This window comes from Miscanthus floridulus, chromosome 11 (genome assembly GCF_019320115.1).
Source record: "Miscanthus floridulus cultivar M001 chromosome 11, ASM1932011v1, whole genome shotgun sequence".
Lineage (NCBI taxonomy): Eukaryota > Viridiplantae > Streptophyta > Magnoliopsida > Poales > Poaceae > Miscanthus > Miscanthus floridulus.
The window spans coordinates 77,468,112-77,596,868 of NC_089590.1; the positions used below are offsets into that span (position 1 = coordinate 77,468,112).

Consider the following 128,757-nt stretch of genomic DNA (forward strand, 5'->3'; position numbering starts at 1 on the left):
TCCGGTCAAAGTCAATGTTAAGTCAACAGGTGACTCAACGATCAACGTTTTAGGGTCACTGACGTGTGGGGCCAGTGCTACTGACGTCAGCAGCTGATGTCATCATGACGTCAGCATGACGTCACCTTAGCTGTGTTGATACTGGCAGGTGGGACCCACGTGATGTCATCATGACGTTAGCATGACATCATTTGCTGACAGGTGGGTCCGGAGTCTCTATGCCGCTAACATGTGGGGCCAGGTCAACCATCAATGTTGACCGATCAACGGTCAACACGGGCCGGGTCCGAACTGGGCTGGTTCGGCCTGGATATGGGCTGGATTTGGGCTAGGCCGGCCCGAACACGTGGCAAGCTGTGGCACTGCCATGTCATAGCCATGGGCCTCCACTGGGCTTTGTCTACTGTTTGGCCCGCACTACGTGGCTCATGGTGGACTCAGGTTCACGGTCCATGGACCGTTGGTAGGTCTACGGTGGACCGAGTCCACCCTCTTTCCCTTTTGGCTTGGCTCACGTGCACCGAGTGCAGGCGCGTGCGGCCGGTGAGGGGAGGCCTCTGCTTCCATCCCTGGCATGCTCCCACCGGTGGTGGGCTCACCGGCATGATCCTATGGTGGCGCTGGCATCCAATTAATGTGGGGAAAAGTTTCCCCAGGCCATGGCAAACACGATGGTGAGGTCTAGGTGGCGGCCGGGGCTTTCTAGGGTGTTGGCCACGGTGGTCGGCGGCTCAAGCATGATGGTGCATGGGGATGGCGCGGTGGTAGCGGCAAAAGCCGGTCATGTGGTGCGCGTGAGCGTCACGGTGCTCCAGCGGGCTCGTTGAGTAGGTCGAGGGGACTTCTAGAGCCTTCGATGGCCTTGGCCATGGTGGCGGCTTGATTCGGCCATGGCGGCGGTCCAGTGGTGAACGACGCAGGCTAGGTGGCATAGCAGCGGTCCTCTTTTCTCATGTATGAGCGCGTGGTATGCTTGTTCCTTGGCCAGTGTGTGCGTGCGTGTGTACCTAGAGGCCGGAGACGGCCTTGGCCTACGCGCTCCTGATGTGGAGCGCCATGGTCGATACAGCGAGGTCTGGCGGCGAGCAGGGGAAAGACCGGGGCTCACCGTTGGTGTCAAAGACAAAAGGATGGTGGTGCGGTGGCGGGTCGCGGCCGTGTAGCTCTAGAAGCAGTGCAGTGCAGTGCAGCATCGCCCGCTCTAGCTCCAGCTCTAGCGAGCTTCTCCCCCCCATGGCGGCTCCCTTCTCCTTCCTGCTTCTTCCTCCTTGCTTCTTCCTCCTCCCTCCCCTGGCTCGGGTGTGCAGTGGATGGCCACAAAGTGGCGGCGGGGCGATGGGAAAGCTCTAGGGCTCCCGAGGCCGGGGCTTTTATAGCCGAGCTCCAAAGCTCCCATGGCGGACGGCGATCGAGCGGTGGAGGCGCGTGCATCGCATCCAATAGCCTGCTTGTGGTTGCATAGGTGCGGCACAAGGGGGAACAAGGCCATGCTCCGGGCGTGACCCCCTGGCCTGCTCCTACCAATGCTGTCGGCCTCCGGTTGCGTGGGCGGTTGAGGCATGGGGGGAAGACGACACTGTGGCAGGGGTGCGGCTGACACGTGGGGTCAAGTGGCAGCGGCAGCAAGGGAAAGCGGGGAGGCACGCGGGCATGGACGACGCGCTGGGCTGCTTGCTAGGCTGGCTACGCGAGTTGGGCTAGCCTGCTGCTGCGCGCGCAAGCTGGGCTGGCTGGCTGCTGCACGCTGGCGGGCCGAGCAGGCTGAGCCAGCTGCGGGCCTCCTCCTTTCTTTTCCTTTTTCTATTTTATTTTTCTTTTTCTTTGTTTAAATTCAAATTGATTTGGAATTTTGAATTCAAAATTGGTGTACCTTATTCATTGGAGTTTTTAGATATGAGGCCCACAACATTCTCTTTCATATGTTAGGAATTTTATTTAGCTATTTTGTATAACAAAAATAGGTGTAGTTTTGTTATACAAAAAATAGAATTAGTTTTCTCTTAATAATTACTTTATGGTTTATTACTTTAAAGAAGTTGTTAAGCATTACATAAAACAAATGAGAATCCAAATCACCTTGTGAGTTAACAATGTATGCTATGTTTCATTTGTCAGTATTTAAATAAACATGATTAATAAATGGCATGCCATGCTCATGAAATTGTTTAGTTGGATTACAACTAATGCAACACCTAGGGTTGGCTCCTACAGATATCACTCAACATTGCATGGGGTAACAACAAAAATTTTGTAGTTGTGATTTTTGGTGTGTGGATTTTTGGGTTGTTACACCATCAAGGCTGATTTTTTTACAATTTGGCCCTTTTTGAAAGTTTCTCACAAATAGACCTCTGGCGGAAAGAATTCAGGAAATGGACCCTTAGCTCGGTGCCACTATTGCTGGCGCTGAACTCTGGGGCATGGTCTATGACCTGCCAGGGAGCTCGGCGCTAGAGTGACTGGCGCCGAGCTCCCTGCATTTAACCCTAGCCCAACTTTCCTGCCCAAGCGTTCTTCCTCTTCTTTCTCCTCTCTCTTGGGTTTTTCTCTCCCCACTTCACCTTACCTCACGAATCGTCATATTGGACCTTGAAAATCTTGATTTGATCCATAGATCTTCGAGAGCAAGGTATCCTCACTCCCCTCCTTGTTTTTTCACATCGATTCGGTATATATTAGTCAGATTTTGAACCTAAGAATCGTCATCACTTAGGGTTTCATTATATCCCTCAATATATGTATTATACAACCATAGGTTGATTCCAAGGCATGGAAAAAGCTAGCAAACCTAGGCGCATGTAGTTATGTTATGGGTTCATTGTTGTGGATCAAATGGAAAACCCTAGGTTTAGGGTTTAATGTTAACTGCTTCCGGTTCTTAGAACGAAATTGGTTGTATTGTAGTTATGGTTCTCATTGATATTTATTTGTCATGCTTTGATTTATATTTGTTAAATTACATCCGTTTTGTTAGATGCAAGAAATGTTTTAGGAGGAGTTTTGGCGAAAACGGGTCGTCCTCGAGAATTATACCCTGACGCGTCTAGCAAAGATGCCCCCATCCCTCCTGACTTCCCTATCCCTAACTGTGACTGTGGTTTCCTGGCCCATGTTTTTCAATCGAAACATAGCGGCGCGTTGCTTCTACACATGCAGTCGGTTTAATGTAAGAAATTATTTACACTATCCTCTTTCTTTATTTGTGTAAGTATGCTACTAATAGTTTGTTGGAATCTCATTGTGTAGGACCATGAGAGGTGCTTTTTCTTTCAGTGGATCGATGGTGCAGACAAGTTTGATCCTAGGTACCTCTTTTTTGACGATTGGTTTAGAGGGAGACATCCACATGAGCTCTTCAAGCGGTGGGTTCCACCCCCCTAACCCTCCGCCAATGATGGCTAAGGAGAAGCACCTAGCTGTAGTTACACAACTCGAGGAACCTCCTTTATGCGATTGCGGAGATCGAGCTGTGATAAACCCTGAGAATACGTTGGAGTTTGTGTGTCCAAACAAGCATGAAGTAAGTGCAAAGTGTATGTGTTGAAATCTTGAGCTATATGTGTTCATGTACTAATGTGTCATTATTTAGGTGTTTTCAATGGCGAAGTGTTGTTTCAAGGAGTGGTTGTATGGTCCTAAGAACCAATGGCCGGAAGAACCACGGAGGATTAAGGAAAAGAAGAAAGAAAGGGTAATCTACAAAGCACCTCCTGTCATGTGCGAATGTGCTGTAAAATCCAACTATGGCCTAGTCCCTTCAGAGCTTAGAATAGGCCATTATTGTGGCCATATGATTGAGTATGATGAGGTTCGTTATTTGTCTGGTTAACATGAAATTGTATTTTGTTTGTTTTGCTAAGACATATATGATATAATATTTGTTTTGAACAGAGCACTAGGAAATGCAGTTGGGAATGTTATGATGGTCAAGCTAAGTTCTTGGATGAACTAAAGAAGAGGCAACTAATTGCATGGAAGAGGAGATATGGACCTGACTACGTCAACCTATTCGTTAAACATCACAAAGAAAAGATGCGTGGGTTTACTAGACAGCGCGGTATTTGTAACCTGATCGATGTTGGGCTTACCTAATGGGGATTGGAGAGGCGGATGATGTTAGAGGAGGAGAGGGCAAGGAATGAGGCAAGGGAGGAGACAAGAGTATAGATGCAGGTCTTGAATGAGCATGTTGCTACATTATGTGCCAGTGAGTGCTTGAAAACCTTTTATTATGTTGCCTGGTTTTAAATGTAATATAATCACGTTGCTAACTGTTTGCATTTTATACGTGAAGGGATTGGTTGCAGTGGGGAACATGCCGCAGAGGTGGCTCATGCAAGGTATGAGGAGAAGAAGTTAGATGACCATAGATCACGAGCTGGTCACACCGTTCAATCACCAATTATGTTGTTTAATGAGGGGGGCGAGGATGAGGACGACACTGCCAGACTGAGTGAGCTCATTGCTCTAGTAGAGGCAGGCATGCAGGCATAGGAGGCTGAGGATGACACTGGCAGACTTAGCAAGCTCATTGCTCTAGCAGAGGCGGGCATGCAGGCTCAGGAGGCTAAGGACGACACTGCTAGACTGAGCGAGCTCATTGCTCTAGCAGAGGCGGGCTTATAGGTGGTGGAGGATGACGACGTGTTCTTCACTCAGGCCACAGCAGCCGTAGATGAAGCAAAGGCCACTTACTACAGGCGATAGGCAGGTCAGAGCAATGTAGGTGAGCCTAGCCACAGCAACAGGGTTGTAGTAGAGGACTAGTACTCGGATGATGAGTTGCTTACTCAGTACGTTTCAGACTGAGGATTTGGAAGTGCATTTGCCCCTATGTCTACTGTCGGCACATAGTTGTAGTATTAATATGTTGTGTAATGTGGCATAGTATTGAACTTTTCATTATGTGGTTGTAGTATTAATATGTTGTGTAATATTCCACATAATGATACAGACGTATTGAAATGTGAACACGTGCTGCAAAAAAAACCTAACGACATACGACATTATATAAATCAACACACAAAATAAATCAAATGGCATGTGACTACATGTATCGAACCTGGGTACAGAGTTTCCTTCAACTAAACCTAACATGCCTTAGGTAATTAAACCATGCCTTAGGTAATGAAACCTAACATGCCTTAGGTAATTAAACCTGGGTACATATGAAAAAGATAAAGTCATCCTAGTAGTGTGGCCACATAGCAAATTGTGTTGTACCTTCTCCATAGTAGCCTCCCGTTGTTGTTGTTGGTGGTGGCGGTGGTGACAGGGAAGGGCCCTTATTCTTGTGGTTAGGGCAGGTGCAATATGGATCATTTTAGAGTGCCTCCTGTGAATCGGTACCATTGTTGTTGTTGTCCTGTCCGTCGTCCTTGTAACCGCTGCTAACTTCTCTTTCTAGATCGAAGATACGGTCCTGTAGGTAGTAGATGTACTCCTCATGTAGATAAATAGGTCGAGGATCCACCCACCTACTGAACCCACAGTTTTCTTCGGCCAAGGAAGACTACAATAAGTATGTCGTGTAAGTTATATACAAGACAAACATATTGAAGGAACAAATAGTAATAGCAATTACCCATGTTTGCGGGCATTTGAAGAAACGATGACCTCCATCTATTCCCTCGGTGAACATCTGCACTAGGCAGTCCTCACCATGCATGCATTTTGGCCACTCTTCTTTCCTTTCATCATATCCTCTCAGTGGTGCCTCTTTGGTGAAATCACTTTTGCTCTCAACTGGGAACCTCTCATAAAGAGCTTCCTTAGAGAAATCAGGACCAAGAGGACCCTCCCACCCCTAGGTAGTTCCCTTCCCCTTTCCTCTCCCTCTAGACAACCCTCCAGACATTGGTAGTGCAATGAAAGAAAATGTTGAGGAGTGTTCTTCTTCCTTGTTGTGTGTGTGAATGAGAGGGAGTGAGTGGTCATTTATAGGTTGAGAGGAGGAATGGAGGCCTCTCAATGTGCCATGTCAGCGATCCGTGTGCCTCTTCACCTTAGCCCTTGGATCAAACAGTCATAAGATGGATAGTGGAGATAGAGTGGAGTTGTGTTTCCTTGCATGCCAGTACTATATCAGTGATGTGATAATTCGATGTTGTCCTTGTATCTGAAAAGTCTATGTTTATTGTCTGAAAAGCATAGATTTGTTCACTGTTGCTTGGTAACCCTAGATTCATCTACAAAGCATATGTATGGTACGTTTGCATTATACATGTTCTAATAAATTTATAGTTAATCTGTGTACTACATTTATGCCTTTGTAGAAGTGTAGTATGATTAATGTTTTACGGGAAAAATTCGCAAGAGTTTGCCTTATTTTAGGAGCATCCACAGTTACAAATAGAGACATCAATATATATTCCAAACATTTAATCATCCAAGGAGCATAATGCAACCACAATGAACATCACAACCAATATAATATGTCCTGCAAAGTACAAATAGTCCAGAATGTCCATACAGTCCCAAATAGTTATTGAAAAGTACATACAAAATCCATAATAGTTCATACTAACAGCTACCACATCCTTCACTGCCTCCTTCTCTTGCCCTTACCCTTGTGACCTAGAGCGCTGGTGCCTAGAGTGTAAGGGTCACGCGGACGGCGTCGTCTAGTGCCTAGAGGCGGTGTAGAATGAGTCGAGGGAGCGTCATGGAGCTGAGAGGGGCCAAGCTCATCGTGCCTCTTGTCCACATCATCATCATCATCGTCCTCCTTGTCCTTGTCCCCATCCCCTGTAGCTGCTTGGCTAGAGGAACCCAAGCCTCCTCTAACTACGGAAGGAATGTACACGTCTTGCATCATGTCTGTCTTGCAACCACAACGACCAGCCGCACGGCGTAGACAACGTGATAGCCTCTGTTGTACAAGACTATGTTAACTAAAAGAATCTAACGTATTAATGATATGTTTGAAAGAATATTTTTAATCTTACTTCCAGGAAGCCAAGTATGTAGTCGTCATTGACTCTCGGCCAAACACGCTCAATCTCTTCAACTGAGCATTTGAGTGTATTGCCCTACAACAAAGTTCTTAGTAATAATACTTTTGAATAGATAGCAATAGGTTTTGTTTTGTTTTATACAAGAATCTAACATATTATAAGGGTGATATGGCTCAAAGGTGTCACTAACTACAATAGATAACTCCTAATATTGGTCCAAGAATGCCTAATGTATTGTTATGCGACTTAACGTACATAAATAAGGCAATTGGCTTACCACTCTGTCCAAGATTGTTCCTGCCTCCACCTGCCTTCCTGCACAAGTCAACTGGTCGTACGTCGTGTCTTCATCGTCGGAGGACTCGATGTCGGCGTAGTCAGCTTCGGTCCATTGTACCCTCAGCCTGCAACGTGTCGCACGCTGGTACCAAGCTTGGTACCACCTAAACTCATAGTTCATGTGTGGCTCATTGTTGTCGTCCATGTTATCGTGCATCTCCTCCCATTCCTGAATGAAGGACTGGTGGTGCCTCTCCCAGTCAAAAATCTTCTTATTCCTCTGACGATCCAACCTGCACGTATGTCATCGTTACTTGAATCCATGTACGTGTCACCATATTAATAGAAATGGACCATCATCATGAGACATTTAAAATATCAAAACACTTACTTGTGTAAGTCAACGCCAGTCGAGAACAGAGCCGTAGGCCAAAGCTGTCTCACTCCAAATTGGTGTGCAACCCTATCTGGCAGGTGGTACTCGATAGCATAGAAGCAGATTAGAGGGCACCTCATCCTATAGAAGTCGTCATCGGCCCCACAAACATTTCTCAGCCAAAAAGGAAGTTTGTCCTCTCCACCATACGGCTCCCACTCCACCTGCAACATGTCCAAATAAGATGTTAGATGGTATACTAATCCTTTTGAAAGTAGCATAGAAACTAAAATTTACTTACACTAGACATCATCAGCGTGTCTAGCTCATTCGTGAAGTCAATGTACGCCCGGTCTATCCTCATGTGCGGAACCCTAACCTGGTCCCAAAGGTATGCCCATGTCAGCTAGTGACTTGGAGGCTGACCTTGGAACCACTCATGACAATCCAGAACCTCTGGACGGCCAACTGGAAGACGAGCCCACATCCATAGCTATAACAAGTACACGCATCCACCAAGTGATAGGTTGGACGAAGACCGACGACAACCCTCGTATAGCTGCCGGTATAGAAAACACAAGACTGCAGAGCCCCAGCTGTACTGACCTGCCTGGTCCCAGTCACTAAGGTAGTGGATCCACATCTAGGACGCACTGTCACCCATAGCGTCGGGAAAGAGAACGCAGGCAAAAAGGTGTAGGATCCACGCCCGGTAGTAGTACCCAACCATCTCCTCATCTGCCTCCTCGGGGCACTATGCAAACTCTTCACATAGCTAGGAGATGGGAACTCCAGAAGTGCGAGCCCCTTGCTCGCCAAGCTCACGCCTAAGGAAGGCCTCCACTCGTGTTCTCCAGCCCTCTGACCTACACTGCCCGGTGACTGGGTTGCCGTGAATCCTTAGGCCTAGCATCTTCTGATAGTCCTAGAGCGAGACTGTAATCTCCCCAAAAGGTAGGTGGAAGCAGTGAGTCTCTGGCCGCCACCTATATTTAAGACAAAGCAAGATTACTTGTCAAAAAGTCAATCGCATGAACAAATGACCATGAATGGAGGCAATGATTCACTTTAATACCTGTCTACCAATGCAGTTATGGCCGCTGAGTTGAACTTGGGCAACCCATGATGAACCTGAAAAGAGATGACATCCAGGCCAGCTCTTTGCAGGAAAGGAGTGTACCTATCGTCGTACCACATGTCCAAGAACCCACTATGGGTTCTAGGACGAAGGTGCGGAAGGTCCTGCATCGAATAAAATATAGTCTCCTGTTACTTCACAAACACATGTACGCTCACCAAATTTTGAACAAAACTTATAGATTATTACCTGCCCCAGCGCTATGAGACGTCCTCGGTGGGTCGCCTCGTACATCGGGTTGAGCAGGTGGAATTGCTCCATCCTACAAAAAAGTGAATGAATTACAATTCCAATATACAATGAAACATAGACTTAGAAATTTATAAGTAATGGACACAAATACAAGCATAAATTGAGACATGCATAACTAAATATATGAATACGACAAATATAAAATAATAATATAAACCAATAGTCCTACCTCACTAATCTGCCAACGGCAACTTTGTGAGTTGTGGCCAAGTCTACCGCACTTGCCGCACTCGTACTGCTCGGGATCAGTAACAAATGGAGTTCCTCTCCCATTCCTAGTTCTTCCAAGTATCTGATCCATAACCATCATGTGCCTCGTCCTCTACCTTGATCCACGCTTGTTCCAACAATAAGCTGGATCCGCAATGTACTTCGGCCCATCATATGGAGGCCACTCTCCAGGGTCCCGGAAAGGCATGAAGCGGGGGCTCCATGTGTTCACAAGTGTATCGACACTGAACTCATGAGGTATCCTCCTCTCGATATTATAGTTGCGATGCCTAGCTGCTACCACCAAATGAGAACATACAAAGTGGTACTGCCTTAGTTTACCACAAGTGCACTTGAAATCTTGGAGGACAACCACATGTATCCTCTACTCTCGGACCTCACCATCAGATGTTGTACCGCTCCTATGCTCGACCTGATAAGTCCCTGTGGCATGGTCAAAGCATGCAACCTCATGTGTGCCAGCCCTTTCTCTTGCCTTCTGTAGGTGTGCTTTTGGTTTCAAAGCCCATATCTCTCCATCACTCCGCAACTGCAATGCATAGGTGTGTCTATCGTTGAACCAGGCAACAAGCTTATAGAAGGTGAATTGAACGATTGCATTCACAGGCATACCACGTATCCCCAATAGCAACTTATTGAATGACTCTGCCATGTTGCTACACTGAAACTCGTACCTCCAACCACCGGCGTCGTGAGCTCTCGTCCATTTCTCCAAATCCCTCATCAAACCTGTGAGCCATTGTATACCTTCTGCATTTGATGTGGTTCTGACCTGCTCCAACTTTTCCTTAAAGTACTTATCCTCAAGCTATCTAGCAGCCTCCTGGAATAGATCAAAGTTACCCTTGACACCATCCTTCTAGAGTAGATTCTCGGCAAGGTGCCGAGTACACCAACGATGGTGCAATGGTGCATACCCCTCTATCTACTCTCGCACAGCATTAAGTATGCCCTGATGCCTATCAGATATCACGCCAACCTCCCTGCCAGGCCCAACCACGTGTATCTGGACTAGCCTCAAGAACCATCCCCACATGTATCCATAGCGATCGCTTTCAACGGTGCCTCCATGATATATGGTCACTAGGTTGTCCATCTAATTCAAACACGTAACGAAACAAATGTCCTTTAGTCCAAATTAGATGATTAATCAAGATAATAACTACGTATATATTTACAGTGTACTCACTAAATAGCTAGATCATATGTGGTTAACTAAAAATGTAACTACATATCTAAGTAGCTATCTAACTATATCTATGTACCTATGTGTCTATGTTTCTATCTATCTACATATATATCTCACAAGATCACTAACTAAATCAACTACCTGAGTCATCACATTAACTAGTAAATAACAAATGCCAACTAAGTAGGTACATTGCATATTCATAATTTTTACCTTTTCGGGCCGGCGGACAATGGGCGTGGGTCAGGCCGAAGATCCGGGCTGGCGGTGCCACGACCGACGACAGCGGTGGTGCGCAGCGGGCGTGGGATGCCCAGAGCTACACGTGGCGAGTCTAGCTCAACGGGCATGGGAGACACGCTGGTGGGGGACGGTGGGAAGGCGAGGTGAGGCTGGCGATGGATGGCGGCAAGGCGGGCACGCCAGCGGTGGACGACGGCAAGGCGGGGCGAGGCCGGCGGTGGACGGCGGCAAGGCGGGCCGAGGCCGACGCTGGAGGGCAAGGCAAGGGTGGCGAAGGCGGCGTGGCACGGCAGCCTACCAGGGGCAACAGCACGGCGCGTGGGGCGGCGCTGCGCTATAGCACATCGAGGCGTGGCGTGGTGAGGGGCACGGCATGGCAATAGCAGGTGAGGGGCACAGCAACAGCAGGCGAGGCAACAGTAGGTGAGGGGCATGGCACAGCAACAGTGGGCGTGGGCACGAGCGCGGCGGCACGGGCACGACGGCACGGGCGAGGGCACGGTGGCACGACAAGGGCACAGGCGTGGGCAGGGCGGTGGCGCGGGCAATGGCGATGGCAGTGCTCGGCTAGGGTGAGAGAGGGAGAAGAAGAGAGGAAAGGCACGCCCGTTAGATATTTCCAAGCTCGGCGCCAAGATCTAAGGCGCCGAGCTCGGCGCCAGTCACTCTGGCATCGAGCTCCCTAGCAGGTCATAGACCATGCCCTGGAGCTTGGCGCTAGAGTGACTGGCGCCAAGCTCGGTGCCAGCATCAGTGGCGCCGAGCTAAGGGTTCATTTCCTGAATTCTTTCCGCCAGGGGTCTATTTGTGAGAAACTTTCAAAAAAGGGCCAAATTGTAAAAAATTCGGCCATCAAGGTCGTGCCGCACGAGCTTTTGGAGCTCCACCTCGATGATCTCCACCTTCTTCTTCTCCCAATGGGAAGGGCCCCATGACCAACTTTCCCACCTCTCCAGCCTTTCGCTGATGAACACCGAGAACGGCGCCTCCACTGGGTTCCTGATATAGAACCACTCATCGTGCCACCCTGAAAGCTCTAGTTTGGTTTTGGTGAATTGATGAAACTCTAAGTGCTAACCTAGTTTATCAAGTGTTCATGAGATAGGTAGCACACTCCAAGTTGTGAAGCAAACAAAGATCATAGTGTGATGAAGATGATGCCATGGTGATGCTCAAGTGCTTGGACTTGGAAAGAAGAAAGAGAAAAACAAAAAGCTCAAGGCAAAGGTATAAACCATAGGAGCTATTTTGTTTTGGTGATCAAGACACTTAGAGAGTGTGATCACGTTTAGGTTTGATAGTCGTACTATTAAGAGGGGTGAAACTCGTATCGGAATGCGGTTATCAATGTGCCACTAGATGCTCTAACTCATTGCATATGCATTTAGGATCTAGTGGAATGCTAACACTCTTGAAAATATTTGTGAAAATATGCTAACACGTGTGCACAAGGTGATACACTTGGTGGTTGGCACATTTGAGCAAGGGTAAAGAAGTTAGAGGTGAAATGGAGTTGGTCACAAAGATGCTGGCGTCGGTCAACTAACCGGATGCTGGATCGCTCAGCGAACAGACGCTGAAGGGCTGCGTCCGGTCGTGTTGTCGGTTAGCACAGTAAGAAGTCACAGTGTGACCGGACGCTGGTAGGGTCCGGTCGGCGAAAGTCGGTTTTGGAACCTTACTGTAAACGACCGGACGCTGGGTGTTCAGCGTTAGGTCAACTTAGGTGCAGCGTCCAGTCAAGGCAGATGACCGTTGAAGTTGGAACACGTGGCTAATTGCGAGCAACCGGACGCTAGGTGTTCAGCGTCCGGTCAACTGACCGGAGCGTCCGGTCAGCCCGCGTTATGCCCAATGAAGGGGTATAATGGCTCTATTTTATGGGGGCTTCTATTTAAGCCCCATGGCCGGCTATGGCTCACAACTTTGGCCATTTTCATTGACATAGCAACCTTGTGAGCTTAGCCAAAGCCCTCCCACTCATCTCCATCATTGATTCATCATCATAGTGAGATTGGGAGTGATCCAAGTGCATTGCTTGAGTGATTGCATCTAGAGGCACTTGGTGTTCGTGTTTCGCTATGGATTTCGCTTGTTACTCTTGGTGGTTGCCGCCACCTAGATGGCTTGGAGCGGCGAGGATCATTGAGCGGAGGGTGGTGATTGTCTCCGGCTTTGATCATGGTGATTGTGAGGGGTTCTTGACCTTTCCCTGATGGAGAGCCAAAAGGTACTCTAGTGAATTGCTCGTGGCTTGTGTGATCCTCATCTTGTATTGGTTGTGCAGCACCCTATTGAGGGTTTGGCGTGTGATGCCAATTAGTGCGTGAACCTCCAAGTGAGTGAATCGCCACAACGAGGAGTAGCTTGCCAGCAAGCAAGTGAACCTCGGTAAAAATCATTGTGTTCATCATTGATTCCGAGGTGATTGGTCTTCATTGTTATTCATCTTTGTGATTGATTGGTTCCTTCCACAACACGGCGGTATAACCTTATTGATCACTCTCTTTACATTACCGCAAACTAGTTGTTAAGCTCTTTAGTGTAGCCTAGTTGTGAGAGCTTATTTGCTTGGTTGGTGTGGCTCTTTAGTTAGCTTTTGAGAGCACACTAACATAGGGTAGTGTCATAGCTATTGTGTGAATATACATTATCTAAACTAGAAGTGTGATAGGCGACTTGCATTTTGAGTAGGCTAGCGCAACACTTGCTTCGCCTCATAATTGTCTAACCGCTTTGTTAAGTGTTGTTGTAGAAATCTTATTAGGCTATTCACCCCTCCTCTAGCCTTTAGGACCTTTCAAGTAGTATCAGAGCTGAGGTCACCGTGATTTAAGGCTTAACAATCTTCGGTGTAAAAATGGCTCAAATCAACAATACCAAGAAGCCACCACAATTTGATGGCTAAAATTATCCTTATTGGAAGTCAAAGATGACCATACACATCAAGTCAATCAATAGAAAGGTGTGGAAGGTAGTGGAAACCAAAATTGAGATTGGTGATCCAGAGAATCCCACCACCGCCGAAGAAGTGCTCCTTCAAAACAATGATATTGCTCTAAGTGTTATTCATGATACAATTGATGAGAGAACATTTGAGCAAATAAAAAAATATTAAGATGGCTCATGAGGCATGGAAGAAATTGGAAGAATCATTTGAAGGCACTCAAGCCGTGAAGGGTGCAAAGGCATACATTCTCAAAGAGAAGTTTGCAAGCTTCAAGATGAAGGAGGATGAGAGTGTGCCAGAGATGTTCCATAGGCTTCAAGTGCTTGTCAATGATCTCAAAGCACTTAGAGAAGAGGTGAAGGACAAGGACTTATCCCACAAGTTCTTGAGATGCTTGCCTTCAAGATTTGGTACATTGGTCACCATTCTAGTGCGAAGTGGTTTGGACACCATGACACCAAACCAAGTTTTGGGAGATATAATGACCGATGATACATATAGAGATGATGATGAGAAGGAAGAAAAGAAAGAGAAGAAAGATGAGAAGAAGAATGAGAAGAGAAGAGTGTGGCATTCAAGGCCACATCATCCAAGGGTAAAGCTAAACAAGAAACATCAAGTGAAGATGATGATTCATGGGATGATGATGATGATGAGAAGATGGCTCTCTTTGTCAAAAGATTTGGCAAGTTCATGGTGAAGAAGGGCTACCGTGCAAGAAGAAAGAAATCTTCATCCAAGAACAAAGAAGAGTCAAGAAGGTGCTTCAAGTGTGGAAGCAAAGATCATCTTGTCGCCCAATGTCCATACAATAGCGACAATGATGATGACAACAAGAAGAACAAGAAGAAGGACAAGAAGGAAAAGAAAGAGAAGAAGGACAAGATGGCCTTCAAGAAGGGTGGTTCATATGTGGTCACTTGGGATAGTGATGCTTCCTCAAGTGATGATGATGATAGTGATGATGACAAGACCATCAAGAAAAAGGTTCTTGCAAGTATTGCAATCAATGAGAAGCCTTCTCTCTTTGACACCCCATCATGCTTCATGGCTAAGGCCACTAAGGTACAATCTTATGATGATGAAAGTGATGAAGAACATGATGATGATAATGAACATGAAAATAAAAATGATAGTGATAGTGATAATGATGAACCTACTAAGGATGAATTATTTGACATGCTAAAAGATGCTAGAGAACACTTTAACATTAAGAGAAGGGAATGTAAAAGCTTGCATAAGGAACTAAAAGCCCTTAAGCAAGTCTTTGATGAGCTCAATGTATCTCATGAGAGGCTAGAGGAAGCCCATGAGAAGCTTGGCAAGGCTCACAAAAAGCTTAAAAAGGCTCATTCCACTTTGTTAAAGAACAAGATAAAAAGAAGCATGTTGAAACTTGTGATGTAGGTGTAACTTGTGATTTAATTGATACATCACTATCTATACCTATCATTGTTGCTCCAACTAATCCTTCTTGTAGTACATCTACTTCCACCTTATCTAGTAGTGATGGTCTCACTTGTGATGCCTCACTAATGGTTGAGAATGAGAACCTCAAGAAGGAGGTCACAAAGCTCACTCACACCTTAGCTAAGGCTTATGGTGGTGAGGACCGCTTGCTTATGTGCTTGGGTAGCCAAAGAGCTTCTCTCTATAAAGAGGGATTGGGCTATACCCCCAAGAAAGGCAAGGCGGCCTTTGCTCCTCACAAGACTAGGTTTGTGAAGAATAATGGTCGGTTTTGCATTAGTTGCAAGCAAGTAGGTCACAAAGAGCATGAATGCACCAACAAAAGCAAAAATGCTAATGTATCCTCCATTAAGCTAAATTCTTCCTATATGCTTACTAAGGTACAAATGGTGTGAAGTCTAAGTTCATTGGTAAACCATGGATGGGCTCAAAGAAGAAAGCCATTTGGGTACCAAAGAGCTTAGTGACTAACCTTCAAGGACCCAAGCAAGTTTGGGTACCTAAAAAGAATTGATCTTCTTTTGTAGGTCGATTACAAAGCCAGAGGAAGGCATTGTATTCTTGATAGTGGGTGCACTCAACACATGACCGGTGATGTAAGAATGTTCAACTCAATCAACACAAATGGCAATGATGGTTATGATTGTATCACATTTGGTGACAATGGCAAAGGCAAGGTCAAAGGACTTGGTAAGATTACAATATCCAATGACATGAGCATATCCAATGTGTTGCTAGTAGAAAGCTTGAACTTCAACTTGCTATCCATGGCTCAATTGTGTGATCTTGGATTCAAATGCATATTTGGGGTAGATGATGTAGAGATCATAAGTGTAGATGGCTCTAACTTGATCTTCAAAGGCTTTAGGTACGAGAATCTATACTTGGTAGATTTCAATGCTAGTAAAGCTAGATTATCTACATACTTGTTCACTAAGTCTAGCATGGGTTGGTTATGGCATAGAAGGCTTGGCCATGTTGGAATGAAACAATTGAATAGGTTGGTTAAGCATGACTTAGTTAAAGGCTTGAAAGATGTGTTTGAAAAGGATAAGCTTTGTAGCTCTTGTCAAGCCAGCAAGCAAGTTGAAAACACCCATCCTAAGAAAAGCATGATGAGCATAAGTAAAGCATTTGAGTTATTGCACATGGATTTGTTTGGGCCAACACAATATACTAGCATTGGTGGTAACAAATATGGCTTTGTGATAGTGGATGACTACACTAGATACACATGGGTATTCTTTCTAGTGGACAAAAGTGATGTATTTGCAACATTCAAATCATTTGTCAAAGGCATTCACAATGAGTTTGAAACAACTATCAAGAGAGTTAGAAGTGACAATGGTAGTGAGTTTAAGAACACTAGAATTGATGAGTTATGTGATGAATTTGGAATTAGACATCAATTCTCGGCCAAGTACACTCCACAATCAAATGGCCTTATTGAGAGAAATAATAGAACACTCATTGATATGGCAAGGTCTATGCTTAGTGAGTACAATATGAGTCAATCCTTTTGGGCCAAAGCTATCAACATGGCTTGCTATTGTAGCAACCGACTCTATTGTCACAAATTGAAAGAGAAGACACCATACGAGCTCTTGAATGATAGAAAGCCCAACATTGCATATTTTTAGGTTTTTGGTTGCAAATGCTATATCTAGAAGAAAGGCACTAGATTGGGCAAGTTTGACAAGAAATATGATGAATGATTCCTACTTGGTTATTCCACTACAAGCAAAGCATATAGAGTTTGGAATTTAGTTAGTGGTACTCTTGAGGAAGTTCATGATGTTGAATTTGATGAAACCAAGGGTTCACAAGTAGAGAATGAGAACTTAGAAGATGTTAGAGGCATTCAACTTTCAAATGCCATGAAGAACATAGATATTGGTGAATTAAAGCCTAGGCAAGTAAATGATGATGAAGATGATCAAGGGCAAATGATCTCAAACTCAAATGTGCAAGATGATACAAATCAAACTAGCACAAGTGACTCTCATGATAATGAACAAGATCAAGTGGCTAGTACATCATCTCTACCCAATGATCAAGCAAGTGCAAGCAATCAAGCTCCAATCCTCCAACCAACCAATGTTGCAAGAGATCATCCGTTGGACACTATAATTAGAGATATTTCAAGAGGTGTGCAAACAAGATCAAGATTGGCTTCATTTTGTGAATACTTCTCATTTGTGTCATCCATTGAATAAAAGAAGATAGATGAAGCATTGAAGAATGTTGATTGGGTAAATGCTATGCATGAAGAGTTGAATAACTTCACAAGAAATCAAGTATGGGAATTGGTAGAAAGACCAAAGGGACACAATGTGATTGGAACCAAATGGGTCTTTAGAAACAAGCAAGATCAAGATGGGATAGTTGTAAGGAACAAAGCAAGATTGGTAGCACAAGGCTATACACAAGTTGAAGGTCTTGACTTTGGAGAAACATATGCCCTGGTTGCTAGATTGGAAGCAATTAGAATCTTGCTAGCCTATGCTTGTGCCCATAACATCAAGCTCTATCAAATGGATGTTAAGAGTGAATTTCTCAATAGTTACATCAATGAAGTATATATTGAGCAACCTCCTGGTTTTGAAGATGATGAGAAGCCCAACCATGTGTACAAGTTAAAGAAAGCTTTGTATGGCTTGAAGCAAGCACCTAGAGCATGGTATGAGAGATTGAGGGACTTCCTACTCTCTAAAGGGTTCATAATGGGCAAGGTTGACACCACTCTTTTCATCAAGAAAATTGGAAAAGACTTGTTTGTGTTACAAATCTATGTTGATGATATCATATTTGGGTCAACCAATCAAGACTTTTGTGATGAGTTTGGAAATATGATGGCTAATGAGTTTGAGATGTCTATGATTGGAGAGTTGAGTTACTTCCTTGGTCTTCAAATCAAGCAATTGAAGAATGGTACATTTGTGAGCCAAGGCAAGTACATCAAGGACATGATCAAGAAGTTTTGAATGAGTGATAGTAAAGCAATTAGCACACCAATGGGAACCAATGGCAACTTGAATAGTGATGCAAGTGGAAATATGGTGGATCAAAAGTTGTATCGGTCTATGATTGGAAGCCTACTCTATGTGACCGCATCAAGACCAGATGTCATGTTTAGTGTATGCATGTGTGCAAGATTTCAAGCCTCACCAAAAGAAAGTCATTTGAAGGCTACAAAGAGAATATTGAGGTACTTGAAGCATACACCAAATATTGGTTTGTGGTATCCCAAAGGAGCAAAGTTTGAGCTAGTTGATTACTCCAACTCGGATTATGCGGGATGCAAGATTGAAAGAAAGAGCACCTTGGGCACATGTCAATTGTTGGGAAGATCACTTCTTTCATGGTCATCAAAGAAGCAAAATAGTGTTGCATTATCAACCACCGAAGCCGAATACATATCCACCGATAGTTGTTGTGCGCAAATTCTTTAGATGAAGGCCACCTTGAATGACTTTGGAATCAAGTTCAAGAAAGTGCCATTGCTATGTGATAATGAGAGTGCAATCAAGCTAACCAACAATCCAGTGCAATATGCAAGAACAAAGCACATTGATGTCCGCCATCATTTTATAAGAGATCACCAACAAAAGGAGGACATTTACATTGAGAGTATAGGCACCGAAGATCAACTTGCCGATATCTTCACCAAGCCATTGGATGAGAAAAGGTTTTGCAAGCTAAGGAATAAGTTAAACATATTGGATTTCTCAAATATGTGTTGATGCACCCCCCCTTATTTGTATGACATGCCTCTCCTTCGAGCTATTCAAGGTAAAAGTTATTTGGCATGACATACATCCTTGCTAAGGACATGTTTAGTGCATCTAGTCATATTTTCCATCTTATTAGGACCTTCAAATGGTATCACTATTGCTTCGATGCTTGACTTGATCTAGTGGTAGCATATGACATGTTTGTGGGCTTGTAAACCTAGTGTTTAATCTAGAAAATGAGCTCAAAGTGTTTAACTCAACATGGTACAAGATAACCCTTATTTGGAAGTGTGAAGAAGCTTGTCCTTGGATCAAACCGAGTTAAATATCTTTGGCAAATATTCTAGTTTGAACCAAATTTGGGAAAATGATCCTCACCCCATTGATTAACATTGATAATCTCTACCTATCTTTATTTTTATACCTTTGTGGTCATTGATGACAAAAGGGGAGAAGATAGTATACAAAGATAGAAATGGGGGAGAGAAACAAAGATATTAGTACTTGGGGTATATGGGGAGATATTAGTTACAAAGATAATGAAAGGGAGATTTCAAAAATATTGAAAGAAGGGAAAATTTCACATAAGTATGACAAAGGAGCATAAATTAAAATCTTGAGCACACAAGTAGGGGGAGCAAGCTCATGAACTTGTATGATGCATTTGAATGTGCACTTCATATGTTTGCTTGTATGGCACAAGTTCTAATTTAAGTATCCATGCTTATGTGAGGTATGCTAGTTGTAAGATTGAATGATGAAATGAAAATCTAGCATGTATAAGTTAACTAGTGATTTCATTTCCAAATATTTACAAAGTTTTTACAAGTGGTATCTAGCTATCAAGTGTTCAAATGGTATCTAGCTAACCATGATGCTAAGGATGGTATAATGATGCACTCCGATTGGTATCACGCTTCAAATATCCATCTTTTATACCTTAGCATCATTTGGTAGACATTGACTCCTATATTTCCTATCTAATCATATGTGTAAGCTACAATCCAAACTCTTAGCACATATGTAGGGGGAGCAATTGCTACTATATGGGGTTCATGAAACTTGTCCATATCCTTTACACATGGTAAATATGCTTGGGCAAGCAACATGGATTCAATTGAATTTTAATTCATATCTTTGTATAAGGGTTGTCATCAATTACCAAAAAGGGGGAGATTGAAAGCTCTAGTTTGGTTTTGGTGAATTGATGAAACCCTAATTGCTAACCTAGTTTATCAAGTGTTCATGAGATAGGTAGCACACTCCAAGTTGCGAAGCAAACAAAGATCATAGCATGATGAAGATGATGCCATGGTGATGATCAAGTGCTTGGACTTGGAAAGAAGAAATAGAAAAACAAAAAGCTCAAGGCAAAGGTATAAACCATAGGAGCTATTTTGTTTTGGTGATCAAGACACTTAGAGAGTGTGATCACATTTAGGTTTCATAGCTGTACTATTAAGAGGGGTGAAACTCGTATCGGAATACGGTTATCAAAGTGCCACTAGATGCTCTAACTCATTGCATATGCATTTAGGATCTAGTGGAATGCTAACACCCTTGAAAATATTTGTGAAAATATGCTAACACATGTGCACAAGGTGATACACTTGGTGGTTGGCACATTTCAGCAAGGGTGAAGAAGTTAGAGGTGAAATGGAGTTGGTCGCAAAGATGCTGGCATCGGTCAACTGACCGGACGCTAGGTTGCTCAGCGACCGGACGCTGAAGGGCTACGTTCAGTCATGTTGTCGGTCAGCACAGTAAGGAGTCACAGTGTGACCGGATGCTGGTAGGGTCCGGTCGAGCATGACCGGACGCGTCCGGTCGGCAAAAGTCGGTTTTGGAACCTTACTGTAAACGACCAGACGCTGGGTGTTCAGTGTCTGGTCAACTCAGGCGCAGTGTCCGGTCAAGATAGATGACCGTTGAAGTCAGGACACGTGGCTGATTGCGAGCGACCGGCCGTTGGGTGTTCAGCGTCCGGTCAACTGATCGGAGCGTCCGGTCAGCCCGCGTTATGCCCAGTGAAGGGGTATAACGGCTCTATTTTGTGGGGGCTTCTATTTAAGCCCCATGGCCGGCTATGGCTCACAACTTTGGCCATTTTCATTGACATAGCAACCTTGTGAGCTTAGCCAAAGCCCTCCCATTCATCTCCATCATTGATTCATTATCATAGTGAGATTGGGAGTGATCCAAGTGCATTGCTTGAGTGATTGCATCTAGAGGCACTTGGTGTTTGTGTTTTGCTGCGAATTTCGCTTGTTACTCTTAGTGATTGCCACCACCTAGATGGCTTAGAGCAACGAGGATCGTTGAGCGGAGGGTGGTAATTGTCTCCGGCTCCGATCGTGGTGATTGTGAGGGGTTCTTGACCTTTCCCCGGCGGAGAGCCAAAAGGTACTCTAGTGAATTGCTCGTGGCTTGTGTGATCCTTATCTTGTGTTGGTTGTGCGGCACCCTATTGAGGGTTTGGCGTGTGATGCTAATTAGCGCGTGAACCTCCAAGTGAGTGAATCGCCACAACAAGGAGTAGCTTGCCGGCAAGCAAGCGAACCTCGGTAAAAATCATTGTGTTCATCATTGATTCCGAGGTGATTGGTCTTCATTGTTATTCATCTTTATGATTGATTGGTTCCTTCCACAACAGGGCGGTATAACCTTATTGATCACTCTCTTTACATTACCGCAAACTAGTTGTCAAGCTCTTTAGTGTAGCCTAGTTGTGAGAGCTTGTTTGCTTGGTTGGTGTGGCTCTTTAGTTAGCTTTTGAGAGCACACTAACATAGGGTAGTGTCATAGCTATTGTGTGAATATACATTATCTAAACTAGAAGTGTGATAGGCGACTTGCATTTTGAGTAGGCTTGCGCAATACTTGCTTCGCCTCATAATTGTCTAACCGCTTTGTTAAGTGTTGTTGTAGAAATCTTATTAGGCTATTCACCCCCTCTAGCCTTTAGGACCTTTCACACCCCCCGGTTGGAGTAACAGGGGATGTACATGGGATACGAGCCCCCCAGGCTCGGTTTCTTCTGTAGGGCAAAGCCCCCCACCAGCGTGGCTTTGGGTAGATTCCCCACTGACAAAGTTCACCCAAAGAACAGCCGCTGGAAGAAGTCTGTGTGCGGCTCCTTCTCGAGGAAGGCCTCGCAGACGATGACAAAGCCGGCGATATGCAGCACCCTAGTTGGATTGAGGTGCTACAGCTCTAGACCCCACTCATTGAGGAGCCCGTGCAGGAACCAGTGTGTGGGGTATCCTAACCCACGCTCATGGAAAGCGAGGAAGGAAACCACCTCGTCACGCCAAGGTTGTGGGAAATCCTCCCTCCTGGGAGCCCTCTAGTGCGCCACCTCATTCGGCGGCAGAAACCCCTTCACGGCGAAGGCCTCTAGCACCAACTCCCTCACAGTGGATGACCTCCATCCCGACATTTCACTCTGGGTTCATGAATGGATTTGTGAGTTTTCTCCTCTCCCTCGCTCTCTTCCTTTTCTCTCCTAGGAACCGCCGTAGCACTCAGACGCTCTTGGCGAGAAGGAAGAAAGAGAAGAGACGGCAGATGAGGAATAGGCAAAGGAACAAGGCAAAAGCCCTCTCCCTTCTCCTACTTAAAGAAAAGGGTGCAGCAGTTGGGGAAGTCCCAGCGATCGGGGAAAGGCGAAATGACGGGGGTGAAAAACCCTCTCCCTTCCCCATTTAATGTAGATGGGATACGATGGGACGCGTCCTGACTGATGAGATGCACCCTGCCCGACAGAACGACACCTGATCAGATGGGACATGGCTTGGGTATGGCCCACCACTATCACACGACCAGGCATGAAAAACAGAGCGCCACCACGCGCATGTGGCTCTCCGCCTTCCCAGGAGGGACTTGAAAAAACCTAAACAATGGGATCTCCGCTAGGAGAGACCATCGGGCTTCCTAAGTCGATCGAATGGCTCAGGAAAACACCAAGAGACAGGTAAGGAGCAAAGGGATGCCCCATGTAGGCCATGCTGACTCCGTCATGAACAATGAGCATGGATCTTGGTCGGACATTTCTGATTGGAGCTCTTCAAACCCCGTCACTCGAGTCATCAAGGTAACATTACTGACCCCCACTATTTCTTTATATAATCATTCATACATTCATTCCATACGCCCGTGCCCCCCAGACGATTCGGGCCCGAATCGCCCGAGGGCTCAGGAACTAAGGCATCGCACATGAGGCAAAATGCATCACAACGCTCCGTGTTGTGTCATGAAGCGACAGTTGCCTCATTCAACATGAGCAACGATCGACCAGGGTTTGAAGGCTAGCCCATAAAGGGCTTGAGGCTACCTCACGTCAAACAAAGCCAGGGGAGAAAACACAGGTGAGCCCCATATGGCCCTCGCCTAGTCTACCCGAAAGCAGATAGGGTCATCTCAACCTTCTTGTTCGACCTAAACCTCTCGCCAAACCCATAGAATCTCCATCGAGGGGAGGCCAGCAGGCCACCCGAGTCGGTCTTCAGAATGACCTAGGCATCTATCGGGTTGCAGGTAAAGGAGCAGTGGAATGTCACAAGAGGGCTATGCTGACCCCATCATGAACGACGGGCCCGGATTCCACTCGATCATACCCGTTAGCGAGCTCAACGAGCACGTCACTCGAGCCTGAGCTATCGAGGCAAGCGATAAAGCTCAGCCCCTCTAGTTGTGACAAACTAAGGATAGGGTAACACACAAAACTCAAACCAACCCCTACCAAGCCCAACGGGGCTTGGGGGCTCAAGATCCCTAAACTAAACTACCTTGGCTACGCGGGCTGCACCAAGGCCAGGATCCACGAGCTCTGTCTAGCCTGATCCCTAAAACTAAAAGCCTCGGCTGCACGGGCTACACCGAGGCTAGGATCCGCGAGCTCCGTCTCGCCTGATCCATAAACTAACTGCCTCAGCTGCACGGACTACACCGAGGCCAGGATCCGCGAGCTTTGTCTCGCCCGATCCCTAAACTAACTGCCTCAGCTGCGCGAGCTGCACCGAGGCCAGGATCCATGAGCTCCACCTCGCCCGATCCCTAAAACTAAACTACCTCGGCTGCGCAGGTTGCACCGAGGCCAGGATCTGCGAGCACCTACTCACCCGATCCCTAAAACTAACTACCTCGGCTACGCAGGGATCCCTAAAAAACTACCTCGGCTGCGCATGGCACCTTGGTTGACAACGCTGTCTCAACTAAAATGCACGCACACATACCCGCTAACAAAATGCCCCAGACGATCCTGCCCGAATCGCTCGAGGGCTTGGGGGCTTCACCCACGGGTGTGCTCGCGATCACCCACTGACAAAACGAAAACTTCCCCTGCTGGCAACACGAAACCCCCCAGACAATTCTGCTCGAATCGCCTAGGGGCTCGAGGGCTATACCCACGGGTGCGCTCACGCGCATCCACTGTTGAGACAAAAATCCCCCAGACAATTCTACCCAAATCGCCCAGGGGCTCGAGGGCTCCAGTCGGGTTCATAAACCCAGGGTCCCTCATGGACCGGCTTTCCAACAAAAGCTCGGCCCAACAGACAACATTGCAAGCAACACGCAACTCATGGGCCAGCCCAAATACCTAGACGACAGGCCAGAAGGATGATCCAATCTCTGACCGGAAGGCCTGGCCGAGGAGGAACGGCGCCCACTTCTGACTCCAACCCACCTCTCCGACTAAAGCACTCTCTTCGGTCTCCAGCTCACCTTCGGACGGTCTCTCCGACCAGAAGGCCTGGCCAAAACACCACTTCCAACTCTGGCCCACTTCTCCAACCGGGAATGCGCCAGACCCCTACCAATGGCTCCTCTCCGACTGGCGCAATCAGAGCCAACTAGGACCAATCGACCAGGGACGTCAGCTCAGTAAGGACCAGGAAATAGATGGAGAAAGTAAGGCAGTGCACTCAAGTCAATCGCAATACCAAGGACCGTATCCGATACACCTATAGGATAGTACCCTACGACTTCCCTGACATGACAGAACGCAAGCAGTGTTGTAGGCGCTGGCATTTTCCCTACAGTGTTGTGGGCTCCATCAACTCCCATACCAAACAAATACAGTAAGGCTCCCCCCATGTGCCTCTGAGGCATCGATAGTGTTATGGGCACCGGCATTTACCATGCCAGGTGAACATGGTAAAACCCCCTACATGCCTCTCGACATCAACAGTACAGCAGGTACCGACATCTGCCATACCTGAAGAAGACGACGCAACCTCCCACGTGCATCTGGCATTCAACAGTATTGTGGGCGCCTACCATCATCTTGTACCCACCGACGTGGGTAGCAAGACTTAGCAGTGAACATACTCCCTCCCTCTCACTTGTAAGGCCATCCCCTTTGAAAGCATTTAGGCCCAGCGTCCGCTGATTACGGTGTGACCGGACGCTGGCGCAGAGTCCAGTCAGTTCATTTGATCAAGGTGAATTCATCTAGTGTGACCAAATGCTGAGAGGTGAGTGACCGGACTTTGGGTCCCAGCGTCCAGTTGACTCCAGTAAGGTTCCAGAGAGGGAAAATCATGATCGAACACGTCCGGTCAGTGCTAACCGGAGGCTGTCCAGCATCCGGTCACAACTTAAACACTAGGTTTCATGGTGAACTGACCAAAGCATCCAGTCAACATGACTAGAGCGTCCGGTCACCCCACAGAGGCACATAACGGTTCGTTTTTCAACTGGGTGTATAAATACTTCCTCCATTCATGTGAGGGGTACTTTTGCTCATTCCAACAACTGAGAAACACCCTTGAGAGTGCCAAGAAGAGCAAGGTCCTAGTGAGGGGATTGAGATTTGAGAATCCCAAAGAGAGCCCTCATTAGTGAAAGCAAGAGTAGCGAAGTTTGCATCCTCCCTTCTTATTAGGCTTGTCATAGTCAAGTGAGAGTTCGTGCTTGTTACTCTTGGTGATCGCCATCACCTAGACGGCTTGGTGGTGATTGGGAGCTTGGTAATCATCCGGTGGAGCTTGTGGATGACCCAACTCAAGTTGTGAGCGGTTGTGGGTGATTCACCGCGATGGAGTGTCGAAGAATCAACCCGATGAGAGCACTTGATCCTTGCATGGATCAAGGGGGAGCTACACCCTTGCACGAGTGCTCCAATGAGGACTAGTGGGGAGTGGCAACTCTCCGATACCTTAGCAAAACATCGCCGCGTTCCTCCTTCTCTCTTTACTTTGAGCAATTCAATTCTTGTCTTTACATTCATAGAATTGTCATGCTAGAGTAGGATTGGAACTTAGGTTGTATGACTTTTTATGCGGTAGAACATTAGAAACAATTTCTAGACACAATGGGTGAGGTGGGCTAACCGTAGGGTTTAATTATTGCAAAGAAATTTAGAATTAGCCTAATTCACCCCTCCCCCCTCTTGGGCATCTTGATCCTTTCACGCACCTCCTGGCAGTATGCTGCCATGAGGGGGCTTTTGCAAGAGGACTCCTTCATGACTTGGTCAACGACCAACTCCAAGTCACAGCGGACATATAGCCGTGTAGCGCCGAGCTCGATGGCAATGTGCAGTCTGTTGATGAGGGCCTCGTATTTCATGGCATTGTTGAAAGGTCCTTGTGTGGTTTTGGTAATTGAGTGACAACTTAGGTGGACTAATTGTGTTTATGTGAGATACACAGGTGATTGGTCCACAGGTACATGTGTGTGAGCAACATATGCCATGAAGGTGAAAATGGATTGGAGATGTTGCAAAGCTCACACATGTGATGATGAAGGAGCTTATTGCACATGAGACATGACATTGAGTCATGTGATCAAGGTGGAGAAGATCAAGACAAGACTTGGCTTGATGGACCGGTTGCAAGCGTGAAGGGCAAGTCAAAGGCTTTAGAGTGATGGACCGCGTGGCGGTGAAGCTTGAGCAAGACTTAGCGCCGATGGATGATGGCAACGGTGAAGAGCAAGTAAGGTCAAGATCGATGAACCAATGTGATCACGTGATGATATGAAGTGAATCATATCATTGTTGATCATGTTGGTGCATGTGTTGCATCAACATTGAAGGAGATGGAATGGAATGCACAAGGCAAAGGTATAACCTAGGGCATTTCATTTCACCGGTCATATGTAGTGTAGAGAAGTTTATGACCGGGTTTAGGATAGATGGTCGTACTATCAAGAGGAGCAAACTTGTTTGCATATCGGTCATCTAGTGCCACTTGAGTGATCTAACTTTGCATCGTCGCTAGGATTGAGTGGCGTGGCAAGTTGAGTGGCTAACCCTTTGGGAAATGATTGTGAAAAGCTAACACACATACACATGGTGGTGTACACTTGGTGGTGTTGGCACATTTACAAAGGAGATAAAGTTAGAGTTGATGTGGATCAACTTGGCGAAGAAAAGGAGTGAATCGCGCTGGTCAGAGAGTGACCGGACGCGTCCGGTATGGTGACCAGACACGTCCAGTTTTAACAGGCAAACTCAACGACCGGACGCGTCCGGTCGCCACATCGGATGCGTCCGGTGTGAATCTGCATGGTCGATGTTCTGAAAACGGTCGACCGGACGCTAGAAGCGTCCGATTAGGGGTGATCAGACGCATCCGGTCGGACCTGGGTGCTTACTGTACTCGACCAGACGCTGTGTCCTCTGCGTCTGGTCATTTCTGCTTCTGCGTCTGGTGTGAGCGTCTGGTCGGTAGTAAGAGAGGGCAGCAATGGCTAGTTTGGTTAGAACTGGACACGTGGCGGTCTGGGAGTGACCAGACTCGTCCGGTATGGTGACCGGACACGTCCGGTATTCACAACTGCTATGTCCAGTGCTGCGTCCGGTGCAGCATCCGGTCGGCCTAAAAAACGCCCAGTGAAGGGGTAACGACTAGTTTAGCCCTTAGGGCTATAAATAGAAGTGGCCCTCAGCCATGGCTCGAGTTGAGCACCTAAGGGGACTTAGTGTCCATGCTTGTAAGTGCTTGAGAGCCCTCCATCACACATATACTTGATAGTGGTCATTCGATTGTGTGAGTGAGCGATTCTAGTGCGATTGCATCATGAGGTTGCATCGAGTGGCACTAGGTGATCGAGTTGCAAGCCGATGGTGCTTGTTACTCTTGGAGGTTGCCACCTCCTAGATGGCTTGATGGTGGTCTCCGTCGAAGCCCGCAAGAAGCTTGTGCGACGCTCCAGAGAAGTGCTTGTGAGGGGCACTTGTGCTCGCCCCGCGGGAGTCACGAAGAGCAACTTTAGTAAAGCATGTCATTGAGCTACCCTCACTCCAGGGGTAGGTTCTTGCGGCGGCCGACGTGCGGGCTTAGCGGGTGATGCTAATTAGCCGCCGAACCACCAAGTGAGCGGTCGACACAACGGGGACTAGCGTGTTGGCAAACACGTGAACCTCGGGAGAAAAATCATCGTGTCAACCTTGTTCTTCCCGTTGGTTTGCATCGCCATTACACAAGCTTGCAATTACTTTTATATATATTAAGCTTGTGTAGTTGCTCTTGTAATTAGATAGCTTGTGTAGCTTGCTAATTACCTTCTTGCTTGTGTAGCATAGAAGTAGCTCCCTTGCATGGCTAATTTGGTTTTAGTAACCTTGTTAGTCACATTGCTTAGTTTGTGTAGCTAAGTTTTTGCGCTCTCTAATTAGGCATTGGTTGTCTTGTTATTGAGCATTGCTAGTGAGCTTGGTTAGCTTTGTGCTTTTGCTTACTAGCATGTGTAGGAGCTCCCTTGTTGCTTAAAGTACTAGTGGCATAGGTTCGTGTGACCTTGCTCCTAGAATTGTTTAGGAGAGCTCTAGCTAGCCCGACACCTTAGTTGCATAATTAGTATCTTTGCAAGGTGCTAGTGAACATATATAGAGGGGTGTAGTCTTGGCTAGACCGATTATTTTAATTCCGCATTTATATCGGTTAGCCGACGCGATTAATTTTAGAAAAGACTATTCACCCCCCTCTAGTCCGTCATCTCGACCCTTCAGTTGTTTGAGACCAAAAAATGGAGGCAGATCACGTAGCGGAGCCTGCTCCCATCTGAGGAGATCAGAACCACTCTAGCCCCCGACCCGGGCGCCATTACGGACCCATTGAAGTACATCATCCAGTAATCGTGGGTGACATCTGGGGTCGAGAGCTGGACCTCCGTCCATTCGACGACAAAGTTCATGAGAGCCTGAGACCTAATAGCGGTGCGGGGGATATACCTAATGTCGTGGCCCATTAGTTAGAGTGCCCACTTGGAGATCCATCCCACGGCGTCGCAGTTGCGGACGATGTCTCCCAGCAGGAATGAAGTGACGACCATGACTTCGTGCTCAGTGAAGTAGTGTAGGAGCTTCCGGGTCGCCATCAATATGGCGTATAGAAGTTTCTGCACCTAGGGGTACCGAACCTTGGCGTTGGTGAGTACCTCACCGACGAAGTATACGGGTCGCTGGATATTCAGGTGGTGTCCCGACTCCTCCCTTTCGACGACAAGGGCTGGGAGCTGGGACCCGATCCGCACCGTCTTGGTTGGGTCAGTGGGGTCAATTCCCACCGCCTTAGTTTCCTTGAGTGGGTGGAATGCAGTCGAGGAGGTTGGCTTGTTGCAGTCTGGGACTGCTGGAGTCGATGATTCTCCGAGCTGAGAGAGCTCGGCCGAGTTGATGACAGCAGTGGCGAGCTCGTAATGCTCGTGGTCGCACGTGTAGGCTCGCGGTCGCACGTGTAGGCGTCCTAGGGTCGAGCAGAGGGAAGGAGAAGGACAAACGTGTGTTTCCTGCTGCACGCCCTCCCTTTATAGTCTTTAGATGATTGGGACAAGTTAGGCTTGAGGTGGGCTGCCCACATAGCCTGGCCTAAATTTACTTGGCCTCCTCTAAAGCTATTTTTCCCTTTAATTTTGTTTCTTCTATTAGGTATTACAATTTTTGTTTTGGGGCATTACAAGCTGGTGCACCATTTGATGTCATAAATCTTTGTAATTCTCTTTATAATTTTGGTCAAACTTGAGATGCTTTGGCTCTAAAAAAAAGTTAAAATTTCTTATAATTTAGAACAGAGGAAGTACCATTTTTTTACTTAAAAGATGAAACCATCTTGAAAACCAGTTTTAACCTCTGCAGGTAGGTTATTTAAAAGGTTGAAAATTGAGTAAGATATCTGATTTTAAAGTTGGAGAAGAAAAGTCAGACCATGGCAATTTTTTTAGAGCTACCACGGCACTACTTTAGAAAAGTAACACGGGTCTGTTTGCATTGGCATATATGCTTTGGGGTCACTATTGTCTCCTACATGGCCTCCTACATGGCCCTTACCTGCAGCCCATGTGTATGCATAATAGGCCTTTCCATCTGGGCTTTGATTGATTATGGTTTACTAACAGGCCTTTCCATCCATTCATCAACAGAAATACAGAATCCTCATTCGGCCCAGAACTGGAGAATGGAATCAGCAACAGTAGCTAACGCAGCGTCAGCAGAGTACATACATGAGTAAACCAGAAACAGAAACAAACGTCTCACTGTTTGTACATACAAAGCTTTTTTTTCTTTTTGAGAAGAGAAGTATAGCAAGTTTTTATGAGGGTCTAACCACGCTTGCCACGCGGTTGTACATACAGAGCTTTATTAGGCCTCGTTTGGATGCACATGTATAGAAGTGAATTAAAATGTCTATTCCACTCCAACACATATGTGTATTGAATTGGATACACAAGAGGCAGAAACGAGAACCAAACCATGCGATCGTAGTACGACTAGCTAGGAACCAAAACCATATGTACTATACGTATGATATATATGCCATGCATGCGAGTCGATACGTGGAAATGAGCTTAGTTTCTACCGCCGCCGAAGAAGTAGCCACGCAGCGCCATGGCGATAGCCTCGCCGAGAGTAGCCGCTGCAGGGAAGCGGTCGGCGACGAGAGCCAGCAGGACGAGCCATATGCCGAGGAGGGAGAGCAGGAACGCGAGGAGCGCGTACGCCGGCTCGTCGCCCGTACGAGTACGAGTACGACTACCACCACCAGAGGGGTTGGGGGCGCCGTAGTAGATGACGATGGACCCGGCTGTGGAGACGAGGAAGACGGCGGCGTTGGTGATCAGCTGGGCCCGGACACGGAGGCGGCGTCGGTTGGCGAGGTCGATGGCGTGTCGTCGTCCGAGCATGGCGGCGGCCATGCGAAGGTCGACTCCGGCCGGGTTCGCCATTCCGGCCGCTCGGGATCGGAGAACCGGAGAGCTGTGCCGCTAGCTTACCTTGCCGCTCAGATGATATGATTTCCCCTACTACTAGTATATATATAGCGTGTACCCAGTACTAGTCACGGGGACGGGGCAGGCAGTGGCGGACTCAGGATTCGTCCTGCCGGCCAAAACCCAAAACCAAAAACGACACCGTAGCATGCAAACTCCCATCCTCCACTACTACCATGTCCTCGGTAATAACTCGTAACTTCCGAGAACATGAAAATGTTATTCATAAGAAAAGGCCAAAAGAGCCAAGCAAAATATTAAACTTATTTAAAGTTGAGACTTGTTACTGTGCTTGAGGTTCCCCGCTAAACAAAAATTGCCAGCTGTTGATTATGAAAAATAATAATTAATTATCATTAAGGGTGATTTAGTACTTTAGTATCTAAGTGCCGCTGTTCTTTCTCCCTGTATCGTGGCCCCCACCTGCACCTGGTGGCTGCCACCGCCTCCCTGGGTGGCTGGGTCACCACTGCCCACGTGGGCTTGTAGTACGGGTGCGGGCGCGCGTCGCCATCGCCGGCTTCCTGGTCCTCAACGTCATATGGAGCATGACGAGCGTGTGAGGCGGCTGAAGGTAGCCTCATCCATGGTGAAGCGGATTCACGACGACGTCGCAGATTCAATTCCACCCTCACCGGCATCACCACGCCAGCCGTATATCGTCCGCGCGTGCCTCGCAGTGCCACCCGCCGTGCTGCGCTGCCGACCGTCCGCCCGCCACTGCCGCTCCCGCGCCAACGCTCGCTGCATATGCAGCCTCCGGAGAAATTCAACAGAGCTCGGGATCTCGCCAACCTCGACACGCTTTTCTTACAGGTGAACGGGCTCGCCGGCGCACGACCGTGGCATGACACCACGTCCTTCTGCGCTAGCCATCGCTCCTCGCCGGGCGCCTCCACACGCCTCACCACCACCAAGAGCGGCTCCGAGCTTCGGCATCAGGCACACCCACCTATCCTCCTGCCCATACTCCACGCCTCCTGCTTCGCCGCCTCCCAGGGCAAAGTGTAGCCGCCATTTGGCCCGCTACGTTGGCTCCGTGGCTCGTGCTCTTGTTGCATGCGGTAGAACCGCAGAAGATGGACGGGTGAGCACCGGTAGGGGTGGATTAGGCATCATAGGTGACGTTGGTTCGCCGGCCGCCATGACAGAAAAGCCTCGCACCCATGAAATTACTATTGTATCCAACGAATTTAACTTAACGCTGGTTCCTGGCCCACTAATTTTAGGTACCGGTCCACGACTTAAGTTCTTTTGAATTGGTTTCTCCTAATTTTAAACCATTAAATCTATCTGAATGGACGACTCTTATTATCTCCAAGCACCTTAAAAATTCTCTTTAAAGTTATGTATTTGTATCTTGCATGCAACATACCAGAAGTATTGCTACTAGGTAGTGTAGGTAACCTGTTCTTTCGGGTCTATAATTCTTGAGAAGGACGTAAGAATGTAAATGCAAAAATTACAGTTTGCAAAGGGTTGAAATTCAGAACTTGGAATAAAAATTAGCAGAGAAAATTTTGCATCCGGTCACCCCGTAGATGCACATAACGGTTCGTTTTGAATGAGGAGTTATAAATACTTCCTCTATTCACTCAAGGGATCACTTTTGCTCATTCCAACAGCTGAGAAACACCCTTGAGAGTGTCAAGAAGAGCAAGGTCCTAGTGAGGTGATTGAGATTTGAGAATCCAAGAGTGAGATCTCATTAGTGAAAGCAAGAGTAGCAAAGTGTGCATCCACCCTTCTCATTAGGCTTGTCGTGGTCAAGTGAGAGTTCGTGCTTGTTACTCTTGGTGATCGCCATCACCTAGACGGCTTGGTGGTGATTGGGAGCTTGGTGATCATCCGACGGAGCTTGTGTATGACCCAACTCAAGTTGTGAGCGGTTGTGGGTGATTCACCGCGATGAAGTGTCAAAGAATCAACCCGTAGAGAGCACTTGATCCTTGCGCGGATCAAGGGGGAGCTACACCCTTGCGCGGGTGCTCCAACGAGGACTAGTGGGGAGTGGCAACTCTCCGATACCTTGGCAAAATATCGCTGTGTTCCTCCTTCTCTCTTTACTTTGAGCAATTCAATTCTTGTCTTTACATTCATAGAATTGCCATGCTAGAGTAGGATTGGAACATAGGTTGCTAAACTTTTATGCGGTAGATCAATAGAAACACTTTCTAGGCACAAGGGGTTAATTGGGCTAACCGTAGGACTTAATTATTGCAAAGAAATTTAGAATTAGCCCAATTCACCCCTCACTGTAGAATGTCAGGTGCACGTGGGAGGTTACGTTGTCTTCTTCAGGAAGGGTTGATGTCGGTACCTGCAAAATACTGCTTGCCCAGAGGCATGTGAGAAGTCTCACCACGTTTACCGGGTATGGTGAATCCCGGCGCCTACAACACTATTGGTGCCCAGAGGCATGTGAGGGGCTTTTTGCCATACGGGAGCTCAATGGCGCCTACAATACTGTAGGGATAAATGTCGGCGCCTACAATACTGTATGTGTCAAGGCGGTTGTGGAGCACTATTCCCACAGGTGTTCAGGGTATGGTCCCTGTACCGTGGTTTGACTCGTGTGCTGCTTTCTTCGTTTGTCCCTGGACCCTTCCGAGCGGGCGTCTCCGGTCGGATGGCCCCAGTCAGCTTTGGTTGCGCCAGTCAAAGAAGAGCGGCGAGCAGGGTTCTTACGTACCCTGGTCGGAGAGACACGGGGTCGGAGTCGGAAGTAGGGCTCGAGGCAGGCCTTCCGATCGGAGAGGCCGTTCGGAGGCGGCTGGAGCCCGAAGCGAGTGCTCCGATCGGATAGGTGGGCCAAAGAAGTTGACGAGCAGGTGTTGCTCTTCTTGGGCTAGACCTTCCGGTCGGCTGCTGGGCCGTCCCTTTGCCCTGTTGTTTTTAGACTCTTGGGTCGAGCCTTGGCGTGGAAGACGGTCCCCGAGGGACCCCGGATTTATGAACCCGACAGGAGCCCCCGAGCCCCTAGGCGATTTGGGCAGAATCGTCCGGGGGATTTTTTGTCTTGCCGGCGGGTGCGCGCGAGCGCACCTGCGGGTGTAGCCCCCGAGCCCCCGGGCGGTTCGGGCTGAACCGGCTGGGGGGGTTTTTCTGTGTTGCCAGCGGTGGAGGTTTTTGTTCGGCGGGTGCGCGCGAGCGCACCCACGGGTGTAGCCCCCGAGCCCCCGGGTGGTTCGGGCAGAACCGTTTGGGGGTGTATGTTTTAGCAGGCGTGTATGCGTGTTTTTAGTCTGAGACGGATTTTTGTTCTAACCAAGGCGTCGTTGTGCAGCCGAGGCGTTTTAGGCGTGGGGATTGGATTGAGACAGAACCTACTGATCTCGGCGTCGGTGCGCGTCAGGGATCGGGCAAGGAAGTTTAGTTTGAGATAAACCCTGGCGTCGGTGCACGCCGTGGTTGGAGATAGCTTAGTTCGGATGCGACAGAGCTCACTGATCTTTGGCGTCGATGCGTGCCGTGGGATCGGGTGAGGTGGAGTCGTGAGTAGACCCAGGCGTCGGTGCGCGCCATGGATCGAGAGAGTTAGTTTAGTTAGTTTTAGTTAGTGAAGCCGTTACACGAGTTCGGAGTCGCGGTGCCAAGAGCCGTAGCCGGAAGTCGCCGATCCTATCGACGTGAGTTCGGGGTCACGGTCCCAAGAGCCGTAGCCGGATGTCGCAGATCCTGTCAACACGAGTTCAGGGTTGTGGTCCCAAGAGCCATAGCCGGATGTCGCCGATCCTATCGACGCGAGTTCGGGGTCGTGGTCCCAAGATTTCTTTGGAGCGCAGTCGGAAGTGAAGCCGTTACGAAGACTTTGTTAGTTTAGTTAAAGATCGGACGAGATGGTGCTCACGGGTCCTGGTGTTGGTGCACGCCGTGGGACCGGGCGAGTCGTAGTCGTGGATCTGCTGAGTTCGAGGTCGCCGTCCTTGGCGTTTGTCTTGAGCCCCCGAGCCCTGTCAGGCCTTCGTAGGGGTCGATGTGAGTTATGTGCGTTACACTATCCGGTTCCTCACAACCAGAGGGGCTGAGTTTCGTCGCCTGTCCCGATCGCTTAGGCTCGAAGACTAGCTTGGTGAGTTCGCTAACGGGTGTGATCGAGTAGAATCTGGGTCCGTCGTTCATGACAGGGTCGGCATAGCCCTCTTGTGACATTCCACTACTCCTTTACCTGCAACCCGGCAGATGCCTAGGTCGTTCCGGAGACCGACCCGGGTGGCCTTACGGCCTCCCCTCGATGGAGATTCTGTAGGCCTGGCGAGAGGTTCAGGATCGAACAAGAAGCATGTGTTCATCTACGATTTTCTCCCCTGGCTCTGTTGGTTACTCATGTCGAATGAGGCAACCGCCGCTTCGTGACGCAACACGGAGCGTTCTGATGCATTTCGCTGCACGTGCGATGCTTAGTTCTCGAGCCCCCGGGTGGTTCAAGACCTGAATCATCTGGGAGGCACGAGCGTATGGAATGAAATGCGCGTATGGATGTATGAATGATTTATATTGAAATAGAGGGGTTTTGATAGTGTTTACCTTGACGACTGGAGTGACGGGGCTCGGAGAGCTTCAGTCGGAAACGTCCGACCAAGACCTACGCTCGTCAATCGTGGATGAGCCCTTGTGTGAACAGTTTTTGTTTTAATGAATACATGCTTACCTTGATGACCCAAGTGACGGGGTTCATAGAGTTTCAGTCGAAAATGTCCGATCGGGACCCATGCTCGTTGTTCGTGACGGAGTCGGCCTGGCCTACATGGGGCGCCCCTTCGCTTCCTACCTGTGTCTCAGGTTGGTCGGTTAATAAAGTTTGATGATATTTCTTTCAGCCACGGTGGCCATTCCTTGGTAGCTGCCTTGACTACATGAGAAGGTCAGGAGCTTCATGTTCTTCTACTGAGCATCTATGGGTGCGATGCCCTTGAGGTACCCATTGCGCTTGCCAAAGCCGAGGGAGCGGAACCGAGCGGATGCCTGGCGGTCGCAGTAGTATTTACAGTAGTAGAAAATGTAAAAGTTAAGCTTGTGGGTGAGTCCCCATGTGAATAGTTTTTTTGTATCAATGAATACATCAGTACTGCCCTTGTGACAGAACCACGATATCCATTCTCTATTTTTATCCTAGCATAATCTTCGTTCTTATCCTTTCTCTCTCGTACCTACCCGTTTATCCCGTAGGGTGTGACCTTGGGAGTCCGGTGCATGGCCCGCGGGGCTCAGCTGCTCGTACCCATAGGGAAAGGTGGGGTGCGTTCGGTTGGGAGTAAGAACAAAGTTACGTAGGGTAATCAAAGACATGGAGTGTGTTTCCGTTCGGGGACAAAGTGGTTTATTATGTGATAGTAAAAAGAAAAGGGGAGGACGCTTCTCAGCCTACAGATAGCACGGAGCCTAGGTCGACGGTGAATGTCGCCTCGGCCTCGATTGAGCCGAAAGTCGTGCCATCGGGGGGTGAGCAGCCTGTGCTCTCGTCAGTCGCACCGACAGCAGATGCCGCTGGGTCGGTCTCGTAGCTTGTAAGATATAAGCATTTTAGTGAACGTAAAAAGTTTAAGTTCATGGGGGAGCCCCCGTGTAAACATTCATGGGTGTTTTATTGAACAATTGGTTATAATGGTATTTTGTTTTCTGTGATGGAGTTACTCCGTTCGGGGAAGCTTGTTCCCTTTCGTTCCTTAGCTTTCCCTTAGCATAATTTTGTTTTTTATTTCTTTCTTTCTCGTACCTGCCCATTTGTTCCGTAGGCTACGACCTTGTGAGCCCAGGGCATGGCCCGCGAGCCTCAGTTGTTCATAACCGTAGGAAAGAGCGGGGTACGATCAGTCGGAATGTTTTAAAGCAAAGCTACGTAAGATAAATTAAAGGAACGAACCACCCCTTTTGTTCGGGTAGGAAGGAGTTTCTTCATATGAAAGTAAAAGAGTACTCAAAGTAAAAACAAAACAGAGGGGTAGTAGAGCCCCCTAGTGGAGTCCCCGAGCGCCCCGAGCTGAAAAGTGTGCGGGTCGGGATGCTTTTATAGGAGCGTTTGCTAAGTAAACAAAGGTAAGACTAAAACTTAGGAAACGAAAAAGCAACATAGCTGTTCCAAGGTGCTCGGAGGGAGCATCATCGTTGTTGTGCTTCAGTCAGTAGGCATCTAGTCGGATCACTTCATTCTTCAGTCGTCTGGATCCTTGCCTGCAGCGCCCCCTTCTTCGACTGCTGTCTCTTCTCCTTTTCCTTGGCCTGCCAGCCTACCTCAGCAGGCGCTTGAGGAGCTGGCAGTCCTTATAGAGATGTTTGACGGGATAGTCGTGGTTGGTGCATGGGCTCTCCATGAGCTTGTGAAAGTGGCTCGGAGGGTCTTGCTGGGGCTAAGTGCCCGCGTGATCCGCCGTGTCGACCGGCGCAGAGTTGGCGGGTCGGCGGTGATCCCTTCTGTTCTTTTTTCCCCTCTGAGTGGAGGGGCCCTCGTCTTGATCCTAGCGCTTGGCCTTACCTTTGTCGTGGCCTCCGTTGAAGCGCGGTGGGAACGGCGCTTGCTGGAGGTGTTGGGCAAAGGTTGGTGGTCCCAGGCTGTCAGGGCTGGGACTCCGGTTGACGCTGCGCGTGTCTCGGTTCAGCCCAAGCCGTGCGTAGACAGGCGGTCGGTATGGAGCGGTCGTCAAGTCGAGGTGAGGTGCCGTTGCGGCTTCCTGTGCCACACTCGGTGGTTGTGGCGGTGATAGGGTGTAGTGCCCCATCTACTGCGTCCCTGTTCCCCGGACAGGGAGCGAGGTTGCGAGTCGGCATCGCGATACGGAGCACTTTGCTTGTTGAACATCGATGGTCTCTACTAGTGCCCGAAGGTTCCGGTGGATCACCTGCTCGCGGGGGTCGTTCGGCTCGGACAGGCTGCGCAGGAGCATTGTCGCGGCGGCAATGTTCTGGTTGGCCCGAGCCAACTGTGGGGGATCGGTTCCCCTATACGGGGTGTTGCGCTAGATCTGACGGGAGCGACCCTGGGCATCGTTCGCCGGTCTATGCACACGAGGCGTAGTGTGGTGCGTCGAGCGCGCTGGCGCAGTTGGTGGCTGATGCGGGCACTGTCGTCGTAGATCCTCCCCGTGCTCGCGCATGAGCTCAGGGGTCTCCGCATGAGGGCCTGGAGGGGCGTGAGTCTGTGAGGACTCCGTTACCCCTGGCGGTTGTTCCGGAGCGTCCGCCATAGTGCACTCCCAGGATGGACGGTGGCTAGGTGCCACGTTGCCGATGCTGGAGCCATCACTCCTGACGTCGTCATCCATGATGTCAAGGAGATAGGTGGGAGCATAGCTCGCCATTCTCACGAACTTAGACGTGAGAGGAGGCGGCGCCGACATCTTTTGGAGCCCCCGGGCGTACACGTCCATAGAGGGCACGAGGCCGCGGGGGAACTGGCCGTATGGCGGCTGCGACGGGGACAACGGTAACCCACCGGGTATTTGGCGGAAGATAGAACGTAGTAAGTAAATAACAGCATGTATATTACTCATAGCGGGGTTTGAGCAGAGAGTTTGCTCGGAATGAAGCGCAGATGCCACGCCATCAAAGTTGTGCGTCCCGGAGTCGATGGAGGTCGTCCCTCCGACGGGTGCCGGGTCGCGAGTCTCCCCGCGGAGGTGGAGTACACCGAGCCGGTCGGCGACGAAGTCCAGGCTTCTAAAGAGGAAGGCATGGGATCGCTCAAAGACTGGGGGAGCCCGCATCCCAATGGGCGAGAGTGCGGGAAACTCCAGCGAGCCGAAGCGAATCGTATCGCCCGAGCCCGCCATGGTGGGGGTGGCAGAAAAATGGGCCATCCGATTACCAAAAAAGTGTTGAACGTACAGCGTCTTCCCCATGGATGGCGCCAACTGTCGGTGCAGAATGTGACCAACTAGTAAATATTTATAGTTTTGCTGTACGTTGTGATCGGAGGTGGCCTAGCACTCAATGACACATGATTTATACTGGTCCAGGCAACGTGCCCTACGTCCAGTCGGGGTCGGTCAGCGACTTTATTCCTGAGCCCAGGTGCTCGAAGTCTGTAGTGGAGTTACAAACGAGAAGGAGAAAGATAGGGTGTACAAGAGGCCCGGTCGGCTCCGACCGAAAGGTCCAAGAGCGACTGGAACTAAGCTATGAGCTAAGTGTTCAAGCGTGTGCTTGAGGTCCGAACCTGGCGGTTCTGTGGCTGTGAGCTTATTGGACTGATGAATCTAAGGAACTGAGCTTGAATGAATTGGTCTTCCTCCGTTGGAGGGAGCGCATCCCCTTTTATAGATGAAGGGGATGGCTTTACAGGTGAGAGGGAGAGGGTACGGATGCTTTTGAGCCTTGTTGCCCACGCCGAAGAGGATGGGATAATAGTAGGTGCCCACAACATTGTTGATGTCACTGTAGAATGTCAGGTGCACGTAGGAGGTTACGTTGTCTTCTTCAGGAAGGGTTGATGTCGGTACCTGCAAAATACTGCTTGCCCAGAGGCATGTGAGAAGTCTCACCACGTTTACCGGGTATGGTGAATCCCGGCGCCTACAACACTATTGGTGCCTAGAGGCATGTGAGGGGCTTTTTGCCATACGAGAGCTCAATGGCGCCTACAATACTGTAGGGATAAATGTCGGCGCCTACAATACTGTATGTGTCAGGGCGGTTATGGAGCACTGTTCCCATAGGTGTTTAGGGTATGGTTCCTATACCGTGGTTTTACTTGTGTGCTGCTTTCTCCGTTTGTCCCTGGACCCTTCCGTGCGGGCGTCCCCGGTCGGATGGCCCCAGTCGACTTCGGTTGCGCCAGTCGGAGAAGAGCGGCGAGCAGGGTTCTTACGTACCCCAGTCGGAGAGACACGGGGTCAGAGTTGGAAGTAGGGCTCGGGGTAGGCCGTCCGATCGGAGAGGCCGTTCGGAGGCGGCTGGAGCCCGGAGCGAGTGCTCCGGTCGGATAGGTGGGCCGAAGAAGTTGACGAGCTGGTGATGCTCTTCTTGGGCCAGACCTTCCGATCGGCTGCTGGGCCATCCCTTTGCCCTGTTGTTTTTTAGACTCTTGGGTCGAGCCTTGGCGTGGAAGCCGGTCCCCGAGGGACCCCGGGTTTATAAACCCGACACCGACCGACTCAAACTGGACGTAGGGCACGTTGCCTGAACCAGTATAAACCCTGTGTCATTGAGTGCTAGGCCACCTCCGATCACAACGTATGGCAAAACTACAAATATTTACGTGGTGGCCACTTTCTGCTCCGATAGGTAGTGTTGCTAGAGATGCTCTAGTTAACCAAATTCGGAGAGGATAGCCCAGAGTGTGGACGGGACACCCGCACCTGCTCTGCCCCATACGCTCGGATTCGTGTGCCGCCTGTGCCGACATAGTTTTGCTCACACATGCGGGACTGCCCCACACGGCCCGGATGACTCGCCCCCACCCCGGTTCAATCCCCGCACGGACGCATCGGACTCCTCTATTGAGGAATCGCACGACCCTCTTCCACACCGGCGCCGCGCCGCCTGCACCTCCCCCCCATACTGCCGGTGGCGGCCCACGCCTCCTCCCTGCGTCGGTGGCCGCAGCCTGGCCCTACCACCCTCGTCGATAGCAACGCCGGCGATCTGCGCTTGCAACATGAAACACTTTCTACAACATACGATTGAAATAGTTGAAACATTTAGAACATACGCTTCCAACATATGTGTATAGCCACTGCAATATATGCAACATCCAGATAAAACACTTGTAACATACGTCCGAAACAGATAAAACATTTTGAATAGACGCTTGCAATATACCCCTAAAAGACTTGCAACCTATGCAACATCCCGATCTACTTTTGCAATATCCATATAAAACACCTGCAACATACCTCAGAAACATCTGAAATGCTTAAAACATACATTTGCAACATACGCTTTTAGCGCAACGTCTCCTTGCTGAGGTCGCGCGTCGCGATTGCCACGGCTTTCCTGGTGGGGAACTGCGGTAGTGGAAGCACCTCTACAACACCTTGCCACGGTGGGGGGGGGGGGGGGGGGCAGGTCACGGCGCACAGCGGCAAGGGACGGGTGCAACGAGGTGGATTGGGCTCGGTAGGGGACGCTGCATGGTGCGGGATGGGGGGCGCGGCGGCAGCGGCGAGCCGGAGTGGGGCGGGCGCCCACGTCTATGCATTATTGAACCAAATTTCTTTTTTTTTATCGGGTACAACTTGGACGCATACAACACACACTTCACATTCACACCATACGTACACACACAAGGAAAAGATTGGAGCCCTCAAATTCGCAGGAAACATGCAGTACCACCGAACGCGCACGCGTGCATGTACCCTACTTTTTTGAAAAATTTTCAGAAAAAAGATGTGACACCATGGTATGAACTTTGGTGGGTAGTGTCCCACTAGACAACCCTACCACTAAACCAAAAGGTCATTTCGCATCCATGTAACCAAAATTCTGGATGAACTCGTTTCTCTTAATGGTTTTCTCCGAACAAGGGCAAACTCCTAAGCTGCTCTTGGCTGTTAGGATCAATTTTGAACTAGAAGTCCAAAGCTTGAGGGAACAAACTAAGAATCGATCAAAAGTCTGAGCACCATATGGCTGTTCACCCTTTGGTTTTTCCTACCTGACAAAAAATCCAAAGCTTGAGGGAAGAAACTAAGAATCGGTCAAAAGTCTGAGGACCACATGGCTGTTCACCCTCCCTACCTGACAAAAAGGACCAGTTCGGCGCACAGAGTTTAAATAAAACATAGAAACAACACAATGCAGTCATTATCATTGGTCCGAGATGTGTGTGTATATATAATTATATACCCCAGCATATTTTGTCTGGGAAGTACAAGTACATGACAAGCAACAGGTATCAGTGCATTGGAATCTTCGGTCACGAACACTCCGCCCTGATGAGAACCTTGTCGAGTCTCGACGCCCACAAGAATCATCTCTATAGTACATATAGCCCTAATAAAACCAATCTCCTAATTGTCTCACCCACACTGTCTGTCACACTGACACTTATTATTAATATTGCTATTACAGTTGCAGTGATAGTAGTATATCATTCGTATCATCGAAGCATGCATGAGCTTTGACAACCATGTAAATAAAATGTTGCTAGCTCATGGCCGCGACGCAGCCGACGCCACCAGCTGCTGCACGTTGACCGGGTGGACGAAGGTCCCGTTGCCGCCGAATATTATCTTCGCAGCGATCTGCGACACGGCTTCAGTCGGATGGTAATTGTCCCAGAAGAGGTGGTTGCTGCGACTCGGGCACAGGGGAGCCGAGAAGTTGCACCCGGACGCGCCAAACTGCCCTTCGCCGCAGCACGCCGTGTCGAGCACCGTGAAGTCTGTGCAGAAAAAAAAGACAAAGCATTGACACATATGAGAATTATATCTCAATCGGAACCTTTTAGGCCTTGTTTGGTTGTATGGGATTGATTCCCAGCCGAACCGTTTCTTCATTAATTTCTATAACTCCGGGACCGTTCCTCATGCAGAACGGTCCGTTCCGGGGTAACCGAACAGAGGCTTAAGATTCTATAAGAAATTTTTGTAACTGAACAGAGCCTTAAAAATTTTTGTGGGAGGAGCTGAGCTTGATGTTCATTACTGAAGCTAGGCGTGGAGGGCTTTTCCAATACCGACTCGACCATCTTGATCGAGTCGACCAAGGAGTAGTTCATGCCGGGCAGCTCCCCACTGATGTCCTCCAGCATGGTGGCGAACATGGGGTAAAGCTGGCTGGAGAGGTTGTTCGGCGCGGCGAGGCACCCGTACTTGTCGGTGGCCTTGGGGTCCTGGAGATTATGAGCTATGAATCTCTGCGACGGGCAGCAACCCACCAGCGACGTGCTCACCACGCTGAACTTCCTTGCCCCAACGCCATACAAGTCCTGCAGCATCTCACTCGGTCTCAGAGAAGAACCTGACATGTACGTCAGTATAGTAAAAGACAGAATGGATGGAGTATTTCGGCGATACCCTCAGATAGGCTGCGTAGGAGGCAACGAGGCTTTGCAATAGTTCCGTGTCGTTGGTTTGGGGGCCTATATCGATGTACTCGAACAGGTCGTTGCTGCCGGTGGTGATGAAGAAGAGAGATTTGGATAAGAGATCGGCTGACCTGTTATCACCACTTGCCCACAGTCGAGCAAGATTCGTAAAGTTCCCGACCTGATCAGCCATGGACAGAACTTGCTTACACTGCACAGAAACAAATTAAAACCCTGGTCAGCGAAATGCGTGTATGGATAAAAGAGAAGTGCTCATCAAAACAGCACATGCGTGTTCGTGCGTAGATGTACCACTACTGGTCCATTGCCGGTTTTAGGAAGGAGCCCCGACCCTCCTGACGCGAAGTTGATGCCCGTGCTCATCCACTGGCTCGCGTTCGACAGCGACAGGAAAGGCGGCGGGCTCTCGGCAAAGCCAAGCTCCTGTGCTGTTCAATTGATCGGTAACAAGTTCGTCAGACACAATCCTATATATCCTGCTTTTGCTGAGAATTACTCGCGTACATACCTAGCTTGTCCGCCAGGTTGTAGCCATTGCTGAACCTGCCGGTGGGTGCATGGTCGAGGTAGTCCACGCCGTAGTGCGGGTAGTAGGCTTTGCAGTCGACGTCGCACTTCTCAATGAAGTTGTTGTTGCCGACGTCCACTATGGAGTCCCCGAACACGAACATCGCCGGCACGAGCGGCTCCGCAGCACCGGCACCACCCTGCAGCGCGAGCTCGAGCAACAACAAGCACACGGCAGCGAGCCTGCAGGATGCCCCACCGTGGATGGCCATTGGTTGGAGGCCCTCGTACGCCGTTCCTTGCTCTTGACGGAGCTCCCTCACAATTAGTGTGAGTATATGTGACGCAGCTGCAGGTCTTCCCAAGGTGTCAATGTACGAGTACATATAGACATGCATGTGGATGAAAATAAGAAGAAAAAACAGGATCACCTAGTGGGGGATGACCCAATGCTGAACATGTATTTTCATATGGCTCTATGGCCGTATCTTCCAACACCTCGCGCCGGAAAAGCCGAAGGATAAACTCTTATTTTGTTCCGTAATGAATAAACAGTTAAACTGTAAGCTTTGTATTTCTCGACCACACGACGGTACCGACATTACAGAAAATGCACATAGGTTCAATTTTGCAACCACGGCTTACCACTGGTGCAGAGGCCACTACAAGTACTTATGTAACCACATATGCAGCTAGACTGAAACGTCTTGTACTCTTGTGTGTGTGCCAGGCTGCCAGCTTATAGAAGAGTACTACAGCTTTTGGATTACTGCCTGTGGGTCCATTGTACATTCTTTTTTTTTTAAATCATGTTTGGATTTTCAGTCCGTCTAGGGTTGCAGGCTGGTGGCTCTTGGCCCACAACAAGTGAACAAGTTTAGCTACGAGTAGAAACGACGTTCCAACAAAGCTGGCGTTGTTAAAAACAAATACGGTAAGAGCTTTGCCCCAAAATTTATTAGACGAACAAAAGAGAAAACAAAGACAAGACGATAATTACAAAACCACCTGTTGACTCAGCTACGAGGAAAGCAACTTAAAAAAAAACTGAAACGAAGACAAAAGACTGAAACCGATAAAAAGCAGAAATGCTAAACGTCTAACTGGGTGGCCAAGAAATAAAACTGGAAAAAAATGCTCACACTGACAGTAAGGAACACAAGAGGTGGTTCAAGATGAGACGATGGCTTGTTGTGTTGCCGTATTGAACCGTTGAATATCATCATTAATCAGTTGTGCGACTTGTATGGGTTGTAGCTCTTGTTGTTGGAAAGTTCTTTAACTTCGCTCCTTCTGGATATTCCACCAAACATAGATTAGAATTCCGTCAAAAGAGACGTTATGTGCCTTATCGAATTTCACTCTGCATTTTTTTCAGTATTTGTAAATAGAGCCGTTTTTGGGGTTGTTTTGCGGTTGTAATAAGTTGAAGCAATTTTCGACTATGGACCACACCTCTTTGGTAAAGATATAGTCTTCGCACAGATGCATGAGTGTTTCCGGATTAAACTTGCAAAGTTTGCAAATCGGGTCGCTTGACCAGTTTCGCTTGCTTAGGTTGTTTGATGTAAGAACCAACATTTCTATTCACCCAAAGAACCAACATTTCTATTCACCTCTAGCCTTCCAAATTGGGAAGATTTTGAAGCATAAAACAAATATATAGAACAGGAAGTCCTGGTGAGTACACATGTTAATTTCAAGAGTTAGAAAGATTATTAATATCATCAACAACATAGGCACAGTCTCGTGCAAGAGCACAAATTGGGCTTTGCTATGCAAAGACTTCTCGAAATTAAGGTTGCTATCATTTTTTTTAGTGAAACAAGAGGGGTTGCCCCCAACTAGATTTTTTATTAAACAACGAACTAAAAGTTTACCCTGTTGGCATGTCAATAAGGTTGCTATCATCAAGAAGCCGAACGATCATATGCTGTGGAATTGAACTTTTTATTGCCGGCATGTTGGTATGTCAATATATATGTGGATGGCGATTCATGTGGGCGTGACACTTCACACTTGACGATATGGACAAGCATATATACCTGGGACGCATGTCCCACAGGAACACCGTGCACCAATTCGTAAATGTATGTTTCAGCCTTGAACATATAACAGTGGCACTATGCCAAAATTGCAAAAAGGAGATACCGCTATTAGTGATGCCGAAATTAAGAGACATCCATAATGACACGCGTCTTCTCTCCACGCGTCTTTGATAAGTTGTCACCCATGGCCAATGGACTAGCAGAGGTAGGATTACGTGTCTGTGATTTAACAAGACATTACAAACATGTGCTTTGTAACTTGTGTCTCTGATGACTGGACAATAATCGGAGACGTGCTTTAACGCGTGTGTGGTATAAAAAGACCTCACAGACTCCGCGCTGTGATATTAGAATGACATCATAGACTCGTTCTAGATATCTCGCTTCAGTGATTCACTACCGGATTCGATATACACTCGGCAAAGTCTTTGCCGAATGTTACACTCGGCAAAGAGCGCTCGGTAAACAGTTTATCGGCAAAGACCTCTTTGCCGAGTGCACTTTATCGGGCACTCGACAAAGCCTTTGTCGAGTGCTAATCTGACACTCGACAAAGAAAAGTCGCCGTGACGGCGAGCGCCACTGTGACGGCGGCTTTGCCGAGTGTTAAGGTCAAGCACTCGGCAAAGGTCGCCGCTTTGCCGAGCGCCGTTGACTCAGACACTCAGCAAACGTGGCCACTGTGCCGAGTGCCACCGGCAAGACACTCAGCAAAGGTAGCCTATTTGCCGAGTGTCTTGACAGGACACTCGGCAAAGGTAGCCTATTTGCCGAGTGCCTGGACCGTGGCACTCGACAAAGCTATGATGTTTGCCGAGTGCAATGGCCTTTGCACTCGGCAAAGCATGTTCCCAAGTAGTGACTTTGCCGAGTGTCATGGCCATTGCACTCGACAAAGTGACTGAAAACAACCTTTTTATTTGTTTTTTACATCTCATCCAAACAAACAGAAGATATATATAACAAACATCACCAACATCACATATATATCATCAACAACACATATATATCACCAACACCACATATATATCACAAACGTCACATATATATCACAAACGTCACATGTCTCACAATATATCACAAATAAGTTCACAAGTAATCCAAGTGCTCCATCATCTACAACCACAATTGCAAATAGAAGTACCATTAACAACCACAAGAATCTTAACCAGATGGCCAATGAAACTGATTTGGTGAAGGATTCGCTGAAGCATGATGATCGTTCGATGCCGCCGATTGATTATGCACAAAGGAGAAGAGATTGCATGTGTGAGACAAGATAAATATATACCATACATGAATAAAACTTTCATACTCCACTAGATTTGACCGTAAGCATGAACATACAAACTAAAACTACAATACTCACAGGAGTAGAATAGTGAGGAGGTGGAGGTGGAGGTGGAGCGAATAGCGAAGGTGGCAGAACTACACCCGTAGCGACGCCAAGACTTTGCATGTACTGAAGAATCTCTGCCATCCTCCACTGCTCGGCCTCCACCCTCTCCATCTTTGCCTATATCTGCTCCCGTATCCTCCTCTCTTGTTCCAGCTGGACCTACAATATATTCACCCCAATGTTACAATAATGCAAAAAGGAAAGCTATAAAAAAACCAATGAATGACGAATAAACCAGGAATAACCTCGAGTGCCTCCACCCGATGGTGTGAAGTGTCCTGTCGAGGTCGTATGGCCGGGCTTGTGCTCATGCTGCTTGCTTGAATTTGGGAGAGACTGTGAGTAGCGACCGAGTTGATTGTGCCGTCGCCAATCTAGTACCGCCCATGCTTCTTGCCGCCTCCTACCCTCATGACGACTTCTACATGAAGGTCCTCGGTGCTCGGATCGTACTCTGGCCCATGGACCTCCCTTGCCATCGATGTGTACTCACTGAGGCGGTTGTGGACGGTCGTATTGTTGTACGCCTCGGGCCCGTCCTCCGGGTTGTAGTCGACGTTGGACGTCACCTTGCCTTTGTGGGCCATAGCAAATGCCTTGAAGATGGAGCAAGCTTGGCCACCATGTGACGCCGACTGCGAGAAAAATGGCAAGATGATTAGAAATCATGCAGAATTGAGCGTTAGAATAAATAAATGAATTCGTGTACCCTTGTTTCTGCGTATCCGCTGAGGCTACGGCTGCCTTGATGGTGTGCTACACCTGGCATCATCAAACGCCGCTCCTGACATAAGTTGTGCGTCTCGTACCACTCGCGTGAGCACCACTTGTCCACCATCTGTACCCAGCACTGGGGATGCGCGGCGCACCAATAAGGAATCATCTATAAGCCATTAAGTACATGACATATCAGAAGATGAAATTAAGCCTACTTAATCTCAAAAGGAATCAGTATTAATATTTTGTATTTACCTACAGGTACTGGTCCCGGGTCAACGTCATGGTTCTTGCGTCCCTTTTGGTGACCTTCGTTCCAAGGATGGTCCCGTGGTAAGTTACGATGGCCTGGATGCGCGCCTCGTAATGCATGTCCACGATGAGTTTTTTGTAGCATTTGGTAGCCACCGCATCCGCCCTGGCCTCATGTCCATCTTGGCATCTAAAGAAATCCTGCATACAAACACGATGTATCCATTCATTATTTCAAGAATGTCCAATGAATGCGATGTATTGAGCAATGTAGTGCGAGGAAGACTTACCCGCAACTCTTGCTTCACCCACTCCGCCTTATTGTTGAATACCCTACAGACCCGATCTGCAGCATCGAGGGCGGCGGCGTAGTGGTCAAACGAGTAGGCTGGCCCCGTCATTTCGGCATACTCAACCAGGCCAGGGAAGTGCTCCTTGCACAGAAGACCGAGGATGCCATTGACTTGGCATGTGTGAGCACCCCCACTTGCCACAATCGTCCAGTTCCTGCCCAAGTGATTAAGAAAAATTATTAGTTTCTATTTTGATTTTCAACATATCATATAAAGTAGTGATAACATATAAAGTTACTTACTTTTCCCCCTTGGGTCAAATCAGCGGGTGTCTCTCATGAGGTATCAGTCGCTGAGGGAGGCTCGCGGGACCTTGCAAGTAGACGCTCGATGAACTAGAGGAAGCGGAACCCCCTGCTATCACCTCCTCCTCGTCGTCCTCCTGTGCGTCCTCCTGTGCCTCCTCGGCGTCCTCCTAGGGCACCTGCTCCTCCTCCTCCTCCTGATGCGACGGGGCGACAGGCGACGGCTCCCTCCTATGGCTCCTCCTCCTCCTACTCTCCTCCGGTGCAGCGGTCCTTGTCCTTTGGTACAAGGACGCTAGCTTCCTCATCCCACCGCCCACCATCTTTGTTCAATCACCTGCAATTAAAAAGAGTAAAGCAATAAGCACAGATAAACAAGAAGTACTTAGAAAGAGATGCAAAATAAACAAAACATAATTACAAAATAACATTGTATTACATGTATTAGAAATAATCTTCATGATCGGGATTAGCTGGATCATAAGTCTCATCATCACTATCAATCATGTCAAAATAATCAACACTATCCGAATGAGCAATGTTGCCATTGTCATTGTCTAAATGTAATCGCTCAAGCATTTGTAAGTCCTTCATATTTTGCACCTCATCACCAGCGTCCTCTTCAATAACTATTTCATTGTCTACTTCCATTCCGATCGCTTCGGTTAAGTCTATCTCAAACCTCCCTTCTAGTCCCTTTTCTTGAAAGAACTCTCTGTCATATGTGTTTGGGTCTAAGGTGTAATCTTCATCGTTTGGGATAGGCACTTTACCGTGTGGCGATACCCTATGCACAATATCCCAACCCTTAAGATGCCTTTTGGTTTGACACACATATGGAAGATAATAAACTTGCGTGGCTTGTTGGGCCATAATATAGACATCATCTCCTGGTAAAACAGAATCCTGTCGAATTTCGACTAGCCCAAGATTAGAATATGTCCGTCTCGTTACTTTAGGATCAAACCAATGGCATTTGAATATGACGGGATTAAAAGGTTTGGAACCATGAAACTTAAGCTCGTATATTTCTTCAATTCTTCCATAATATTCGACCTCATCAACGCCGGGCGTAAAAACTCCAGAATTTGTGGTTCTTCGATTGGGCCGACTCTGCTCGTAGCTTGTTGTGCGAAAGCGATATCCATTCACGTCATAACCAAAAAATGACCTGACACTATAGGCAAAACCATCGGCAACATGTCTCAACTCGGCATACATAGACGCATCCCTTTAGCCTTGCAAGCTCAAGCAGGATACATCGTTATATTATTCGCACGTATGAGTAACTTGGAATGTCAAACTAAGTACGAGCTAAATTGGACGGTACCTTCCGTTTGAACCAAGAAATGAAATTGGGCATTCCATTTCCCGCACCCTATCGAAGAAGGGTATCTAGCTGCTGCGGGGTAGGATCCCTTGATTGACGCCAGAATTCATGAAGAAATTTCCTGTACCAACGAAAAACAAGGGGGTTGGATGCAGAATAGTGACAACGTATTTAACAAGTTCGTTGAGAACTTACTGCATGTACGGTGCCACTTCATCAAGGTTGGTCAACACGTATAGCATGATATGGTGCCACTCTTCATGATTCAAGGTCTTGGGGGGTCGATGCACTTGCGCTTCCGAGTTGCCCTCGGAAAAGGCTGAGGTTCGATTCATTTTCGCCAGCATTGTAACGAGGGGTGGATTATGCATGCTAGGGTGGCGGTGGAGTCAGGCTAGCGGGGCCATGGTGGGTCGGTGCAGTGGCAAGGCGACGCGGTGCAGGCAGACCCACAGCGTCGAGGAAGGCGATCGGGGTCGCCGAGGTACTCCGGCTTCGCTCCGATGGGCTCTTCTCTACAAAAAAGAAACATAAAACTGTCAATACAAAATTTCGGCAGCACCTCCTATGCACGGTGAGGTTTCCAAAACCTACAAGAAAACCAATGTCATGATGGCCGACATGCACATATATATGAACGACACGATGGCCGACATGCACAAGATTATATCCAACCATATATATATAACAATGTCACAACCACTCCTACGACTCCTACGACTACGACCGCTGCTACTCTACCACTACTACTACCGCAACTACTAGTAATACTACCACGACGATGACTGTAGAGCATACCTAGTGGGCGTCGTTGGACGGTGGTGGTGAAGGGGCCTGGGCACCGGTGGATAAGGCGACGGCTAGGGAAGCGCTGGGGACATGGCAACGGTGGCCAAAACGCCTCCTCCTCCTCCTCCTTCCTCCTTCCTCCTTCCTTCTTCCTCCTCCTCTTCCTCCTTCCTCCTCTCCTCCGCTCCTCCTCCTCTCTTTCTCCTCCTCCTCCAGCGGCGCAGCGCTTGGGGCGGGGCGGGCGCGGGAGGGGGCGGCGCTGGCGTGGGCGGTGGCGGCGCGGTGCGGGCGGGGGTGGCGCTGGCGCTGGCGCGGTCAGCGTGCGTGTGTGCATGCGTGTGGTGTGTGTGGGCCAGCTGGGCCGCCGAGGTTAAATCCCCCCCCCTTTGCCGAGTGCCCCCGATCTGGCACTCGGCAAAGTATTTTTTTTAATTCTCTGCTGAGTGCACCTGGCCTGGCACTCGGCAAAGAGGGGTTTTTTAAAAAAAATTCTTTGCCGAGTGCCCACGATCTAGCACTCGGTAAAGTAATTTTTTATTATTTTTTTAATTCTTTGCCGAGTGCCAACCGACCTGGCACTCGGCAAAGAGGGGTATTTTTATTTTTTTAAATCCTTTGCCGAGTGCCAGCCGTCCTGGCACTCGACAAACCACCTCTTTGCCGAGCGCCAAACTCAGACACTCGGCAAACCATATTTTTTCATTTTTGACCTCCAAACTTTTTCTGTAGTCCTCATACAATACCTGGTACTCCATGTTCCAATGCGGCACATTTCTCGAACTTTTTTCTATATTTCTTTAATTTATTTCATTTAATTGAATTTTCTTGGATAATTCAAATTATAACTGCTAGTCATTCGAATAATGAAAAAAATGAATGGAAAATGATATTCATGTTATTTAGTATAATGTGAGGCCGTATCCAGGAACAGACCACCAATTTCGAACATCTTGTTCACGAAATATGACCACGAACTTGTGGTCGAGTTGTTTTTAAATTCTATAAAAAGCAAACGAAGTCCGAAAATCATGAAACTTGTCAAGATGTCATGATATCATCTGTGAAGGCTGTGATAAAAAATTTGAGAAGGTTTCACATAAGTTGTCACGTACGATGCTTGCAAACCAAAGAATCTCGAGAAATTTGAGAAAGTTTGGAGGTCAAAAGTGAAAAAATATGGTTTGCCGAGTGTCAAAAAAATTACACTCGACAAATCACCGCTTTGCCGAGTGTCAAGATAAGACACTCGGCAAAGGGTTAATGGCGGTTGTCGGCCGTTAGCGGCGGCGGCCCTTTGCCGAGTGTTTTGTTTTGCCGAGTGCCCGACACTCGGCAAACATGGTCTTTGCCGAGTGTTATTGTTTGCCGAGTGCTACCACCTATTTGCCGAGTGTCAGTTGTTTGTTGAGTGCTTTCTCCCTGGCACTCGGCAAATAGCCTCTTTGCCGAGTGCCCGATAAAAGGCACTCAGCAAAGTCTGGGACACTCGGCAAAGAAGCCGTCTCCGGTAGTGATTTGTTACGTTGTGTGTAGCTATGTCTGGGCACTAGGACATGGGAGCACACCACATTCAATCACGCAGGGGTGGAGTGGCATGGTAGGGGTAGCGCTTGCTGGCGCTCGATGGGAGGTCGAGGGCACGACGTGGCCAGCAGCCTACTGCACGAGCAGGGGTGAAAGCGAGGTTGGTCATGGTTGTCGATGTGATGATGTGTGCACGTGTGGGGACACGCTCTCTGGCAAGCACAGAGCCTCAGCCTTCGACGCCCATCTACTGTTGATCATCTATGCACCTGTGTTGCGCCCGTCACTTCGGTGTCCTTGGGGGTGCACGTGTATGGTGTGCTCCCTCGGGGACGGCCAATTGAGACCTCACGCATGACGGTGCCTCTGCGCATCGAGAGGTGAACCCCACTATACTTGTGCTATGCTTGTGTCATGATTGTGTTGTGCTTGTGCTATGGTTGTTACCTGATTTTTTATGGGTATGTCAAGGACAAGTTCTTACCCTTGAGTGATGCAAGATCAGCAGCTTGCCAAGAGAGAGGTAGATATTGTTTATCCTCACCTGTGCCTATGCTTTGTGGGCATGAAAATTTATTAATTGGATCAATCGTTTATTATAGATTTGCTCATCACCTTCTTGAGTTAATGTTGACTTATATTGTCTTCCATTTTCATTTTTTGGTAGACTACGGAGGGTCAGAGTTGGTAGATAGAATATTATGTATTTCTTATTATTTTTTTCATATGTAATTTGGGGATGTATGTGCCAAGATTTAATATAAGTCCCCCTTCCCTTTGAAAAAGAGTTGGTAGATATGTTGAATCAACAAAAGGCATCTATGTGTTGTTCATGATATGATTGTGAGAATGAAAAACAATACTCGACTTCATTGCAAGTTCATGCCTACCTGATCATCTGACAATTCATGGATGACTATAAATGTTGAAACAAACATGGATAAGAAGGCGTTAATGATCGATACTTGTAGGCTAATTGTATGGACCAAGGATTATGAAAGGATCAAGATATTCAAGAGGGGGGGTGAATTGGGCTAATTCTAAATTTTTGCAATAATTTAGCCCTACACTTAGCCCATTTCACTCCTTGTGCCTTGAATATGTTTCTATTGTTCTCCCACATAAAAGTTTTGCACCATAGGTTCCAATCCTACTATAGCATGGCAATTTTAGGAATGTAAAGACATTAAATAAATTGCTCAAATGTAAATGCTCAATGTAAAGAGAGGGAAAGTAACACGGCGATGTTTTTCCAAGGTATTGGAGAGTCGTCACTCCCCATTAGTCCTCGTTGGAGCACCCGCGTAAGGGTGTGGCTCCCCCTTAATCCACGCAAGGATCAAGTGCTCTTTACGGGCTGATTTTTTTATACTTCATCACGGTGAATCGCCCACAACAGCTCACAACTTGACTTGGGTCATCCACAAGCTCCGTCGGATGATTACCAAGCTCCCAATCACCACCGAGTCATCTAGGTGATGGCGATAACTAAGAGTAACAAGCAAAAACTCTCACTTAACTAAGACAAGCCTAATGAGAAAGGTGGATGCACACTTGCTACTCCCTATGCACTAATGAGGTCCTTAATCTTGGATTATCAAATCTCAATCATCCCTCTAGGCTCTTGCTCTCCCTTGCACTCCAAAGTTGTTTCTCAGCTGAACAAATGGGCAAGAGACCTCCCATGGATGAGTGGAGTAAGTATTTATACCCCCTGATTCAAAACATAATGTTTGGAGGCTGAGTCATCACTCTACGGGCTGACCGGACACTCCAGTCAGGGTGACCAGACGCTCTGGTCAGTTGTACCCACCACTGTGTCAGAGAGAGCCGTTAAGCTCTGACTGAACTCTGACCAGTGTCCGGTTAGTACCCACCGGATGCGTCCGGTCAAGAAAAAACCTCTCTAGAACCTCTCTAGAGTGGACCGAACGTAGGCACCCCAGCGTCTGGTGCTCCTCCACTCAGCAGTCCGGTCAGTACCAGATGACTACAGTTGATCAAATGAACTGACCGGACTCACCCTCCAGCGTCTGGTCAGTCATTTGACCCCTCGAAATCATATGTGAATGAAGTTGACTCCAATTAATCTTAGGGCTATTCCTGAGCTACCTAGTGCTAGGTTTGACAAGTGTGCACCACACCTAACCCACTAGACTCACCTAGGTCAAGCTACTAGTCTATACCCCCCTTAATAGTATGACCAAAGGAAAAACAAAGTCCTAAACTACTCTAAGTGTCTCTCCAACACCAAACGACACTTAGAACTAGTCCGTCCTTTAGCTTGTCGTCCATCCTTTGAAAACTAAAATGATTTCCATCGACAGGGGCATGACAACCATAATTGCCCAATCAATTGCCATTACCATGACCTAACTTTAATTGCCTCTGTAAAACACATGTTAGTCATGGTAATCTCGTGTCAGTCATTAATCACCGAAACCCAACTAGGGGCCTAGATGCTTTTAGATTCCATGGTAGTTGTACTGATCAGGATGGCAAGGAATGACTACTTGAAACTTATGTCGGTCAAGATGGTGAGGGAGGGCCCTTCGACAATCAGAATCTTAGTGATAATGACCTAGTAGATAGTGGTGCCAACTATGTCCATATACCGAGAATATAGAGGAGATGGTGTGTGATGCCTTGGGCTTTGATGAGTACAATGGTGTGGAGTTCAAGAAGTTGAAAAGGCTAGTGAAAGATATGAAAGACCCCACTCTTTCTCAGTTGCAAGGAGAGGTATACAAAGTTGTCATGTTCAATAAAGCTTCTACAATTGAAGGCAACACACCATTTGACTTATAGGAGCTTCAAAGAATTGCTACATCTATTAAGGTACATACTTCCAAAGGGGAATGAGAGACTAATACTACATATGAGGCCAAGCACATTGTTTGTCCAATGGGATTGAAGGTCAAGAAAATTAATGGTTGCATGAATGACTACACCCTATTTTGTGGTGATAATGCAGATCTAACTGAATGCCTCGAGTGTGGAAGCTGTTGATGCAAATGATGAAATGACGAGGGGGATGAGGAGATGTGCCATAGAGCTCCTTAGAAGGTTACATGTTAACTGAAGAATTTGTTTGCAACCTGCAAGGATGCATAACTGGTGAGTTAGCACAAAGAGGGATAGAAGATTAATGATTATTTATGGCACCGAACAGATGCTATTCATGTCATTGTCATTGATTATTTAAAGTATGGACACTTTTATGCTAAGCCAAGGAATATTTGGTTTGTACTAAGAACAGATGGCATGAACCCATTGTGTCACATGAGTAGCTCACATAGTGTGTGACATGTGTTGTTGTCTATCTACAACCTTCCACTCTAGTGGTGTAAGAAGAGGAGATACATGATGATTGATGATATCTGTTTTGATATCTATTCTGACATCAGCTAGGTAATAACATTAATGTGTATCAACTGGCCGCTTGTGGATGACCTGAAGACACTTTGATCAGATGGAGTTAAGGTGTATCAATGGGTTTAAGAGAGAGTCATTCAAGTTACGTGCCATGTTGTTAAGCATCATCACTGATATTCTAGTACACCATAGCTTATCCGTGCATTGTAAAGGGGAGAAAAAATTGCTTTCGATGCTTGGATGACACCAAGACTATTTGGCTACGGGTTCATTTAAGGCATCAATGTTTCCACAAGTGGATTGACTTAGCGTTCACCATCGATACCATGCTCACAAGAAAGAATGTTTGTGGTAGTTTACTTAGGCCACTCATGAACGACAAGTGGAAAACCAATGACCATACAAAAAGCACTGAGCCAGGCTTGGAGGGAATATGCATAAGGATTGAGCTCCGCCCCGATAGCACCACTACCTAACTACCAGCATGTGTCACAAATCTAACCCGACAAGAGAAGCACAAATTGTGTGAGTTCTTTTGTAATGTGAAAGTTCCCTCTAGATACTCATTGAACATAAAAAACTTATGGCAGCAAGAGAGAACAAAATGTTGCCCATGAAGACTTATGATTGTGATGTCATGTCCACAACAATGCTTGCAGTTGGTATCACGAACATATTGCTAAAAAATGTGAATGGCAATCATGAGCCTCTACTTCTTCTTTAATGGAATATCTTAGAAGGTCCTTAATGAGAGATCATTTGATGATATTGAAAAGAACATATTTGAGATATTGTGTCTTATATAGGCATTTTTTGTTGCTTAGCACTTTGAGCCCTTGGCTAACCCTAAAAAATAGATGGGGTGGAAATAATGGTTGCCTTTCATAGACACTTCTCTTATTTATAGGGCTATTGCACATTTCCAATAATTCCCCTACACTTAGACTTCAACCATTTAGGCACTAGGGGCCAAAATAATGGTCAGATTGGTCCTCCATGCATTGGAGGGCCATGAACCCTTCATGAAGTCCCTATGTCTTGACATAAGCTCTCCAATGACGTCATGTGCTGCTCCGAGATCCTCCTTTGGTTGAGTCCAAACCAAGAAACCACTCTTCCCCACGTAGTTTTGAGGCTGAAACTGCCAAACCCTCTAGGGCCACGTAGCTATTATGCAACTCCTCCAATGTCAACGTGTGTCCTCTATGTCCTCAGCCTAATAGACCACCAAGTTCTCATGACACCTTGCCTTACTTAGTCCAACCCTAGCAATGACTTCAGTCAACGTTGTCATCTATCTCTTGTCGAAATGCCATGTGCTAGATATCCTTGTCCGTTCTTTGGTCTCTTGGTCCCTCGGTCCAAGCCTCCACATTCAGACTTCACCGTCCAAATGGTCCATCGACTAGAAACCCTCGCTCGACCTTCTCCATTTCTATCAACCACCTTCATGCAGTCAACACCAGCATATTCACAAGCCAATAGACACATTACATGTCACAAACTAACTCGACGCCTCGATTAGTCCAAAACGCGCTAAAGCAAAGATCGATGATCTCACCTTGACAATCACTCGTCATCGACAGTGGGCACATTTCCACCATGTCATCTCAATATATTAATACATAACTAGTAAGGGGCCCTTCCTTAGAGCATCCTTAAGAGCCTCACTTAAATTCATTCTCTATATCTTTCCACCCTCCAAGAACTTCTTTATATTTTGTGTGGACTCTAGAGAGTTAACTTCGCTCTCTGTCTTTGGCTAGCGAGAAATTTGAAATAGAGGATGACTATATTTGGAGATCTGAGAGCATCTCCAAGAGTGTTTCTAAACTCACTCTCCAAATCATCGTTAAGAGAGTCATTTGAATAAAATTGCTCTCTATATCTTTCCACCCTCCAAGAACTTATTTATATTTTGTGCTTACTTTAGAGAGCAAATCCCGCTCTCGATTTTTGGCTAGCGAGAAATCTAAAATAGATGATGACAATATTTAGAGATATAGTTAAATAAGCCGTTGGAGAGCATTTTTCCACCAAAATCTATAGAAAGGCTGTTGGAGTTGCTCTAATTAATAAAGTTGTTGGATGATATTTTTCACCAAAATCTCTACTCCCTCGGTCCCAAAATAATTCACGTTATAAGTCTGGGCACGAGAACTTTTGAGAAGTGAGAAAGTTGTGGTGCACAGAAAGCGAGGAGAGAGATAGAGAGATTGAAATAAAGATGTATTGGGAAAAAGAGAAAGGTTTATTGGCAAAGGAGAAAGATGTGCATTGAAATGTTATAAAGTTAAGTATTTTAGGACAAATTTAAATCCTATGAGGTCATCTTTTTTGGGACGGAGGGAGTATTAGAGAGTATTCTCGAAGGTCAAGGAATCCGACGAAGCGGAAGCAGGTCCTGTCGGCCAGCGTCTGATCGGCTAGCTCCAACCGGACGATGAGGATGAAGGTGGCTAACCAGCTACACGTGTCGTCACTTGAGCGGAGGACGATGGCACCAGTGGAGGATCGCAGTAATGGCGCACCAGGGGCGTAGCGACTTGACTTCCACTCGATGAATCTGGCTTGTTTCATGAGAGAATGTCGGGAAGTAGGGATTGCGCCGAGGTTCTAGTTTTTTCCTCTTTGATTGTGTGTTCTCCTCTTTGTTGAGGTGTGAGTCTAAATGCTCTTATATCCTTTTGGCTATGTATATCCTTCGTGGATATAGGATTAATAAATCCATTATCTAAAAAATTAACAGGTTATTGGAGTTGCTCTCATCATTTGAAAAAAAGAAAGATGTATCAGAGGTATCTGCATGGCGTAACAGCTTGCGTAAGAACAGTATGAGATGAAGTCTCATGCAAAAATGACTTTGGCTGCCGTTGCTTGAACTCGAATAGGTGCGGATTCTCAGTTTCTCACACTGAATATATAGCGCCTGCAACAAAATCTTAGATCGTCAGTGTGTTTTGGTTGGGATCCAATTTAGCAGGTTATAATTGTTAAGATAAGATGTCAAATAAGAAGGCCAAGAATAATCCCAACTACCAAATAAAATCATATAAAAATGTTTATATGTTGGGCATCCATTTGGCCCCAACACTAAAGACTCGACAGACTGTTCGACGACCATAACACACTGCTAGCACACGCCATACATCAGATCATCCCTGAGTTGGTGGCAGTGGCACCGCACCTTGACTCTAGACGATCACAGCTGCTGGGTGCTGCTCCTAGTACCGCCGAGGCAGGGGTAGGCGGCTGCTGCTGTTGGTGGCGGCGGCACGGCCACAGAGGAGCGCGTTGTCCGGGATGGGCAGCTCGTCGCGGAACGAGTGCGACGGCGTGTACACCCGGAGGTAGAACTGCTGGCCCAGGTACCTGCGCGCCCAAACCTCCGACCTCATGTTCCACATGCCCACGTTGTCCAGCGCGATCAGAACTGCCGTCCACCCTCTTGGGTACACCTGCACGGTCACGGAGCAACGAGTAAGCCCAGCCATGTCACAGCCTATGCCATTATTCAGCAAGCCTGGAAATGTATGGAACAAAAAGAATATCTCACTTGCACGGTGCAGCGCGAGACAGCATCCACAGGGTTGTAGCCGTCCGTGCTCTTCTCGCTCCACGTCCCCACGTCCATCCTATACATGAGAATCCACACAGACAAAAATGCCACAGATCAGATGCAGAGCAAAGCTAATTTTGTTCGTTGCATGTCATGTCACGTGTGGAGCCTAGCATGCAGTACCCGACGACGAAGACGCTGTAGCCGTCGAGGTGCCAGGTCTGGACGCTGTCCTCGCCGTTGTCGAGCACGACCTCGACGAAGGAGCGGCGGTCCGAGTCCATGACCGCCGTCTCGTTCTGCACCTCCTCCGCGGCGCCGGTACCGTTGGCCGGCGGCGGGGCGTCGGGGATGCCACCGAGCCGGAACACGCCGCTGATGTTGTAGTAATCCGCCAGCTTGAGCGGCGTGTCGGCCTCCGCGAACGAGACGCCGTTCACCGCGTACCGGCGCTTGCCGTCGACCAGCCGGCCGAGCTGGCCAACCGGATGGTGCGCGTCACGTTGATGGAGCCGTAGTGGTACGAGCCCTGGGGGTTCGGCCTTGGCCCGCTCGCCGTCAGGTTCGTCCTGCAACGATCCAATTTTCAGATTCAGCATACATACAAATCTGTTACATTGATCTCTAACATAACTGGACCCAACGGCCCAGTTGGGCTTTTGATTTGCGCTCTAATCGGGGGCGCTCAGCCCACCATGGCTGGAGGGCTCCTGTCACCCTGCGCTATTAATCACGAGGTTGACCTGAGCCGACCTCTCCACCGACATTAACCATAATCCGATCAAGAGGGGCGCAGCCAGTGACAGAAAGCCACCAGCCGCGCCGTTCCGCTCCGACGACGGCAACTACACCGACATCTTCCCCAACCATCGCTGCCCGTGCGCAGACTGCATCGACGAACCTGATGGAGGCCACTGGATCTTCCACACATGCGGTCTCAGGTTCGAACCCCTATCTCCCTATCTCTCTGTCTCCATCTCTCTGTCTAGATGTACTAGGGCTTGTTTGGATCAACTGGTTGCCTAGAAAGTTTTCGGTTCTACCCTAGATCGATCCTATGGTTACAACATTGGTACCAGAGCCGGCTGTTACCCTAGGTGTGGATCTAGATGTTGGGGTAGAAAGAGGAAGAAGTAGATCGATTCGAATTTTGATTTGGATGAAAGAAACTCTAACCCTAACCCTAGATCGGGTTCAGGAAAAGTGAAATCCAGTGCGGATCTAAAAGAAGAAAGGGGCTTCGGCCGACAAAGGGTTCGGTTGAACCCTAACTTCGATCCTTTCGGATCTGAGAAAAGAATAGGGCTCGGATGAACCCTAACCCTAACTGGGTTAAAGAAGCAGGGCTCGTGTTCATGTCAAAACCGAACCTCAAACCCGTGAAGAAATCACGGGGAAGATAAACAGTGAAAAACCATCCCCAAACCCTAACCCTAATCCTCAAATCGGACGAAATCTGTGCACAAGAACCAAAGAAACCAAAAGGGGAAGAGGGGTGGCTTACCTCGCCGTCGTGCACGCCGGCGCGCGGGGAAAAGAAAGGGCTGGCCGGGGGCACTGCTCACCGGGATCCGGCCACAGGGGTGCCGTGGCCAGGCCGCTCGACGGCGGTGCGCTCACCCGCTGGGGAACGCGCACGCCGACGAGGGGGCCGGCGACGGCGCCGGGGCTCGCTGCTCTACTGATTCGCCCGCTCGCTCGCTCGGTGTCTGCTGTGGCTGCGCTGAGGAAAGTGAGAAGAGAGAGCGGAGTGAGGCGAAGAGAGAGAGAGAGAGAGAGAGAGAGAGAGAGAGAGAGAGAGAGAGAGAGAGAATGAAAATGATTAGGGTTTCAGTCGGGCGTGAGCGGCGTCGCGGTTTTATTCTCAGCGAAACGCGCGGGTCGCCATCCGATGTTGAACGGACGACCAAGATTAAATGGGCCAACTCGCGGCCCAGACGGGCGCGCAGACGCGCGAGCTTTGTCGGCCCAGTCCCAGGTTGCGGCTTGGGTGCGGCCTGCGCGCGCGTGCAGTGATGGGCCGAGCCGGTTTTGCCGGTTTTGGGCCGAAACAGTAAAGAATGAGCCCAATTTTTCGTTTTTTCCTTTTTTCCAGAAAATTGAAAATAGAAATTAGCTCAAGAAAATAGAAAAAATATTTTTCCCTCTAGGTAAAATTCATCAAATTGAATGATTTTCCGCTGCGTATGTAAAGATGTTATTTTTATTATTAAATTCGAACCAACGGAGAAATTTAATTTTGAAAAATAGATATGTTTTAATTGATTATAATATTGTTATTATTCTGATCAACGTTGATTAATGGCAATATTATGATGTTTTGTCTTACATCAATTCTATTTTCTGCCCAACGGTGATATAGAATTAATGTAGAGAACAATTGTATGTTTTAATTTTGACCAACGTTGAACTAAGGCATGCAATTGTTATTGTTATCATTTATGTTCTCACATTATTTGAATTGCGTTTTCAGGCGGATACTAACTTGATGAGTTGTATCAAAGAAATCCCCACTCTAAAAGGTGATAACTACATTGAGTGGAAGAAAAAGATCGACCTGGCTTTCATCCTCGCTGAGGTGGACTGGGTAGTCACCACACCGTGTCCCACAGAGCCTGTGGCATCGATGCGAGAGACAAACGAGGTTGATGCCGCCTGGACAACCAGGGAGAGGGACTTTGCATCCCAAAGAATATCCTATGACCTTGAGCATAGAAAGTAGGGTCACTGCCAACAAGAAGTCTTTGGCAGTGATAAAGAATATGATTGAGCCTGCTATTGTGGGCTCAATCCCAGAGTGTGACACCATCACTGAGTATCTCGAAAGAATAAAGAGTCAGTTCACTGGCTCTTCAAAAACATATGCTACCCAGCTGATAAAGCAGCTGGTGACAGAGAGATACTCAGGTAATGGTGGCATAAGAGAGCACATACTGAGGATGAGCCATTTGGCATCTAAGCTAAAATCAATGGATCTGGCTCTTAAGGATGAGTTCCTTATCCATCTGGTTTTTTGCTTCCTTGCCAAAAGAGTTTGACACTTTTATTGTCAACTATAACATACAGCCCGAGAAATGGGATATGGAGAGGCTCATGGCTATGTGTGTGCAAGAGGAGGAGAGAATGAAGGCTGCCAATGGTGGCACAATCAATTATCTAAAAGATAATAAGAAAAAGAATACTAATGCAAACTTCTCCTCAAAGTCAAAGGGAAAGGGTCCCATGCTGCATCAGCCTCAGCAAAATAAGTTCACAGTGGATAAAGATCAATGTCTTCACTGTAAGAAGACGGGGCATTATAAGAAAATTTGTCCCGATTACCTAAAGATGATTATGGCAAAGAAAGGTGAGAACATTATTACGTTCATAAATGAATCCCTGTATATACAGTATTCGAAATCTACTTGGTGGATTGACTCAGGTGCAACTATTCATGTTGCTAATTCTTTATAGGGATTCCATTCGACGAGGACTACGCAAAGAAGCGAAAGACACGTTGAAGTCGCAAATGGAGTCCAAGCAGAAGTTGAAGCCGTTGGCGATCTTTCTCTAGAGCTAGCTGATGATTTTAAACTCATACTTAGAGATGTTCTTTATGTTCCCTCCCTACAGAGGAATTTGATTAGTGTTTCATGTTTGGACAACGATGGTTATGATTGCCATTTTAGAAATGGCAAATGTAAGATAACATATAATGATGCATGTGTTGGTAATGCTATCTTACAAAATGAGCTTTATTTATTATCACTACGTGATGAAGTGAATGTTGTATGCGATAATGGCAACGTTGTGTGCGACAATGTGAATGTATCCTCGTCTGCGGATGTAAACAGAAAATGAAAGAGAGCTCACTGATGCGTTGTTCGAAATTATGGCACTGTCAGTTTAGGCCATATTTCGAGGGGAAGAATAGAAAGACTAGTTAAGAATGATATTCTTCCTTCATTAGAGCCCTCAGATTTAGAACAATACAGAGATTACATAAAAGTAAAGTATGTAAAGAAAATTAAGAAAGATGCCAAACGAAGCACGGGAATTCTATAGATTATTCACATAGACATCTGTGGTCCTTTTCCCGTAAAGAGTGTGGATAGTTATGATTCATTCATAACATTCACAGATGATTACTCCCGTTATGGCTATATTTATCCAATCAAAGAAAGAACAAAAGCATTAGATAAATTTAAGATAGTTAAGGCAGAAGTTGAAAACCAACACAATTTAAAGATTAAGATAGTCAGATCCGACCGTGGAGGGGAGTACTACGGTCGGCATACCCCATATGGCCAAGTTCCTGGACCTTTTACAAGGTTTTTACAGGAGAATGTCATAGTTGCTCGGTATTCAACACCGGGCGAACCTCAATAGAATGGAGTAGTTGAAAGACGTAATCGTACCCTGATAGATATGATGCGCAGTATGACAAGTTACTCCACCTTACCAATAAGCCTATGGATGGAGGTGTTAAAAACCGCCATTCATATTCTCAATAGAGTACCAAGTAAATCGGTGCCCAAAACACCATATGAGTTGTGGACAAGAAGACTACCCTTACTAAACCACTTGCGTGTGTGGGGGAGCCCTGCTGAGGCTAAAGTATTTAACCCAAACATTGGGAAGCTAGATCCTAAAACAGTAAGTTGTCATTTCATTGGCTACCCTAGAAAAGTCAAAAGGTTTTCGTTTCTACTATCTAGATAGACATATAAAGTTTATGAAAACGAGACACGTTGTCTTCCTAGAGGATGAAATGATGAGGGGGAGCATGGTAGCTCGAGAAATTGACCTTGAAGAGAAGCGGGTGTATGCACCCACTCCGATAATTCATGAGCCATTTTTCTCACTACCTGTTGTTGCTGCACCGACAGAGCAAGACACTATGGTGCCAGCACCTGTTGTTATCTCGCCTGTGGCAACAATGAATGATGATGAGGAACCTATTCTTCAGAATCCTGTAGTACCTATTGTCACAAACGAGTGGGAGCAACAACAGCCTCAACACAGAAGATGTGCCAAATGTGGAGGCCCCTAGAAGATCTCAAAGAGTTAGAAAATCATGCTATTTCCTGCTGATTATGAAGTGTACAACACTAAGGAATTTCAAATAGGAGGATGATCCCACCTCATTTGAAGAAAGCCTATGAGAAGTGATCATTCATCAAAGTGGCTTGAGGCCATGGAAGATGAAATGAAATCAATGAATACCAATAAAGTTTGGGATTTAGAGATAATTCCTAAATGAGCTAAAACAGTAGGCTGTAAATGGGATCTACAAGACAAAGCTTGACTCTCAAGGGAATATAGAGAGATATAAAGCCCGACTTGATGGCAAAAGGCTTTATGCAAAGAGAAGGAATTGATTACAATGAGACCTTTTCTCCAGTCTCATGTAAGGATTCCTTCAGAATCATAATGGCATTAGTGGCACATTACTGATCTAGAATTACATCAGATGGATGTCAAAGACGGCATTTCTCAACATGAGACTTGGAGGAAAATATTTATATGGCACAACCGAAAGGTTTTGTCATAGGAAGGAAAAGAACGAATGGGATGCCGCCTAAAGAAATCTATTTATGGATTAAAACAAGCTTCAATACAGTGGTACTTGAAGTTTGATCAGACAATAAAGAATTTTGGGTTTAAAGAGAATGTAGAGGACAATTGTGTCTATACAAAGTTTAAGAATGGAAAGTTTATCTTCCTTGTCCTGTATATGGATGATATCTTACTTGTTAGTAGTGATGTTAGTCTACTACTGAAGACAAAGAAGTTTTTGTCCTCAAAGTTTGATATGAAATGATCTTGGTGAAGCTTCGTTCGTTCTAAGGGATCGAGATTCACCGAGATAGAAGTAAAGGGGTATTAGGACTGTCACAAAAGTCATACATTGAAAAGATCTTAAAGAAATTTAGTATGCACAAATGTAGTCCTCTCACCTGCTTCTATAGTCAAGGACGATAGATATGGGGATTTTCAATGCCCTAGGAACCAATATGAGATCGATCAAATGAAAAGTGGTTCATATGCTTCAGCTGTCGGAAGCTTGCAATATGCTCAAGTATGTACGCGCCCTAACTTGGCATTCGTTACCGGGTTACTTGGTAGATTCTAGAGCAATCCTAGAATAGAACATTAAAAATTGGTAAAGAAAGTCTTGCGTTATTTGCAAGGAACGAAATGCCTCATGATGACGTATAGAAGATCTGATTCACTCCATATAGTGGGATATTCAGATTCTGATTATGCGAAAGATAATAGAAAATCCATGTTTGGATATGTATTCACTCTCGCAGGAGGAGCTATTTCATGGAAAAGCTCAAAACAAATCGTCACTACATCGTCCACAATGTATGCCGAGTTTGTAGCGTGTTATGAGGCAACGGGGCAGGTGAACTGGTTAAAGAAGTTCATACCCAGTTTGAAGGTGGTTGACGACATCTATAAACCCATAAAGTTATACTGCGATAATAATCCAGTAGTACAGTATGCTCATAACAATAAATCAAGTGGTGCTGCCAAACATATTGACAAAAAGTATTATGTTGTGAAAGATAAAGTCCGAGATCAAGTCATAAGTCTTGAGCATATAAGTACAGTAAAGATGCTCGTAGATCCGCTTACAAAAGGCTTACCACCCAATGTGTTTAGAGAACATGTAGCCGGCATGGGTTTAAGGGAAAGCCTATAATTCTTGGACAAAAGAAGGCTCAAAGATAAGTATCTATTTTAGAACAGAGTAGTGTGTTGTGGCTGTTAAATCTATCGGCAATAGACCATGACGATGAGACATGCTCTATGCGCTAATCTATAATGGAATGAACAAAAGTAAAGAATATGAAAGTGAAAGATGGAAAGAGATCAAGGGAAAGATTGTTAGATTGATCTTTAACCTAACTGGACCCAACGGCCCAGTTGGGCCTTTGATTTGCGTCCTGATCGGGGGCGCCCAGCCCACCATGGCTGGAGGGCCCCTGTCACCCTGCGCTATATAAAGAGGTGGGGGCCGGCGGCTCTAATCACGAGGTTGACCTGAGCCAACCTCCCCACCGACATTAACCCTAATCCGATCAAGAGGGACGCAGCCAGTGACGGAAAGCCATCAGCCGCTGCCGCTCCCGCTCCGACGACGGTAACTACACCGACATCTTCCCCAACCATCGCTGCACGTGCGCTAGACTGCATCGACGAACCTGATGGAGGCCTACTGGATCTTCCTACCCCTGCGGTCTCAGGTTTCGAACCCCTATCTCCCCTATCTCTCTGTCTCCATCTCTCTATCTAGATATACTAGGGACTTGTTTGGATCAACTGGTTGCCTAGAAAGTTTTCGATTCTACCCTAGATCCATCCTATGGTTACAACAAAATCCACTTGCGATCGCCGTCCACTCGCAGAGCTGAACGGTCAAGATGAGTTCACGTGTGTATACCTGATGGAGCGAGCCTGGTTGAGCGAGAAGTCAACGTCGCTGGGCCCAGCGGACAGTGGCGCGGAAGCAGGGCCACTTGAGCCGGCGTAGCGGACGACGGCGGTCGAGAGGAGGGTGGCGTTAGTGAAGCGGGTGGAGACGACGATGTGGTAGTCCTTGGGGCGATCCGCGGTGAAGAGCATGGAGAGCGACTGGCCGACGTGGACGTCGAGGGAGCTGTTGGCGTTCTGCACCGTGTGCGTGCCCTCCACCTCGACGAGCGTCATGTTGTGCTCTTGGATCCGGAGGTTCAGTGTGCTCTGCAGGCCAACATTTGAGATGCGCAGCCTGTATCTTTCCTGCATAGAGGAACACGAAAAACAAATAAACAATCCTAGTATTCCTCGTAATAGAGACAAATTATAGATTTCTAATCAAACTAAGCCTACAAAGTAGCTCAAATCTTATAACAGAGGTCAAATGTCACGTACCTTGCTCGACAGCGAAATCTACACCGTCACTACCCTTGCCGTTGATCAAGATGCCATCAGGGGGAGGCAATTCCTTTCCACTGTCCAGCATATCTTGCAGAGACTGTATTATAGAAACAAAAAGATCACCATCAGAGAATGAACTAGTTCAGGCGTTATTTCTGCAGAAGCCTAAGAAGCCATCGATCATTTGGTACTATACCTTATGATTGGTGGCGTACCAGTCACCGATGAGCACCGTGTGCTCGTCGGCCGGCGGGGGGAACGGGATGGGAACCACTGTTCGGCTGTAGATGCGGATAGCGCCGAAGCCACCGGCGGCCTTATGGAAGGCCAGCGATGGGAAGTAGTAGAAGCTGCCGATTTGGTCCTTTGGCCTGCATGCGATACGTGAAGTTCCGCGTCCTGTTCGTTGGGGTTGGTTTGGCTTATAAGCCACGATTGAAAGTATTATTGGCTGATTTGGTGTGAGAGAAAAATATTATTCGTTGGCTGATAAATCATGACTTATAAGTCAAATACGACCAAACGAACAGGCTGCTGGCCGGGCGAGATTGTGAAGTTGGTGCCAGAAACGCCATCCTGCCATGAATTCTTGCGTTGCTGCAAACCACTCCTGCAATTTCGTAACAATTTATAAAACTTACTTAGGAAATCAGTTAAGATTCGGTTAACCCACTAGTAAATGGATTAAATATTTTCCTCACTAACTTTTCAATATTAACCAGTTAAAAAAGCGCTGTGTGGGGGAATACTCTGCAATTTAATCAACACGTATCAAATCAGTTAACATTTTCGGTTGTAAAAGCATATAAATTAACCAAGAATCAAATGGACACGATATACCTCTAAAATTTTATTGACTTGCAAAACTCTTGAAAAAAGAAAAACACTCTGCGCATATCTGCATAAATAAAACTCTTGATAAAAGAGAAACACTCTGCATACACATATCTGCATTCATTACGCTCTAGCTAGACCCGTTTCCAACAATTTGTATCCATCCACATTTTATCCTCAATGTCTGCCCATTATATTATATCCATGAATACCCATATGGCTTTACAAGAAGAATCAATATGCATCCATCCACACTTTATCTTAATGGCTGCCGACTATTTTATATGGACAAGATAAGCTCTGAGTTCATATGGGTTGACAGAAGAGAGATTCATTAAAGTGCCTAAACAACCAATACCACACATGTATGATGCGATGCATTCAGCAAAGCCACAATTTAGCCATTCACTTTTTTTTACAACATCATGCTTGCAATTGGCCCATTGTTAAAATAAAATAACAACCTATAGATATAAGAGTTTGTTGCTATACCTCATCTAATAGCATGCAGTGTTATTGCCAATTCAAATCAACAAATGAATAAATCAGGTAGCGCAACAAAACTGTAAAGACCATACCATGAGAGCAAGAACGGATCAGACAAATTGTTGCGGACGTTAATAATCACGTTCTTGTTTGTTTGAGACTCAATCTTCGGTCCGGGGAATTGCCCGTTGATAAGGATTACCTATAAACATAGAAAATCAATCTATAATTTTTGCATAAAAGATAAGATATCAATGCAAAAAAAAAAGTTTAAAAATAGACTAACTCAATAGGGAATAATCTGCACCTGTTGTGAAATTCCAAGAGGACTGATATTGCCATACGTAATGTCCCAATCCAAAAACTGGTACGGACCTTCCGCCCTCGCCGCTGAGACGAACAAGAAGCAAATGCATACGAAGAAAAGAATAAATCTCATCTTGCTCAGCGCTAGGTTAATGTCTGACGCAAACACTGCAGCACGCTGGCCGGAACCCTAGTTCGGCACGGCAGTGGAGGCACTGCAGCACCGGAGCCCTGCCGCACACGCACGGAGCCGCCGAGCCCTGCCGCACGCCGAGACTGTAGGCGCCGGCTAATTTAGATTAGATTCTTTTGGCATTCTGTTTGTTGTGCCCATACTTCCTCTCTCTCTCTCTCTCTCTCTCTCTCTCTCTCTCTCTCTCTCTCTCTCTCTCTCTATATATATATATATATATATATATATATATATATATATATATATATATACACTAGTATAGTGCCTGTGCTAGCGCCATGGCTTTATTTCAGGATGCACATGAAAACAATCGAATAGAGAGAGGAGTGGAAGCTGCTCCGAGAAGTCTGGCCAAAGTTTGTTTTATGGTTTGCTAACAAATCAAGCCCCCTTGCAATGACTCCCAAGTGCTTGTGGTCATAGGAGTATTGGTCCTGTAATTCAGTGAGTTCCAATTCCAATGTGATGTGAAACCGTGCAATTTTTAGTTGTTGATATGGTGTATTGAGAAAAGATACTTCCATATAAGGATTAATTCTTATTAAAAATTGCAGTAAGAAAAAAATGCTCCTTGTGATAAAATAAACGATCAGGTAATCATCCAGTATACTTTGCACTCGGCACTATAATAAGTAATAGTAGCAGATTCTTGGCATCCTCATGATCTGTGGATGACTGATGTTCACATGAAGATATCTCATGATTACACAACAGTGAAAAATAAAACTATCCGTTGTGTTTCCTTATCTGTTACAAAAAAATGCTCGATGCTGCATATGCAAATGGAAGGCGGGGATCTTCATTCAGACAGTTGCTGCTTTGAGGGTGAGAAAATCTGTGATTTGATTTGTGTAGAAATCTTGCTGGACCGAGTTGTCGGGGCTCTGAAGCGTCTGCAGGGAAGTCACACCTGCAAGAGGCAGCCAAGTGCATGTATCAGAGTTAGAACCGAGGAATTGATGAAACCTGAGAGAGCAAAACCATAGGCTGCTGGAGCCATCTAATTTAAGGAATATTATATTGCCCGTGCTATGGTTTGGTTTACAAGTCCTTGTGATGCTGAATGTTGACATTCTGAGAATTGCCTGTATATTGACAGTAAAATAGCGGTCTTTAAAAACAGTCCTAATAAAGTTGACAGCAAAATAGCAGTCTTTAAAAACAGTCCTAATAAAGAAGATGGAAATCTTGCAATTTACAAGTATTTTGCAGGTTAAAAATCAATTGCATGACAGATTGTGCAGCTGCTTCCCACTAAAACTTATGATCTGTATATACCTGAGAAATGCATTACTTCCTTTTTTCCTTTAGGAGGTATCTCCTATGAAAATTACAAGTACAAGGTTCTAACCAAAAATACTGTTAGAATTGTGATACATCAGGCGTTTGAACTATGAACCAACAACTATATGAACACAAGGCACCTCAGAGTTGAATGTCAATCTTACTAAGCACTCAAGCTTTTTTTTTAAAAAAAAGCCCTCAAGCTTTTAACAAAAAAAAATTACAGGGCTAAATATATAGCAAGGATCTTCAGAAACAAGCACCGGTTGAACTTAGGTCCCGCTTGGAACATGAAGATTTCACATTAAAATATTTTAAATTCCCTAGGAATTTATACACAGTCTAGCTACTTCCCAAGTAAGATGGATATGAGCAAGACATCTTACTACACTGATGCATATTCTGGAGGGGTGATCAGAGATGGAGTTGGGTACTTCTACTCAATGATTTGGGTGATCACATCAGAATTAGCAATCCATTTGCTATCACCACCGTTATACACATGCACCTTACCCTCTGGGCTGTTCTTCAGAAACCTGAAAAAAAGGTTCTACAGTAGGTTAGATGTGAAAATCACAAACACACAAAACCCCCGAGTCCAAATGGGCTAAACTACACCCTTGGCTCACTGAAATTTTCAGAAGCTGCAAAATCTTCTCCCATATTCAATTTTTCAGAAGCTGCAAAATGTTCTTCCATCTTCAAATTTAGAAAAGTCATCATAAATTTAGATGAAAGGGTGTATAATTCCGGAAGTGCCAGCACAAACTGAGAAGGTTGTTTAGGTCATTTGAATATTTCATAATTAATGGCTTGTACAGAGAAAAACTTCATGCCTTCTCCAATGCCCCTAAACTGGCTGTGATCCAATATATCATAATTCCATCCAGTAACATGTAGGTTGCATCAATGTGAAGCTAAGACTTACTCAACTCTGTAGAGCTAATACTGACGCCACCATAGCCTGCTGCAGACATCTAATTTAAGAAATGACATATGGTTTTGACTGCTCGCTTATTTCCCTATATGGAAAATGCCAAGAACTTGCATTGTAGCTATCTTTTCTCCTCCAGAAAGCACAAAAACAACCTACAACTTTCAGGGCAGCATAATTTAAATAAAAAAATCTTGGTCTTCTCTCAGGGTAGCAAAAAATGCCAAAGCTGGATCAGTTATTTGGCAAGAATTTCCAAGCCATCACGTAATTAGTAAATCTTCAGTAAATATAAGTTGCAGGGGAGAGTTATCTTCGTATTCATTGCCGGCAAGATGTTATTTCAGTGTTTCCAAAGAAATTAAAAAGCTAAATAACATCTGAACAGACATATATATAATCATATAGCGTATGCTGGATCACCAAAATCTCTATTCCTGTAAATTAGGAAAGATATAAAGAGTCTCTTGGAGATGCTCGTATGAACCTAAACTCGACTCAAAATCTAAAATGAGCATCAATCAATCAGAGATCTATCAAAAATAGGAGCGCTGCAACTGCAAATCAATACCAGTTAGAGCACTGCAATGCTTATCCTGAGGTGTCGGTGACAAAATCTAAAAACAAAAACAGGAGGAAAAGAAAAGATGTTAGTATATGTATGGCTACCTCGCTCATGCATTTGCACTGGAATATTGATGAAAGGATTATTCAATAGTTTTGTGGAGAAGGCACCAACTCCATCGCTAGAAACCTTCAAACCGCACACACAGACAAGGAGAAAATCAGATCTTAACTTGTTAGATCGAGACCACTTGGACACCCAGGCCCTAACGAACCGGCAGATCATATCATGAGGAAAAGAGCAAGGGAGGGCCGCCGCACCTTCTGGTGGAGAATCGAGGAGAGTGGCCCATTGGCGAATGGCGACACAGTGTTGGTTATGGAGGCAAGGAACCCATCACGGCATATTTTCTGGTGGCTCTCCGTGCAGTGTCCATCATCTCGCCACCAGCGGCGTCGTGACAGGACCGGACTCCGGATCAGGCGTCGGCCTCGCTGCCTCGGTGGGGTAGGGATGGGGTGGCGACGGCAATCGCTGGGGCGCCCCTCCAGGCCCGCCGCGCCTTTGGGCCGGCTACCTCCGGGGCGAGGATGGATGAGTGGAGGTAGTCGCCACGAAGGCCCGATCCACAGCCTCCTCGGCGCATCTGGGCCTTCCTCGAGTGGATCAAGGTCGAGGTCATCGGAGCCGCCGCCTCCTTCGCCTTCCCCGACACCGTTCCCCGCGCACGAGGGGCCGACTGGCCGTGCAAACGCCGGAGGGAGAGGGGGAGGCGCTCGCAGTGGGGGTGAGGAAGGAAGGGCCGCCGGGGCTTGCTCTCGCTGGGGCGCCGTCGCCCTGCCCCCGCCGCCGCCTCGGGAAAGAGAGGGAGGGGCGGTATTTTTTTTATTTCCACGGAAAAAAAGACAGGTCAAGTTCTGAGGAATCGAACTCTGGCTTCGGTGAGCCGGCCTCCGGGCGCGGGTGTGGGAGATGCGGCACTGCAGATGAAGGAAGGAGGGGGCAGACACAATAAACATGAGCCGTCGGATTTGGATGAGTAATGAGAGAGAATGACTAAGAGATAATCTAGTGCATCCGTTTTGATGGTGTTATATTTTTTGGGTGCATTCTTGGGTGTGGATATAGCATAGGTCATAACTATGGAGCAGGCATTTGTTGTGTGACTATAGATTTATTCTAACTGGTGTATATATATATATATATATATATATATATATATATATATATATATATATATATATATATATATATATATATATATATATATATATATATATATATATATATATATATAGAACTACTATTCTGTAGTTGGCCATAGAATAACTTATTCTGTAGCCACTTTGAGTTATGATAATTACTATGTTAATTTACAGTAACTCCTTACTAAGTGGTTTACTATAACATTATGGTAAATATTCTCATGTGTTATAGTAACCCAACTATTGTAAATATGTATTGACATTATGGTAAATTAGTATATAAAATTATGGTAAATAGAGGTGGCTACAGAATAACTTATTTTGTAGCCGGCTGCTGAATATCCTCTCCCTATATATATATATATATATATATATATATATATATATATTATATATAGGAAGTAGGGCATCTCGCAGCCGTCCTCGAAGTCGGCAGGACTAGAGCACGCCGCAATCGGGATCGGAAGCTCTGGTCGACGCCGTCGGCAAATCCATTGTGACACAGCCACATAGCGGAAGGGATGGCCGGAAGTCACGTATTGTCGTTGTAGATAACGGTGCCTGTTGTCCACGTGGATTAGAGTGCACCAACAGGCCTTAAAGGTTAGCTATATATGGGGTTTTAGTGATTTTTTCTCCAGTTAGTCGTATTGTCAATGTAGATTGGAATGCACCCAAACAAGTCTTAAGAGCGTTGACTGTGGAGTTTTAGTTACTTTTTCTCCAATTTACCGGCCGTAGTTGCCCAAGGGATTTTTATTGATTCCATTCCACATCTTGCAATTAGCCACATCTATACACATGGATTTAGTGATGGCTCATCTTGTAACTAGCCTCCAGCTACTAGACATCTAGCCCGTTGGATTTTAGTAATATTTGCAGGAGTAAAATGCACTGGAGGTCCATTAATTTTCGCTGTGGTGTCATCTAGGTCCATCAACTTTGAAACTGCATTTTTGGGTTCATTAACTTTCGTTTGGTGTCATTTAGATCCATCAACTTTGAAACTACATTTTTGGTCTATGAACTTTTAAAATGATTCACTGCAGGTCCACGCATGCATGCATGCACGTTGGCTTCGGCCTCCGGTCTTTTGCGTCGGTGCAGCCATGCCTGCACTCGCCGCCGCCGCTCGTCCACGGACTGCTCGTCGTGGCTGGTCACGCAGATCACGGCCGCCTCCAGCTCGGGTTGCTCGTGCCGCTGCTCCAGGCGTGGGCGGAGGTCAGGGCCGGGCTGCTCGTGCCGCTGCTCCGGGCCGCGGTGCTGCTGTGCACGGCCATGTCGGTGATCGTGCTGGCCGAGAAGGTGTTCCTGGAAACGGTCAGCTCCGTGATGAAGCTGCGGCGCCGGCGGCCGTGGCGGGTGTACAGGTGCGACCCCATCGCGTGGCCGGACAAGGACGAGGAGGCAACTGCCTATCCCATGGTGCTCGCGCTGCTGCCGGGCGCGGACGGACTCGCCGCGAGCTGCTGCAGCGCATGACGCGGCGTAGCAAGGCACGCGCCGCGCGGTTCCTCGCCAGCTCCTCAACGAGTGCCCCAGTGACGCACCCCGGGGCAGTGCAACGGCAGTGACCCCAGTCCCAGTCCCAGCACGGAGTACCTGATGCACTTGGGCATCGGCACGCCGCCGCAGCCCGTGCAGCTGACGCTGGACACGCGCAGCGACCTCACGTGGACGCAGTGCCTATCCTGCATTTCCTGCTTCCACCAGGCCTTCCCGTACTTCGACCCCTCCCTCTCCTCCACGTTCCAGGAGCTCTCCTGCGGCAACGAGACGTGCTTGTACACCTACTCCTACGGTGACAACTCGACGACCAACGGACAGCTCGACGCGGACACGTTCACGTTCGTGGCCGTTGATGGGCGCACGGCCACGGCCGTGCCCGGCCTGTCCTTCGGCTGCGGCCACAACAACAGTGGGATCTTTACGTCCAACGAGACCGGCATCGCTGGGTTCGGCCGCGGCTCCCTGTCCCTGCCATCGCAGATCAAGGTCGACAACTTCTCCTACTGCTTCACCGACATCACGGGATCGGCGCCCAGCCCCGTCCTGCTGGGCCAGCCGGCGAACCTCTACAGCAGCACAGGTGGCGCCGTGCAGACCACCCCGCTAATCCAGAGCCCCAAAATTCCATCTTTCTACTACCTGTCGCTGAAGGGCATCACCGTCGGGTCCACGAGGCTGCAGGTGCCGGAGTCCGCTTTCGCGTTGACGAACAATGGAACCGGCGGGATGATCATCGACTCCGGCACCTCCTTCACGACGCTACCGCTCCAGGTTTACCGGCGCCTCCGGGCCGCGTTTGTCTCCCAGGTAAAGCTGCCCCCTGCGGAGGCCAGCAACGCGACGACGGACGCCGATCCCATCTGCTTCGTACTGCCGTCGTCTGGGGACAGGCCGGGGTTGCCCAAGCTGATGTTCCACTTTGAGGGCGCGACGCTGGAGCCTTGCGGCTTGGGCTCACGTGGGCGGGCGGGCACAACACAGGGCAGCCACTGCCCCACAGCGACGGACGCTGGCCCTGGCTGGTCTCCCTCTGCGGGGTCGGCCTGCGGCGGCGCCGCTGCGTGGCGTGCTACGTGTGAGGTCCATGCGTGGCGCTGCCGCCGGAGATCCGTGCAGTGGCTACTGTACGTGTGCAAAGACCGGAGTCCGAAGCCAACGTGCATGCATGCATGCTTGGACCTGTAGTGAACCATTTTAAAAGTTCATGGACCAAAAATATAGTTTTAAAGTTGATGGACCTAGATGACACTAAACGAAAGTTTATGACCCAAAAATGCAGTTTTAAAGTTTATGCACCTAAATGACACCCCAGCGAAAGTTAATGGACCTCTATTGCATTTTACTATATTTGCAGCTTGCAACTGGACGCTCATAGGCCTTTAATTTGCACAGCGTCATCAATCATGAATTTGCACAGCGTCATCAATCATGTCTCAAACGTAGCAAGGCCTTTTAGTAAGGGTAATGTTGGCTGCTGCTGCATGTGCTGTTGCTGACGTGGCAGCTACTGGTTGGATGTCTTGTGCACTGTTGCTATTGGATGGCTGCACTGCTGCAGTTGCAGCCCACCGCCGAACAGGTACAGGCAAAAGCTTGAATTGTTCAAACAAAATTCAGGCTATTAAGCCCAATTAACAATATTGGCCCAATTGAGGAAACCAACAGTCATGTCTCCTCTTCACGTCGTTGGGCGTTGGCGCTGCGACTCTGGAGGTGTTCGGTTATCTAGTCGCTCCTAAAATTTCGGTCACATCGAATGTTTAGATATTAATAAAGAGTATTAAATATAGATTAATTATAAAATCAATTACATAGATTGAGGCTAATTTACGAGATAATTTTTTAAGCCTAATTAATCTGTCATTAGCATACGTTTACTGTAGCACCACGTTGTCAAATCATAGACTGCTTAGGCTTAAAAGATTCGTCTCGTAAATTAGTCACAAGTTATGTAATTAGTTTTGTAATTAGTCTATATTTAATACTCAATATATGTATCAAACATTCGATGTGATAAGAATTTTATAGCCTGTTCGGAAGGCTGTATCGTATCGTGGATTATTTACTGCTGGCTGGTTTGGTGTGAGAGAAAAATACTGTTTCTGGCTGAAAATTTACGATCGTTTACGAGCAAGCGAACAGGCTATAGACGCCCCCCTCTGTCTCTTCGACTTGATCGGTAATCCGCGGATCGCTTAGTGACTCCGCGCCCTCTCCGGCGATGCAAAGCTGCGAATCGGCCAATGGATACCGGGCCACGCGCCCACGCCATCGTCGCTCACGCTCTGTTGTTCCTGTTCAGTGGCACTTCGCCACTTCGGCCGTTACAGGAGAGCTGTGCGGAGCAAGAGTCCAGGAAGTGGTGGAAAGATAATGCACTCGTGTCATTGCACTAACACCCTATTGGTCAAATTAGTTTGTTTGGCTCCGGTTGCTTTGCTGAAAAAAATAGTCGAAACACTGTTCTGGCTGATTTCTTGTGAGAGAAAAATACTGTTTCGACTAAAAAAACAAGCTGAAAATGATAAATTATAAAAGAAACGAACATGGCCTTTTTTTGTTTTTGTTGTTTTCTCCATTCACAAATCATCTCTTAAAGGTTGGCTAATTCTAAAAGACTAAATGAAACAAATGTCATGTTATGATGTTACCCACGGATTCTATGGTAGTTTAGATCGAGAAGAACATGATTTTGGATGGTGGAGTGTTCGGCGGGTGCAGTGTACAGTGATTTTCGGATGGTTTTGAATGATTTAATAGTGTTCTATGAGAGAGAATAAGCTGAAACAAGCTGAAAATGTACCAGCCGAACGCCTATGATCTAGTTGAGCTAAATTCAAATTAGTTGAGATGTAACTGAAGTACATTTCTTTTGTATTACCGAATATACTATATATACACGTTATGATTTAATCAATATATATTACATATATTCATATTTATTTTGTCATTCCATGATTAGTATTATTATTTTGATACTCGGCGGTTTCATGGGTTGGCCCCCCTTATGTCTGGATCCTAGCTCCACCCATGACGATGAGCACCAATTTGGTTTCAATTTGATGAACATGACCACAGGTGGTGGCACCGGAACCGGTGCCGGCCCTAAGGGTAGGTCACGAGGTGCGACGGCCGAGGGCCCAAGCAGAGAAGAGGTCCAAGCCTAGGTATACAAACCCTCAGGTCCTATAGTCTATTAGGTATTAGCAAACTCATAAGAAGAGAGACATAGAACTGGTTAGGCGGTCCAAAAGGACAACATTGACATTTATTTCCTAGTTTCCTTTCCCCACGGCCCTCGGGTAGAGAGGAGGCGAGGAGTCACGCTGCACACAATACACTCTGATCGTGAGTTCGGGACGTGCGCCTTACACGCGTGGAGCTGGCGAGCCACGCCGCCGCGAAGAGCTAGACTACCGGAGACACGGACACGGCGCACGAGGACGGCGACCAGGCATGGCTCCACGACGACGACATCTTGATTCTTTACTTCTTATGAATTGCGATCACCAATTAGTTGTTTAGGCCCAAGGTATTTTTTTTCTTTTTTATTTTTAATTCAAATTAATTATTTGTATAGTATTCTAGACTTCTAGTACTTTGTACCCATATAGTCATATTTTTCTTCTAATTTACATGTTAGAATTTTATAATGTTACCTAAGAAATATTTGTCATGGGTGAGAAAAGAAAACAAATATATTATTTTTTTAATCTACATTATTTCTCGATAATTATCATACATCTACAAATATATTCCTTAATCTATATTGTTCCTCGATAATTATCAGACATGTTAAATTAAAAATATGTTATTGAATTTACTTTCGGTTTGCAAGTAAAATTAGCGCATATATATTATAAGATTTTATACATGATCAAGAGGGCCGTTACGATGAAATCGTCGGAGGGCCCTTAAAATCCTAGGACCGGCACTGACTGGAACATGCATGCTGTAAACAATGAGGTTTGAGTGTTGATGAAATGACCAGAATAGGCAGCGTTCAGACGTGGCTGGTGCAGCCAGGGATGCCTATGGTGGAGGCAGAAAAGGTGACATATTCTGGAAGCATTTGTCTTTATTTTCATTTTATTTCTTGCAATTCCAAGGACATAGTTACATTTCAGAATTAAAATGTTTTTATTTACGACGTTTTGGGACAGAAGGGGTTCAAACAGGCCCCATGGAGATTAGGCCCCGTTCGCTGAAAAAACAAGCCGAAACACTGTTCCGGCTGATTTGTTGTGAGAGAAAAACATTATTCCGGCTGAAAAAACAAGCTGAAAAGTATGGATTATAAGACAAGCGAACAGAACATATTCGTGCCATCCATTGTGTTTCCGTAAGATGGGTCCATTGCATGAAAAAAAAGTGTTGATCCAGTGCTATGTTAACAACTCCAAGAGATTACCAAAAATGTTTTCTAGAATTTTTTGTTTAGCTATTCTCTAGAATAAAACCCTCGAAAAAAACTAGACTAATGCTACAACCTGTAAAAATTGCCCTTCATCATATTCGAACCTGCCACCTGCAAGTAATTAGATTTCGACAAACCTTTATAGTTCATAGTACACATTTCCTAAAACTCAAGATAAATTCAAAAGAATTCATAAAAAATGATGCTTCCAAATTTATTCCCTTTTTGCCGTAGTCTTCATATGGTGTATGAAATTAGGTTATCACCATTTTCAATTTGGATCTTGCATCATAATAATTGTTAGAAAATTAGGCAATTTCAGTACCAGTTTAATCCAGAAAAATATTATCAAAATATTGGTGATATCACATATGTGCACGTATGATCTAAGTGTAAAAAACATGTAGACAATACTAATTATTGGGATTTTAATCGCTGAAAATAGGGGATGAACTACAACATACCCCACGGCACTAGAACCAGTTACGTTAGTGATTTTTTTTTTATTTTTAACACTTTTTGTCACTAATTTTAAATCTAACACTGTTTTTTTTCTTCAAAACTAACACTTTTGGCCGCGCCTATTGCCATCATGCTGGCGCGGCAGGAGGCTAACGTGGCGACGACCGGGACTGCTGACTGGTGATGTGGTAGGGTCTGCCGCGCCACCTATCTTGGCGCGGCAGTGACGCGCCACGATGCATGGCGCGGTAGTACCTGGACGCAGACAGAAGATCGGCTGCTGTCGGTGAGGATCGGCAGTGACGCAACCATGGACCCCGGCTTCCTCGACCCCTCACCGGTGGGCTCCGACCAGGTGCTCTAGTCTGACATGAGGTCGCGTAGCATGGTCGACTACTGCGCGTCTAACCAGGGTGCCTTCTTCGGCGATTTCGTGGCGGCGATGACCAAGCTTGGGAGGATCGAGGTCAAAATGCCGGCCTCCGGCGTCGAGATACGCCAGGACTGTCGGTTCCCGAACTATTTGCTACTTAATCTCGCCGGCAGTGCTGCCGCGACGCATTGAAACGAATATGAAGCAAATAAATGAAGTCCGTGCGCAAGTTGACAAGCTGCCATATAATATTTTCATTGGTTTGACATAAGTTCGACATAACATAACCAACTAAGCCTACAAGTTTCAGACGCCAATATTCGTTCGACCTAACAAACTAAGACCCAGGAGTGTAAGGATCACTCGGACGCCTCTGTCTCTTCGGATTTGTTGGCAACACATTGGGAGTGTAGCCAACGTCGGTGTGGTCGCGTTGTCGGTGCGTACGGCTCATATCCTGTAAGTATATGATATACACGACTACTTATAATCTTTATAATCGTTAGTTTATGGAGCCTACGTATTTAAAGAAACTACCTTTGTTAGTACCTGTGAGGCTCCTTGGGTATCAAGCGGGGCACCACCTAGCTGAGACATGCTGATCTCGTCCTATGGCTAATCGTCCCACTGGTCGTGCTGTCTACGGAAGCCTGGGGGTCATCGTCGTCCTCGGTTGCAGGGCCCTTCCCAGCGCTATGATGTGGTGGTGTACGCACTGCGGAAGTAGCACCTATCACTGGTTGAGAAGAGCCGGCTTGTGTTCTCAAAGAGGCTGAAAACGTGCCACCCGACCGCACCGGGAGTGGCGGTTCCACCCAAGAGTGTCCATGCAACTCAACTTCTGAGCTAGCTTCCTACAGCTCTTCACCTTCTACATAAATAGACGTTAAAGTTAGTGCATTTCCCAAACGCATATACACTAAAGAAACGTTTTTGGAATGAACAAGTTTATGTTTACCTCCACAAAAGCCTCGAGAACGCCTGGCCCTGCCCTCTAGACTCGTGAAGCCGGAACGCTGCTTCGTTGGACATCCTTGACAATTGTGTCGCCTGGGTACAGAAACACGGTTGGATAGTTTTAGTACACATACTTAATACTAAATAGATAACAAATTGTACCATTCAAGTATCTTACCATGTATCTTTGAAGCGGGGCTCTCTGTAGCTGTGTCCTCCCTAGTGGCAACGTTGTACAAATCTTCGATCACATCTTCCTCTGAGTCTTCGTCAATCACCTCCTCAGTGTACGGGGGCTTGATATGTGTCCTCGTACACCTGTGAAGCCACCTGAGGTACTCATCGAAGGTGCGCTGGTTGTGTGGAGGACCCGCATGGATCGGCTATCGTTCCCTGTTCTGCCACAAGTGGATGTGCACATTGTGTGTCACGCGCCAATCCTTGGTCTTGCACCTCTTCCTGTGGTCATACCTACAACAAAACATCGTTAGTTGTACCACACACACCTCTAAATTATAGCTTTGTTATTAATCGATAACGCACCTGTGCAATTCTTGGTTGGTGGAGTAAAGCGGTGGTGGGTAACCTGTCATTCTTCCAAACTATCTGCAGACCCTAATGGGCAAGTGAATCTCGACCATGTGGAAGAAAATAAGAGGGACGTTGCAGTGATACTCGTCTGACTCGTCCCTAGTGATAGGACTAAGATAGTACTCGAGCTCCGGAGCATCCCAAGGACACCAATGCACCTGAACATTTTGTAATTGAGTTAGGTTGTGATATAGTGTACATCGAACAAGACACGTGTATGATAGTAAAAATAGCGTAACTTGGTGCTGTGTCAGGACATCGAGACCGTCTGTGTACTCCCTATACTTGTGCCTCACATTCCCTCTAACTAACTCTGCTTCCGTCCAGATATACAGAGCTGTAGGGAGTGTATCCTGCCCGTTCTATTACTGCATTGAACACGATAATAAATTATCCATTAATAATTTCATCATATGTAACTGCATCGAAGAATATAGTGAACCGAAGTACTTACGGTAAACCAGTATTAAGGGGCCTCCCAACGGGCCATCGTTCTCAACACCAAACCTGGAATAGGTAGGAGCAACCCCCAAGATTCGCATACCCTGAGGTGCGACGACAAGCAATGCATAGCTGTCGATACGTCCATGCCAGGACTGCGCTGCCCCAGTTGTATGCCATTATGTTCTCCCACAGCTGGCGTAGTATGTCAAGAAAGATCCAACTGATGGTGTTGCCCGAGGCATCTAGGAAGAGGAAAGCACCAAGAAAGTGCCAGAGCCACACTCTAGCGAACCTATCGATCTAAGCATCCTCTCTGTGGGTCCAAGTAATCAAAATGCTCTGTGATCCAAGACAACGAAACACCAGAACTTTTCCTAAAATTCACTAAAGAAAATGAGACCCGATGGCTGCAGGAAAGCAATGCAAGTATTAAATAGGCTTGAATTGCTCACTTATTTTTCTTTGAAACCTCGTCGTCCGGTGGAAGAAAGCTAGTGAACTGAGGCACCAGCTCCCTCTAGTGATCGTTGTCAACTATACTCGTCACTGGAAGTCCCCCCAACCAAAGGTCAAAGATAGACTTCACGTCCTACATGGTCAAGGTCATCTCGTCGCAAGGTAGTTGAAACTTGTGGATCTCAGGCCTCCACCTATTATAAGAATAGAATGACTGTTAGTTGACTCAAATTTGTTATAAGAATATTTGCGTACAAAGAAGGCACTCGCACCTATCTACAGCTGCAGTAAGTAGTGCTGGGTCAAGGGGCGGAAGACCGTAGTTGACAACACGGACAAACTCGAGGAAGCCAGCACGCCATATATACGACGCGTAACGCTCGTCCCACTGGTGCGCCCTGATGTGCGTGCGGGGCCTCAAAGGAGGCAAGGCCACCTCTGCGTCGGTGTCACTCAAGATGTGTGCTCGATGCTGGTCGTCGTACTCCACCTCAAGAATGGGATACAACAGGTGTTGCGTGGGAGGGGCCATCCTGTTACAAATTGATAAACAAAGGGTTAGAGTATTCAAATTAACAATATTCAAATTAACATTATGTAGCATTGTAAAATTTGAACTACTTGTTATGCAATACGAACACAATATAAAAGCACATGTATATATTCAAAGTAACATTAACAGACATGTTAAACAACTTCACTACGAAAATAAGCATTTGACGAAACTTCATCAAGTCATCCAAATCGATGTATCACGTACTACTAAGTACTGACACTTGAAAACTAGTATCTATACCCAAAATCCCTAACTAAATAACTAACTATAAACTAAATAATAAATACCTAATCAATCCCTAAACCCAAAATCCTAACTAACAGTAACCTAAACCCTAACTACCTAACCAAACCTTAACTATACTACAACACACAGCCTCAAACCTAAAAACTACCTACCTAAACAAACAAATTCACTAACCTAACTATCCTAAATCACTAACCCTAACTATCCTAAATCACTAACTATACTAAATCACTAACTATCATAAATCAATAACAATCATAAAACCCTAACTATCCTAAATCACTAACTATCCTAAATCACTAACCTAACTATCCTAAATCACTAACTATCCTAAATCAATAACAATCATAATAACATGAAATTGAGAGGGAGGTACCTTGAAATGAGCGGGTGGCCATGACGCGCCGGTGTTCGTGGCGTGACCGGCGCGGGAGCTGCGTGGTAGGAGTGGGCGGGCGCATGCGGGCGGCCGTCTGGGTGCTTGCGGGCGCTGGCGGTGGGGTGCTACGCGCATGCGGGTGGACGGGCAGGCTCGCTCATGATATTTATCTGGTCCTACTATGCCATGCGCCGTGGTGCGTCACTGTCGCGCCAAGATCGGTGGCACGGCAGACCCTGCCACGTCACTGGTCAGCATCCCCGGTCGTCGCCACGTCATCCTCCTGCTGCGCCACCGCATGGCGCGGCACAGGCGTTTCGCCGCACCATGGTAATAGGCGCGGCCAAAAGGGTTAGTTTTGAAAAAAAATAGTGTTAGATTTAAAATTAGTTTACAAAAAGTGTTAAAAATAAAAAAATCCGCTAGTCGACATAGCGCCTTGTGGAGTAGTCATGCCGCTCGATGTAGTGCAGAGAGGATGCAGTATCGATCTCCCGCTGCCGCCAAGAACACCAAGAAGAAGATGAGGTTGTCATACAATCGAGCAATCATGTGGTCGCTCCCCCAAAAACCTGATTGGCGGTCTTCACCTAATTAGATGAACTCTCGAACGGCGCCAGTTTCAGAGGCCTGCTCTCCCTATTCCTGTGCGCGCAAGAACTAGGACAGGGATGGCAGATAGCAGCACAACAGCAGCGCGACAGTATTCTGGCTATGTGTTCTCAACTCTCGCGAACAAGAGAATGAGTGCCCCTTTTATGCAACAACAAAGGAAGATGAAAGTGAATAGACAAGCGCATGAAAAGGTAATGTCCATCGTGGCCGAATCTGTTACTAGTAACTCATGAAAATGACAAATCAATTGTCAGTTACTTGTAATGGAAACCACTAAGACATACATCATAAACCACTATCACATAATAGTTATCATGCACATAAAACTCTTCAAACCGTAAGTTACACTGCATAAAAGCACCCAACAAATTACACCTAGCATTAACTTTAATATTGAAATTTCCTTTGATTTAATTGCTGAATAAATTGGACAAACCCAATTAAACCCAACAATCCCCACCAAATTCCAAGATAAAGAAAAATGCTCTCAGTTTTGCTGATGTTTGATATACTAGTTTTTCGGTGGAGTCTATTAAGTTGAACATCCACCTAGAATAGAGGTTACGCTTCTTCGCAACTGAACAATGGACTACGCCTTGAATTGACAGTTTTGTGCAAAATAAGTTTCACCTAAGTCCTTTACTAATACAAGGCTGCCTAAAGCATCCCCTCTGGTTGGAGCATATAAATCAAACTCCTGGGCCTTTTATGAGTATCTAAAGATTACCCACGTCTCATAGACTGTGACTAGCAGTCAAACTCATATGGGTGTGTTCCTTCTAAGATGTCCTGTAGGCCGACATCTCTACTTAAATAAGCCACTCGGATCATATTAATGTTTATATCATCCTGCCATACAGAATAGGAGAAATGTGCATCTCAAACGATATGGACCTTATTTCAAAGGATTTCTCCATCAATCAACCACTAGCTTGTTTCACCATGCTACTTCACGGGATCTCCGATCACATAGGACATGTTACCACTATGGAATGACTTCACATGGGTCTCAAGCCCATCTCCCTCGACGCACTATCTATCACATTACATGACAGACCCTTTGTGAATTGATCTACCAGATTCTTAGATATATGGACATAGTCCAACGCTATTACTCTGGAGTTTCTCAGTTTTCTGACAAATTTTAACCGCCTCTTCACATGCCTTGTAGACTTCATGTTATCCCTAGAACTATTCACTTTGATTATCGGTCTTATTATCAAAGTTTATGGAAATAGCCGGTATTGGTTTTTCAACCACAGGTAAATCCATAAGGAGTTCACAAAACCACTCGGCCTCAACAGTGGCAGTATATAATGTTGCAAGTTCTGCTTCCATTATTGACCTCGTTAAGACGGTCTACTTGCAAGACTTCCAAGAAACAATGCCACCTCCAAGTAAGTACACATATCCACTCGTGGCATAAATCTTATAAGCATCATATATCCAATTTGCATCATAATAACCCTCTAGTACCCTTGGATACCCGTTATAGTGAATGCCATAGCTCATAGTCCCTTTTAGATAGTGTAATACCCTCTCAAGAGCAGGCCAATGATCATCTTCTTGATTTAAAACAAACTGGCTGAGTTTGCTCATAGCAAATGAGATGTTAGGCCTCGTTGCGCTAGCTAAATACATAAGCGAGCAAATAATTTAAGAATATCTCAATTGATCTCGTGCTATTCTATGATTTTTCCTTAGTAGCACACTTGGGTCATAAGGAGTTGAAACAGGTGTGCAGTCACTGTATCCAAAGCGACTCAACACATTTTCCACATAATGGGATTGTAAAAGCGTTACCCCACCATTTCCTTCTCTTAGTAGCTTTATGTTAAGAATAACATCAGCATCTCCCAAGTCTTTTATTTCAAAGTTACTAGACAAAAAATCTTTCACTTCCTTAATCACATTGATATTATTTCCAAAGTTTAGTATATCATCCACATATAAGCACAAGATCACACCTTCTCCCCCACCATACCAATAATAAACACATTTATCAGCTTCATTCACAACAAAGCCGGCTGATGTCAAAGTTCTATCGAACCTCTTGTGCCACTGCTAAGGTGCTTGCTTTAGGCCATACAAAGATTTTAATAATTTACACACTTTTCCCTCTTGACCATTTGCTACAAATCCATCTGGCTGATCCATATAGATCTCTTCCTCAAGCTCTGCATTCAAGAAAGTTGTCTTAGCGTCCATCTGATGAATGAGAAGACCATGTGAGGCAGCCAAGAAAAGTAACACTCGTATAGTCGTTAGACAGGCAACTGGTATCGAAATAATCTCTGCCTTCTTTTTGGGTATAACCCTTAGCCATAAGCCTCTCCTTGTACTTCTTAATAGTACCATCAGGCCTAAGCTTTTTCTTGAACACCCGTTTACATCCCATAGGTTTGCACCCGTAAGGACGATCAATAACCTCCCAAGGTCCATTAGACATAACAAAGTCCATCTTACTCTGAACAACTTCCTTCCATAAGTCAGCGTCAAGAGATGAATATGAGTCTTTTATGGTTTTAGGAGTATCATTCACGAGGTATATAATATAGTCTTCACCAAAGGACTTTGCAGTCCTCCGTCTCTTACTCTTTCGAGTGACTATATTATTATTCTCCTCATGATTTTTCACATGGGTTTCAACATTAGCATGTTCTGTCGGTTCATGCAACTCAGGTAATAAAATAGATTCATGACTAGAAGTGCTAGGTGTATTTTTCATAGGAAATTCACTCTCAAAAAATATAGCATCTCTAGATTCCATGATAGTACCAACATTCACATCAGGCACTTCAGAATTTATTATTAAAAATTTATAACCCACGTTGTGAATAGCATAACCGAGAAAGACACAATCAATGGTTTCTTGTCCAAACTTTCGCTTCTTGTTCATTGGTACATTCACCTTTGCCAAACAACCTCATGTTCATAGGTAAGAAAGATTTAATCTCTTCTTCTCCCATTCCTCGAATGGTGTAATTTCTTTGTTCTTTGTGGGCACCCTATTTAGGACATGACATGTTGTCAAAATTGCCTCACCCCACCATTCCTTAGATAGCCCCGTTGTCTCTAACATGGCATTAACCAACTCAGTTAGATTGTGGTTCTTTCTCTTGGCAATCCCATTGGATTGTGGTGAGTATGGCGATGTCCTCTCATGAATAACACCATGCTCCACCCAAAATTCAGAAAACTCATTTCAGAAATATTATTCCCCCATGATCATACCACAATTGTTTAATTTTCTTCTCAAGTTGGTTTTCTATCTTAACTTTATAGATCTTAAAATAATTTAATGCTTCATCTTTTGATTTTAACAGATACATGTAGCAAAACCTAGTGCAATCATCTATAAATGCCATGAAATATCTTTTGCCATCTTTGGTCAACTCGCCATTCATTTCACACAAATCAGAATGGATTAGTTCTAACGGTGCCAAGTCTCTCGCCACAGCAGCCTTGTGAGGCTTGTGAGGTTGCTTCAATTGCACGCATACATGGCATTTAGAAATTTTGACCAAATCAAATTTTAGGATTAAATTCATACTAGCTAAACGAGTCATACAACCAAAATTTATATGACAGAGACGTGAATGCCAAACATTTGTCTCATTATCATGGCTCACATGGTTCACAGAATTAAAACAAGCATCAGTTAAAGACAAGCGGAACAAGCCTCCGCTCTCATAGCCTTTATCCACAAAGGTTCCATACTTCAAAAGTATGCACTTATTAGACTCAAACACAAGTTTATAGCCATCTCGATATAGCAATGAACCACTAATTAAATTCTTTCTTATTGAGGGAACATGTTGCATGTTCTTCAATTGCACGGTCTTTCTAGAAGTAAGCTTCAGATCGACTGTACTAACACCACGAATAGCAGCACGTGCTCCATTCCCCATCAATAAGGAGGAAGTCCACCCAACATGATAAGAAGAAAACAGAGAAATATCAGCACACACATGAATATTGGCGCATGTGTCAACCCACCAATCAGTTGAACAACAAATTCAAAGAACTATAGGTAATAAATTACCGTACCTCAATGTTCCTTCATCAGCCTCAATCATGTTTGAAGACATTTCTTAGGCCTCCATTTGCTCTCCTCACAATCCTTAGCATAATGCCCAGGATTGCTGTAGGTGTAGCAATTGCGTTTCTCCTTGTTCTTCTTCTTCTTAAAAGGAGTAGTGATCTTTTGTTTGAGTTCTTGCTTGAATTTCTTCTTGTGGGAATTTTGAGGATTTTTTTGTACCACATGGGCAGTAGAATTTCCCTCAACAATTTTCTTACCATGGACATCCTTAGCTCTCGCCTTCTATTCAACATCTAAAGAGCCAATGAGATCGGCAATGCCAAACTCCTTTCTTTTATGTCTCAGAGAAGTAGCAAAGTATGTCCAAGCTTGTGGTAGCATAGCAACAATGCAACCTACCACAAACTTGTCCGGTAGCACAATACCAAAATTCTTGAGTTCTTTTGCCAGTGTTTGTATCTCATGAGCTTGTTCTACTACAGAACAATCATCAACCATCCTGTAGTCATGAAACTGCTCCATGACATATAACTCACTACCAGCGTCAGATGCTCCATATTTGGCCTCAAGTGCATCCCACATCTCTTTACCAGTTTTCAGAGTCACAAATGCATCTACTATGGAGTCTCCTAGCATGCTAATTATTGACCCCTTGAACGTAGTATCAGTGTCTTAGAACGCACGCTCCTTCTTAGGAGTATGCGGTTCAACTGATCTAGGTTCGGCAACAAAGTAGCAATGCATAGCAGTCAACCATTGTCGCTGCAGAAAGTGACCAACATATAAATATTTGTAGTTTTATCGTATGTTGTGATAGGAGGTGGTCTAGCACTCAATGACATAGGGTTTATACTAGTTCAGGTAATGTGCCCTACGTCCAGTTTGAGTCGGTAGGTGACTTTATTCCTGAGCCCATGTGCTCGAAGTTTGCAATGGGGTTACAAACGAGAAGGAGAAAGATGGGGGGTATAAGAGGGTCGGTCGGACTCTGGTCTGAGGGGCCAAGAGTGATGGGAGCTCCACTATGTGCTAAGTGTTTGAGCGTGTGCTCGAGGTTTGAACCTAGTAGTTCTGTTGTTGTGTACTAGTGAACTTGATCGATCCCTTTGTTGGAAGAGAGCGGATCCCCTTTTATAGATGAAGTGGATGGCCTTACAAGTGAGAGAGAGAGAGAGTACATATGCTGCTAAGTCTTGCTACCCACGTCGGTGGGTACAAGATGATGGTAGGCGCCCACAATACTGTTTAATGTCAGATGCACATGGAAGGTTGCGTCTTCTTCTTCAGGTATGGCAGACGTCGGTGCTTGCCATATTGTAGATACCTAGAGGTATGCAAGGGGTTTTTACCATGTTTGCCTGGTATGGTAAATGTCGGTGCCCACAACACTGTTGATGCCCTAGAGGCATGTGGGGGAGCCTTACCGTGTTTGTTCAGTATGGGAGTTGATGGCGCCCACAACACTGTAGGGGAAATATCGGTGCCTACAACACTGCTTGGGTTCTGTCAAGCCAGGAAGGTTGCAGGGTACTGTCCTACAGGTGTATAGGGTACGGTCCTTGGTATTGTGGTTGACTTAAGTGCCCTACCTTACTTTCTCCATCCGTTTCCTGGTCCTTACCGAGCGGGCGTCCCCGATCGGTCGGTCCCAGTCGGCTCTAATTGTGTCAGTCGGAGAGGAGCTATAAGTAGGGGTTCGGCGCATTCCCGATCAGAGAAGCGGGTTGGAGTTAGAACTAGTGTTTTGGCCAGGCCTTCTGGTCGGAGAGGTCGTCTAGAGGTGGGCCGGTGCCCAAAGCGAGCGTTGTTCCTTCTTCGTGAGGCCTTTCGGTCGGAGAGGCAGGCCAGAGTCAGAAGCGGGCGTCGTTCCTCCTCGACCAGGCCTTCCGGTCAGAGATTGGATTGTCCTTCTGGCTCGTCGTTTAGGTGTTTTGGGCCGGCCCATGCACTGCGCGTTGTTCGTAATGTTGTCTGCTGGGCCGAGCTTTTGTTGGGAAGCCGATCCATGAGGGACCCTGGGTTTATGAACCCGACAACCATAATATGCATCTTTGACGTCACCTCTTGTAATGTGTGCCCTAAAAAATATTTGGTTTCAGCATACTCGCAAAGCCGACTACCAAAAATGCCTATCATGTTTTTGGATTGTTAGAAAATTAGGCAATTTCAGTACCAGTTTAATCCAGAAAAATATTATCAAAATGTTGGTGACATTAGACATGTTTACGTGTGATCTAAGTGTCACAAACATGTAGACGATACTAATTATCATGATTTTAATCGCTGAAAATAGGGGATGAACTACAACATACCCAGCGGCACCAGAACCGATTGTGCTAGTCGACATAGCACCTATTGGAGTAGTCATCTCGCTCGATGCAGTGTCGATATCTCGCTGCCGCCATGAACGCTGAGAAGAAGATGAGGTTATCGTACGATCGAGCAGTCGCATAGTCGCTCCCCAAAAACCTAATTGTTGGTCTTCACTCGAGTAGATGAACTCATGAACGACGCTGGTTTCAGAGGCCTGCTCTCCCTATTCATGTGCGCGCAGGAACCGGGATGGGCATGGTAGATAGCAGCACAATAGCAGCGCGACGGTGTTCTGGCTATGTGTTCTCAACTCTCGGGAACAAGAGAATGAGTGCCCCTTTTATGCAGGAACAAAGGAAGACGAAAGTGAAGAGATGAGCACATGAAAAGGTAATGTCCATCATGGCAGAATCTGTTACTAGTAACTCATGAAACTGATAAATCGATTGTCAGTTACTAGTAACGGAAACCACTAAGACATACATCATGAACCACTATCACATAATGGTCATCATGCACATAAAACTCATCAAACCATAAGTTACACTGCATAAAGCACCCAACAAATTACACCTAGCATTAACTTTAATCTTGGAATTTCCTTTGATTTAATTACTGAATAAATTGGACAAACCCAATTAAATCCAACAATAATCATTGAAATACTTTGTAAATCTTATTAGACTTTTGTTTCTATTATCACTCATTCACCCAAACCCACGATAGGATTAAATGCATTTTCAGGTAGTCATTGGAGATCTTGTCGTGACAGGTCAGGAAAGGGCAGTCACCAATGGCACGACGATGGCCATGGGGAAAAAGGTAGTCCATAGAGCACTAAAATACGCGCATGATTAGTGGGACCAAAAAAGAGGGATTTCTCCTTTTAATATTAGATTAGCAAAAGTGCCCATGCGTTGCAACAGGTTGTTTTCACTCTTAAGTTTTTAACACCTTTCTCACTGTTGGTATATATTAACGCACACAGAATAATCTACAAGCACATGGATATTATACCAATGTAGCACTTCACCGGAAGTATCCTAGTTTTATATCGAACTCAAGGAAACGTGTGTGAGAATAACTAAATCTAACTTAACCCAACTTCACAATCAAGGCTAGATAATAGGAGTATAAAGGAGATCACAAAGGTCTTCTAGTTCTAACTTCGGTAAGCTTTGTCTTCTATTGTTCAATTCTGGGGATATTACTAAAGAAAACACAGATAGAGTATGTTTCCTATAGCAACAAGGTCCTGCTAGGCCTACTAACGGGAGGTGAACTATAAAGGATTCAACGAGGCTATAAGAGTCACCCTCGTGAGCTACCACTGATCTAAAAAGTAGGGTACATCCACGAGTAACCGAGTCTCAGCACCACGCTTACACTACGAATACTACTTTAATCTAGGAGCTACAAAGATTAAAGTACTTAAAAAAGAGTTGCAAACCTTAAGATAATATGAACAAGATGCTTACTTAATTAGAAGATGATTACCAGAGAAATCTCAGAAGTAAGCTCATGAAGAACTTGAGTCCGCCAGGGTACAAGCCGTATAGAGAGCACCGATAGGCCAGAACTCCTCCAAAACTCTTTCCTCTCACTCTATCTCTATATCTCTAATACAAGACTAAATCCTATCGAGGACTAATCTTCTCTTAATTGCTAGCTCTGATCCTGGTGGAAATATGAATTAGGGTTTCTGGTCTTCAGGCTCTCAGGATCAAATGCATGGCTTTCTTCTGGAGGGGGTACAGGCAGATATATATAGGGCCCTTCAAGAATACTAGACCCTCGGATCAAACCAACTTAAAAGGACGGCGTAGATGTGATCCTAGAGGCGGCGGAGAACCGATATAGCAACGGGAGGCTGATAGGAGGGGCCCACAGGCTGGACGGCCAAGAGGTGGGGCCGACCGGCCCCACATGGTAGTGGCTCAGGCCCTGTTTCGGTGGAGTACCCTCTGGAGTCTTCTAGAGTCTTCCCACGTAGGTACCATCGTGGATAAGCGTGATTTTCTTTGACAAATAGGTCCTCCTTGGTGGTTTTCTGATTAAATCTTGCTGAAAACACAGATTCACCAAAACGCATGGAACTTGTTAGTTAAAACCCCTAAGTTTATATTGATGATCCATTTTAGTCATTTATGCAAGGTGTATTGACAGTTTGTGATTAACATTAACTACCGTCAACACTCACAATCACAGTTCTATCGTCTTTGAATCCGTCGACGACAATATGTATCGACTTCCTCGATGATGATATGTATTGATACCTTTAAAGCATCTTACAAACACACGGGTTATGCCCTATTTTCAGCACTACTTTAGCAGTACTTTTCAGCGAAGGAACATTGTTTTCCTCTCACAACAAATCAGCATTAGCAGCAGCCGCCGCCAAATTTCAGCGAAACGAAGTCGTCCATCTTCATTGGAATAGTTGTGCACGGGCCACGGGTGGTTCTCCATTTCACGGGGCACGTGCGACCGGTGTGGCCTAGAGAGTCCAGGGCTCTCTGTGCATGCATATCTAGCGGGGCTCGGATCAGGTTGCGTGGCGTGGTGAGGGCGCAAAGCCAACAAGGCGCGGGCATGGTGTAGTGCACAGGGCCGACATAACAGACTTTGAGGAGCGTGTGCGAAGGCGGGTGGGCGCACTGATGGTGAAACGCGCGAGGCCAACGAGCTGGGCCCATGTTTAGGCTCGGGGAAAAATTGAGACGAAGAAAAAATGAAGGAAACCGTGGACTGTGTGAAAAACCAGTAAAACACGATGGAGTCGGGTGACGCGGGGAACAAACCGAGTTTGATAGAAGATGCAAGAAGAAAATTATTACGACATAATTTTTGACTCTTTAATATTATAAGGTGTGTGTGTGTGAATATATATATATATATATATATATATATATATATATATATACATATATATATATATATATTCATTATTATATTGTTAGTCGTCTTTCTATTTCTATTTTCATAGCTATTACTTGAACATGGAAAAAAGAAAAAAACATGAGAAATCCAAACACGAGTTTGTAACAAAGAAATATAGGAACCGACCATAGGGGAAAGGGAGAACAAAAAATATAAAAAAGAGAGAACGTGTGCTCTCTGCTCTATACGGGACCAGCCAATAAATAGGAAAAAGAACATGCTCTCTTGAATATATTCTTTATTGTTATATTGTTATTTGTCTTTCTATTTCTATTTTCATATTTATTACTTGAACATGGAAAAAAGAAAAAAAATTATGAGAAATCTAAACACGAGTTTGTAATAAAGAAATAGAGGAACCGACATGACAAAAAACGATAAGGGAAAGGGAGAAAATATATATAAAAAGAGAGAGAGAGAACGTGTGCTCTCACCTCAATATGGGGCCAGCCAATAAATAGGAAAAATAAAAACGTGCACTTGAAGGGGAAAAAACGGAACGTACGGAAACAGGCATCCGGCCGATTGGACTCCGTTAGGTACATAGATAGGAGACGGAGCGGGAAGTAAAATAAGATTTTGTCTAATTTATTTTTTATTTAAATTAGGATTCCTATTCCTATTTAGTTTATTCAGGTTCGGAGAAGATCTATTTGTCCTAACTATCTATGGTCATAAGTCTATACCTCGACTACCTATAGTTAGGGAGAGATGGACGAAAAAAAAATGGATGGATGAAGAAAAGAAATGGCCTAAAAATTTTGCCTCTTTATTAATAGATATAGACATAGATATGCCATATATTTCAATTAGTTCCAATAGACAAAATTCTATTTTCTCATGTCATACTCTGAATTGTTCCATTTGTGACAATTTCATTGTTTTGCTAGTATAATTATTTTTCCAAGAGATTTTGAAATGTTCTATGGTATTGTACATATATTTTGGTTGTTCCATAGGTTTATTCCATATTTCCATGTTATATTCATTCATGAAAATTTGTTCTATTAGTACAATTCAATTGTTCTAGGATTTTCATTTTCCAATAATATACATTTTTAGCTATACTATTTTTTATTGTTCCAATAATATATTCCTCACCACAAATATAATTAGTTTGGTTTGAAATCAACTATTTGAGGTTTTATCATCACTAAATAATAAAGTATAATATAGATTGATAATATGGTGTTGATGTTGCTAGATTTGTCATAAGGCATACTTCTTCATTCCACACATTTTGTCTATTTAAAATAATACATTCTTAAAGATATCCTGGTCAAAGACTCAAAGTGTAATATTGGAGACGGTGTTAGTGTCCTAAGGATTTATTTTCCAGACTAGAGATGGGTTTTTCATGTTATATTTAATTTATTTTGTTCATGAAAATTTATTGTTCTACCGGTACAAGTCAGGTGTTTCATGATTCTTGAAAATGCTTTATTCTTTTTATTCATATCGTATAACTTGAATTGTTGAATGCAGTATTAGTTTAGCTTCTAGCCACTTACCAGATAAGCAAACAATGTGACACATGTAGCTCGAATAAAGACGTAAATAGTTAGAAATATAAATATAAAAAACTTCTCTCCAGCACTAGGCTCATGAAGCTCTGCTTGGTACCTCGTTTCAACAGTTTAAGATAGAAATTAAATTCAACAATTGTAACGTTCATACCGTTTTTTGATCAAATTTGTGAAGATGCTGTGTATCTCATTATATTAGCAAAAAAAATGTACTCCCACCTCCAAATTATGTCTAGATAGTAGGCACATAGCAAATTATGTGTATCTAAAAAAAATTAAAACGACTTATAATTTGAACGGAGAAAGAATTTACATGCACTTGCATGTGAGGAAAAAGAAAGGAGAAAACGTATAAAAAAAGGATGTTCGATCAAAGTAGGCGCGATTCAAACTGAAACTATTTGTTCAAAAGGACAGCAAGAGATTTGTTGCAATTATATTAGAAGGTAGAATATAAGAAAAAAGACAAGCGACTTAGCGTCCTGCAGACCTCAGTCTATAAACAGATTAGCCATGTCCTCAAATTCACTAGGAGAAAACATAGTAGAAAAAACAACTAATAAAAAACTAAAGGGACCTGCATGATCACCACAAGAAAACACAATAAACTGTTGTATTGTATTGTATTGTATTGCAGACACTTCCATAAGAACCTTCGTGCCTGTTTATATTTCTATTAGTCGGGCACATTTTGATAGAATTTTACTGGATATAAACAGAGTTTGTTTTTTTGTGAAAAATAATAGTTACTAGGTCAGTGCTTTGCACACTACTGTCTGCCCTATAGCCGACTGCCAAATAAGCAGTTTGGGATGTTCATAGCGCTGTGCTGCTGGCAACTATGGAAGCGCAGGAACGCTGTGGTCTTCAGGCGTCAAGAGCAAAACCTGCGACAGCTGCTTGCCTCCTTGCACACGAGATGCAGGCGTTTGTTGTTGCGCCTGCCTGTTTTGTGTTTTCCTTCCCTGAGCTCAAACCTTGTAATCCTTTAACAATTGCAGTGGGCCATTTGAAGCGCCATAATACATAACCAGGTGGGGAGTAATCCCCTCGTTGACAGTAAAAAAATGTTACTAGGTCATGTTGTAATTAGTATACAAATCATTGCTTGTGTTCCACTTTTATCTAACCATGTTCCCTTCTCACGAGGTACGAGCCATACAAAGAGCGGCTGATTTGGGGGTTCAGAGTGTGATCCTGGAAACGGATGCATCCATGGTGGCGCAAGCGGTGAAGTCTGTGGATTATGATCGCTGCTCTGCGGGTGGCCTGATTTGGGAGCTGAAAGATTTGCTAGCTAGTAATTTTGTTTCCTATGCTGTAAATCACACCCCTCGTTCTTGTAATGTGGTAGCTGATAGCCTCGCTGCCCTAGGGGCAAGTTTGAGTCTGGGTGCTGCTCCGGTCATGGACAGCATTTCAAATTGTATTCGTGTCCTGGTTGCCAACGATTTGGCGTCAGTTTATGAGTAATGGAGAGTCTTCCATGTTCAAATAAAATGTATATATATAGCAAATAAATAAAGAGAAAATAATTGGTGCACAATGGGTCAATGTCACGAGGCACGACCACGAGTACCATTGTCAAGGTACAGAACATTACTGACGAAGAAATCAACATATATTAAATTAAAAGCATCGCATTACGAGTCCAACTGATTGACGTACAAATGTGCATCTTTTTCACTGCATATTGTCGGGCTTGAAGAAGTTCAACCGCAAGCCTGTCTCCACGAGACCCCAGAGGTTTCCGACTATGAGGACAACGCTTATGCCCATGCCGAGGATTCCCAGCGCCCAGTTGACGTTCCACGTCGCGGTGCCCTTCCGGGGCTTCTTGATCGCCACCCACATGAAGCACGGGTACGCCAGGGTGACCGGCAGCGAGATCCCCCGAGGAGGCCGGCGAGCTGCGACAGGAACGGCAGCGCGACGGCGATGAGGAAGTTTGTGGCACCGAAGAAGGCGCGGAAGCCCGAGCGCATCCACCAGGGGCACGGCCGGTTCTTCTTGTGCACGTACCCGGCCTCCATGTTGTCGTACATCGGCATGGCGTAGATCTGGTACGTGGTCAGGCAGTTGATGATCACCGCAGCGTGGTTGTCCCCAGCACTAGCCTGGACACGTCGCGGCTGTGGAACTTGTACAGGGCGCTCAGGATGCCATTGGAAGGTATCCTGGTTGCCATAAGCCCAGAAGCCACCGATGTCCGATGGCAATGGGGTACAGGCAGAGCGCGATGATGGCGTATGCTACCTTAACGCCCTTCCACATGGGCACATGAGAAGGGTGTTTCAGAGTCGACGGCATCGTGCCCTGCAAAGCAAACACACTAGCTCAGTGACCTTTTTTTCCCACCATTTGTCATCCATCGTGCAGTACTGCAGCAGTGGGAAAGATAGTAGATATTTTCTTGACTTGCCTGAATCTCCAGAACGACATTGTGGCCCCTGAAAGCGAAGGCAATGATCCCGAGGCCATTGAGGATGCCAAGTGCGGCGTCCACGTCGTTGGTGGCCTTGACGGGGTCGTAGGACACGCCGGCCACCCTGCCCTTGGCCACGGACACGACCCAGATCATGGTGCAGTAGGCGACGGCGGCGGTGGCGCCCACCAGACACACGCCGGCGATGGAGTTGAGGTTGGGGAGCTGGGACAGCAGCGCGGCCGCGCAGACGAAGACGAGGTACCACTCCACGGTGGTGAGGTTGCGCGCCAGGCACGACTCGCCGCACGCGATTCTGAACAGACTCTTCATGCTGCCGCCGCCCACGATGATGAGCGCCGTGCAGATCCCCGCCGACAGGTACAGCAGCGGATGGCCCTTTTTTTTCACCACTGAAAGCTCTAGTTTAGTTTTGGTGAATTGATGAAACCCTAAGTGTTAACCTAGCTTATCAAGTGATCATGAGATAGATAGCACACTCCAAGTGATAAAGCAAATGAAGATCATAGCATGATGATGATGATACCATGATGATGATCAAGTGTTTGGACTTAGAAAGAAGAAAGAGAAAAATAAAAAATTCAAGGCAAAGGTATAAACCATAGGAGCTATTTCGTTTTGGTGATCAAGACACTTAGAGAGTGTGATCACATTTAGGATTGATAGCCGTACTATTAAGAGGGGCGAAACTCGTATCGAAATGCGGTTATCAAAGTGCCACTAGATGCTCTAACTCATTGCATATACATTTAGGATTAGCGGAGTGCTAACACCCTTGAAAATGTTTGTGAAAATATACTAACACATGTGCACAAGGTGATACACTTGGTGGTTGGCACATTTGAACAAGGGTGTTGAAGTTTGAGAGCAAGGGTAAGAAACTCCACCGGCGGAGTGTTCGCTCTTAGAGTGCAGACAGTCCGATAGTGCCACAGGCGACCTAGATAGAAAAGACGGAGGTCACTGGGAGTGACCGAACGCTGGCCACGGTTGGACCGTCACGTCCGGTCAGATGTATCAGCGAAGACGCTGGCGTTGGTCAAACGATCGGATGCTGGGTCGCTATGCGACCGAACGCTGGCCGGGTGCGTTTGGTCAGTGCTGACGTACGCTGACGTGAGGCGCACAGAGGAGACGTTGAATGACCGAACGCTGGGTGAGTCCGATCGGGCATGACCGGACGCGTCCGATGAGCAAAATGCATTTCTGGAACATTACTAGAAACGACCGGACGCTGGTGGCTCAGCGTCCGGTCAGTTATAGCGCAGCGTCCGGTCAACTCAAGTGACCGTTGAGATCGGGACACGTGGCTGTCGTCGGGCGACCAGACGCTAAGGTCCAGCGTCCGGTCAACGTGACCGGAGCGTCCGGTCAGCCCGTGTTGTGCCCAATGAAGGGGTACAACGGCTCTATTTCATGGGGGCTTCTATTTAAGCCCCATAGCCGGGTCAAGCTCACTCTCTTGGCCATTTGCATTGGCATAGCAACCTTGTGAGCTTAGCCAAAGACCTCCCACTCATCTCCATCATTGATTCATCATCTTTGTGAGATTGGGAGAGAAGCCAAGTGTATTGCTTGAGTGATTGCATCTAGAGGCACTTGGTGTTCGTGTTTCGCTGTGAGATTCGCTTGTTACTCTTGGTGGTTACCGCTACATAGATGGCTTGGAGCAGCAAGGATCGTCGAGCGGAGGTTGGTGATTGTCTCTGGCTCCGATCGTGGTGATTGTGAGGGGTTCTTGACCTTTCCCCAGTGGAGAGCCAAAAGGTACTATAGTGAATTGCTCGTAGCTTGTGTGATCCTCATCTTATGTTGGTTGTGCGGCACCCTATTGAGGATTTGGCGTGTGAAGCCAATTAGCGTGTGAACCTCTAAGTGAGTGAATCGCCACAACGAGGACTAGCTTGCCAGTAAGCAAGTGAACCTCGGTAAAAAATCATTGTGTTCATCATTGATTCTGAGGTGATTGGTCTTCATTGTTATTCATACTTGTGATTGATTGGTTCCTTCATCTACACGGCAGTATAACCTTCTTGATCACTCTCTTTACATTACCGCAAACTAGTTGTCAAGCTCTTTAGTGTAGCTAGTTGTGAGAGCTTGCTTGCTTGGTTCGTGTGGCTCTTTAGTTAGCCTTTTGAGAGCACACTAACATAGGGTAGTGTCATAGCAATTATGTGAATAGATACTATCTAAACTAGAATTGTGGTAGGTGGCTTGCATTTTGACTAGGTTAGCGCACCACTTGCTTCGCCTTATAATTGTCTAACCATTTTGTTAAGTGTTGTTGTAGAAATTTTTATTAGGCTATTCACCCTCCTCTAGCCATTAGGACCTTTCAAGTGGTATCGGAGCCGAGGTCACCGTGATTTGAGGCTTAACAACCTTCAATGCAAAAATGGCTCAAATCAACAATACCAAGAAGCCACCCTAATTTAATGGCTTAAATTATTCCTATTGGAAGGCTAAGATGACAACATATATCAAGTCAATCAATAGGAAGATTTAGAAGGTGGTAGAAATAAAAATTGAGATTGAAGATGAAGATACTCCCACCGCCACTGAAGAAATACTTCTCCAAAACAATGACATTGCTCTTAGTGTCATCCATGATGCTTTGGACGAAAAAACCTTTGAGCAAATTAAGAACATTGAGAAAGCTCATGAGGCTTGAAAAAATTGGAGGAATCATTTGAGGACACTCAAGCCATGAAGGGTGCAAAGGCATATATTCTCAAAGAGAAGTTTGTAAGCTTCAAGATGAAGGAGGATGAGAGTGTGCCGGACATGTTCTATAGGATAAAAGTGATTGTCAATGATCTCAAATCACTTGGTGAGAAGATAGAGGACAAAGACTTCTCCAATAAGTTCTTGAGATGTTTACCCACAAGATTGTGCATGTTGGTCACCTTGCTATGAGGACCAATTTGGACACAATGACACCAAACCAAATCTTGAGAATAGTATGACCGATGATGCTTATAGAGATGATGATGAGAAGGAAGAAAAGAGGAAGAAGAAGGATGACAAGAGGGATGACAAGAAGAAGAGCGTGGCATTCAAGGCTACATCATCCAAGGGCAAAGCTAAGCAAGAAACAACAAGTGAAGATGATGATTTATGGGATGATGATGATGATGAGAAGATGGCTCTCTTTGTCAAGAGATTTGGCAAGTTCATGGTGAAGAAGGGCTACCATGCTAGAAGAAAGAAGTCTTCATCCAAGAACAAAGAAGAGTCAAGAAGGTGCTTCAAGTGTGGAAGCAAAGATCATCTTGTTGCTCAATGTCCATACAATAGCAACAATGATGATGATAACAAGAAAAACAAGAAGAAGGACAAGAAGGAAAAGAAATAGAAGAAGGACAAGATGACCTTCAAGAAGAAGAAGGGTGGTTCATATGTGGTCACTTGAGATAGTGATGCTTCAGTCAAGTGATGATGATGATAGTGATGATGACAATACCACTAAGAAGAAGGCACTTGCTAGCATTGCAATCAATAAAAAGCCTTCTCTCTTTGACACTCCATCATACTTCATGGCTAAGGCCACTAAGGTACAAACTTGTGATGATGGAAGTGAAAATGAACATGATAGTGAAAATGATAGTGATAGTGATGATGATGAACCTACTAAAGATAAATTATTTGACATGCTAGAAGATGCTAAAGAACATTTTGATATTAAGAGAAGGGAATGCAAGAGCTTGAATAAGGAGGTAAAAGCCCTTAAGCAAGCCCTTGATGAGCTTAAAGCAACTCATGAGAGGCTAGAGGAAGCCCATGAGAAGCTTGGCAAGGCTCACAAGAAGCTTGAAAAAGCTCATTCCTCTTTGCTTAATGAGCAAAATAAAAAGAAGTATGTTGAAACTTGCAATGTAGGTTTAACTTATAGTATAATTGATGAATCATTATCTATGCCTATCATTGTTGCTCCCACTAACTCTTCTTATAGTACTTCTACTTTCACCTCATCTAGTAGTGATGGTCTCACTTGTGATGCCTCACTAATGGTTGAGAATGAGAACCTCAAGAAGGAGGTCGATAAGCTCACTCACACCTTGGCTAAGGCCTATGGTGGTGAGGACCGCTTGCTTATATGCTTGCGTAGCCAAAGAGCTTCTCTCTACAAAGAAGGATTGGGCTACACCCCCAAAAAGGCAAGGCGGCCTTTGCTCCTCACAAGACTAGTTTTGTGAAGAACAATGATCGGTTTTGCACTAGTTGCAAGCAAGTTGGTCATAAAGAGCATGAATGCAAAAATAAGAGCAAAAATGCTAATGTATCCTCGATTAAGATTAATTCATGCTATATGCTTACTAAGGGTACAAATGGTGTGAAGGCTAAGTTCATTGGTAAACCATAGATGGGCTCAAAAAAGAAAGTCATTTGGGTACCAAAGAGCTTAGTGACTAACCTTCAAGGACCCAAGCAAGTTTGGGTACCTAAAAGGAATTGATCTTCTTTTGTAGGTTAATTACAAAGCTGGAGGAAGACATTGGGTTCTTGATAGTGGGTGCACTCAACACATGATCGGTGATGCAAGAATGTTCAACTCAATAAACACCAATGGCAATGATAGTTATGATAGTATCATATTTGGTGACAATGGCAAAGGCAATGTCAAAGGGCTTGGTAAGATTGTAATATCCAATAATATGAGCATTTCCAATGAGTTGCTAGTAGAAAGCTTGAACTTCAATTTGCTATCCGTGGCTCAATTGTGTGATCTTGGATTCAAATGCATATTTGGAGTAGATGATGTAGAGATTATAAGTATAGATGGCTCTAACTTGATCTTCAAAGGCTTTAGATACGAGAATCTATACTTAGTTGATTTTAATGCTAGTAAAGCTAGATTATCTACATACTTGTTCACTAAGTTTAGCATGGGTTGGTTATGGCATAGAAGGCTTGGTCTTGTTGGAATAAAACAATTGAATAGATTGGTTAAGCATGACTTGGTTAGAGGCTTGAAAGATGTTGTGTTTGAAAAGCATAAGCTTTGTAGCTCTTGTCAAGCCAGAAAACAAGTTGGAAACACCCATCCCAAGAAAAGCATGATGAGCACTAGTAAAGCATTTGAGTTATTGCACATAGATTTGTTTGGGCCAACACAATACACTAGCATCGGTGGTAATAAATATGGCTTTATAATAGTGGATGACTACACAAGATACACATGGGTATTCTTTTTAGTGGACAAAAGTGATGTATTTGCAACATTCAAATCATTTGTCAAAGGCATTCACAATGAGTTTGAAACAACCATCAAGAAAGTTAGAAGTGACAATGGTAGTGAGTTCAAGAACACTAGAATTGATGAGTTGTGTGATGAATTTGGAATTAGATATCAATTCTCGGCCAAGTACACACCTCAATCAAATGGCCTTGTTGAAAGAAAGAATAGAATACTCATTGATATGGCAAGGTCTATGCTTAGTGAGTACAATGTGAGTCAATCTTTTTGGGTCGAAGCTATCAACATGGCTAACTTTTGTAGCAACCGCTTCTATTGTCACCGATTGAAAGAGAAGACACCATATGAGCTCTTGAATGGTAGAAAGCCTAACATTGCATATTTTTGGGTCTTTGGTTACAAATGCTATATCTTGAAGAAAGGCACTAGATTGGACAAGTTTGATAAGAAATGTGATGAAAGATTTCTACTTGGTTACTCCACTACAAGCAAAGCATATAGAGTTTGAAATTTGGATAGTGGTACTCTTGAGGAAGTTCATGATGTTGAATTTGATGAAACCAAGGGTTCACAAGTAGAGAATGAGAACTTGGAAGATGTTAGAGGCATTCAACTTTCAAATGCCATGAAGAACATGGATATTGGTGAATTGAGGCCTAGACAAGTGAATGATGATGAAGATGATCAAGTGCAAGTGCTCTCTAACTCAAATGTGCAAGATGATACAAATCAAGTTAGTGCAAGTGGCTCTCATGACAATGAACAAGATCAAGTGGCTAGTACATCATCTCAACCCAATGATCAAGCAAGTGCAAGCAATCAAGTTCCAATCCTCCAACCAACCAATATTGCATGGGATCATCCATTGAACACTATAATTGGTGATATTTCTAGAGGTGTGCAAACTAGATCAAGATTGGCTTCATTTTGTGAGCACTTCTCATTTGTGTCATCCATTGAACCAAAGAAGATAGATAAAGCATTGAAGGATGTTGATTGGGTGAATGCTATGTATGAAGAATTGAATAACTTCACAAGAAATCAAGTATGGGAATTAGTAGAGAGACCAAAGGGACACAATGTGATTGGAACCAAATAGGTATTTAGAAACAAGCAAGATCAAGATGGGATAGTAGTAAGGAACAAAGCAAGATTCATAGCACAAGGCTATACACAAGTTGAAGGTCTTGACTTTGGAGAAACATATACCCCAATTGCTAGATTGGAAGCAATTAGAATCTTACTAGCCTATGCTTGTGCCCACAACATCAAGCTCTATCAAATGGATATCAAGAGTGCATTTCTTAATGGTTACATCAATGAAGAAGTATATATTGAGCAACCTCCTGATTTTAAAGATGATAAGAAACCCAACCATGTGTACAAGTTGAAGAAGGTATTGTATGGCTTGAAGCAAGCACCTAGAGCATGGTATAAAAGATTGAGGGACTTCCTACTCTCTAAAGGGTTCATGATGGCCAAGGTTGACACCACTCTTTTCATCAAGAAGATTGAAAAAGATTTATTTGTGTTGTAAATGTATGTTGATGACATCATATTTGGATCAACAAATCAAGACTTTTGTGATGAGTTTAGAAAGATGATAGGCTAGTGAGTTTGAGATGTCCATGATTGGAGAGTTAAGTTACATCCTTGGATCTTCAAATTAAGCAATTGAACAATGGTACATTTGTGAGTCAAGGCAAGTATATCAAGGACATGATCAAGAGGTTTAGCATGAATGATAGTAAAGCCATTAGCACACCAATGGGTACAAATGGCAACTTGGATAGTGATGCAAGTGGAAAATATGGTGGATCAAAATTGTATCGGTCTATGATTGGAAGCCTACTCTATGTGACCGCATCAAGGCCGGATGTCATGTTTTGTGTATGCATGTGTGCAAGATTTCAAGCCTCACCAAGAGAAAGTCATTTGAAGGCTACAAAGAGAATATTGAGGTACTTGAAGCATACACCAAATGTTGGTTTGTGGTATCCTAAAGGAGCAAAGTTTGAGCTAGTTGGTTACTCCGACTCGGATTATGCGGGATGTAAGGTTGAAAGGAAGAGCACCTCGGGCATATGTCAATTATTGGGAAGATCACTTGTTTCATGGTCATCAAAGAAGTAAAATAGTGTTACATTATCAACCGCCGAAGCCGAATACATATCCACCGGTAGTTGTTGTGCACAAGTACTTTGGATGAAGGCCACTTTCAGTGATTTTAGAATCAAGTTCAAGAAAGTGCCATTGCTATATAACAATGAGAGTGCAATCAAGTTGACCAACAATCCGGTTCAACATGCAAAAATAAAGTACATTGATGTCTGCCACCATTTCATAAGAGATCACCAACAAAAAGAGGATATTTGCATTGAGAGTGTAGGCACCGAAGATCAACTTGCTGATATATTCACCAAGCCATTGGATGAGAAAAGGTTTTGCAAGCTAAGGAATGAGTTGAACATATTAGATTTCTCAAATATGTGTTGATACACCCCCACTCATATGACATGCCTCTCCTTCGAGCAATCCAAGGTAAAATATGATTGGCATGACATACATCCTTGCTAAGGACATGTTTAGTGCATCTAGTCATCTCTCCTATTTTATTAGGCTCATTCATGAAAATCAAATGATTTTGATGTTTATATGGTATCACTATTGCTTCTATGCTTGACTTGATCTAGTGGTAGCATATGACATGTTTATAGGGCTTGTAAACCTAGTGTTTGATCTAGAAAATGAGCTCTAAGTGTTTAACTCAATATAGGTACACGATAACCCTTATTTGGAGGTGTGAAGAAGCTTGTCCTTGGATTCAAACCGAGTTAAATATCTTTAGGCAAATGATCTAGATTGGATCAAATTTGGGAATATGATCCTCACCCCATTGATTGACATTGATAAATCTCAACCTATCTATAATTTAAGTCTTTGTGGTCATTGATGACAAAGGGGGAGAGAAACAAAGATATAAGTAATAGGAGGAGAGTTTGACATAGGGGAGAGAGATATGACAAAGGAAAGGGATCAATTAAAATTTTGAGCACACAAGTAGGGGAGAGCAAGCTCATGAACTTGTATGGTGCATTTGAATGTGCATTTCATATATTTGCTTGCATGGCATAAGTTCTAAATTTAAAATATCCATGCTTGTGTGATGTATGCTAGTTGTAAGATTGAATGATGAAATAAAATCACTAGATAACTTTCATTTCTAAGTGTTGTTTCCAAGTGGTATCAAGCTAACCATGGTGCTAAGGATGGTATAATAGGTGCACTCCGATTGGTATCATGCTTCAAAGGTCCATCTTTTATACCTTATCATCATTTGGTAGACATTGTCTCCTATATTTTCTATCTAAGCATATGTGCAAGCTATAATCCAAACTCTTAGCACATGTAGGGGGAGCAATTGCTACCATATGGAGTTCATGAAACTTGTCCATATCCTTTACACATGGTAAATATGCTTGGGCAAGCAATATGGATTCAATTGAATTTCAATTCATATCTTTATGAAATGGTTGCCATCAATTACCAAAAAGGGGGAGATTGAAAGCTCTAGTTTGGTTTTGGTGAATTGATGAAACCCTAAGTGCTAACCTAGCTTATCAAGTGATCATAGATAGGTAGCACACTCTAAGTGATGAAGCAAATGAAGATCATAGCATGATGATAATGATACCATGAATGATGATCAAGTGCTTGGACTTGGAAAAGAAGAAAGAGAAAAACAAAAAGCTCAAGGCAAAGGTATAAACTATAGGAGCTATTTCATTTTGGTGATCAAGACACTTAGAGACTGTGATCACATTTAGGATTAATAGCCGTACTATTAAGAGGGGTGAAACTCATATCGAAATGCGGTTATCAAAGTGCCACTAGATGCTCTAACTCATTGCATATGCATTTAGGATCTAGTGGAGTACTAACACCCTTGAAAATATTTGTGAAAATATGCTAACACATGTGCACAAGGTGATACACTTGTGGATTCGCACATTTGATCAAGGGTGGTGAAGTTTGGGAGCAAGGGTAAGAAACTCCACCGGCGCCCTAGATAGAAAAGACGGAGGTCACTGGGAGTGATCGGACGCTAGCCATGGTTGGATCGGCACGTCCGATCAGATGTATCAGCGAAGACGCTGGCGTCGGTCAAACGACCGGACGATGGGTCGCTATGTGATCGGATGTTGGCCAGGTGCGTCCGGTCAGTGCTGACGTACACTGATGTGAGGCGCACAGAGGAGACAATTGAATGACCGGACACTGGGTGAGTCCGATCGGGCATGACTGGACGCGTCCGGTGAGCAAAATGCGTTTCTGGAACCTTACTAGAAATGACCGGACACTGGTGGCTTAGCATCCAGTCAGTTATAGTGCAACGTTCGGTCAACTCCAGTGACCGTTGAGATTGTGACACGTGGCTGTCGTCGGGCGACCGGATGCTGAGGTCCAGCGTCCGGTCAACTTGACTGGAGCATCCGGTCAGCCTGTGTTGTGCCCAGTGAAGGGGTACAATGGCTCTATTTCGTGGGGGCTTCTATTTAAGCCCCATAGCCAGCTCAAGCTCATTCTCTTGGCCATTTGCATTGACATAGCAACCTTGTGAGCTTAGCCAAAGCCCTTCCACTCATCTCCATCATTGATTCATCATCTTTGTGAGATTGGGAGAGAATCCAAGTGCATTGCTTGAGTGATTACATCTAGAGGCACTTGGTGTTCGTATTTTGCCTGCGGGATTTGCTTGTTACTCTTGGTGGTTGCCGCCACCTAGATGGCTTGGAGCAGCGAGGATCGTCGAGCGGAGGTTGGTGATTGTCTCCGGCTCCGATCGTGGTGATTGTGAGGGGTTCTTGACCTTTCCCCAGCGGAGAGCCAAAAGGTACTATAGTGGATTGCTCGTGGCTTATGTGATCCTCATCTTGTGTTGGTTGTGCGGCACCCTATTGAGGGTTTGGCGTGTGAAGCCAATTAGCGCATGAACCTCCAAGTGAGTGAATCGCCACAATGAGGACTAGCTTGCCGGTAAGCAAGTGAACCTTGGTAAAAAATCATTGTGTTCATCATTGATTCTAAGGTGATTGGTCTTCATTGTTATTCATACTTGTGATTGATTGGTTCCTTCATCTACACGGTGATATAACATTCTTGATCACTCTCTTTACATTACCACAAACTAGTTGTCAAGCTCTTTAGTGTAGCTAGTTGTGAGAGCTTGCTTACTTGTTTGGTGTGGCTCTTTAGTTAGCCTTTTGGGAGCACACTAACATAGGGTAGTGTCATAGCAATTGTGTGAATAGATACTATCTAAACTAGAATTGTGGTAGGTGGCTTGCATTTTGACTAGGCTAGCGCAACACTTGCTTCGCCTCATAATTGTCTAACCATTTTGTTAAGTGTTGTTGTAGAAATTTTTATTAGGCCATTCACCCCCCCTCTAGCCATTAGGATCTTTCAACCACCCCCGCCGTGACGGGGTCGGGCGATACGATTCACTTCGGCTTGTTGGAGTTTCCCGCACTCTCACCCGCTAGGATGTGGGTTCCACCCGTCTTCGAGCCATCCCAGGCCTTTCTCTTTGGAAGCTTGGACTTCATCACCGATCGACTCAGCGTACTCCACCTCCACGAGGAGACTCATGACCCAGGCACCCATCAGAGGGACGTCCTCCATCGACTCTAGGGATGCGCGACCCCAACGGCATGGCATCTATGCTTCATTTCGAGCAAACTCTCTGCTCAAACCCCAGCTAGTGAGTAATATACATTCCAGTTCTTTACTTACTACATTCTATCTTCCACCAAATACCTAGAGGGCTAGCCATTGTCCCCATCACAGGCTATCATATGACCTGATTCCCCTACAGCCTCATGTCTCTCATGGACGCGTATGCCCGGGGGCTCCGAAAGATTATGGCGCCTGCCTCATCTCACTGTCTGACTTCGTGGGGATGGCGAGCTACTGGTCCCGCCTATTTCCTCGACATCATGGACGATGACGTCAGGAGTGATGACTCCTAGCATCGGTGACATGGCACCCAGCCACCGTCAGTCCCATGGGAGTGCGCCATGACGAACGCTCCAGAATAGCCATCAGGGACAACTGGAGTCCTCACATGACCCATGCCCCTCCAAGCCCTCATACGGAGCCCCCCGAGCTCACACGAGAGCACAGGGAGGATCTACGATGACAGTGGCCGCATCAGCCACCGACTGCGCCATCGCGCTCGATGCACCATAATGCGCCCTGTGCGCATAGACCGACGAATGGTGCTCGGGGTCGCATCCGTCAGCCCCAGCGCAATGTCCCGGTTCAGGGGACTAATCCCCCACAGTTCGCTTAGGCCAGTCAAAATGTTGCCACCACGGTAATGCTCCTGCGTGACCTACCCAAGCCAAACGACCCTCGTGAATGGGCGATCCACCAGAACCTCTGGGCACTGCTGGAAACCGCCGCCGTTCAACAAGCGGAGTGCTTCGTATCGCGACACCGACTCACGACCTCACTCCCCGTCCAAGGAACAGGGACGCAGTAGATGGGGCACTACACCCTATCACCACAACAGCCACAGAGTGTAGCACAGGAAGCCGCAATGGCACCTCACCTCGACTTGACAACCGCCCCATGCTGACCACCTATCTATGCGTCGACCGGAGTCCCAGCCTCGACTGCCTGGGACCATGAACCTTTGTCCAACCATGCCAACAAGCGCCATTCCCACCACGCTTCAATGAAGGCCATGACAAAGGTAAGGCCAAGTGCCAGGATCAAGACGAGGGCCCCTCCACATAGAAAGGAAAAAAGAATAGAAAGGATCGCCGCCGACCGACTAACTATGCATCAGTCACCATGCCCAATCATGCGGGCACTCAGCCCCAGCAAGACCCTCTAGGCCACTTTCACAAGCTCATGGAGAGCCCATGCACCAACCACAACTATCCCGTCAATCATCTCTACAAGGACTGCCAGCTCCTCAAGCATCTACTGAGGTAAGCTGGCAGGCCAAAGGAAGAAAAAGGCGAGGATGCAGCAAACGAAGAAGGGGGCATAGCGAGCAAGGATCTAGATGACTAAAGGATGAAGTGATCCGACCGAACGCCTACCAACTGAAGGACAACAATGATGATGCTCTCTCCAAGCACCTTGGAACAGCTATGTCCTTTCTTCTTTTCCTAAGTTTCAGTCTTACCTTTACTTAGCGAACGCTCCTATAAAAACACCCCGACCCGAACACTTTTTGGCTCGAGGCGCTCGGAGGCTCCACTAGGGGGCTCTACTACCCCTCTATTTTTGTTTTTACCTTAAGTACTCTTTTACTTTCATATGGAGAAACTCCTTCCTACCTGAACAAAAGGGTAGTTCGTTCATTTGATTTACCTTACGTAGCTTTGCTTTAAAACATTCTGACTAATCGCACCCCGCCTTTTCCTATGTTTACGACCAGCCTAGCCTCGCAGGCCACGCCCTGGGCTCACAAGGTTGCAGCCTACGGGACAAACAGGTAGGTACAAGAAAGAAAGAAATAAAAAAACAAAATTATGCTAAGGGAAAACTAAGGAACGAAGGGGAACAAGCTTCCCCGAACAGAGCAACTCCATCACAAAAACAAAAATCGATTGCAGTCATTAAAACACACACGAACATTTTACACAGGGGCTCCCCACGAACTTAAACTTTTTACATTTACTAAACTACTTATATTCTGCAAGCTATTAAATCAACCTGGCGGCATCTGCTGGCGGCGCAACCGACGAAGGCGTAGGCTGCTCACTCCCCAGCGGCACGACGTTCGGCTCGGTCGAGGCCGAGGCGACATCCCCCCCCCAAACCAGGCTCCAAGCTATCCACAGGCTCGGAAGCATCCTCTCCACGCATGCTTCGGGCCATGTCTTGACAATAAACATCCATCACCCACTCGGCGGAGACTTGCTCTGACACTGACCGTGCGTGCGGCAGCAAGCTCTCCCCGATTGATTGGATATCCTCCATGCTTAGGCCTTCAGCATACCTACTGCAGATAGTAGCGAAGTCTAGATTTGGGTGGTACGTCACCACCGAGGTTAGCACCCCTAACGCTCCATAAAACGGCCCACTCCTGACAAGGTCCTTGACCGCGTCCGGGACCTCCGCCAGTTGAACCGTGGGTGTGCTGGTACTTGGCGTTGACCCGAAGACTTCCGAGACGACGAGCTGGGCAGCGTTGCCGATCTGGCCAACCTCCCCTTTGAGAGCACATCGCTCTTCATGGGACTTGGCCAGCTCCTCGGCATTCTAGCTGAAGTTCGCCTTGGTCATCTCCAGGTCTCGCTCCAGCGCCTTCACCTTTTCACCCAGCTCTGCGAGAAGGGTGACAAGCTCAAAAATAGGTTGAGGGAAAAATCAACACCACGAGAAAACAAAAAAGGTAGCACACCGACACGAGAGGCCTCAAGGGTGGAGAGATCCTCTGCCTACCAAGCCACATGCTCATGCAGCCGGGCACTCGCATCCTCCATCCCCATCACCTGGTCCCAGAGCGCGAGCACCTTCTAATCCGCTTCGACCGGGCCCTCTGCTCCACCTCCAGGGCCTTCTGTGCCGACTCCAGGGTGGCCCGCTCTGGCTCAAGGGCTGCTAGGGCCTCTTCAAGCGTCGCCTCAGTGTTTGCCAAGGATGTCCATAGCCCCACCTCAGTCTCCTCCTGGCGGACCCTTGCCGCCTTGAGCCCTTGCTCAGCAACAGTCGCTCGCTCCGCCGCACGTTGCCCCTCTGCTCGCGTCGTGGTAGCCTCGGCCGCCCGGACCTAGGACTCGCGGCAAGCAGACTCCACCCGGCGCTCAAGCTCGGCCATCCGGGCGTGTTCTGCCCGGAGGAAGTAAGACTTGCAGGACGACACCTTCCTTATTTCCTATGAAAAACAGGCATGCTAAAAACAACCGACAAAAGATTCAAAGGGGAAGGATAAGTACTAGAAACTCACCTCCGCTGCGAGCTACAGGTCGACCTCAACCAGCTATCGGGCAAACTGAGCCTGCTTCCAGGCACTCTCAAGCTTCGCGGATAGCTTGGTGAGTTCAGACACTGTGGCATGCCCTTGCCCCCCGAAAATGTCCCAGAGCTAGCGCTCCTAGGAATCCTAGAGGATGAACCTCGCCTTCGACGGGTCCTTAGGGAAGGGCCACTCTAGGTCACCCTCTGATGAACCGCCGGAGGGCCCAGCCTCCGACCGGACCACCGCCAGCTCCCATGGCGACACCGGCGGTTCCACCACGATATCTGCCTCATCATTAGACGGGATCTCCACCACCTCGCTCATATGGGATGCCACCAAGCGTCCCAACTCTATCCTGGCCACGCTTCCCTCCGGCGCGTTTTGCTCCAACAGCAAGGATAGGTCGTGCAGCCCTCCACCCGGTAAGGTAGGGAGCTCGCCCCCCCTCGTCTCCTCCACCATGACCGGTGGAGGAGGGGCTGTGAGAGTTACCTCCGACGCAACCTCTACCATTGGCACCGGGATCGCCGCCAACAATGTCGCCACCGCTGTCACGTTATCAGCAGCCGCCCCGGGGGCACCACCCCTGGGAGGGAAGGCTTCACCGTCGCCACCCTACTGCCCCCTTCGCTCGCTGCAACACGCTGCAGAGTGGGCCTCCAAGCCTCCCGCATGGGGGTCAGGGCGATGCTCAACCCCGGCATCCCCCGGCCGCTGACAAAATCGCAGGTAAGCCACACCCCAAAAAGACTCAACCACCAAAAATCAAAGAAGCAACAAAAGGAAACATACCGGGTGGTGAGCGGCATGACTCTGAAGGCAGGCTCCGATGACGATAGGCCCATAGGACGAGGATTGCTCCTAGGCTACGACCCGTGCCCCCTCACTTCAGACGGGGTCAAAGTCGTCCCGACCGGACCCTGCCTGGCCTGCGGGTCGCTACGACCTCCGGCTCGGGGCTCCCCGATCAGAGTAGTGGGCAGGGTATCCCCGACTGTGAGTCGCGTGTCGACCGAGCGCCAGTCTACCCCTCAGACTGCCTGGACTGTTCAACCGCACCCACGGCAGGCAGGGCCTCCTCCGGCTGCAAGTCCAGCATTGGCACTGGCCCCGTCGCTGCACAAGCACCGGTCCGCTCCTCAGACCACCCGGCTCCCCCAGCCGCGTCCACCACAGGCGACAATGGGACCAGCGACACCGCCAAGAGGCGCGGTGACCGCGTCTGCTTCGCCGCTCGCTTGCCAACGTCGTCCGCGCTCGCCGCACGCTTCCTCGACGTAGGAACCTCTGCATGCCGCGCGGCCTCCTGCTCCTCACCAGCGGACGTCGCCACGGGGTCACGATGCACCACCAAGGTCACAACGACCTCCTGACTCTCCTCCTCATCGGAGAAGAATATGTTGTCCAAATCCATAGGATCATCCAACGTGAGTTCCAACTCGACGTCGCTCCTACGTTCCCCGGCCCTCATGCGCTGGGCGACCTCCTTCTTCTCTTCTTTCTGCTGAACCTCCTTGGTTTTCTTCTTCTTTCGAGCATCTATCGCCTCCTTCTAGGTGGCCTATCGGGCTTGGCCCATCGGTCCCTTGGGAAGGTGCAGCCAGGACTTGTACCTCCAAGCCCTTACGGAATGAATGAACCAAAATCAAAAAAGAAAGGAGGCAGAGAAAAAGCATGAACAAAATAAGGGAGCATGCCAGCGTGGGCACGATCGAGGCATTGAATGGTATGGGTTTTCCCACCACCGTCTCTCTAGGCCTCAGCTGCACACTAGGTCGACGTGATTCTAGATCTCGTCGTCCGACAGCTCCTCCGGCGACGCACGGTCTAGGTCCGACCGACCGCCGTACATCCACATCGGGTGCGTCCTCTCTACCAACGATGTAACTTGGGCAGCGGTAAAGGGTGTGGAACACCCGCACCCCATCGAGGCTGGCCCTTACGAGCTTTCGAAGCTCCTCCTCGATGGCCTCCACCTTGTGCCTCTCCGTGTGGGCGCAGCCCCACGACCAACTCTTCTGCTTCATCGGCCTCCCGCCGGTAAACGCTGGAAACGCCCCCCCCCACTGGATTCCTAATGTAGAACCACTCCCCATGCCATCCTCGGTTGGAGTCACATGAGGAGTACACAGGATATGACCCTCCCGCACGTGGCTTCCTCTGCAGGGCGAAGCCTCCGATTGGTGCGATCTCAGCCGAACTCCTAGTCCACCATAGCTCTCCCAGAGAAGAAAAGCCAGAAGAGATCCACAGTGCGGCTCTATCCCTGAGGAAAGCCTCAGTAGACGGTGACAAAGCCTAGCAATGTGCAAGCACCCCCATCGGATTGAGATGCTGCAGCTCTTAGACCCCACTCGTTGAGGAGCCCACTGCAGGAACCAGTGCGTGGGGTATCCTAATCCGGCCTCATGGAAGGTAAGGAAAGAAACCACCTCATTGGGACGAGGTTGCGGGAACTCCTCCCCTCCAGGGACCCTCTAGTGCGCCACCTCCTACGGCGGCAGAAACCCCTTCGCTGACAAAAGCCTCCAACACCAACTTCCTCATGTTGGACGTTCCACCAGTCTGAACATTTCGCTCTGGATCGAAAAAAGGTCAGGTGAGTTCCTCTCTTCTCCCTCGCTCTCTCCCCCTTCTTTCCTAGAAACCTCCGTGGCTCTCAGGAACGCTCAAGGCAAAAAAGGAAGAAAGAAGGCGGCGGCAAATGAAGAATAGGCAAAAGAACGAAACAAAAACCCTCCCCTGCTCCTATTTAAAGGAAAGGGGAACATCGATTAAGGAAGGACACTGCTGATCAGGGGAAGGCAGAACGGCTGGAACAAAAATTTCTCTCTCTTCTCCATTTAATGCAGATAAGACGGACTCTGAGCCGATGAGACGTGCCCTGCTCGATGGAACGGCTCCTGATCAGATGGGACATGGCCTGGCCTGTGGCCCACCACTACCGCACGATCAACCACTACCACACACGAGGCATAGGAACCAAAGCACCACCGCATAGTGGGTGTAGGGACCAAAAATGAAATCTCCAGCCAGAAGAGACCACCGGACCTCCCTAAGTCGATCGAATCACCCAGGAGGGACACCAGGTAATAGGTAAGGAGCAAAGGGACGCCTCATATAGGCAATGCCGACTCCATCTCAAACTGACGAAGCACGGGTCCCGATCGGACATCTCCGACTGAAGCTCTCCGAGCCCTGTCACTCCAGTCGTCAAGGTAAACATTACCAAAACCCCCTCTATTTCTTTACAAATCATTCATGCATCCATACGCGCATTCATCTCATACGCCTAAACCCCCTAGACGGTTAGGGCATGAACCGCCCGGGGGCTCAGGAACTAAGCATCGCATGTGCAGCAAAATGCACCACAACGCTCCATGTTGCGTCACGAAGCGGCGGTTTGCCTCATTCGACATGAGCAACCAAACAGAGCCAGGGGAGAAAACCGTAGATGAGCACCGTGCGGCCCTAGCCCGGTCCGGTAGACTGGGTCATCTCAACCTTCTCATTTGATCCTAAACCTCTCGCCAAGCCCATAGAATCTCCATCGAAGGGGAGGCCGTTAGGCCACCCGGGTCGGTCTCCGGAACGACCTAGGCATCTGTCGGGTTGCAGGTAAAGGAGTAGTGGAATGTCACAAGAGGGCTATGCCGACCCCGTCACGAACGATGGACCTAGATTCCACTCGATCACACCCGTTAGCGAGCTCACCAAGCTAGTCTTTGAGCCCGAGTGATCGGGACAAGCGACGAAACTCAGCCCCTCCGGTTGTGAGGAACCGGATGGGGTAATGCACAATACTCACATTGACCCCCACAAAGGCCCGATAGGGCTCGGGGGCTCAAGAAAAATGCCAAGGACAGCGACCTCGAACTCGCTAGATCAACGACTATGACTCACCCGGTCCCATGGCGCGCACCTACGCCAGGATCCGCGAGCACCGCCTCGTCCGATCTTTAACTTAACTAACAACGTCTTCGTAACGGCTTCACTTCCGACTGTGCTCCAAAGAAATCTTGGGACCGCGACCCCAAATTTGTGTCGACAGGATCGGTGATATCTGGCTACGGCTCTTGGGACCACAACCTCGAACTCGCGTCGATAGGATCGGCGACATCCGGCTATGGCTCTTGGGACCGTGACTCCGAACTCATGTAACGGCTTCATATGCATAGGTCTACTCGTGACTCCACCTCGCCCGATCCCACGCCGTGCACCGATGCCTGGGTCTACTTGTGACTTCGCCTCACCTGATCCCACGGTGCGCATCGATGCCAAAGATCAGTGAGCTCTGCCGCATCCAAACTAAGCTGTCTCCATTCACGGCGCGCACAGACGCCAGGTTTTGTCTCAAACTAAACTTCCTCACCCGATCCCTGGCGCGCACCGACGCCAGGATCATTAAGTTCTATCTCGATCCAATCCCCGCGCCTAAAAATACCTCGGCTACACAACGACGCCGTGGTTAAACAAAAATCAGTCTCAGACTAAAAACACACACACACACACGCTCCAAACACCCCCCAGATGGTTCTGTCCGAACCGCCCGGGGGCTTGGGAGCTACAACCGTGGGTGCGCTCGCGTGCACCTGTTAAACAAAAACCTCCCCCGTTGGCAACGTAGAAAAACCACCCAGCTAGTTCTGCCCGAACCGCCTAGGGGCTCGGGGGCTACACCCGCGAGTGCGCTCGCACGCACCCGCCAGCAAGATAAAAAAATCCCCCGAATGATTCTACCCAAATCACCCAGGGGCTCGGGGGCTCCTGTCGGGTTCATAAACCCGGTGTCCCTCGAGGACCGGCTTCCATGCCAAGGTCAACCCAAGAGTCTAAAAAACAATAGGGCAAAGGGACGGCCCAGCAGCCGACCGGAAGGTCTGGCCCAAGAAGAGCGACACCCGCTCGTCAACTTCTTCGGCCCACCTATCCGACCAGAGCACTCGCTCTAGGCTCCAGCCGGCTCCAAACGGCCTCTCCGATCGGAAGGCCTGCCCTGAGCCCTACTTCCGACTCCGACCCCGTGCCTCTCTGACCGGGGTACGTAAGAACACTGCTTCCTACTCCGACCCCGTGTCTCCGACTGGGGACCCCGTAGGAAGCCTGTTTACCGCTCTTCTCCGACTAGCGCGGCCAGGGCCGACTGGGGCCATCCGATCGGGGACGCCCACTTAGAAGGAACCAGGGGCGAACGGAGAAAGCAGCACACAAAGTCAAACCATGATACCAGGACAATACCCTGCACGCCTGCGGGAGCAATGCTTCACAACCACCCTAACACAAACAGTATTGTAGATGCCGACATTTGTGTCTACAGTATTGTAGACGCCATTGAGCTCCCATACGGCAAAAAGGCCCCCATGCCTCTGGGCATCAATAGTGGGTGCCAGGGCTCACCATACCTAGTACTCATGGTAAGGGCTCCACACATAACAATAGTATTTTGCAGATACCGACATCCACCCTTCCTGAAGAAGCCAACGCAACCTCCCATGTGCACCTGACATTCTACAGCAACATCAACAGTTTTATGGGTGCCTACCACCATCGCTACCCTCGTCGGCGTGGGCAACAAGGCATAGAAACATCCGTACTCTCTCCCTCTCACCTGTAAAGCAATCCCCTTTATCTATAAAAGGGGATGCGCTCCCTCCAACAAAGGAGGTCGACTTTTTCAAGTTCAGACTCACTAGATCGATAGCTCACAATCCCTCAAGCACACGCTTGGTCTTCTAGCTTATAGCGGAGTTCCGGTCGCCCTCGGCCCTTCCGGTCGGACCCGATCGGGCCTCTTGAACACCCCTCCTTTCCCCTTCTTGTTTGTAACCCCACTACAGACTTCGAGCACCTGGGTTCAGGAATAAAGTCACCGACCGACCCAAACTGGACATAGGGCACGTTGCCTGAACCAGTATAAATCCTGTGTCATTGAGTGCTAGGCCACCTCCGATCACAACGTACAGCAAAACTACAAATATTTACTAGTTGGTCACTTTCTGTACCGACACTACTAGTACAATTCAATTGTTCTAGGATTTTCATTTTCCAATAATATACATTTTTAGCTATACTATTTTTTATTGTTCCAATAATATATTCTTGACCACAAATATAATTAGTTTTGTTTGAAATCAACTATTTTAGGTTTTATCATCACTAAATAATAAAGTATAATATAGATTGATAATATGGTGTTGATGTTGCTAGATTTGTCATAAGGCATACTTCTTCATTCCACACATTTTGTATATTTAAAATAATACATTCTTAAAGATATCCTGGTCAAAGACTCAAAGTGTAATATTGGAGACGGTGTTAGTGTCCTAAGGATTTATTTTCCAGACTAGAGATGGGTTTTTCATGTTATATTTAATTTATTTTGTTCATTAAAATTTATTGTTCTACCAGTACAAGTCAGGTGTTTCATGATTCTTGAAAATGCTTTATTCTTTTTATTCATATCGTATAACTTGAATTGTTGAATGCAATATTAGTTTAGCTTCTAGCCACTTACCAGATAAGCAAACAATGTGACACATGTACTTCGAATAAAGACGTAAATAGTTAGAAATATAAATATAAAAAACCTCTCTCCAGCACTAGGCTCATGAAGCTCTGCTTGGTACCTCGTTTCAACAGTTTAAGATAGAAATTAAATTTAACAATTGTAACGTCCATACCGTTTTTTGAGCAAATTTGTGAAGATGCTGTGTATCTCATTATATTAGCAAAAAAATGTACTCCCACCTCCAAATTATGTCTAGATATGTGTATTAAAAAAAATTAAAACGACTTATAATTTAGAACGGAGAAAGAATTTACATGCACTTGCATGTGAGGAAAAAGAAAGGAGAAAACGTATAAAAAAAAGGATGTTCGATCAAAGTAGGCGCGATTCAAACTGAAACTATTTGTTCAAAAGGACAGCAAGAGATTTGTTGCAATTATATTAGAAGGTAGAATATAAGAAAAAAGACAAGCGACGTAGCGTCCTGCAGACCTCAGTCTATAAACAGATTAGCCATGTCCTCAAATTCACTAGGAGAAAACATAGTAGAAAAAACAACTAATAAAAAACTGAAGGGACCTGCGTGATCACCACAAGAAAACACAATAAACTGTTGTATTGTATTGTATTGCAGACACTTCCATAAGAACCTTCGTGCCTGTTTATATTTCTATTAGTCGGGCACATTTTGATAGAATTTTACTGGATATAAACAGAGTTTGTTTTTTTGTGAAAAAATAATAGTCACCCTCGTGAGGTACCACTGATCTAGAAAGTAGGGTACATCCACGAGTAACCGAGTCTCAGCACCACGCTTACACTATCAATACTACTTTAACCCAGGAGCCACAAGAATTAAAGTACTTAAAAAAGAGTTGCAAACCTTAAGAACAATATAAACAAGATGCTTACTTAATTAGAAGTTGATTACCAGAGAAATCTCAGAAGCAAGCTCATGAAGAACTTAATTCCGCCAGGGTACAAGCCGTAGAGAAAGCACTGATAGGTCGGAACTCCTCCAAAACTCTTCCCTCTCACTCTATCTCTCTATCTCTAATACAAGACAAAATCCTATCGAGGACTAATCTTCTCTTAATTGCTAGCTCTGATCCTGGTGGAAATATGAATTAGGGTTTCTGGTCTTCAGGCTCTCAAGATCAAATGCATGGCTTTCTTCTGGAGGGGGGTACAGGCAGATATATATAGGGCCCTTCAAGCATACTAGACCCTCGGATCGAACCGACTTAAAAGGACGGCGTAGATGTGATCCTAGAGCCGGTGGAGAACCGACATAGCAACGGGAGGCTGATAGGAGGGGCCCACAGGCTGGCCGCCCAAGAGGTGGGGCCGGCCAGCCCCACATGGCAGTGGCTCAGGCCCTGTTTCGGTGGAGTACCCTCTGGAGTCTTCTAGAGTCTTCCCACATAGGTACTATCGCAGATAAGCGTGATTTCATTTGACGAATAGGTCCTCCTTTGTGGTTTTATGATTAAATCTTGCTGAAAACACAGATTCACCAAAACTCATGGAACTTGTCAGTTAAAACCCCTAAGTTTATATTGATGATCCATTTTAGTCATTTATACAAGGTGTATTGACGGTTTGTGATTAACATTAACTACCATCAACACTCACAATCACAGTTCTATCATCTTTGAATCCGTCGACGACAATATGTATCGACTTCCTCGATGACGATATGTATTGATACCTTTAAAGCATCTTACAAACACACGGGTTACGCTCTGTTTTTTCAGCACTACTTTAGCAGTACTTTTCAGCGAAGGAACATTGTTTTCCTCTCACAACAAATCAGCATTAGCAGCAGCAGCCGCCAAATTTCAGCGAAATGAAGTCGTCCATCTTCATTGGAATAGTTGTGCACGGGCCACGGGTGGTTCTCCATTTCATGGGGCACGTGCGACCAGTGTGGCCTAGAGAGTCCAGGGCTCTCTGTGCATGCATATCTAGCGGGGCTCGGATCGGGTTGCGTGGCGTGGTGAGGGCGCAAAGCCAACAAGGCGCGGGCATGGTGTAGTGCACAGGGCCGACATAACAGACTTTGAGGAGCGTGTGCGAAGGCGGGTGGGCGCACTGATGGTGAAACGCGCGAGGCCAACGAGCTGGGCCCGTGTTTAGGCTCGAGAAAAAATTGAGACGAAGAAAAAATGAAGGGAACCGTGGACCGTGTGAAAAACCAGTAAAACACGATGGAGTCGGGTGACGCGGGGAACAAACCGAGTTTGATAGAAGATGCAAGAAGAAAATTATTACGACATAATTTTTGGCTCTTTAATATTATAAGGTGTGTGTGTCTATATATATATATATATATATATATATATATATATATATATATATATATATATATATATATATATATATATATATTCATTATTATGTTGTTAGTCGTCTTTCTATTTCTATTTTCATAGCTATTACTTGAACATGGAAAAAGGAAAAAAACATGAGAAATCTAAACACGAGTTTGTAACAAAGAAATATAGGAACCGACCATAGGGGAAAGGGAGAACAAAAAATATAAAAAAGAGAGAACGTGTGCTCTCTGCTCTATAGCCAATAAATAGGAACAAGAACATGCTCTCTTGAATATATTCATTATTGTTATATTGTTATATTGTTATTTGTCTTTCTATTTCTATTTTCATATTTATTACTTGAACATGGAAAAAGGAAAAAAAATCATGAGAAATCTAAACACGAGTTTGTAATAAAGAAATAGAGGAACCGACATGACAAAAAACGATAAGGGAAAGGGAGAAAATATATATATAAAAGAGAGAACGTGTGCTCTCACCTCAATATGGGGCCAGCCAATAAATAGGAAAAATAAAAACGTGCACTTGTAGGGAAAAAAAACGGAACGTACGGCAACAGGCATCCGGCCGATTGGACTCCGTTAGGTACATAGATAGGAGACGGAGCGGGAAGTAAAATAAGATTTTGTCTAATTTATTTTTTATTTAAATTAGGATTCCTATTCTTATTCAGTGTATTTAGGTTCGGAGAGATCTATTTATCCTAACTATCGAGGGTCATAAGTCTAGACGGAAGAAACTCTCGAGTACCTGTAGTTAGGGACAGATGGACTGAAAAAAATGGATGGACGAAAAGAAATGGCTGAAAATTTTGCCTCTTTATTAATAGGTATAGACATAAATATGCCATATATTTCAATTAGTTCCAATAGGCAAAATTCTATTTTCTCATGTTATACTCTGAATTGTTCCATACAATTTCATTGTTTTGCTAGTATAATTATTTTTCCAAGAGATTTTTAAATGTTCTATGGTATTGTACATATATTTTGGTTGTTCCATAGGTTTATTCCATATTTCCATGTTATATTCATTCATGAAAATTTGTCCTGCTAGCACAATTCAATTGTTCTAGGATTTTCATTTTCCGATAATATACATTTTTAGCTATACTATTTTTTATTGTTCCAATAATATATTCCTCACCACAAATATAATTAGTTTTGTTTGAAATCAACTATTTGAGGTTTTATCATCACTAAATAATAAAGTATAATATAGATTGATAATATGATGTTGATGTTGCTAGATTTGTCATAAGGCATACTTCTTCATTCCACACATTTTGTCTATTTAAAATAATACATTCTTAAAGATATCCTGGTCAAAGACTCAAAGTGTAATATTGGAGACGGTGTTAGTGTCCTAAGGATTTATTTTCCAGACTAGAGATGGGGTTTTCATGTTATATTTAATTTATTTTGTTCATGAAAATTTATTGTTCTACCGGTACAAGTCAGGTGTTTCATGATTCTTGAAAATGCTTTATTCTTTTTATTCATATCGTGTAACTTGAATTGTTGAATGCAATATTAGTTTAGCTTCTAGCCACTTACCAGATAAGCAAACAATGTGACACATGTAGTTCGAATAAAGACGTAAATTGTTAGAAATATAAATATAAAAAACTTCTCTCCAGCACTAGGCTCATGAAGCTCTGCTTGGTACCACGTTTAAACAGTTTAAGATAGAAATTAAATTCAACAATTGTAACGTTCATACCGTTTTTTGAGCAAATTTGTGAAGATGCTGTGTATCTCATTATATTAGCAAAAAAAATGTACTCCCGCCTCCAAATTGTGTCTAGATAGTAGGCACATAGCAAATTATGTGTATCAAAAAAATTAAAACGACTTATAATTTGGAACGAAGAAAGAATTTACATGCACTTGCATGTGAGGAAAAAGAAAGAAGAAAACCTATAAAAAAAAGGATGTTCGATCAAAGTAGTCGCGATTCAAACTGAAACTATTTGTTCGAAAGGACAGCAAGAGATTTGTTGCAATTATATTAGAAGGTAGAATATAAGAAAAAAGACAAGCGACTTAGCGTCCTGCAGAACTCAGTCTATAAACAGATTAGCCATGTCCTCAAATTCACTAGGAGAAAACATAGTAGAAAAAACAACTAATAAAAAACTAAAGGGACCTGCATGATCACCACAAGAAAACACAATAAACTGTTGTATTGTATTGTATTGCAGACACTTCCATAAGAACCTTCGTGCCTGTTTATATTTCTATTAGTCGGGCACATTTTGATAGAATTTTACTGGATATAAACAGAGTTTGTTTTTTTGTGAAAAAATAATAGTTGCTAGGTCAGTGCTTTGCACACTACTCTCTGCCCTATAGCCGACTGCCAAATAAGCAGTTTGGGATGTTCATAGCGCTGTGCTGCTGGCAACTATGGAAGCGCAGGAACGCTGTGGTCTTCAGGCGTCGAGAGCAAAACCTGCGACAGCTGCTTGCCTCCTTGCACACGAGATGCAGGCGTTTGTTGTTGCGCCTGCCTGTTTTGTGTTTTCCTTCCCTGAGCTCAAACCTTGTAGTCCTTTAACAATTGCAGTGTATCTCATTTGAAGCGCCATAATACATAACCAGGTGGGGAGTAATCCCCTCGTTGACAGTAAAAAAAATGTTACTAGGTCATGTTGTAATTAGTATACAAATCATTGCTTGTGTTCTCACGAGGTACGAGCCATACAAAGAGCGGCTGATTTGGGGGTTCAGAGTGTGATCCTGGAAACGGATGCATCCATGGTGGCGCAAGCGGTGAAGTCTGTGGATTATGATCGCTGCTCTGCGGGTGGCCTGATTTGGGAGCTGAAAGATTTGCTAGCTCAGCCTGTTCGCTTGCTCGTAAACGATCGTAAATTTCCAGCCGGGAATAGTGTTTTTCTCTTACACCAAACCACGATACGATACGATACAGCCTCCCGAACAGGCTGTTTGTTTCCTATGCTGTAAATCACATCCCTCGTTCTTGTAATGTGGTAGCTGATAGCCTCGCTGCCCTAGGGGCAAGTTTGAGTCTGGGTGCTGCTCCGGTCATGGACAGCATTTCAAATTGTATTCGTGTCCTGGTTGCCAACGATTTGGCGTCAGTTTATGAGTAATGGAGAGTCTTCCATGTTAAAAAAAAATGTATATATATAGCAAATAAATAAAGAGAAAATAATTGGTGCACAATGGGTCAATGTCACGAGGCACGACCACGAGTACCATTGTCAAGGTACAGAACATTACTGACGAAGAAATCAACATATATTAAATTAAAAGCATCGCATTACGAGTCCAACTGATTGACGTACAAATGTGCACCTTTTTCACTGCATATTGTCGGGCTTGAAGAAGTTCAACCGCAAGCCTGTCTCCACGAGACCCCAGAGGTTTCCGACTATGAGGACAACGCTTATGCCCATGCCGAGGATTCCCAGCGCCCAGTTGACGTTCCACGTCGCGGTGCCCTTCCGGGGCTTCTTGATCGCCACCCACATGAAGCACGGGTACGCCAGGGTGACCGGCAGCGAGATCCCCCCGAGGAGGCCGGCGAGCTGCGACAGGAACGGCAGCGCGACGGCGATGAGGAAGTTGGTGGCGCCGAAGAAGGCGCGGAAGCCCGAGCGCAACCACCAGGGGCACGGCCGGTTCTTCTTGTGCACGTACCCGGCCTCCATGTTGTCGTACATCGGCATGGCGTAGATCTGGTACGTGGTCAGGCAGTTGATGATCACCAGCAGCGTGGTTGTCCCCAGCACTAGCCTGGACACGTCGCGGCTGTGGAACTTGTACAGGGCGCTCAGGATGCCATTGGAAGGTATCTGGTTGCCATAAGCCCAGAAGCCACCGATGGCAATGGGGTACAGGCAGAGCGCGATGATGGCGTAGGCTACCTTAACGCCCTTCCACATGGGCACATGAGAAGGGTGTTTCAGATTCGACGGCATCGTGCCCTGCAAAGCAAACACACTAGCTCAGTGACCTTTTTTTTCCCACCATTTGTCATCCATCGTGCAGTACTGCAGCAGTGGGAAAGATGGTAGATATTTTCTTGACTTGCCTGAATCTCCAGAACGACATTGTGGCCCCTGAAAGCGAAGGCAATGATCCCGAGGCCATTGAGGATGCCAAGTGCGGCGTCCACGTCGTTGGTGGCCTTGACGGGGTCGTAGGACACGCCGGCCACCCTGCCCTTGGCCACGGACACGACCCAGATCATGGTGCAGTAGGCGACGGCGGCGGTGGCGCCCACCAGAGACACGCCCGCGATGGAGTTGAGGTTGGGGAGCTGGGACAGCAGCGCGGCCGCGCAGACGAAGACGAGGTACCACTCCACGGTGGTGAGGTTGCGCGTCTGGCACGACTCGCCGCACGCGATGCTGAACAGACTCTTCATGCTGCCGCCGCCCACGATGATGAGCGCCGTGCAGATCCCCGCCGACAGGTACAGCAGCGGGAGCAACGCCAGGATCTTGGCCCATTTATCGCCTGAGGATGTTTAGGACAATGAGGACATAAGCACACGACAGAAAACGGGCAGCCATGCATGTTGATTCACGCTCACGCATGAACCTTGCCGTACGCAAAGACAGAAAGGACCGGCGTGGTTTAGGGAAACGCACCGAAAACGGTGTTGGCGAGGTGCATGTATCGGCTGTACCGGGTGGCGCCCGCGACAGGCTCGTGGAGCCTGACGAGCAGCCACAACGTGTAGAGCTGCCACCCGAACGCCAGGGTCAGGCAGATGATCGCCCACGTCCTGCAAGCAAACCAAACAACAGCACGTCCTGTCTGAGGCACCGCCCGGGAGCAACGAACGAACAAGCATGTACGCACAGCACAAACATGGACGCGCCACGCACCATCCGAGGGAGGCGAAGGCCGTGGGGAGCACAAGCGCCTGGAAGCCGATGCCGGAGCTGAGGTTGTGGAACGCGGCGTAGTAGGCGTTGCCGCTCCGGGACTCGGTGATGGGCAGCCAGGCGTCGCGCGGGTCCGCGAGCCGCGTGATGTTGCCGACCGCCTTGACTCCCGCCACCGCCTTCCTGACGGGGCTGGCGAGCGGCGTCGCCATGGCGCGCAGCGGCGACGCCATGGCGCGCAGCGGAGACGCCATGGCGTGCAGCGGCGACCGGCCGCCGCTGGGCGCCCGCGGGGACTGTATCTGCGACGGCGGGGTCGACACCGGCGGCGGCGGCGGGCGCGGCGTCGGCGGCGCCGACTGCACCTCGCTGATCGCGTCCTGCCTACTGGACGACGACATGGTGGCCGCCCGCTGCACGCGCCTGCCGCTCTGCTGCCCGCGCACCTGTTGGTGTTTGGACTTGTGGTTGGGTTCTTGGGTTGGTTGGTCCCGACCGGAGCGGTCTGCGGGACGCGAGATTTATAGGTGGTTTTCCCCCACTCGATCATGCGCAGGGGTTGGTTTTTTTCGAAGGAAACTGGAGGGGCCGCAGCCCCTACAGGAATTTATTAAAAAGCAAACTTAAACAGTTGCAATGTTATTTTGAAAGGCCCAACACAGCTCATAGAAATCATTTTTAATTATAGATCAGCACTTCTTGATAGATTCATTTGTAAACCCACAGGGGTTGGTGAACTGGTGACTTGGCGAGTCACGCGGCGTTGGTGTGGACGTCGTGCGTGCCCTGGCCCTGCCGCCAGCGAGCGAGCCGTGCAGGAAAGTTTGACTCGGGGACGGGGCGGTCACACACACATAAAGATGGCAATGGGCCCCGAATCCCGATATCCAATACCCGACGGGTATTTGATCCATTATGGAACGGGGATGGGATCATATCTTTATCTACGGACATTTAAATGGGCAAGAATCCATCCCCGACGGGTATAGCGGGTATGGGAACGTTCCCTGTTTACCCGTCCCTATTACCCGTTGGAGAACCCGACTATTTGAGCTGTCATGCGAGTATTAGGCCCAAAGAAGCTCAACATATGTATTTTGGTCCAAATCTGAACAATCATATATATAGTTTGTGTGTTCTAGGAACCTTAGTTTAATTTTTTCTCACAATCTCCGCCAGCAGCAAAAGCACGCCTGCCTCACGAGCGCTCGTGCCCCTCGCTTCCTTAGTTCGGTCTCTCTGCCACCTTTGCTCGTCCTCCTTGCAACCTCGCTCCTTCTCCTCGGCATCTCCGAAACTCCGACACTTATACCCGGGTGAAGAAAAAACGTCTCCGATTGTAAAGCTGCTACCCCAAGTGTCCTTGTTTATCGGCCATCGGGTATCTGTTACCCGACCGATACCCGACGGGTACGGAGATGGGCAAGAATCTATACCCGAGACCGTTAACGGGGATGGGAACGAGATGAATTCTCCGTAGCGAGAAAGAGAACATTCCGACGATACCCGACAGGTACATCCCCGTTGCCATCAGAACACAAACAGGTCCTCCTGCACGTCATATTATAGCTCGGGTAGACCGTACTCAAAACACATGCCGGTTTACCGGTGACTTCGGCAGGTCGATGGACCGGGTCCGCGATTGTGTAAGGTGGGATATGGGTTCTGTGGGCAATGGGCCAGCATGTTTTCTTCTGCCCTGGGTATGAGAGGCACTGGTGGTAGGCAAATTAGGCGTCGCGAGCAATGGTCCTAGCCTGCAGCAGCACCGACACTGCTAAGTTCCGGTGCGCTAGCGACTGGTGCGGCACGGTGGATCCATGTCGTACGTGGTTCCTGCTCCGTGGTCCGTGGACGCACTACTTCTGATCTCTATGCAGGTTCGTTTGATGCGTGCACCAACACGGCAGCACTTGGTAACGGTGTACAGTGCATACGATCGTCGAGAATCATCAGAATCGTGGAGTTGGATCGATGGCACTGGCGTCGCTGTCGCCTTGTCTCGGTAACGGGGGAAGTCAAGTTTGTCGGGGCGCCAAGATGGCAAGCATCCGCGGGACACGCATGCAGGCTACCAGATGCGTGAAGCGTGATGGTGTCGGCGTCAGTGCACGGCCGGCCGGCCGGCGGATCGATGTGGGCTTGGCACCTCTGTTTCCGTGGCAAGGGACGATTGGTGCAGGATATATTGTCGAAGCGTCGAGTGCTCGCATTTTTGACATAGCAGAGGGATTGGATGGACGGACGCGAAGAACTTGGAGCCCTAGCGACGAGATCTAGCGCATATCTCCGTTATATTCGTCTTTAATTTCCCCTGCATGCATGCGACTTTCTTGTAACGATAGGAAGTGCTTAGCCAATCCGTACCTAAAACTCTGCTCCACCGTGCTGATGCAATCAAATGCGAAAGCGACAACCGCTCAACTAGTAGGTCTCTCGTGACCTGTCATTCATTCGTTTGGTTTCTGGCTGATAAGCCCGGCTGATGCTATTTATTGTGAGAGAAAAATATTGTATAATAGTTGATAAGCTCTAACTGAAACCAACAAACGAACAAGCTGACTGTGAAATGGCATATACCCGTTTTTTTATTAAAAAAAACAAGAAACAAATCAAATGGCAGGTACTAGGAAGGTAAGAAGAAATGCGACGCGTGTTTGTGACCCCTGCGTCAACTAATGAAAACCAAGTCTAAAGAAAAACGTTTACAAAGATCCCATCCTAACAACTACTACTAGCTAGTATATGAATCGTAGTTTGAATCCAATGCTGAAAGGGTTCCTCCATAGTCCGGGGCATTGACAAGAGGACAAATATTCCCTTTGGTCCCAGGCGTGGACAAGCATCGGCAGAGATAAATTAATTAAGGTTAAGCGGCCGCCATCTTTGATGGTTGGTGACCGATCGAGTCGAGCGCCGCCTCAGGTCTCGCAGGGGCAGTTAAGAGCACACCAACCCTGTGTTTGTCTCACCTCGTGTTTGGACTTGTCAAAAGGCAAGCCGTGGAAACCACTAGCATGATGATGAAAACGAAGGAGCACCCGCACACAATGCATGTCGCTAGCCGGCGAAAAGCGAAGGCGAATCGAGTATCAACGGAAATGCCGGGGCGTGGAGGACTAGACTAAATGGCCCGAAAAGCAGAATTTTCGTTTCGGAGAGGAGTCGTTCTAAAAGGCCGACCGGTGCGTGCGCTAAGCGTGGCGCGCTGACATGAAAGGCAGCCCTGCGCTGGTCCGCGAGGGTGCGCGTCGTCGGACCGATCCCGTCCCGTCCCGTCCAGCCCAGCGTCCGGCCGGGCCACGGCCCAAGCAGCAGTCTTGCACGCGCGGCGCAGTCGTGCCTTCGTGGACGCGAGCAAGCGGCACGACGGACGCGTTAGGAGGCCAGCGCTGGAGCCTAGGCATAGACAGAAGTACACAATGGGCTAGCTGGACCAGGCCTTCACCAGGTGTTTGGTTGAGGTGAGACCTGAAGAGGCCATCGTAGAAAGCCCAGATACGGTGGGTTCTAGCAGAGGGCCTGTATCTCTCTGTCTGTGGTTACGTTTTTCCTCTGCAAGTCGCCAAGTCTACACCCTTTGCATTCACCAAAAAGGGATCATCTTTTCCTATAAAAAAGGGCGGAATAATCTTTTGGTTAACATCAGTGGATATTATTTACTTGGAGCCACAGTTGAATGGCATCCAATGCAGCGAAAGTTGCTTCGGGCTTAAGGTTAGCTTAGCTACGAGCCTACGAAGACTACGAGC

The 128,757-nt window shown here is 46.5% G+C and overlaps 3 protein-coding genes and 2 pseudogenes across 4 annotated transcripts; 1 reads left to right on the forward strand and 4 right to left on the reverse strand.

Moving 5' to 3' along the window:
- Positions 1-42,121: 42,121 nt before the first annotated feature.
- Positions 42,122-43,846, reverse strand: LOC136491249 (GDSL esterase/lipase At4g16230-like). The gene is made up of 5 exons (XM_066487497.1): positions 43,529-43,846; positions 43,312-43,448; positions 42,989-43,210; positions 42,618-42,900; positions 42,122-42,354 (listed from the first exon to the last, which is right to left on the reverse strand). Exons 1-5 carry the CDS (start codon positions 43,797-43,799, stop codon positions 42,122-42,124), a joined length of 1,146 nt encoding a protein of 381 aa, XP_066343594.1. The 5' UTR covers positions 43,800-43,846.
- Positions 43,847-58,783: 14,937 nt separating this feature from the next.
- On the reverse strand, positions 58,784-68,785 carry LOC136494040 (L-ascorbate oxidase homolog; annotated as a pseudogene).
- A 5,113-nt stretch (positions 68,786-73,898) lies between these two features.
- LOC136492251 (aspartic proteinase nepenthesin-1-like) lies at positions 73,899-75,530 on the forward strand. Its single transcript, XM_066488334.1, has 3 exons — positions 73,899-74,156; positions 74,207-74,382; positions 74,417-75,530. The coding sequence occupies exons 1-3, from the start codon at positions 73,899-73,901 to the stop codon at positions 75,528-75,530; spliced, it is 1,548 nt and encodes a 515-aa protein (XP_066344431.1).
- A 20,744-nt stretch (positions 75,531-96,274) lies between these two features.
- On the reverse strand, positions 96,275-111,618 carry LOC136492252 (lysine histidine transporter-like 8; annotated as a pseudogene).
- Positions 111,619-122,923: 11,305 nt separating this feature from the next.
- On the reverse strand, positions 122,924-125,485 carry LOC136493482 (lysine histidine transporter-like 8). 2 transcript variants are annotated; one of them, XM_066489572.1, is made up of 5 exons: positions 125,006-125,485; positions 124,766-124,902; positions 124,204-124,631; positions 123,465-124,096; positions 122,924-123,223 (listed from the first exon to the last, which is right to left on the reverse strand). In XM_066489572.1, exons 1-4 carry the CDS (start codon positions 125,404-125,406, stop codon positions 123,470-123,472), a joined length of 1,593 nt encoding a protein of 530 aa, XP_066345669.1. In that variant the 5' UTR covers positions 125,407-125,485; the 3' UTR covers positions 122,924-123,223; positions 123,465-123,469. The 2 variants fall into 2 exon arrangements, with proteins under 2 accessions (XP_066345669.1, XP_066345668.1); XM_066489571.1 differs by lacking the exon at positions 122,924-123,223 and having other exon boundaries at positions 123,363-124,096.
- Positions 125,486-128,757: the final 3,272 nt, after the last annotated feature.

Excerpts from the sequence above, each read along its gene's own strand:
- LOC136491249 (XM_066487497.1), bottom strand. The coding sequence starts at position 43,799 with ATGGCCATCCACGGTGGGGCATCCTGCAGGCTCGCTGCCGTGTGCTTG. Across the intron at positions 43,449-43,528 it reads CAACCTGGCGGACAAGCTAG|CACAGGAGCTTGGCTTTGCC; the intron begins GTATGTACGCGA and ends TCAATTGAACAG. Across the intron at positions 42,355-42,617 it reads GCCCTCCACGCCTAGCTTCA|ACTTCACGGTGCTCGACACG; the intron begins GTAATGAACATC and ends TTTTCTGCACAG.
- LOC136492251 (XM_066488334.1), top strand. The coding sequence starts at position 73,899 with ATGCACGTTGGCTTCGGCCTCCGGTCTTTTGCGTCGGTGCAGCCATGC. Across the intron at positions 74,157-74,206 it reads AGAAGGTGTTCCTGGAAACG|GTGCGACCCCATCGCGTGGC; the intron begins GTCAGCTCCGTG and ends GCGGGTGTACAG. Across the intron at positions 74,383-74,416 it reads TCAACGAGTGCCCCAGTGAC|TCCCAGTCCCAGCACGGAGT; the intron begins GCACCCCGGGGC and ends CAGTGACCCCAG.
- LOC136493482 (XM_066489572.1), bottom strand. The coding sequence starts at position 125,406 with ATGTCGTCGTCCAGTAGGCAGGACGCGATCAGCGAGGTGCAGTCGGCG. Across the intron at positions 124,903-125,005 it reads GCCTTCGCCTCCCTCGGATG|GACGTGGGCGATCATCTGCC; the intron begins GTGCGTGGCGCG and ends GTTTGCTTGCAG. Across the intron at positions 124,632-124,765 it reads CCTCGCCAACACCGTTTTCG|GCGATAAATGGGCCAAGATC; the intron begins GTGCGTTTCCCT and ends AAACATCCTCAG.